Source organism: Peromyscus eremicus, chromosome 1 (genome assembly GCF_949786415.1).
Source record: "Peromyscus eremicus chromosome 1, PerEre_H2_v1, whole genome shotgun sequence".
NCBI lineage: Eukaryota > Metazoa > Chordata > Mammalia > Rodentia > Cricetidae > Peromyscus > Peromyscus eremicus.
The window spans coordinates 193,356,789-193,500,967 of NC_081416.1; the positions used below are offsets into that span (position 1 = coordinate 193,356,789).

At 39.0% G+C, this 144,179-nt stretch overlaps 2 protein-coding genes, 1 long non-coding RNA gene and 1 pseudogene across 3 annotated transcripts; 1 reads left to right on the forward strand and 3 right to left on the reverse strand.

Moving 5' to 3' along the window:
- Positions 1–25,318: 25,318 nt before the first annotated feature.
- On the reverse strand, positions 25,319–36,851 carry LOC131894734 (zinc finger protein 120-like). The gene is made up of 4 exons (XM_059245049.1): positions 36,741–36,851; positions 28,519–28,645; positions 28,258–28,318; positions 25,319–27,139 (listed from the first exon to the last, which is right to left on the reverse strand). Exons 1-4 carry the CDS (start codon positions 36,765–36,767, stop codon positions 26,182–26,184), a joined length of 1,173 nt encoding a protein of 390 aa, XP_059101032.1. The 5' UTR covers positions 36,768–36,851; the 3' UTR covers positions 25,319–26,181.
- On the reverse strand, positions 25,326–26,168 carry LOC131904127 (zinc finger protein 431-like; annotated as a pseudogene).
- A 2,090-nt stretch (positions 36,852–38,941) lies between the features above and the next one.
- Positions 38,942–47,989, forward strand: LOC131902706 (uncharacterized). The gene is made up of 3 exons (XR_009377103.1): positions 38,942–39,064; positions 42,627–42,710; positions 46,780–47,989. It is a non-coding gene; the product is annotated as an uncharacterized LOC131902706 (long non-coding RNA).
- Positions 47,990–74,980: 26,991 nt separating this feature from the next.
- LOC131894744 (zinc finger protein 431-like) lies at positions 74,981–102,986 on the reverse strand. The gene is made up of 4 exons (XM_059245057.1): positions 102,878–102,986; positions 79,709–79,835; positions 79,451–79,511; positions 74,981–78,326 (listed from the first exon to the last, which is right to left on the reverse strand). Exons 1-4 carry the CDS (start codon positions 102,878–102,880, stop codon positions 76,793–76,795), a joined length of 1,725 nt encoding a protein of 574 aa, XP_059101040.1. The 5' UTR covers positions 102,881–102,986; the 3' UTR covers positions 74,981–76,792.
- Between the last annotated feature and the right edge of the window lie 41,193 nt (positions 102,987–144,179).

Sequence of the window (144,179 nt, forward strand, 5' to 3'; positions counted from 1 at the left end):
ATTTGGAAAACTGAAATATGTACACCACACTATCGATACTTATTCAGGATTTCAGTGGGCAACTGCTTTGAGTTCTGAAAAAGCTGATTCTGTAATCACTCATTTGCTAGAAGTTATGGCCATCATGGGTATACCTGCACAAATCAAAACTGACAATGCTCCATCATATGTCTCTGTTAAAATGAAACAGTTTTTTGCTTATTACAATATAAAGCATATTACAGGCATACCACATAATCCTACAGGTCAAGCAGTTATAGAAAGATCAAACAGAACTCTAAAGGATATGCTAAATAAACAGAAAGGGGCAACAAAACCCCCCAGAAATAGACTGCATAATGCTCTATTAACTTTGAATTTTCTTAATGCCAATGAGAAAGGAACAACAGCTGCAGAGAGACATTAGATAATAGAAAAAACTACAGAATTAAATCAGCCTATATATTTTAAGGATGTGCTGACCTCAGAATGGAAACCAGGGTATGTGTTATATTGGGGACGAGGTTTTGCTTTTGTTTCTACAGGAGAAGACAAGTTGTGGGTACCATCAAAATTGATAAAGGTTCGATTTGAACAAGAGAAACCTCTTAATTAGAGGAGGTGATAGCTCATCAACCAACGTGAACATCCAATTTAAACTAACTTATACCAGTAACACATGTCTTTTCATTTAATCAGATAATAACTTGCCAAAAAGGAACATCCCCAAAATTAGTCTTGGGGAAAGGTTTTCGTTTTTGTCTTTTAGGAGAATGAAGGTTAAGGAATCTGAAGAACACTGGACAAATAAGACAACTGAAGAAAAGGGACAAATCATCTATCCCAGGAAGCAGAGTGAAATGGCGTATGGGTATATATTATCTAAAAAATTTTATGTCTTCCTAAATGTTTCTGCTTTTCTCTAAAGATTTAACACTATTGGTCTTCTAATAGTCCCAGTTCAATTGAAACTTAAAGCTGACTTTGGAGTTGGAGAATGGCTCTCTCCTTCTTTAAACTCAAGCATGTTGTTAAAAGGAAAATGCAAACTCCCTGTATCATGCCAGAATAAAAGAGCCATCTTCTGCTATGAGACAGGAGAAAAGCCAAATTAATTAAGGGACTATTCTATTACTAATCTCAACTCTTTGATTCTATTCTGATTCTTTAAACTTTTCTTAAAGTATAAATTTTATATCAAAACTTACAAGATTAATATATATAGATATATAGATATATAGATATATACATTTTAAACTTTGCTAAGATATGAATGGTCATATAGAGTACTGATTAATTCTAAAAAAAATGCTTCAATTAGCTGCATATATATGTCTTTGTGTTCGAGTCTCTTATCAGTTTTCTGCAGGAATTCACGGCCAGGCCTAACATCAACTGAAGTCTCCAGGAAGAAGTTGGGGCCCCACAACAACAACAATTCCACGTGGACAATAATAACATCACTAAGCTTACAAACATCATCTACAGATCAGCTTTGAACTACAAGGTGCTCAGAGCAATTTTGAGATGACTAGCTGAGATGATCCAGTCTCAAAGAATACTTGAATAAGGACTTGAGATAAACCCTGAACTTTGGCATTATACACAGAATGGATAATGAAGGATATAGTTACCTTTCCTAGAATTTGACAATTAACCTAAAATTTTTATTTCAGGATAAAGATAACTTCGCCCATACCCAGCAGGAAGCAATTTTAAGAATACGACGCCCACATTCCCAAAGAGGTGGTGTGGGGTGGGTGGTTTTTTGGTCTTTTTAATGGGTTTTGGGTCTGGGATAATTTTCATTGTTTAGGGGGGTTGGTTACAAGTTGTTGTCAAGGGTTAGGAAAAAGACTAAGCAGATTAGATTTAAGGTTCTTATTTAAAAAAAAAGAGAAAGAAAGAAGAAGAAAAAGACAATTACTAGTTTTAAATACTTTACATTGGATTGGATTGTTTTATATTGTATACAAATTATATATATTGAAATTGATATTGTTAGAAAATGCTATATGTATATTTCTAATTGTACTTATATCGTTTATTTAACAATGCAATTTTCTGATCCTTGAATGTTATTATTACCATTAGGATATAAAGAAATGATAGTTAGTAGTTAGACATTACAATAGAACTTGTAGTCATATTAGATATGTTTTCAAAATTGAGCAGATATATTTTAGATAAGTCATCTTCAAACCCTTCAGAGATCTACAGAATATGGCATTTAAAATGTTTTAATAACTTAGAAAATTTTTCTTTTTTGTTATGACTATGAGACATGTCGGCTCCTGGCAGTACCAATCTACTTCAGAGAAAATATGGGCATTGAAGAAACTGCGTATGGAGTTAGCTTTCATTGTGGCAAAAGTTAGCCACTGGACAACAAAGTATCCTCGAATCAACTGCTGACAAAATGGACAGACAGGACATGAAACAAAGGACTACTGATTCTTGCCTAAACAAGCGTGGTTATGGCTTTATCAAAAGGCATCTTCTGAGGCCAGGACAATATGGCACCATCCCTGACGTGGCCTTTGCAACTCGGAAAAGGTACAGTGCCCTTTTCTTTGAAGGCAGCTGAACAGGCAGTGGGCCGATGGCTTCTGATGTGCTATGGAACAGCAGCTGAAACAGTTATTCTTGAAGAGTAACTAAGCTCACGCCTCTCAATAGTAGACTGGCATTTGATAGAGAGATGTGGAGAAGAACGGGATGCTGAGATGAAGCCATATGTACACAGCCAAGAAGAATGGAGAGCTGAACTAAAAAACCATCAACATTTTCCAGAATTTAAAATCCTGAATCATGACATGACATTAGTGGAATTCAGGTGTTTCTGGTGCATGGACTGCTCTCACCCAATGTGAGGTTGAACTGTTGACCTTGTGTACATCCTACTTCACAAATGAGTCTGTCAGATATGCTAAGCCTATATAGGCTGAAGATGATGCCCCAGCATTGTGGAGAAACCTCAGGTGACTGTCCAGGCAGTTGGCTGTTTCTGTCAACTCACAAATTTTTTGGAAGTTGCTTGCATGCACTTTGTTTTTATTTTTGTTAGCTAATATTATTTCCTTCTTGGGTCTCTGAGGGAGTTGAAGATTAGTTAGTTATAGTTGAAGGTTAGTTAGTTGAAGATTAATTAGGATAGAAAGTGAATTAGATACATTTTGGACTTAACAAAATAGGATAATGAAATTATCATCTCTGAATTTGTCAAATACAAATGGACTAGACATTGTTTAGACATTTATTATTTGTATATATTGTATATAGTTATTGTACTTTTGTATGTAATTTTTCTTTTGTTAGTTATAACCTTTTTCTTTTTTTTCCTTTTTATTAAAATAGAAAAGGGGAAATGTGGTGGTATTTTACTTGTACTGAAATGTGATTTTAATTGTATGTTAATAAATAAAGTTGCCTGGGGGTCAGAGTTATAGAGCCATAGCAAGTGCGTGGCGGTGGTGGCGCATGCCTTTAAGGACCTGGAGGGTGGTACATACAGGCAATGACAAGGCAGTCACGTGTTTAGTTTACAACCAATGAGAAGGCAGAACATCTAGACTATTTAAAGACATACGCACAGGAAGTAGGCCTCTTTTTCGGAGAGCTCTCTTGGCTGAAGCAGGATAGCTGAAGCAGGAAGGGTAAGGCTCTTAGTTCTGACCTCTTGGCTTTCTTCTCTGAATTGGCTCTGTGTTTCTTATTTAATAAGATGGTTGGTTACATCTACAGGCTAAGTTTTTTGTATAATTTTTTTATTCTTAGTTTGTATGATGTAACTGCCTGTTCTGAAAAGTTCTGACTGTAGAGAACTCATCTGTTCTGGTAGCCATAAAAGAAATAGGTGCAAAGTGTGATGCTTGGACTACTTTGTCTACTATGAGGAGAGGATGCATAAAAAATTTTGCATTTAATAGTGGTTTAGAAGAACAATTTTGAATCTTTATTAAAACCATAATAGGTTGCACCTGTTGGAAACACTTGAATTTGTAGCCAAAAGTTTTCCTGTGTCCCACAGTCACTTGGTCCCAAATAAACACACAAAGGCTTATATCAACTAAAAACTGTTTGGTATGTGGCTCAGGCTTCTTGCTAACTAGCACTTTCATCTTTAATTAACCCATTTCTATTAATCTATGTATCACCACATGTCTCATGGCTTTACCTATGTTCTACATCTTGTTTCCCTGGTGGCTCACAGCATCTGCCCCAACCCCACCTTTCTTCTCTGTATATCTCTTTTGGATTTTCTGCCTGGCTTTATCCTGTCTTGCCATAAGCCAAAATACCTTCTTTATTAACCAATGGTAGCAACACATATTCACAGAAAGACCATCCCACAACATTTTCCCTTTTCTGTAATCAAAAAGGAAGGTTTTAACTTTAACATAGTAAAATTACATATAACAAAACAGTTATCAAGCTGGGCGGTGGTGGCGCATGCCTTTAATCCCAGCACTCAGGAGGCAGAGGCAGGCGGATCTTTGTGAGTTTGAGGCCAGCCTGGTCTACGGAGCGAGATCCAGGAAAGGCATAAAGCTACACAGAGAAACAGAGAAACTCTGTCTCAAAAAACCAAAAAAAAAAAAAAAACCACAAAAAAACAAAAAAACAAACAGTTATCAAGCAAGAATTACAGTTACAATAGCTAGTCTCTTTGTATTTGCCAAAAATAAATAAAGTATTCTATCATCTGTCTTATTTTTGTGAGTCTAAAGTTTTATATCTAATATACCTTTTATCATAACTAAGAAAAACTATAATTATAATTATCTAGTCTTCAACTGAGGAAGATGTGCTGGCTAACAACAGTTCTCACAAATGCATTCTTCAGCAAAATTAAGCTCAGACCCTCCTTTCTTATACAGCCTTAGTGATATTTATACTAACATTATAGACTCCTAACTCTGTGTAGCTTTGGTGCTTTTCACAGAACTCGCTCTGTAGCCCAGGCTCGCCTCGAACTCACAGAGATCTGCCTGTCTCTGCCTCCCGAGTGCTGGGATTAAAGGTGTGTGCCACCACTGCCCGGCCCAAATAGCTTTCAATAGCTCTGAATGATAGAACAGCTATAGAAAAGAGAACAAAAAATTCAGGAGAGGCTACAAAGCAAATTTTGGCAAACTTCTACAAATGAACAAAGACAAAATTAAAAATATGAATAAATGACATTGTCATTGAAGGTCTTGTAGACACAGGTACAGCTGTAACTTTTGTGGGATTTTGATACCTCCAGCCACTGACTTTTGGGGGTTACGAGTCCTAAGGAATGGTCTTCTCTGTGTACATGACAATTTAAGAACAAAGAGAGAAAGAGGTTACATGCTCTCTCATGCTCTCTCTTGGGGAGCTGGAGCCAGCAGTGAAGAGTGCCTTGCAATTGGTCCTCTATCCTGTAGATGTAATTCTAAATGCTCTTATTAAATAAGAAACACAGAGCAAAGTTAACAGCCTAGAAGATCAGAGCACTAGTGAAGCCTTTAGCTTACTAGTCACTGCCATCCTTCCCCTGAGAGAGATCTTCTGTGTGACCCATCTTTTTATTGCTGTTCTGTTCTATCTTCTCATTGGCTTTAAACCCAACCACATGATTTCCTTATCACTGCCTATCTACACAGACCTCCAGGTCTCTATGGTTCATACTGAGATTAAAGGTTCTGGTCACTGCTTGGCTGTGTCCTTGAACACACAGAGATTCTGCCTGCCATGTGATCAGATTAAGGGTGTGTGCTACCACCGCCGAAATTCTGCTAAATGGCTTGCTTTTAAGTCTGGCCCCCAGGCAACTTTATTTATTAACATACAAATAAAATCACATTTCAGCACAAATAAAATATTACCATAATATCCTCTGGATAAAACAGCAGATAACAGAAGTTGCATCAGCAGTAGATCAGCAGCATGCCTGCCCTGCACTGTATTAGTGAGTCTAATTTTGCACCGCATCCCTTAATAAATTAATATATATTTACACCTGTGTGGGCCTTCATAACACGTGGTGCCACAACGTGTGGGTGGGCTGTTCCCATAGCCCCACTGGCCCTTTGAGAGCCCATCCATGCCCTACTCCGCTCTGCTCACAAGATTTCTTGAGTTTAACACTGTGCCTTTTGTAGAACTGGCTGGCAGCATCCATATTCCCACTTCCCTCCACTGCAAGCCTCCATGGCTGCTGGTACACTCCCCAAGCCCTGTGCTGCCCTGCATTTCCAGGTCAGATCTCTAAGAGTGCCTGTCTGCCCTGTGCTCTGGCAAGCCCTATGCACTCTAGCCCCTCTTTTTTATTTAAAATTTGTTTCTATACATTTTAAATGAAAAGATCCATCACTTTCCCCATTTTTTTTATCCTCCCTCCATTCCTTTCATATTGGTGGAATTATTAAGGCAACTCCACATAGTTAAAAGGTAGGTTTATTTTGTGGGGTAACTTACAAGTAATGGCATAGGTTACAGGGCAAGAAGAGGTGAAGTGCCATCCAGCAGTGTTCTCTGGAGAACTCTGCTTGATCTAACTCTAGCGTCCAGGATCCAGGAACCAAGAGAGCAGGCACATCTGCATCTCAGGTCTTAAGGGCTCCTGTCTCAGCCCCTCCTCATAGGCATGACAGTTACCAAAAGCCTCAATGGGGATAGTACTTCCAGGTCAAAGTTAGAACAACTACCCACTATATCGCCCCCTTTTGTCTAAATAAGAAAGTGGTGAGTATCCCCACCTGTCACTCGAGAGACCAGGGTTTGATTTCCCAAAGGGGAGCCAAGCAGCTGCAGGAGCCAGACAGAACCAAAAAAAACTTCAACTACACTTTCCATATACTTCCATTCAATCTCTTCTTTGTTAAATATGTATGAATAAGTACACTGAATATATGATTACACCCTGCTGAATCTACTTTTGTTAGTTTGATGTATATGGTTTGAGGGCTGACCACATTGTACTGGATAAACTATTAAGGAACTCATCCCTGCCTGGGGCTAATTCTCTTAACTGAAGGAGAATTCCACTTTTTTTTGGGGGGGGGCGGGTTTCGAGATAGGGTTTCTCTGTGTAGTTTTGGTGCCTGTCCTGGATCTCGCTCTGCAGACCAGGATGGCCTCAAACTCACAGAGATCTGCCTGGCTCTGCCTCCTGAATGCTGGGATTAAAGGCATGCACCACCACCGCCCAGCCGAGAATTCCACTTTTTAATCAGCATCATGTGTCTGATACTCACTAGGCTGCCTTGGACAGGAAACATAATCAAGAACAGAAAACTTGGATTGAAAAATACCTTAGCGTTTAAGAGTACTGAAGTGCTGTGTGATGTTATGTATGCTGTGAAAATGTGTTGCTTTGATTGATTGATAAATAAAATGCTGATTGGTCAGTAGCCAGGCAGAAAGTATAGTATAGGTGGGACAAGCAGAGAGGAGAAGTCTAGGAAATGTAAGGCTGAGTCAGGAGACGCAACAAGTTACCTCAAGGAGAAACAAGATGTAAGGATACTGGTAATCCATGTGCCACATGGCAAGGTAGATTTATAGAAATGGGTTAATTAAAGATAGAGGAACTAGATAACAAGAAGCCTGCCATGACTATACAGTTTATAAGTAATATAAGCATCTGAGTGGTTATTTTATAAATGGGCTGCAGGACTGCGGGGGCTTTGCAGGACCTGGAGAGAAACTCTCCAGCTACAAATGACACCCAATGGCTTGAATTTCCACCTGAAACCTTAAAATACTTAACAACCAATTCTAAAAGGAGCCGGAAACATGTCTCATTTGAGTGGTGAGATGCCGCAACATGTGGGCTTCAGCTACTTTATGGCAGGTTTGTGGCATGTGTGCTTGATCTATTCCCGTCAAATTACACAGAGGTTTCTATAAACCGTGCAACATGGTGCATGGTGAATTTAGCCTTTGCTAGAAAAAAAAAAAGAGGTTTCTGGGCTACACGCTGCTTTGATAGAAGCATAGACCCACTGCTTCTGAGAGTTGATGGCTCCCAGAACTGGTGGTAAATGTACCACTGCCATGTTGAAAAGCTGAGGTGGGGGAAACCAGCAGCCACAGCAGCTGTTTTGGTCTTAAAAATGCTACAGTTTAAAGCAATAGGTTCACAATATGGCAGATTCAGATGAAATAGTTTACAATGTGTGTAAAAATATATGTAGGCTTGGAACAGAGACAAAAAGGAATATATGCAGTTATATAAAGTAATAGATAGTTTTAAAAAATAAAGTCTTTTAAAAAAGTAAAAGTAACATAAAAAATAAGCCATGTAAAGATGGATATCACACATAGATTCTGGATTGTGCTGTCTTTGGAATTTTTAACTGCAGAGAGACATTTGATTGTAAAGTCAGTTGAATTAAACCAATATGTATATTTTAAAGGTACCTTGACTTCAAAATTTGGATGTAAGGATATGTTGCTTTGGAAATGAGGCTCTGCTTTAGTTTCCACAGAAATCAAGAGGCTATGGATTTGTTCCAGATTAAGATACATCAGGTTTGACCAGCCAAGACCCCCTGACAGGTCTCTGATGACACCATGGCCCACATGATACAATATCCAGAATGGTTTCAAGGCAACTGGCTCAGACAATACAGCCTCACAGACTACTCCATAATCCTAAAATTTTCCTTTTGTCCCCATAAGAATACAGTGCCCTCATCCAACAGGAAGTAGTATGAAAAGATATGCCCAAATTCCCAAATATATAAAGCTAGCTTTGGAGATGAAATTTGCTCACTTCTCTAAACCCAAGCATATTGCTAAAAAAAAAAAAAAAAAAAAGGTTGAGAGATTTTTCTGTCCCATATCAGAAAAGCCCTCTGGTGTAGGACAGAGAAAAACTAATATTTTTATTTAAAGCAGGTTGATTATAAATTCAATCTCTTTCTAAAGAAAAAAAGGGGGATATGATATAGATATGATAGGATGAAAGGGTAGATTATTGAACCTACTTTTAAAGAGCGACAACTTGTTTAAAAAATGTTTTACATTGTTATAGATTTTAGTTTATTGATACAAATTTAAAGTTAATTTTGTTTTACTGTATGTAAATTTCTACTCTTGTTTGAGGTATGTTTGTGTAACTCATTTAGATTGTAATGGATAATTAAAAATACAGATTAATAATTAGTCTTCTATGATGGTCAAACTTATAGTCAAGTTAAGTTTTCTAGGTATACATAGATATAATTCAATGAGGTAGGTAATCTTCAAACACTTCAAAGACCTACAGAATATGGCATTTAAAATGTTTTAAAAATTTAGACTTTCTGGACAGTGAGACATGTCTGCTCCTGGCAGCACCAATTTACTTCAGAGAGGAGGATGAGCATTGAAGATACTTCGTATGGAGTTTATCTTCTTCTTGGAAAAATAGCCATTTGGGTAAGAAACTGTTCTTGACTGGACTGCTTGAAAAAAATGTATCGACTGGACATGCAAGACCCATAGGAAGGTGGCCACTGAACTTTGCTTGGCAAAATGGCCCTTCAGGTTCCTGCTATGCAGAGGAGACTGCCAGACATTCTACAGGATACAGAGAGAAGTGACTGAGAGAATCTAGGCCTGTGGGCTGAAGACAGAAGCCCCAACTTTACAGAAGAACTTTGGATGACTGTCCAGGCTGCCAGTTTTCTCTGTCTACTCTCGCAAGACTCCCAAAAGTTGCTTGTGTCCTTCTGCCATTTCTCAGGTAATATTATATCCTTCTGAGATCTTTGATGTGGTTGAAGACTAGATAGCTATAATTTTCCTTAGTTATGATAAAAGATAAGTTAGATATGAAACCTTAGATTCACAAATATAGGATAGATTAGACATCTTTAATTTTGCCAAATATAGACTAGATATTATAAATAGACTAGATATTATAACTGTAATTCTTGCTTGATAATTGTTTTGTTATATGTAATTTTACTATGTTAAAGTTAAAAACCTTTGTTTTTGAAAAAAAAGAAAAGGGAAGTGCTGTGGGTTGTTCTATATGCTGTGAAAATGTGTTGCTTTGATTGATAAATAAAATGCTGATTGGCCAGTAGCCAGGCAGGAAGTATAGTATAGGTGGGACAAGCAGAGAGTAGAAGTCTAGGAAGTGTTAGGCTGAGTCAGGAGACGCGGCCAGTCACCTCAAGGAGAAAGAAGATGTAAGGATACTGGTAAGCCACGTGCCACATGGCAAGGTACAGATTTATAGAAATGGGTTAATTAAAGATAGAGGAACTAGATAACAAGAAGCCTGCCATGGCCATGCAGTTTATAAGTAATATAAGCATCTGAGTGATTATTTTATAAATGGGCTGCGGGACTGCGGGGGCTTGGCAGGACCTGGAGAGAAACTCTCCAGCTACACTGAAGATTCTTTCAGAGAACCCAGATTCCATTTCCACTATATATAGGAGCTCACTGCTATCTGAAATTGCAGTTCCAAGGGTTCTGAAACCATCTCCTGGCCTCCCTGGTGACTAAGCATGAATGGGTTACAAAGACATGCATGTAAGAAAAACACCATGAACATAAAATAATGACTGGAATTAGATTTTAAAAAAACAAATAAAATAAAAAAGCAACAACAACAAAAAACATAAAAGACAACTTGCACCATAAAACTTAATTTTCAAAGTGTATGTGGTAGTGTATTCTTACAATATCAACACTCCAGACACAAAGGCAGGAAGATCATTGTGAGTTTTAAAGCATGTGCTTTAAAGCATGCTTGTGCTCATTGGAAAAAAAGAACAAAACTAAATAACATACAAAAATGGAGCATTGGAAAATTGGGACAACACAATACCTCTTAAAGTCATCTCATGTGTCTGCCACTTGTACTCATACAATAAATATTGTTAAGCATGGTAGCAAATGCCATTAAACCCAGCTATAGGAAGGAAAAGGCAGGTAGATATCCCTGTATTTGACAGTATGTTCTTTGACATAGTCACTTCCAAAGTAATGCCCATCTCAAAAAGACCTAATTTTGATTTGTTCTCCTGGTTTAAGACAGGGCCTTATTTATAATCCCACATGACCTTGATTCAAAATATACTACACTACATAATACATATTATGTCTTTAATAAATACTAATGTATACTTAATTCTTAAATGTGTCTCTCCCTCATAAGACCACACTTTCCCAACATCCTTTATTTCTACTAACATTTATACGAAATCCACAATAAACATGTATTTTTTTATCTAGGCGTGGTGGCAATGGTACACACCATTACTCCAAGATTTGAGAGGCAGTTGTAGCTCTGTAAGCTCCAGGCCTAGCCTATTTAATTCATAGTGAATTCTAGGCCAGACAGGTTTAGAAAATGAGACTGTGTCCCAAAATACACACAATCCAAAAGTCTCAACTTAATAAAGTTCTAGGGTGAGAAGATGGGTTAGCAGATAACGTACTCACCTTGGAAGTAAGAACCTGAGTTATTATCCCTTTACATCTGCATTAGAAAGCCAGTTGCAATGGTGTGTGCTTATAATTCAATGCTTTTAAGACAAGATTGGAGACAGAGAGGAGAAAGCCTGCAAGGATATGGGTATATGATATAAATCTAGAGAATGTCTCAAACATGATGAAGGGAAAGGCCCAACAACCAAGGTAGTTCTCTGACTTTTACACCCATACTACAACACCCATGCATACCTTCCCATACATTAATGAGCACAAACATACAGTCATAAGTAAATTATTAATAAAATACAAGTGGAAGAAGTGGCACACTCTTTTTATTCTAATATTTGGGAAGCAGAGGTAGGAAGATTTCTAGGAAGATTTCTATGAGTTTGAGGCCAGCCTCATCTACATTTTGAGTTCCTGGAAAGCCAAAGATACAAAGACAGACCCTATCTCAAAATAAATAAAATTCCAACTGTAATTTGTATTGACTCATGCTGATTATGCCTGCCTGTGAAAAAGCATATTTGAGAAAACCCTCCTAGAGATAGAAAGGAATCCCTTTTGATACTAAAAAATTGAGTTTTCTCTCAACAGAGAGAAAGGAAGTGTTGAGGAAGTGGCAGAACACTGGTGGTGGATCTAGCCTCAAGCAGAGTACACATGACTCAATGGAGAGTATACCTGTGCAAGCCATAGAACGGAGAGGGGACATGAGAGTTGGGGAGAATCCTTTGCTCTTTTTCCATGGTAAATCTTAGACTATACTGAGGAAGAGTTTCTTCATGATGACTGCATTATTCCTTTCCAGCTCCCCCTGTGGTACAGGTCACAGTAAAATATTATAAGAACTCAGCTGGTTATAGCAAAGCCACTACCTGAAGGGATCAAGGAATTCCTTCAGAAGAAGTCAAATTCCAAGGAGCTTTTGGTGTTATTTGGCTTGTTACATATCAGCTGTCTTCTGTTATGAAAGTCATGTGTGCCTTCATAGTTTTCCCAAATGATTTTTCCCTAAGAAGTGCTAACAGTGTGGACTGATCACTCTCTGGACATATACATTCAAGGTATTTGGAGAATAGCCTCAGGAAAGGCTTCCTTCCCCCCAGCCCATCCGTTTCTCCCCTTTCAGCACTGGAATCAGATATCTCCCTTAGCCACTTTCAAGGACTAACAGAAATAACAAGTCCAGACCACCACATGCTAGTCTCCTGATTTAAGGTAAATTCCACAAGGAGACACTGCCTAGGCCAGGTGAACCTTAAATAATAGCTTTACACAATTTAGCTCGGACCCTCCTTTCTTATAGCCTTACTAACTTTATAGACCCCTAACTTCTTACCTAACCATTTTTCAGGATGTACACTGAGCATATAGATCCCCTTTTTGATATACTAACCAGTCATTAACACTTAGTTGACCTCTTTTACCACTCCCATTTTGGATTGTAAAAGAATGCCTGGTGGTCACTGCCTGAGGGAAATTCTTACCTATCTTTATGACCCCATAGAATTCAAGCCTGATGACCTTCTTCTTTCAGGAGATTGCTATTGCTTTGGGAGGAATATGGAGAACTTAGAGATGGAGAATGGAGAGAGAGGAGGATTTTGATTAAAGAGAATGTGTGGATGAGATAGATGGAAGATGAGGAAGAGTCAGATGGGGAAGTACTACCTGGGTAAGAACAAGATGAAAAGGACATAGATGAGGCAGAATCAAGACAAGAGAATTAAGATAGAACTTAGAGGAAGCAGTAGATAAATATAGAGAGAAATCAGGCAAGAAAGGAGCTAGGTACAAGAACAGAACTGATGCTGTGTAAATAGGATGATGTTATCTCAGAGGCTGAGATTCTACTTCCCCAAAATAGTCCTCGCCATTCATAATTTTTTCTCCTAAGGCCCTGGGACGTATAATATTAAGGCTTGTCTCTGATATATTATACAAGACCCATGAACAAATCTGACTTCTGAGATTGGAGGTGAGTCAGAGAGTAAATTTTTTGAGGAAATGACACCATGGGTCCTGAGACAGGTTCTGACACAGCAGGGCTTTTTAGAGCTCAGCAGCCAGAGAAGCAGGGCAAAGGTTTTTTTCTGGTCTTTGTTTTTGGTCATCCCAGTGAACTGTCACCTTTTTCTGAGTTGGCTCTAATGCAGACAAGGCATGGGCCTCTGTGGATGCACAAGAAACTGTTTGAGACTCAGTGTCATCTAAGTTTGTCAGTTAGCATATTTGATTTCTTTGTCTATCCTCATATCCTGAGGATGGAGAATAGGCCAGTTTTGCCTTACTCACCTGTGGGTCCTGAGCACAGTGTGTGACTGGTTTGTAATGTTTTCAATTGGTAGGTTACCCAGACCTCTCATATGGATAATGGTGGATGTAGCTAGCAGTTGACAGATAACCATGTTTCTAGAAGTCAGCTGAAGTGGCTAATGATTGCAGAGTGATAATTGCCACCTTCTCTTTGCCCTTTCATGCTTAAGCCCCTCTTAGTTTTGAATGTATCCTGACAGCTTTTCTCAAGTGCCTCAATTGACTTATTTTTGGTTGTAAAATTGACTTATTTTATAGGGCTTGTACATAGCTTGGTAGTAGAGTAATTGCCTTGCATTTATAAGGTCTTTGGTTTTTATGGTGATATTTTATTTGTACTGAAATGTGATTTTATTTGTATGTTAATAAATAAAGTTGTCTGGGGGTCAGAACTAATAGCAAGCCATAGCAGAAGTCTGGCAGTGGTAGCACCCGCTCTTAATCCCGATCTCTGTGTGTTCAAGGATACCATCAGCATGGAGACACACGCCTTTAATCTCAATACCAACGATAGAAGATCTGGAGGTCTGTATAGATGGGCAGTGATGAGGAGGTTATGTGGTTGGGTTTACAACCAATGAGAAGGCAGAACAAAAAGTCTATAAGAAGACAGACACACAGGAAGTAGTTCTCTGGCTGAGGAGGACAGCAGCAGCAGTGAAGGGTAAGGTTTTTAGCTCTTAGTTATTGCTCTGACCTCTTGGCCTTTTTAACTCTGAAATCAGCTCTGTGTTTCTTACTTTAAAAGACGGTTACATCTACAGGTTTTATCTTAAGGCCAAAAAATAAAAGAGAGGAATAAATGAAGAATCCAAATACATCTGGGGTGTAGCACACAAGCAACAAACTTTTCAGCCCTCTTGCCATCTGGTCTCCAGACATTCCTGAACTTTCTCCATAGACTCTATTGCCATGAGTTGAGTGTTAATTTCCAGTGAGATGAATGGTCATGCTTTTAGTGAAGAGGCTGCTATTTCTGAATAAAGCACTGCTGTGAGATGTCTTTCTCTACACTATGAATATCTGTTGCTCTGATTGGTTGATAAATAAAGCTGCATTGGCCTATGGCAAGGCAGCTTAGAGCCAGGTGAAAATCCAAGCAGATAGAGAGAGAAAGAAGCAGAGAGACACCAGCTTGCTGTCCAAGGAACAACATGCCAGCAGACCAGTAAGCCATGGAACACATGGTAAAATATAGATTAATAGAAATGGGTTAATTTAAGATGTAAGAGCTAGCAAGAAGCTTGAGCCATAGGCCATGGCTATGCAATTTGTAATTGATATAAGCCTCTCTGTGTGTCATTTCCAGAATTTTGGAAGTTGCTTACAATGCATTTCCTGTTTACTTAGGTGATATTATATCCTTATGAGGTCTTTGATGTAGTTGAAGACTAGATAGTTATAATTTTTCTTGGTTATGATAAAAGATAAATTAGATATAAAAACTTCAACTCACAAATATAGAATAGCATATTTTTTTTAATTTTGCCAAGTACAAATTGACTAGATATTGTAACTGTAATTCTTGCTTGATAACTGTTCTATTTTATCTAATTTTACTATGTTAAAGTTGAAACCTTCCATTTTGATTAGACAGAAAAGGGGAAGTGCTGTGGGATGTCTTACTATACACTGGGAATATGTGTTGCTCTGATTGGTTGATAAATAAAGCTGTATTGGCCTATGGAAAGGCAGCTTAGAGGTAGGATAAAATCCGCAGATAGACAGGAAGAGAATGGAGAGGCAGAGAGAAGCCATTCTGCCACCCAGGGAGCAGCATGTAACGGCACAAAGATAAAGCCTTGGAATGTGTGCCAACATGTAGATTAATAGAAATGGAATGAGTTTAGTTGTAAGAGCTAGCTAGCAAGAAGCTTGAGCCATAGGCCATGGTCATAAGTTTGTAAATAATATTAAGCCTCTCAGTGATTATTTCATAAGCAGCTGGGGGCCGCAGGTGGGAGAGATTTGTCCTGACCACAGGGCCGGGCAAGTCCAGAGAAAACTTAAACTGCAAAGCACAGATATTAAAAATAAATATATAATATATTAAAATTTTGTGGGTCTGGAGAAATAGCTCAGAAGTTAAGAGTGATCACTGGTCTTCCAAGGAGACACAGGTTCTGCTAAATAACCCAGGTATGGTTAGCTCACAACCTCTTATACTCCAGTTCCAGGGGATCCAACTTCATCTTCTGGTTTTCAAGTGTACCCCTACACAGATGACATACACTCACACAGGGAACAATGGGGGGGGGAGGAGACAAGAATAAAAATAATTTTGTGGTAGTTTCAAGTCGAACTGTTTCCTTCATGTGTTTTTTTTTTTTTTCCCCCTTGGGTTTCTTTAGTTTCTTTAAGAGTTTTCTTGATTTCCTCCAATTTTTTCTTTGTCTTTTTTTCTATTCTTTTAAATAAATTTTTAATTTCTTTTAGGGCATCAATCATCTTCATAATGTTGTTTTTAGGGCCTCTTCTGGCTCATCTTCTTTGGGCTGTTCAGGTCTTGCTGTTTATGAATCACTAGGTTCCGGTGTACCTTATTGATTTTTATGTTGTTTAATATGTTCTTACACTGCTGTCTACCCATTTCTTCCTTTAATCTGTACAGGTGCCACCCCAGGTAACTCTTCCAATGGGTGCAGGAGGGGCATATGGCTCCAGTGGCCTCTGGTGCTACCCAGGATGGTTGCTGAGGGGGGTTGGTGGGAAGGGGGATGCTACCCAGGTCCTGGGGCTGCACTGGCTGGGGGATGGATCATGGAATGTGCCACCAGGGTCTAGGTGCTAGATAACTGGGCCTTGTAGTCCAGCAATTGAGGTCTTACCTCTTCCCCAATCAGTGAATGGAAGTGGGTCACATGGCTCTAATGAAATGTGGTTCCATAGGGGTAGGGGGAAGAGGCTGCTGCCCTTTCTCTGGGGCTATACTGGCTAGGGCTTAGGGCTAGAGAACTGTGCTCACCAGTCCAGAGATTGGGCTTTACCTGTTCCTAATTGATGCAGGGGGGCATATGACTCCAGTGATCATTGGTGCTGCTAGGGATGGGTGGTTTGGCAAGAGGGGGCTTCTTTTTTTTATTTTAAAGATTTTATTTATTTATTGTGTATACAATGTTCTGCTTGCATGTATGTCTGCAGGCCAGACAAGGGCACCAGCTCTCATTTTGGATGGTTGTAAGCCACATTGTGGTTGCTGGGAGTTGAACTCAGGACCTCTGGAAGAGTAGTCAGTGCTCTTAACCTCTGAGCCATCTCTCCAGCCCCAAGAGGGGGCTTCTTAATACAAAGTATTTGGTCAGATTATATGTAAGTCAACAGACTTATAATCAGTTTCCTGAGAGTATTTATTCTATAGAAGAGAATAAATTCAGCACTGTCAACAATCTGTTCAAGCATTTTGATCTCCATTTTTATATTGTTTGCAACACCAATCTCATGGAAAAATTTGAATTTATAACTGTATGAAGCCCTATGTGTAGGATAAAATGACTAGCCATAGAAATACATTCTGAAAATAGAGCCAGTAAAAGACATACACTTTGACCCTGAAACCAGAGCCAAAGAAATACACCCTGACCCTGAAACCAGAGTGAAAGATACATACTTTATCCCTGAATCCAGAGCCAATGAAGGAAATACCCTGACCCTGAAAAAAGACCCAAAAGGTTAAAAGGGACCAGTGAAAGAAAAACACTTTGTACCTAAAACCAGAGCCAAAGAAACACACTCTATCCTTGACCAAGTGAGCACAAACCAATTTCTGAGCTTGAATCCAACCAATCCCTGACCACAAAATCCAGCTAATCTCTGAATTTATTCAATTTCAGGGATTGAAATCTGACAGATTTCCACCCTAAAAATCTTCTCCCTGGGGAAAAAAAATCTGCCTCTAAAAAGCCCTATATAAGGCCTTTGCCTGTTCAGTTGTCAGCGGCCTTTTCCATCCTGGCAAAGACATCTACTCTCCTGGATTCCTTCCCACTAAATAAATCTCTTGAGTTCACTTTGGGTGAAGAACTTTTGCCAGAGTGAATCACAGTGGAATGAAGCAGAAAGGCAATGGGCACCTCTGCTGGAAAACTCCCATAAAGGAGAGAAGCAGAAGTAACAACTTCTCATTGGAGACTGCTATTACCCTTACTTGACTGAAGCAGAAAAGTGACAATTTAGCTGGAGCTGAGAAGAATTGGACATCTTTGCTGAGAAACTCCGTTAGGGGTGTGGATCACAGCAGCAATGGACATTTCTGCTGGGATACTCTTAGCAGAGTAGAGCAGAGCCCAGCTGTGATGGCTGTCTTTTAGAGAGGAGCAAGATTGTTACATTTTGCAGGGAGAACATTCCCCAGTGGAACACAGCTTTATGTATAGCCTGACTTCTGACAGTCAGGGTTCCTTTTTCTTCAGAGCCCAAGGTATCTAGGATGCCTTACCTCTACTGCTTCAGGTAGTGCTGGACTTCCCAACAGTCAGGAAACCTTTCTCCTCACAGTTGTAAGTATTCTGTATACTTTTTATTCACAGCAGTAGGTATGGCTGACTTCTGAAGTCAGGGCAACTTTCTCTTTAGAGTTTTAGGTATCCAGGATACCCTTTCTCCATAGCTGCGGGTATAGACTGATTTCCCAACAGTCAGAATACCTTTCTTCTTACAGCTCTAGGTATGCAGGATATCTTCCCTCTACATCTTCAGGTATAACCCAGCACCCACAGGACAGGTCACCACTGTCTGTAACCACAGTCACAGGGAACCAGATGCCATCTTTTGATCACCACTGGTATCTGCCATATACTTGGTATACTCACTGGCAAAGCTTATGCACTTAAATTTCATTCTTTTTTTAATTCCTTTTTAAGATAACTGGCACATGAATAAAAGCTTTCTTACATTATGTAACCATATACATATCTGTCTTTTCACCACTTGCATATCTAGTGCACTAAGAGGCCAGAACAATGCACCAGATCTCCTGGACATGGAAATACAGATAGTTCTAACCAATCTGAAATAGGTGATAGGAATCAAACTTGAGTACCCAAGAGGAGCAGTACTACTGAGCCAACTGTCCAGGTCTCAAATATGTCATTAGAATGCTGAAGATGAAGATGTCCACTGCTCCTGTCTCCTATCACTTAAAGGTGGGGAAAGTCCCCTCTAAATGGTTGTCAAAGGATTCAATGTATTTCTATGCCTCTGTAAAAGGACTCTTTAAATTGCTTCTTATTTTCATTGTTAACAAAGTTCTCTCACACAAAAACACACTGACATCACAAAATTACAATAAAATCTTTTTAAGCAAACAATTTTTTCACTTGCAAAAATTTCACTCTTGTAAGCACTCATTTTTGTAACAAAGGTGTTAAGGCATCGGATGGCTTACATACAGAGCTTTTCTTCACTGTGAATTGGTTTGTGTAATAGAAAGCAAGCACACAGCCTTGAAGTCTGAGAACTCAATTATTCTAACTTGGTGGTATCATTTGGGAACATTTTGGAAATGCTGCCCTGCTGGAGGAAATATGACACTGGGGGAAGGCTTTGAGAATTTACATACACATACAATTTCCAGTTCTTACTCTCTGCTTCATGCTGAAGGTTAAGGATGTGAGTTCTGAGCTTCCAGATATAGCTGTCATGTACGACACTTGTTGCCAAGCCATTTTGTGATGATCCTGTATCTCTCTGGAACTCAGGGCCAAATTAAACTCTTCTATAAGATGACTCTTATAAAAGGGCTATGAAGGAAAAACTACCCTGACTGTCTGAAATCAGGCTACACCTAGACATTATATCACAACAACAGAAAAGAAACTTATACAAATCCATAAAGTTTTACACCTGAATTAGTTATTTCATTTAATGGAACAGAAGTATAAAATCTAAAAGTGTTACATTATCATTTAAAATTCATATTGTAAGTTTTATAACTCTGGGGGGAAAGGTACCCTGACTGTCAGAAGTCAGGCTATACCTAGAGCTGTAAAAACAAGGTACCCTGGATATCTACAGCTGTGAGGAGAAAGTCAAGTAATATCTGAAGCAGTGGAGAGAAGGTAACCTGGATACATAGGGCTCTGAAGAAAAAGGAATCCTGACTGTCAAAAGTCAGACTATACCTAAAAGCTGTGTTCCAGAGGTTAATGCTCTCCCTGTAGAATATAGCAATCTTGCTCCTTGCCTAAGGAGAGCCATTACCACTGGGCTCTGCTCTACTCTGCTAAGAGTTTCCCACCAAAGCTATCCATTGCTTCTCCACCTCACTCCACTTTGGAGTTGCCCAACAGAGATGTCCATTTCTTCTCAGTTCTAACCACAATTGTTACTTCTCTATTTCAGTCAAATAAGGGGAAAACTGCTGCAGAAATGTAGCAGTCTCCATTGAAAAGTTGTTACTTCTTCAATTCTTTAAGGGAGTTTTCCAGCAGAAGTGTCCATTGCTTCTCTGCTCCAATCCACTAATGAGTTTCTGATCCACTTTGGTGAAAGGCCTTCATGATGGAGGAATCCAGAATGGCTGCCTCTACCAGGATGGAATAGGGCAGCTGCCTACTGGACAGGCAAAGGGCTTATATAGGACTTCTTAGGGGCACAGGGTGAGAATTGGTCAGATTTCCATCCCTGAGATTGAACAAATTTAGAGATTCGCTGGATTTCAAGCTCAGTGATTGGTTGGATTCAAGCTCAGAGATTGGTTGGTTTGTGCTCACTTTATCAAGGATAGAGTGTGTTTCTTTGGCTCTGGGTTTCAGGCCCAAAGTGTGTTTCTTTCACAGGTATCTTTTACCCTTTTGTTTCCCTTTTCAGGATCAGGGTGTTTCCTTCACTAGCTCTGCATTCAGAGATAAAGTGCTTCTTTTGCTCTGGTTTCAAGGTCAGGGTGTATTTCTTTGGCTCTGGTTTCAGGGCCAAATTGTGTATATTTCACTGGCTCTATATTTCAGGGTATGTTTCTTTGGCTGGCCATTTTACCCTACACATAGGGCTTCACATAGTTATAAATTCACTTTTTCATGAGGTTGCTGGTGTACACAATATAAAAATGGTGATCAATCTGTTATTGTTGACACTGTCGATTTTTTTTTCTATAGAATACTCTCAGGAAACTGATTATAATTGGTTTGTCTAATGAACTTACCAAATACTTTATATTAAGAAGTTCTTTCTCACCAAACCAACCAACCCCAATGGCACCATGGACCTCCTAAGTCATATGTTCCCATGTACCGATTAGGAGCAGGTAAGGCTCAATCTCCAGACTGGTCAGCACAGTTCTCTAGCCCCTCCCCCTACTGGGGCAGCCCAAAAGAAAGAACAGCAGCCTCCTCCCTCACCAACCATCCCCATTGGCAGCCGTGTCCACAGGAGCCATAGGACCCCCTTCCATGTACAAATTGGGGAAGAGGTAAGACCCAAATTGTTGGACTGGACAGATTAGTTCTCTAGCCTTTAGGACCCATGGGTACATTCCTTGCCCCACCCAAGTCAGTGCATTCCCAGAGACCTGGTAGCAGCCCTTTTCCCCCACCCCATTACCAAGGATCCCCTGGGGCACCAGTGACCACCATAGCCATATGCCCCTCCTGCACTAATTGGGAAGAAGAGCAACCACAGGAGCCACAGGACCCCCCTCCCCCCTGCACCAATTGGAAGAAGAGCGACCTGGAGTTCCACCTGTATGGGTTAAAGGAAGAAATGGATAGACAGCAGTGTAAGAACACAATAAAAGGTAAAGAGCAATACGATACCACCAGAACCTAGTGATCCTTCAACAGCAAGACCTGAACCTCCCAAAGCAGATGATCCAGAAGTAAGAGACCTTAAAAACAAATTTATGTAGATGATAGAGGCCTTGAAAGAAGAAATAAAAGTTTTCTTAAAAGAATAGAGGAAAAGACAAAAATTTGGAGGAAAACAAGAAATCTCTTAAAGAAACTCAAGAAACTGAAGAAAAAACAATCAACGTGAAGGAAACAGTTCAAGACTTCAAATTGAAATAGAGGCAATAAAGTAAACAAAAACTGAAGGAATTGTGGAAAACAAAAATCTGAGTAAACAAACAGAAACTACAGATGCAAGCTTAATCAAGAGAATATAAGAAATGGCAGAGAGAATCTTAGGTAATGAGAATAAGATAGAACAGATTCATCCATCAAAGAAAATGTTAAATCCACCAAATTTTTAACAAAAACCATCCAGGAAATTTGGGACACCATAGAAAGACCAACCATAAGAATAATAGGAATAGAAGAAGGAGAAGAATTCTAGCTCAAAGGCACAGAAAACATTCAACAAACTCATAGAAGAAAACTTTCCCAACATAAAGAAAAATATGCCTTTGATGGGACAAGAAACATACAAAACACCAAATAGACTAGATCACAAAAAATGTCCACATGCCACATAATACTCAAAACACTAAACATACAGAATAAAGAAAGAATATTAAGAGCAGCAACGGAAAAAGATCAAGTAACATGTAATGGCAGATCTGTCAGAATTACACCTGACTTCTCAATGAAAACTGTCAAAGCCAAAAGTTTTTTTCACAGATGTTCTGCAGACACTATGAGAACATGGATGCTAGCACAGACTACTATACCCAGCAAAGCTTTCAATCACCAAAGATGGAGAACATAAGACATTCCATGACAAAGCAAGATTTAAACATTACATATCCACAAATGCAACCCTACCAACAGTACTAGAAGGAAAACTCCAACCCAAGGAAGTTAGCAGCAACCCCCAAAACACAGGCAATAGATAAACCCATGCTAGCAAATCCCAAAGAAGGGAAGCACACACATACACTACAACCAAAAAAATAACATGAATTAACAATCACTGATCACTAATATCCCTTTATATCAATGAATTAATTTTGCCTAGAAAAGACACAGGCTAATAGAATGGTTACAAAAACAGGATCCATCCTTCTGCTGCAAACAAGAAACATAACTTCAAAACAGACATTAACTCAGAGTAAAGATTTTCCAATCAAATGGTCCTAAGAAAGAAGCTGGTGTAGCTATTCTAATATCTAATAAAATAGATTTCAAACTGAAGTCAATCAAAAGAGATGGAGAAGGACATTTCATTTTCATCACAGGAAAAATCCATCAAGATGAAGTCTCAATTCTGAACATTTATGCCCCAAATACAAGGGCACCTACATTTGTAAAAGAAACATTACTAAAGCTTAAATCACATGTTAAAACCATACACGTTAATACTGGGATACTTCAACAACTCTCTCACCACTGGACAGGTCTGCGAGACAGAAATATAACAGAGATATAAGGGAACTAACAGATGTTGGCTCAAACAGATCAGACATCTGTAGAACGTTTCACTGAAACACAAAAAAATATACATTCTTCTCAGCATCCCATGGAACTTTCTCCAAAACTGACCACACAGTCAATAGCCAAACAGATCTCAACATAAACAAAAAAATTGGAATAAACCCCTGTATCTTATCGGACCACGATGGCTTAAAGTCAGAATTCAACAACACAAAATGCAGAAAACCTACAAACTCATGGAAGCTGAAAAATCCTCAAATGAATTATCACTAGGTCAAGGAAGAAATAAATAAAGAAATTACATATTTCCTAGAATTCATCAGAGGTAAATTCACAACATACCCAAACTTATGGGACACTATGAAAGCAGTGTTAAGAGGAAAGTATATACCACTAAGTGCCTACATAAAGAAGTTGGAGAAACCTCACACAAGTGACATAAAGGCACAGTTCAGTTGAAGAGAGGAAGGAAGGATTATAGGAGCAAGGGGGGTTATGTAGATGTAACCAACCTTCTTATTAAATAAGAAACACAGAACCAATGCAAAGAAGAAAGCCAAGAGGTCAGAGTGCTGTGGGATGGTCTGTATGTCAATTGTGTTGCTGATTGGTCAATAAATAAATCACTGATTGGCCAGTGGCCAGGCAGGAAGTATAGGCAGAACTAACAGAGAGGAGAATTGAGAGAACAGGAAGCTGGGTGAGGGAGACACTGCCAGCCGCCACCATGACAAGCCGCATGTGAAGATGCCGGTAAGCCATGAGCCATGTGGCAAGGTATAGATTTATGGAAATGGATTAATTTAAGCTGTAAGAACAGTTAGCAAGAAGCCTGCCACGGCCATACAGTTTGTAACCAATATAAGTCTCTGTGTTTACTTGGTTGGGTCTGAGTGGCTGTGGGACTGGCGGGTGACAAAGATTTGTCCTGACTGTGGGCAAGGCAGGAAAACTCTAACCAACATCAGAGCTAAGAGCTAAAATCTTACCCTTCCTCCTGTGGTGGTCCTACCTCTCCGAACCAGAGCTACTTTCTGTGTTAAAGTCCTTATATAGAATTTCTGTTCTGCCTTCTCATTGGTTGAAAACCCAACCACATGACCACCTCATCACGGCCTGTCTGTATAGACCTCCAAGTTTTCCATGATTGGTATTGAGATTAAAGGCATGTGTATCCAATAATGGCTGTATCCCTGAACACAGAGACTTACCTAGCTCTGCCTACCAAGTGCTGGGATTACAAGTGTACGCCACCACTGCCCTGCTTTCCTATGGCTTGCTAATAGCTCTGACCCCAGACAACTTTATTAATTAACATACAAATAATATTTTAATACAAATAAAATATCACCATAGGGTTCAGCATCATGATGGGAAAAACCACAGAGATAGTTGAACCCAACTAGCAGGAGCTCATGGACTCTGGATTGGCAGTTGGGGAGCCTGCATGGGACTGCCCTACACCATCTAAATATGGGTGCCAGTTATGTGGCTTGGTATGTTTCTGCGTCCACTGTCAATGTGACCAGGACTTATCCTGGGTACATGAACCGGCTTTTTAGAGCCCATTCTTTATGGTGGGATACCTTATTCAACTTTGATGCAGGATGGGAGGGCTAGGTCCAGCACCAACTTGGTAAGCCATCCTGTGTTGACTACCCAAGAGAGGCCTTACCCGCTATGAGAAAGGGATGGGTTAAGGGGAGGTGGGGCAGGGAGAAGAGGAGAGAGAGGGAGAACAGGGCTTGGTATATAAAAGGAAAGAAAAATATTTTAATTAAAAATATTATAAAAAGAAAGCCTCAGTAGCTTTTTCACATGGACAAATACTATTACAACATATAAAGGCTTAAACAGATAGATTGCACACAAAAAGTTTTACTAATGTATAAAGTGCTAAACTTTACCATACTGACTACAGGGTTTCTCTGCAATTTGATTTTTTTCTCATGATTTTGAAGATTCCTGATACATGCAAAGGCTTTACCAGACAGATTACATTCAAAGGCTTTCTCTCCAATATGTACTATTTTAAGCATTTGAAGAGTACTATGACATAGAAAGGATTTACCACACTGACTACATACAAAGGGTTTCTCTGCAGTAAAGGATCTTTCATGTTTTCAGTGACTACTGTCACATAAAAAAGCTTGACTGCACTGATTTCATTCATAGATTTCCTCTCCACTAAGTGTTCTTTTATGCCTCTGAAGACTACTGTGACATTTAAAGGCTTTACTGCATTGATTACAAACACAGGGCTTCTTTCCAGTATGTTCTTTTATGCATATGAAGAGTACTGAGACATGCAAAGGCTTACCAACAATCATTACATTCATTGGGTATCTCTCCAGTATGGGTCCTTTTATGCCTTTGAAGAGTACTTTGATCTGCAAAGGCTTTACCACATTGATGGCATTCATAGGGTTTCTCTCTAGTATGTGTTCTTTTATGCATTTGAAGAGTAAGGAGACATGCAAAGGCTTTAGCAAAATCATTACATTCATAGGGTTTCTCTACACAAAGGGTTCTTTTATGCCTTTGAAGAGTACTGTGTTATGCAAAGGCTTTACCCCACTGATTGCATTAATAGGGTTTCTCCCCAGTATGTGCCCTTTTATGGCATTGAAGAAGACTGTCATATGCAAAGGCTTTACCACATTGCTTACATTCATAGGCTTTCTCCCCAGTATGTGTTCTTTTATGACTTTGAGGATTACTGTGTTGTGCAAAGGCTGTACCACAATCATTATAGTCACAGGGTTTCTCTCCACTATGAATTATTTTATGCATATGAAGAGTACTGGAGCATTCAAAGGCTTTACCACACTGATTACATACATAAGGTTTCTTCCCAGTATGTGTTCTTTTATGGCATTGAAGAATACTGTGATATGTAAAGGATTAACAACACTGATTACATTCATAGCGTTTCTCGCCAGCATGTGTTCTTTTATGACATTGAAAAGCATGACATACAAAGGCTTTACCAAATGGATTACATACATAGGGTTTCTCTCCAATGTGGGTTCTTTCATGTATGTGAAGACTATTGTGATCTGCAAAGCCTTTACCACACTGATTACATTCATATGTTTTCTCTCCAGTATGGGCTCTTTCATGTATTTGGAGACTATAGTGATCTGTAAAGGCTTTACAACACTGAAAACATTCACAGAATTTCTCTACAGTGTGTTTTTCTATGCCTTTTAAGACGACTATAATCTGCAAAGGCTTTACCACATTGCTTACATTCATAAGGTTTCTCTCCAGTATGTGTTCTTTTATGCACTTGAAGAATACTATGTTGTGCAAAGACTTTACTACACTGAGTGCATTCATAGGGTTTCTCTCCAGTATGTGTTCTTTTATGCATTTCAAGACTTTTGGGCCATACAAAGGTTTTATCACATTGAGTACATTCATAGGGTTTCTCCCCAGTGTGTGTTCTTTTATGCATTTGAAGACTTTTGTGCCATGCAAAAGCTCTACCACATTGAGCACATTCATAGGGTTTCTCTCCAGTATGGGCTTTTTTATGTCTTTGAAGATGACAGTATTGTGCAAAGGCTTTACCACATTGATTACATCCATAGGGTTTCTCTCCAGTATGTGTTCCTTTATGGCTTTGAAGACGACTGTAATATGCAAAGGCTTTACCACACTGATTACATTCATATGATTTCTCTCCAGTGTGGGTCATTTTATGTATTCCAAGACAACTGTGATCAGCAAAGGTTTTACCACACTGATTACATTCATAAGGTTTCTCTCCAGTGTGTGTTCTTTTATGTCTTTGAAGATGACTGTATTGTGCAAAGGCTTTACCACACTGATTACATCCATAGGGTTTCTCTCCAGTGTGTGTTCTTTCATGCAGTTGAAGACTTCTGTGCCATCGAAAGGCTTTACCACATTGACTGCATTCATAGGGTTTCTCTCCAGTGTGTGTTCTTTTATGAATTTGAAGATGACCATAATATGCAAAAGCTTTAACACATTGATTGCATTTATGAGGCTTCTCTCTAGGATTTGGTCTTTCATGCAGTTGAATAGTACTGGGATATACAAAGGCATTTACTCCTTGAGCATGTACAGAAGGTCTCTCTACAGTTTGACTTCTTTCTTGCCTACAGGGATAAAGAAACATGTGAAATCTTTACAACAAACAATACACTGTTGAATCTTTATATCTGTATGAATTAATTTTACAATTTGATCTAATTGTGAAGAGGAATTAGATTATAAGGTTTTATCACTGTGCTTACACTCATGTTATGCCCCTCCATTAAGAGTTGTTTTGCATCTTTGATGATAAGATCCTTTATTACAAGATCCATATTTACAGAATCTTTTTTCTATATGAGAATTTTCACATGTGTGAAGAAAACTGGAAAAACTCAGAGCTTTACCATCCTTATTGCATTCACCAATTTTCCTGTACTGTGAGTCATACTACATTTGCTAGGTGAACTAGGACAAACAAGTATTCACAGGAATTTTGTGTGGTGTTTGATGATTTATTAACAAAAAAAACCTGAAAAACCAATTACTTGTATACTTGAATCAAGTAAAACAAGTGTACACAAACTGGGAACTGCTACATATCTTCTAATTGCTCTGAGAGAGATGTATGTTATGTCTTTCCATATTTCTATGCTCATATGGCTGGTATCCAGAGTGACATATGATATACCTATCAAAGGAAGAAATAAATAAAAGATTTTCACATTGAAATCAGCTTGACATTCTCTCCCCATAAACTTGTGAAACAGGGATTAAGTTTTCTCCACAATAACTGCCCCTTGACTCTTGACTCTTACTGCCACTCTCACTAAACAGCACAGTCACAACAAGTATATGAGTAATGCCAGCTTTACTATGGATTGTTTGCTTATAGAAGGTTTTGAAGATATACTTATCACATCTTCATTGTGTACACATTTGTAATATGAGTGTTATGAAATAAATGAACTGACAGTTTTACAGCATAGCTCTAATGTTGTTATGATTCAAATTGTGATATCAGTTAAGACATTGTTTCCTTGACTTCTTTCTTAAAAGAATGCCTTGCAAATGCAATTCACCTACCTAAAATTGAGGTTTGCAGTTTTGTAAGAATATAACAATTATTGACGCACTTTTAATGGTGCTTACTTACACTGTTGCTTTTATTTAAAATATAAAAACAGGATATATTACAACTTCTTTATGGGAACATTTGCATCAGGTTGCACATGAAAATTACCTTTCATGTCTTCTAGAACTTTGACAATTTTCTTTAATATTATGGTCTCCCCAAGTGTATCCTAAAATATAATACCAGAAAATGTATGTTATATAATTGAAAATTGTGCAAAATTTTAGTTACTATCCTCATTGAACCTTAGAATCATGCCAGATTTATTCAGCTCTTTCTTCTCCTTTTCAATCAAATTATAGAGGGGCATCAATAATCAAGGACTTGCTATCCCCTTATTTTAAAATATGAAGAAAAATTTAGTATTACCTATAGTAGTGAGGTTCCTGTAAGTCTCCAGCATCACATCTTTATAGAGATTCTTCTGGGAAGGATCCAGCAAAGTCCACTCTTCCCAAGTGAAGTCAATATGCACGTCATCATAGGTCACTGCATTCTAAAATATCCCATACAGTTGTACAACAGAAAGCATGATACTGATAACATTGTAAATGTATACTTCTTTGACAGTATAGTCATGTAATTCTGGTCCTCCCCACACTTATTTCATGACATAGCATTATAATGTAATCACCAAGTCACTTTAGAAGGAAACTGGATAGACGGTTCACCCCTGTCATTTTTACAAGAGAAAGGACTACTAACAAACACAGAAAGACAAGTAAACAGATCAACAGTACAGAGTACACATGAGAGAAATTATATGAGCAATTACTAACTACAAAAATGGAAAATAAGATGGACAAACTGGGTGTATTGGCTCATGACTTTAACCTTAGAACTCAGAAGGCAGAGGCAGGTATATCTGCCTCTGAGTTGAATGCCAGCCTAATCTATGCAGTCAGGTCCAGGACAGCCAGATGTACATATTAAGACCCTGTCTTTCATGCTAAAATCAGTCAAACGAACAAAAATGAAAGAACTCAGAGGTTTTCACTGAAATTCCTACAAAGAGTTATGTATTCCTTCAAGTTCAATTTTCATCTTCAGAAACCTGAAGTGTCTCAACTAAAACTGTAACATCAATCACATTTTACTAAAAAAGTATGGTGTGTTTACACAGTTACAAAAGGACAGATGAAAACATTAGCAATGTAAATGTTGATTATAAATAATCAACACAGAGCACGAGATAGCTCAGTATTAAAGAGCTTCTGATGTCCTTGCATAAAGATGGATTGCCAGTACTTACATGGGGGATCAAAACTATCCACTATTCCAGTTTCAGGGTTTCTGAAACCATCTTTGGATCACCGTGAGGACCAAGCACCCATGTGTTGCACATCACAACTATTACTTACATGGTGTATATCGATGCATACAGGTAAAATATCCATATTCATTTAAAATTTCAAAACAAACAACAGGCAGGAATAAGGTCATGCCCTTGCAATCCAATGACCCAGAAGGCTCAGGCAGTATTAAGGTATGAATACATGCCATCCTGAGAAACAGACTGAACCCTATGCCAAATTTTAAAATACAAACTATGGGTGAACCTCACTACAAAATCATATGCCTGACATCTACTCAAACCTACATTCCAGGCCCATCGCCCAATAACAAAAATACAAAAACAACTAGGAATTTGGGCCCACTGCTTAATCCCAGATCTTTGGAGTCAGAGTCAAAGGGATCTCTGAATTTGAGGCCAGCCTATGGTAATATTTTATTTGTGGTGAAATGTGATTTTATTTGTATGTTAATAAATAAAGTTGCCTGGAGATCAGAGGTCAAAGCAAGCCATAAGGAGAGTCAGGTGGTGGTAGCACACACCCTTAATCTGATCACATGGAAGGCAGAGTCTCTATGGTCAAGGACACAGCCAAGCATGGTGACATGAACCTTTAATCCCAGTACCAAACATAGAGACCTGGAGGTCTGTAAAGACAGGCAGTGATGAGGAAGTCATTTGGTTGGGTTCAGAGCCAATGAGAAGGCAAAGCCGAAAGGAAATAAAAAGATAAGTCAGACATCAGAAGCTCTCTCTTGGGGAAAGCTACTGCTGGTGGTAAGCTAAAGCTCGTCATGGCTCTTGCTCTGATCTCTTTGACTATTAACTCTGTATTTGGCTCTGTGTTTCTTATTTAATAACACTTTAGAATTTTGTCTACATTTGGTGCTCATGTGGCAAGAATTTATTAAAAAACCATTGGTGGCCTCACAGGTGAGGGGTTACAGGCCTCAGGCCTGGTCGGAGCTATGGGTCCAGCTGACACGGTCAGAGCTGCACTCAATGGTAGCTACAAGCGGTTATATGCAGCTGGATCTGTTTGTGCCCAGATCATCAACTCACATGGTCAGAGCTTAAGGAAGCCAGAGTTCAGGCCTGAAGCATCACAAGCTGGAATATATAACTGGATTTTAGATTTTCTCTTCTCCTGGTAGGTGCTCTCTCTCTCTCTCTCTCTCTCTCTCTCTCTCTCTCTCTCTCTGCACAACCACACTAGGTAGTGAATACAATCCAACAACAGCACCCAACAATTTATAGGAGGAATGCTGATTACAAAGCTACATTCACAGTGGAAACACTCAGAATAATCAATGGGATTATGAAAAATTGTACACAGAATGACTTAATATGACTTCTAAAAACAATGCTACAACAATCAAGAATGTGAACAATATTTGTGAAAGAATACTGCAGATAAGGAGAAAAAGCCAAGAACAAAGGAAAGAAAATATAGTCAACTATTAATCTAAAGACCAAAGGAAACTTAGCCAGAAAAAGTGTGATCTTGACCAATGTTACCTCGCTACCTATGATTCTATGTGTATAGAAGTTATACAAACACAGAGTTCATACCTTTCATGAAATTAACACAAAATGACCCTTAAATTGTTGTTTCTGACCCTCCAGCTACTGATATTTTTTCTGCATACTGGGTCCCCATGCTCTAGAGCTCTCTCTGCAAATGGAGGTGATCACCTGCTCTGTAGCCCTTATGCCTTCTTTTTGTTTCAGGTAAACAAAGCCCCACTGATGCCCAATCTCAAAATGACAGTAGAATAATTTAAAGTCGGTGTCCTGTCACATGGATTATGGTAAAAGATGTGGATTCTACCCTATCTACGTGCTCAACAAGATGAACACCTAGGAAACCTCTGCAGCTGGGAAACTCCATTTGTCCCTTGGAAGTAAATGACACTGAAACATACCATTGCAGCTGATGGTGGCAGAAAGTTAGAAGCATTCTAATCATGTATTGCTGAATGACAATCCACATCACCATCTTCCTACCAGTTTCTAAACTATTTGAAACATTTATAAGACAATCCTGAAAGTACAATGTAATAATCAGAAGTTTTAGAAACCAGATTTTTAGTTTTCCAATCTGTCTTCCCACTGCACACCAAAAATACGCCTGTGTGTGCACACTGGACAGTGATATTACAAGCATCATATCCATACAGCCAGGACTGCAGTTTCTCTCCCTATCCAGGAAATCTATACACAGGTAGGCTCAGAGGACAATGATGACTGCCCAGGTCACTACATGGGTGAGCAGAACCACAGTCTGTCTCATGGTCCATCCAAACCCCAGCAGAAATGTCAGCTCAGCAGACCTTCTCTGAACACCCTACACTCAACATGGTATAGCTTGTCTTCTTCTTTGCAATTCACTACAACAGATGCAGAGGAGAAGCCTAGAAAGAACCCACAAGCTACCTGCCACTAGTACCCCTCATTGCTAAGACTTCCCAGAGTCCGTCAAAGGCTAGGGCCACCCATCTGGGCCTCAGAATATTAGCAGGTACCCTGCTGGTTGATCAGAGATCAAATGACTCCGACAACACAGTCCTTCCAGCTCTACCCTTCAACTCAATAGATAGGACCCTAGTCTAGAAAGAATGTATTTTAGTAGATATTCTTCAACTCTGCTAGAGTGTATCCTGTTCCTCATCCAAAGCAAAGTATTCTTTGTGAGCACATTCCTGAACACACTCAATGTAGAGTGCAGCCAACCCATTGCCTCCTAGCTGGGAGGCCTGCAGACAAACACAGGTCACATTTACACAGTTCTGTTACTGTGTAGCTGTTGTTACAGAAAAACAGGCCATGAATTAGAAAAAGATGAGGGGTCATGGTGGGGCTTGGAGACAGGAAAGAGAATGTGGATATGATGTAGTTATAATCTTAAAAAATATTTTGAAAATTTTAAACAGGATTTATGGCCATGTGCTCCAGAGTCTAGCAATTTGTATTAGAGCACATCAAAGATGTCTCAAGCCTTTTATCTAAGGGACTACATCAAAAACCAGAAAAATAACAGTCCTGTTAAACAGGGCCACATTTGACCCAAATTTATCTTGACTGAACAACTGTAAATATAGCAATTTGTTTTCATGATAAAGTCAGTCTTTTATCCAGATTCTTGATTGCCCTTGTTTGTGGAGCCTAAGAAATGGCCAATCAGGACATTTATGGAGCATCTAAAATTGATTTCCTAATTCCACATTGCTAATCTCAAGTAATGTTGAAGTAGGAAAGCTCTCAACCACCATCTTGCCTCTCCCTTTCTGTACTGTGACTCTACTAGCTTCAAAGTTGGTCTGTGCACTCAATTCTTGCACAGGTCCCTCTTCATTTATAAGTCCTCACTAAAAGCCACAGAGATTGGAGGTCACTCATTAACTGGTTTAGTTTTCTTTCTCACTGATCAGTCAAGGCAAAGATGGAAGATGTTGTGGGACTGTCTACCCAGCACTGGGCAGCAGAGGCAGGATTAGGTGTTCAAAGCAATACTCATTTACATAGAATGAGGCAAGACTTGATTACCTAGCAGGAGGCAATGATGTTACAAGCTCATGGTTTCCCATGCCCAGATGGCAAATCCTTCACCTCCATAGGGAATCCATATTCAACAAAGCTCAGAGGCCAAGGGACACTACACAGGTCACCACAGGGACAAAGAGAACCTCAACCTGGCTCATGGTCCATCCCAGACCAAGCAGCTTTGACAGCTCAGCTAACCTGCTCTTCCTGGTCTGGGGAGGTGGCCTGCACACTCACCATGGTATGGCTTGTGGTTTTCCTTACAGCTCCCTACAGCAGAATAAGAAAAGAATCCTGGAAAGAACCTGTAAGCTACCTCCTATTGGGACTCCTGATTGCTAAGCCTTCTCAGAGTCCCTCATTAGCTAGGACCAGCCAGCTGGGCTTCAGGACACTAGCAGTTCCCCTACTGGGTGAACAGAGATCTAATGACTCAGAGAGCAAAAACTTTACCAGCTTGGTAAAAAACTTTTCCACACTATGGCTGGTTGCACAGGACCCTAATCTAAAAATTTTGTAATCTTCCAGAACCCTTTCTGTTCCTCTTTCAAGGCACAGGGTCCTATGTGTGCACATTCCATTACACACTCAATGTCCAATGTAACCCACCCTGTACTTCATAGCTGGGAGGTCCTTCAACCAAACAAACACAGGTCACATTTAAAAACTATCTGTAGTTAAACAAAAAGAGGCCATGGATTAAAACACAAGGGTCTATGGGAGGGGTTGGAGGCAGGAAATGATACAGTAGAAATAATATAATTATAATCCCAAATAATTCTTGTAAAAAGTTGAAACAGGCTTTATGGCCATGTGCTCCAGAGAGTACGGGTTGGTATTAGAGCACACCAAGTACTACTCATATCATTTCTCTCTGGGTATATTTCTTAAACCTGGAAAACACACTCATATTAGGCAGGGACACATCATTTTATCAAGTTCTTCTACTTGGGTTGAACTGTTATAACTACAGGCATTTGGTTTTATGAAAATTCAGTTCTGGGGGCTAGAGAGATGGCACAGAGGATAAGAGTACTGCCTGTTCTTTCAGAGGTCCTGGTCCTGAGTTCAATTCCCAGCAACTACATGGTGGCTTACAACTATCTGTAATGAGATCTGGTGCCCTCTTCTGGTGTGCAGATAAAACACTGTATACATAATAAATAAATAAATCTTAAAAAGAAAGAAAGAAAGAAAGAGAGAGAGAGAGAGAGAGAGAGAGAGAGAAAGAGAGAGAGAGAGAGAGAGAAAGAAAGAAAGAAAGAAAGAAAGAAAGAAAGAAAGAAAGAAAGAAAGAAAGAAAGAAAGAAAGAAAGAAAATTTAGTTTTTTATCCAGAGTCTAGATAGCCTGGTCTATGAACTCAAGAAATGGCTGGTCAAAATATTTATTGATCACCTAAAATGGATTACCTAACTACTCATTGCTAATGTCAACTACAGTCATAGCAGAAAAGCTTTCATGCTCTTTCTTGCCCATCCCTTTCTCTGTTGTGACTACACCTGCTTTACAGTTGGCCAGTGAACTCAATTCTTACACAGGCCCCACTTCATTTGTAAATTCACAATAAAATCTAGAGAAGTTGAAGGATGCTCATTCACTGCTCTATTTTTGACTTCCACAAACCAGTCAAGGTCCAGCTGGGAAGGAGTTTCAGGACTGTCTTTCCACCACTGGGCAGCAGAGGCAAGAGTAGGTGTTTAAAGCAATTCTCATTAATATAGTGTGAGGCAAGCCTGAACTACAAGAGACACTGATTTAAACCTGTTGGTCTCAACCTACCTAATGCTGTGACCCTTTAATACACTTCCTCATGATATGATAAACCCCCAAATATAAAATGATTTTTGCTCCAAGTTCATAATTATATTTTTTGGTACTGCTAGGAATTAAAGTATAGATATCTGTCTGTGCTTTCTGAAGGTCTTTGACCTATCTTCTGAGAGGGTCATTTGATTTTCCAAAGGGAGCCATGATCCCCAATGTTGGGGACCACTGCTCTAAACTGATATAAACAAATAGGTTAAAAAAATAAAGAGCATTAAGGAAAAAATGGAATGAAATTCTGAAAATGGGAAACATTGATAGAAAAAAATTACAATAATACATTTAAAGACAAAGAATTTTTAAAATGATGCAAAAAAATGGAATGAAATTCTGAAAATTCATAAATAGAAAAAATTACAGTAATGCATTTAAGGAAAAAATATTTTTAAATTATACCAATAACTGATGTTTTATAATGATAAAAATAATTGGAAGGGCAATTAGGTATACTGATGATGAAAGGGAGGAGGTAATACCCCAGTAGAGAGAATACCATTAATAAGAGACTTTATGACTTTGTTCCATGTAAAGTGTTAGCCACTGAGTGTTGCAAGCTAATGCATGGAATTACAGCCAATGGCTTGATTCTCAAACATCTGAGTGAACTATGTCAGCCAGGATTGCACATGTCTACATAGGAGAGTTTCCTAATTAGAAACTGAATACTTAGTAGTTCAAGCTATCTTCCCAAAACCAGTTCAACCTAAGTAGAAGAATTAATACATGCAGCAAAATTACAGAGAAAGTCACTCACTTGCCCCATCAGTCCTTCTTTGGAATGGAGACCCCTGCAGCTAGCTCACTGCTTTCAACTTCAATCTCTGACCAAGCTATTGTCTAGTCTGTTTCCCCCTGCAGTATATAGAGTACACTGTTCTTCTTCTTCTGGTCTAAAGGGCAAAGCCATGCCCCATACACTAATCCTTTCCCTGTTCTGAAATGGACAGTCCACTATGTGACTTAATCTGGCAACTTTAGAACTCTGTGGTGCTGTAGATGTAAAATACAAGATTTAGTGTGATTAGTCAGGATGACAACAATGGCAATGTCCTGTGGGGCTACAGACAGGGTTCAAGTCCACATCAATCAGCATGGAAGACCTCGACTCAAAGCAGTTTTTGAAAACTGCTTTCCAAAAAGCCTGGAGAGGCCCCTGTTCTAGAATTAATATACCTTTATGGCACACTAGTACTTAATGTTGGTTGTGACCATGCAATGTTCACTTTAGCAGCATTTAGAGGCTGTTTTTTTAATGAGTGGATGGGCCTTTCTGCTGGTTTGAAATCAGGGTTGTCTCCTTTGTTATGGGAATGTAACTGGTTAATCCTGGGGAACAAACAATTACACCTTATCATACTAATTTCTAACTGGAATGGTTAGCATACTACTTATCTTTGAGGTATTTGTGATGCAGCCATCTTTTACCTAAATTCTACTTTGAATTAATGTCTCCTAAGAACTAGTAAGAATTTGTACCATCAAGTGCCACTTTACACATGAGATGCTGTTTATAAGCTCCACAGAATTAACTCCAGATGGATCTGAAACTTAAATGTGAAGAGTTCACATTGCACTACTTTTGGAAGATAGGAGAGGGACCAGGGCTCTCTGAGTTTGGCAAATCTGTGTTTTATAGCAACAACGTAAGCACTAAGGCTGCCCCCATTTCACAGTGATGTCAACAAGGTTATTTCAAACCACAGTCCCACTCCCAATGCTCTGCACAGATGCAGACTTCAGATTGAACTTACACAGAGGCTGCCAGCCAGGTCAGGAATTGCAAAGGCCCGGCAGGACAGGCAAGAAACTCCGGAACTCTCTGTCCAGCCGCTGACTCCCACCCAGCCAGAGGAGGACCCACCACACTGGCTCCTATGAATGACTCAACTGGCCACTCCTCCCAGTTTGGGGATAGGCCCCTAGCTCACCATATCGTGGTTTTCCAGCTGGCCCATGCTCTCTGCTCAGCTCCCTGCAGCAGCACTCACATCACAACACACAAAACCACTGGCACCAGCTTCTCTTCAAAGCCAAGCCTGAAGCTGGTAACCGGAAGGACCCTGCACAAATTCTGACTGGCAGGTCACCTGGAGGGCCTGATTGGCTAGTGAGGCCCGAGTGACAAGAGCACCTCCCATAGGGTTACACTGTGCTTAAAGATACAGCACAATGATTCCTGATCCTGCCTTCCACCCCAGACCCAGAACTTCTCTGAACCAGCAGAGAGATGCATTTCAATGGCACCTGCCCCTGGCTCTAATAGCAGACCCTGCTCTCTTCCTGCCCTCCATAGGCCCTTCCCCTTCATCCTCCTGGACACAATGTGGACAGCTAGCTTGTACACCCCACAATACTATGTGGACTGGAGTGATTCCCTGTCACACAGGAGGATGGATACCCAGAATATTAACAACTAAAGAGAGATTTTAAGCACACAAAAGGAGATGTTTGTTAGGTGGCTTCACGCTGAGTTCAGGTGAATTGAATGTACTTTTTATCTGCTTCTCACAGGGACTTCAGACAATGAGGAAAGAAAAGCAGGAACTAGATCACAAACAAGATAATAGGTCTTTCTCCCCTCAGAAAGCTGGATGATGGCTCCATTGCTTAAGGAGTTTTATTCGTGAAGTTCAGAGCAAAGTGTTGGCAAATTAAATAATAATAAAGAGTAGTCTTCCTGGATGGTTGAATACTTAGGGAATAATGGAGCAAGGAAGAATGCATTTGTGAGAACTGTTGTTAGCCAGCACATCTTCCTCAGTGAGCAAGTAAAAAACAAAACAAAAAAACCCAAAACACAACTTTATTATTCAAGCTTCTCTACATGAACAGGACTGGTAGAATGAATCTCTCCATGTATGTACAAAGTTGATTTAACAGAATGTATTACAAGCTGTAGTCCAGGTAGTCCAACAATGTCTGCCTACCAATGGAAATTTGAAGAGTCAAGTAGTAGTTCAGTTCATGAGGAATGAACTCGGTAGGAAAAAAAAATCAAAGGAAGTTTAAGATCCACCTTCAATACGAATTGCAGCTCCTTTTGTAGCTTACATATATAAAGCATATTAAAGGAGGAAGCTCTCTCTCTCTCTCTCTCTCTCTCTCTCTCTCTCTCTCTCTCTCTCTCCATTCTTGCCCTAGCACTGTGACCAAGTTCATTCCTTTACCGTCATTACAGCCTACTTCCTTGGTATTTTGGTGTATACTGAAGAGCAACTGAAATATCTAGCCTCATGAACTGAACAACTACTGGACTCTTCAAATTTCCATTGGTAGGCAATCATTGTTGGACTACCTGGACTACAGCTTGTAAGACAGTCTATTAAATCAACTTTGTACATACATGGAGAGATTCATTCTACCAGTCCTGTTCATGTAGAGAAGCTTGAACAATACAATAATTTTTTTTCACTTGCCCACTGAGGAAGATGTGCTGGCTAACAACAGTTCTCACAAATGCATTCTTCCTTGCTCCATTATTCCCTAAGTATTCAACCATCCAGGAAGACTACTCTTTATTATTATTTAATTTGCCAACACTTTGCTCTGAACTTCACGAATAAAACTCCTTAAGCAATGGAGCCATCATCCAGCTTTCTGAGGGGAGAAAGACCTATTATCTTGTTTGTGATCTAGTTCCTGCTTTTCTTTCCTCATTGTCTGAAGTCCCTGTGAGAAGCAGATAAAAAGTACATTCAATTCACCTGAACTCAGCGTGAAGCCACCTAACAAACATCTCCTTTTGTGTGCTTAAAATCTCTCTTTAGTTGTTAATATTCTGGGTATCCATCCTCCTGTGTGACAGGGAATCACTCCAGTCCACATAGTATTGTGGGGTGTACAAGCTAGCTGTCCACATTGTGTCCAGGAGGATGAAGGGGAAGGGCCTATGGAGGGCAGGAAGAGAGCAGGGTCTGCTATTAGAGCCAGGGGCAGGTGCCATTGAAATGCATCTCTCTGCTGGTTCAGAGAAGTTCTGGGTCTGGGGTGGAAGGCAGGATCAGGAATCATTGTGCTGTATCTTTAAGCACAGTGTAACCCTATGGGAGGTGCTCTTGTCACTCGGGCCTCACTAGCCAATCAGGCCCTCCAGGTGACCTGCCAGTCAGAATTTGTGCAGGGTCCTTCCGGTTACCAGCTTCAGGCTTGGCTTTGAAGAGAAGCTGGTGCCAGTGGTTTTGTGTGTTGTGATGTGAGTGCTGCTGCAGGGAGCTGAGCAGAGAGCATGGGCCAGCTGGAAAACCACGATATGGTGAGCTAGGGGCCTATCCCCAAACTGGGAGGAGTGACCAGTTGAGTCATAGGAGCCAGTGTGGTGGGTCCTCCTCTGGCTGGGTGGGAGCCAGTGGCTGGACTGAGAGTTCCACAGGTTCTTGCCTGGTCCTGAACAGTCCAGTGTGGTTCTGCTGGTCCTGCGCAGTCTTTGCAATTCCTGGGCTGGCTGGTGGCAGATTCTGTGTAAGTTCACTGTGCAGTCTGCATTTGAACAGAGCATTGGGAGTGGGACTGTGGTTTGAAATAACCTTGTTGACATCACTGTGAAATGGGGGCAGCCTTAGTGCTTATGTTGTTGCTATAAAACACAGATTTGCCAAACTCAGAGAGCCCTGGTCCCTCTCCTATCTTCCAAAAGTAGTGCAATGTGAACTTTTCACATTTAAGTTTCAGATCCATCTGGAGTTAATTCTGTGGAGCTTATAAACAGTATCTCATGTGTAAAGTGGAACTTGATGGCACAAGGTCTTACCAGTTCTTAGGAGAGTATAATGCACAATAAAATTTAGGTAAAAGATGGCTGCATCACAAATACCTCAAAGATAAGTAGTATGCTAACCATTCCGGTTAGAAATTAGTATGATAAGGTATAATTGTTTGTTCCCCAGGATTAACCAGTTACATTCCCATAACAAAGGAGACAACACTGATTTCCAACTAGCACAAAGGCCCATCCACTCATTAAAAAAAAACAGCCTCTAAATGCTACTAAAGTGAACATTGCATGGTCACAACCAATATTAAATCCTGGTGTGCCATAAAGGTATATTAATTCTAGAACAGGGGCCTCTCCAAGCTTTTTGGAAAGCAGTTTTGAGTCAAGGTTTTCCATGTTGATTGAAGTGGAGTTGAACCCTGTATTGCCGTTGTTGTCATCCTGACTAACCACCCTAAATCTTGTATTTTACATCTACAGCACCACAGAGTTCTAAAGTTGCCAGATTAAGTCACATAGTGGACTGTCCATTTCAGAACAGGGAAAGGATTAGTGTATGGGGCATGGCTTTGCCCTTCAGACCAGAAGAAGAAGAACAGTGTACTCTGTACACTGCAGGGGGAAACAGACTAGACAATAGCTTGGTCAGAGATTGAAGTTGAAAGCAGTGAGCTAGCTGCAGGGGTCTCCATTCCAAAGAAGGACTGATGGGGCAAGTGAGTGACTTTCTCTGTAATTTTGCTGCATGTATTAATTCTTCTACTTAGGTTGAACTGGTTTTGGGAAGATAGCTTGAACTACTAAGTATTCAGTTTCTAATTAGGAAACTCTCCTATGTAGACATGTGCAATCCTGGCTGACATAGTTCACTCAGATGTTTGAGAATCAAGCCATTGGCTGTAATTCCATGCATTAGCTTGCAACACTCAGTGGCTAACACTTTACATGGAACAAAGTCATAAAGTCTCTTATTAATGGTATTCTCTCTACTGGGGTATTACCTCCTCCCTTTCATCATCAGTATACCTAATTGCCCTTCCAATTATTTTTATCATTATAAAACATCAACTATTGGTATAATTTAAAAATATATTTTCTTTAAATGCATTACTGTAATTTTTTCTATTTATGAATGTTTCCCATTTTCAGAATTTCATTCCATTTTTTCCTTAATGCTCTTTATTTTTTTTAATCTATTTGTTTATATCAGTTTAGAGCAGTGGTTCTCAACATTCAAGATCATGGCTCCCTTTGGGAGATCAAATGACCCTATCGCAGGACTGGCCTAAGACATCAGAAAGCACAGACAGTTAATTATATTGTAATTCCTAACAATATCAAAAATATAGTTATGAACTAGCAGTGAAAATAGTTTTATAGTTGGGGGGTCAGCACATCACGAGGAACTGTATTCAAGGGTCACATATCTGTGATTTTGCTGCTTAAGTACTGGATATAATTCATATATGGCTTTAGATCTTGAAAACCTTCTCATATATTATTGTCTCTTTTTTCCTAATTAGCATGAACTGTCAACATGACACAGCCTAGAATCATCTGAGGGAACATCAGTTTAGGGTGTGCCTAGATCAGAATATCTGATTACTGTCTCTGAGAGAGATTGTGTTGATTACGATTGATGTTTGAAACTCTTCCGCTGAGTTGTCAATATCTCTAACCAAGTGGGCCTGGACTGGACAAGAGAACTAGTTTAGCACAAGAAAGACAGTGGCAAAGCAAGAGAGAAAGCTAGGTAGCAATGTTTCCTCATGTTCTGTCTTCATTTATTAGTTTGAAATTTTATCCTGTGCTCCCACAAGGATGGACTGTGACCCAAGGTATTAATTAAAGAAATCTGTTCATTATCTTTTGTTAAGATAATTTAATCACAGCAACATAGAAGAAAGTTGGAACAAAAAACGGTACCTCAAATGTGATTTGCTGCAAAGGACTTAAAAGTCTCAGGCCTGCCCTTACAATCCTGAATGGAATTGTTTTGATGTTTTATTATCTATCCCAGGGAGGCCACTGATTCATGGCAGCTCTCCTGCCAGGTTGAGAGTGCTGAGGTTATAAGTCATATACTTCTATCAATTGTAAAAAGTTAGTGTTAGATCAGAAGAGCTAGGTTTACTGCTTCTTGTAGACTTGGACTTGAAAGTGGTTCAGCCAATGAAAGCTGTATAACAGAGTCTGCAGAGACTGAGGGGTTTTGGTCATATCCCTTGTGCCATTCACACAATTGAGGGGGAGCATGATATGGGGGATTTTAAAACAAAAACTCAACAAATGTGGAGTAATGGTAACTAAATTTGGCTACTTGTATGGAACTCAAGAAGAGTTTACTCTACCTTACTCAACACCATCTGAGTTACTCTGACTCATACCAGTTAGTAGATGGAGCCTAGAAATTGAATTTTAAATAAAAATGATTTAATGTTGGAATTTGTAATTCCCTTCCCAAGAGTAGTATAGATCCACAGTGGGCTGGGCCCTACCTCATAAATCATTAATCAAGAAAACACCCTAAAATAGAGGTTCCTCTTCCCAAGTAATGCTAGCTTATGTCATGTTGAAGAAAAGCCAAACAGGACAAGGACTAAGAGCAAGCCTAGGCTTTGTAGTGAAAATGAAAGCAAACAAAATATCAAAATAAACAAATAAACAAATAAATGCTCACAATTAGTTTATCTTTTAGAATTACTTTTTTTCAAGTAATTTGACCCTCTTTCTAAGACTCTGCAATATTTGATTATGAAAGCATCTAGTATCTAGTATGTCTGTATTTTGTTAAGTTTGGCTTTTAACCAAGCTTGATGAGTTTGTTCAGAGGTATAAAAAGAGAGGGATGCTTTGGATGTGGATTGTATCCGCTCCAGGTATCATACACTTTGATCTTTATTCCTAAATCATATCTCAGGATGACACCAGAGAAATGACACCCAAAGTTGTCCTCTTACCCACTCATGAACATTGCCCACCATACACAATTTGCATCTTCATATGAATATGCATGCAAAATACAAAGAAAAAGTAAAGATTAGGAATATCGAGAAGTAAAAACGTCTAGGAGTTCATTAACATGACTTTTTTTGTTCACTAGAGAGTGAGTTGAATACTGGAACTTAAATGGGCTGTTTAAAGTCTCAGGGAGGCCTCTAAATAAGATTCAGAAAAGCCATTTAAGGTAAGAGAGCTTGTAAGAAGGATTGAGTGTAAATTAATGGAGCAGATATTAGGAGTAATGTCTATAGGGCACCAGAAAATGAGCTATCATTAGGGGAATGAAAGAACAAATGCACACGACTTGTCTTGTTATTTAAATGCATTGCTCAATATTCTACAGTTTGTACACACACATTTTACACAGTTTATTTTTGGAGGCCTAAGACAGCTATGGGACATTGTTTCCTTCTTACATATGGGTCTTGTGGATCAAACTAATCTTTAGCCTTAGTTGAAACAGCCTTTATTGTCTGAGACAACCCCTAGTCCTCATATTTTTAATAACAGTTATTTGTCAGGGTTAATTTGCATGGTTGTCTAAGGCTATTGTAGCAGGAAGTCTTCCTTTGTCCTGTCCAGCCTGGCCCAAGGTCCTGCAGCCACTTATAAAGTAATCACTCAGAGGCTTATATTAATAACAAACTGTGTGGCTATGGCCTATGGCTCAAGCTTCTTGCTAACTAACTCTGCCCATTTCTATTAATCTGTATGTCACCTTGTATTTCATGGCTTTACCTGTGTTCCATTTCATGTTTTTCCCTGGACGGTAGTATGGTGTCTCCCCCACCTCTGCCTTTCTTCTTCCTTTCTCTGTCTTGGATTTCCCACTTGTCTATAACCTGACTCATCATGGACCAGAGCAGCTTCTTTATTAACCAATCATAGTAACACATATTTACAGCATACATAAAGACCATCCCACAGCACTTCCTTTTTCCTGTCTAACCAAAAAGGAAGGTTGTACCACAGTAAACTTTAACTTTAACAATGAAAAATTACATACAGCATACAGTTATCAAGCAAGAATCACAGTTACAATGTCTAGTCCATTCATATTTGGCAAAATTAAAGAAAATATTCTATCTATCCTATTTTTGTGAGTCTAAGTTTCATATCTAATTTATCTTTTATCATTAATTAAGGAAAATTACAACCATCTAATCTTCAACTCTATCAAATATCCCAGAAGGATATAATATTACCTAAGTAAACAGGAAATGCATTGTAAGTGTTGTGCCCAGATCGTGACCCCCAGAGAGACCACTAAAGATGAGCATACCGGAATGCAAAAGCAAGGTTTAATTCTGGATATCCAAAAGCAATACAAGCTTAGGCAGGGACTTTGTCCAATACATCCAACGCATTGGAGGCTGGAGAAAGTGCCTGCCTGTCTGCAAGCTCAGTTTTTTTTTTTTTTTTTTTTTTTTTTGGTTTTTCGAGACAGGGTTTCTCTGTGTAGCTTTGCACCTTTCCTGGAACTCACTTGTTAGCCCAGGCTGGCCTCGAACTCACAGAGATCCGCCTGGCTCTGCCTCCCGAGTGCTGGGATTAAAGGCATGCGCCACCACCGCCCGGCCTGCAAGCTCAGTTTTTAAAGGGAAAAATCACAAGGTTACATCATTTAGGGGTGCTAGTACAGGTACAATTCTGATTGGCTCGCTTCTAGGGGCTTTCTAGAAATCATAGCTTAATCTTACTTCTAAGGGGGTGGTTGCCTGCCACCATTGCTCATTGGCTTCCCTCAGGTGGGGACATTTTTATGGTCAGTTACCCTGGAAACCAGGGTTGGAACGTTCTATAGTCGGGCAGTCATTACCTCATGACTACCTTGTGACTCTGTACTTTTACAATTCCTGGTTTATGGAATCTGGACTGGCTTGTTTCAGTAACTATTGGCCTATTCCTAGAAGGATGAATCTTAGGCCTTAGTTTTTGGGTGAAAGCATTTTGGTCTTATTTCTAAGATGGCTCAATTTGGTCTCACAGTAAGCAACTTTCAACATTCTAGAAATAATAAAGAGAAACGGGGAAATGTAGTGATATATTGTGTACCCTAATAAACTTGCCTGGGTATCAGAGGACAGAGCCAGCCACTAGATTAGACACAGAGACCAGACAGTAGTGGCACACACCCTTAGTCCTATGACTCCAGAGGCAGAGATCCTTATGGTTCTCTCTGAGTCCAAAGCTACACTGGAAACAGAGCCAGGCCATGAAGGTACACACCTTTAATCCCAGTACTAGGAAGCACACATGCATTTAATCCCAGAAGGTGACATGGCTAGGTGGAGAATGGTATATAAGGCATGAGGAAACAAGAAATAGAGCAGTTCAGCTGAGACCCTTTCAGTGAGGACTATGCTCTATGTAATTAAGCTTCTGGTTCACACATACGTTTTACCATGAATAACAAATAAGACACCAAGATGCCTTGGAATTAGTAATGATATGGCTTTTCATTAGGCACTTGAAAAAACTGGGTAAAATAAAATTTAACCTGTACAAGTTATTAGAAGCAAAGTTATTAGAACAGGCATCTCAGAAAACAAGCCTTGTATTTAAGAAGTGCCTCACAAACCTTCCTGTTCAATTCAAGGACAAAGAGCAACTTTGTCATTATTCGCACATTGGGTTAATGGAAACAGAATACCTCATGTAATCTATCATGGGGCCTTAGGTGGGCCCCACCAAATATTTCATGGTCTAATAAATTATGGTGTAGAAACAAGCTTATGTGTTTATGTAGCAGGAATCTTAAAATTTCTTATTAATAAAATCAAACCTGAGCCAAGTATTGGGGTGAACTGGAAGATCAGAGAACCAGAAAAAGCCACAGCTAACCTCACCTGGCCAACTTCTCAGCTGATCTTGTTTCCTCAGACTGGAAGCGTCTGTGTCCTCATATCCGAATGGCTTTTAGCTGAACTGTGCTGCTCAAAACCTAAAAGCTTAACCAGCCAAATGCTTAACCAGCCAAATGCTTCTAGTTTCTGGTCCTCACCCCTTATATATCTTTCTGCCTTCTACCATCACTCCCTGAGATTAAAGACTCACTCCCTGGGATTAAAGGCATGTGTCACCATGCCTGGCTCTTTCCAATGTGGCCTTGAACTCACAGAGATCCCAGATGGATTTCTCCCTCTGGAGTGCTAGGATTAAAGGCATGAGTACCACCATTTTCTAGCCTCTGTGTCTAGTGGCTGCCTGTTCTCTGACCCCAGATAAATTTATTAGGGTATACAATATTTTGGGGAACACAATACCACCTCACATTTAGTCTTTCTCAACAGTATGGGTTCACTGTTTCCTCACAGAGGAGGACATAAAATACTTCCTTGTGAAGAGTAATACTTAGTACCTGTGGTAGTCTGAATGTAATTGACCACTCATAAGCTTATAGGGAGTAGCCCTATTATGAGGTGTAGCTGTGTTTTCAATAGGTATGTCCTTGTTGGAGGCTGTAGCTAGAGTTTTCCTGACTGGCCCACAGTCAGGACAACTCTAGCTACAAATGGCACCCAACAAGTTGGCAAGAGTTTCCACCTAAAACCTGAGAAAAGATTCTAAAATGGAGCTAAAAACAGCTTCCTAATTGTCTCTATCAAATGAGTGGCAGCTGCCGGTTTGAGCTACTGGTGGGTTCCTAGTGTGTGCGCTCGCTCGACCTGCAGTATAGTGGGAATGAGGCCTCTGCAAGTGGCACATTAAGCTGCATGGTGGATTTAGCCTTTGCTAGTACAAAACAAAAAAAGAGGTTTCTGGGCTACATGCTGCTTGGATAAAAGCATAGAGACCCACAATAGCTCCCAGAGCTGGTGGAAAACATACCACCTCCATGTTGGGAAGCTGAGGTGGGCGGAGCCAGCAGCCACAGCTGATGCAGTTTAAAGCAATAGATTCACAATAAGACAGATTCAGATGTAATAGTTTACAATGTGTGTTAAATATACGTAGGCTTGAAAGAGACAAAAAAGGTGATATATACAGTTATATAAACAAATACAGAGTTTTAAAAAATAAAGTCTTTAAAGAGACAGTAAAATTAATATAAAAAATAAGCCACGTAAAGATGAATATTACACAGAGAATCTGGATTGTGTTGTCTTTGGGATTTTTAACTGCAGAAAAACATTTGATTGTAAAAGATGTTGAGTTATGCCAATATGTATATTTTAAAGATACCTTGACTTCAAAATTTGGATGTAAGGATGTGTTGCTTTGGAAATGAGACTCTGCTTTTGTTCCCACAGAAAGCCAGAGGCTATGGATTTGTTCCAGATTAAGATACATCAGGTTTGACCAGACAAGACCCCTTGAAAGGTCTCCGATGATACCATGGCCCAAATGATCCAACATCCAGAATGGTTTGAAGGCATCTGGCTCAGACAACAAGCCTCAATGAATGTTCCATAATTCTAAAATTTTCTTTGTGTCCCCATAAGATATAGAGTCCCCCTCCAGCAGGAAGTAGTAAGAGAAGCTATGCCCAAATTCCCAAATTATATGTAATTTTACTTTGTTAAGGTTAAAACATTCCTTTCTGGAAAAAAGAAAGAAAGAAAAGGGGAAGTGCTGTGGGGTGGTCTGTATGTCAAGTGTGTTGCTGATTGGTCAATAAATAAATCACTGATTGGCCAGTGGCCAGGCAGGAAGTATAGGTGGGACAAGGAGGAGAATAAAGCTGGAAAGTGGAAGGCTGAGTCAGAGACACTGCCAACCGCCACGATGACAAACAGCATGTGAAGATACCGGTAAGCCACGAGCCATGTGGCAAGGTATAGATTTATAGAAATGGATTAATTTAAGCTGTAAGAACAGTTAGCAAGAAGCCTGCCACGGCCATACAGTTTGTAAGCAATATAAGTCTCTGTGTTTACTTGGTTGGGTCTGAGCGGCTGTGGGACTGGCAGGTGAGAGAGATTTGTCCTGACTGTGGGCCAGGCAGGAAAACTCTAGCTACAGGAGGCAGTGTGTCACTGTGGGGTTGGGCTTTGTGGTCTCATTATATGCTCAAACCATGTCCAGTATCCAAGCCCACTCCCTATTGCCTGCATGTAAAGATGTATAATGCCCTGCTCCTTCTCCAGCACCATGTCTGCCTGCACCCTACCATGTTGCACCATGATGATAATGAACAAAACCTCTGAAAATGTAAGCCACCTCAATTAAATGTTTTTTCTTTATTAATATTGCCATGGTCCAGGTGTCTCTTCACAACAATAGAAACCCTAACTAAGGCAGCATATGATTCATTACCCTTTAGAGAGGAAATATTATAAGAAACACTGCTAATTTTACTTTAGACAGAATCACATTATGTATAGGCTTGTGTATTGCTCATGTGGTATTAGTCAAAATTCTAGTAATCCACTATGGTCATTCTTTATTTCCTGTAACATACAATAACAGCTACTTCACTCCTTGTGCTAATAGCACAATAAATAATAGCATAATTGTGTATCAACAGCCTCCTTTTATTTTTTGACCCCAGTAAAATTAAAAATAAAGTGGTATTCCAAAAAAATTAATACAATGCTTGGAAATTTTCTAAATGTTTTTGAAAAACATTTTTAAAATTTCATTGGGTAACTGGTAGCTTGAATATTTGCTTTAAAGAGTAGTGTTACAGCTTCCACAGTTGGAGGCTTAGCATTAAAACAAACTGCCCAGACGGGCAATAGTGGACACACTTTTAATCCCAGCACTTGGGAGGCAGAGCCAGGTGGATCTCTGCAACTTCGAGGCCAGCCTGGTCTACAGAGCAAGATCAAGGACACACAACCAAAACTACACAGAGAAACCCTGCCTCGAAAAACCAAAATCAAACAAACAAACAAATATCTCAATTTACAAATAAAGCAGTTAAAATATTTGTAATTAGAAAAAGTTTAAGAAAAATAGATATTGATTTCATAGAATAATGAATTCCCATGGTGGAGGAAAACACCCTGGGAATGTAAACAATATAAAAATCTTCCCAATTCCAGTTCTTTTGATATTTATGTAAATATAAAGACAGTTGTTTGGAAGCTCCCTCTTATGTAGAAAACTGCCCAGCTTGGAATATTTAGCCCATGTTATATCATGAAATGTTTACTGGAATTATTGCAAAATATTCAACATATATTATTTATTATACTATAGACTGTGAGTTTTAGGCCAACTGGAAATTACCTTTGTGTCAAACAAAAAACAAAACTGTATTCAACTTTAGTTGTGAGTGAGTAAGTGTGTGTGTGTGTTTTATTGAGAAATGTATTACTGTCATATTCCCTACATAGACAAATCTGGCTTGAATTCAAAGAGATCTAACTGGCTATCCTACTTTGCTATATCCATTTCTGTGAATGATTTGACAGAGACCAGTGGCTGACACCTGAAATTAAGAACTATTATCCTGAACCTTAGGACCTCCGCTCAGGTTTAAGCTGGGAAACTTGAGTATTTCAAAAAGGATTTCAGGATGAGTCAATACAAATCAGAGTTGCAATTTTATTTTGAGACAGGGTCTCTCTATGTATCTCTGACTGTCCTTGAACTCAGAATGTGGACAAGGTTGGCCCCAAATTCCCAAAACTCTGCCTGCCTCTGCCAACCAAGAATTGGAATAAAAGGTGTGTGCCATATCATTCAATTGTAATAATTGGATAATGATAATAATAATAAATAAATTTATTATTTATTTACTTATGACTGTTTGTATGTATGTGCTCACTTCTGTGTGGGAAGGTGTGTGTGTGTCATGGCTTGGGTGTAGAAGTCAGAGAACAATTTTGGGAGCTGGTCCTTTCCCTTCAGCGTGTTTGAGACAGGGTGTCTAGTTTGTTATCACATGTAAATAGGCTTGCAGGATTTCTTCTGTCTACCTTTTATTTTGCTTTAAAAGCATTGGATTATAGGCATGCATGGTTGCAACTGTCTTTGTTTGTTTGTTTGGGTTTTCAGTTCTTTTTTGGATTTGTTTGTTTGTTTGTTTGTTTGTTTGTTTTGAGACAAGGTTTCTCTGTGTGTAGCTTTGTGCCTTTCCTGGAACTCACTCTGTAGCCCAGGCTGGCCTCAAACTCACAGAGATCCACCTGCCTCAACCTCCCAAGGGCTGGGTTAAAGGCATGTACCACCACCGCCTGGCATCTATCTTTATAATGTAGAAGTAAAGGGATAGTTAGTTGCAAGGTGATTACTTTCTCTGTTATATCATTTTCACAGCCTTAAAGTTTATTAAGTAGAGCTTTTTGGACTGAGTCTGTTTTAAGTCACAGTCTCACTTTCTAATCCTTTCTGCCTTGGAACTTACTATGTGGTAGATAGGCTAGGCCTGGTTTTTGCAGAGATCCATCTGCCTCTGCCTCTTGTGACCATACCTAGATAAAAGGAGATGTTTAGCATAGATTTAGCACAGATATTAGTAGAAAGAAAGAACTGTGGGAAAGTGTGGTCTTGTGAAGGAGAGCCACACTTAAGAATTGATACAGGGCCTTGTTCCAGTTTTGGTTACTCTGTAAGTTCCATTTCAGTGAATATTTAGGCAGTCCCTCTTTCCCTATGTGTGTGTGTATCTCTCTTCTCAGTGTCTCTCTGTCTTTCTCTCCGTTTCTTTGGTAACAAGATTATCGGTGAGTTCCTGAGGAGGCTTGTGTGGGGTTCTGATTTAATAAGGTAAAAGCATGAGTCAGAAGAGTTCTGCACTGTGCCTTACTCTACATGAGGTTCATAATTCTGCCCTGGCAATCCTCAGAAAATTGTTGCTTACATTTGAGGAAGGAATAAGTCCATACTCAAAAGGTTTTATATACTTTGGCCTCAAACATGGTTCATTGATACTTGATATACCTCTAAAAAAGGAATGTTTTCTTTATCTACACAGCAAATTTTATTAGTTTTGTGTGATGGTTAATATTGATTTTCAACCTGATAAGATCTAGAATCAACCAAGTGAAACTTCTTCAGGGTTGCCTGTAAGTGCTGTGGGATGTATGGCAAATGTGTTGATGATTAATCAATAAAACACTGATTGGCCGTTGGCTAGGCAGGAAGTATAGGCGGGGCAAGAAGGAGAATAAAGCTGGGAAGTGGAAGGCTGAGTCAGAGAGACACTGCCAGCCGCCATGATGAGAAACAGCTTGTGAAGATGACAGTAAGCCACGAGCCATGTGGCAAGGTATAGATTAAAGGAAATGGATTAATTAAAGCTATAAGAACAGTTAGCAAGAAGCCTGCCACGGCCATACAGTTTGAAAGCAACATAAGTCTCTGTGTTTACTTGGTCGGGTCTGAGAGGCTGTGGGACTGGCAGGTGAAAGAGGTATATCCTGACTGTGGGCCAGGCAGGAAAACTCCAGCTACAAATGGCGTCCAACGTGGTGGCAAGAGTTTCCACCTAAAAACTGAAAAAAAGGATTCTAAAACGGAGCTAAAAACAGCTTCCTAATTGTCTCTCTCAAATGAGCGGCAGCTGCTGGTTTCAGCTACTGGTGGGTTCCTGGCGTGCATGCTCAACCTGCAGTATGGCGGGAATGAGGCCTCTGCAAGTGGCACATTAAGCTGCGGGGTGGATTTAGCCTTTGCAGGTACAAAACAAAAAAAGAGGTTTTTGGGCTACATGCTGCTTGGATAAAAGCATAGACCCACGATAGCTCCCAGAGCTGGCGGTAAACGTAGCCATGTTGGGAAGCTGAGGTGGGCGGAGCCAGCAGCCACAGCTGCTGCAATTTAAGGCAATAGACTCACAATAAGACAGATTCAGATGTAATAGTTTACAATGTGTGTAAAAGATACGTAGGCTTGAAAGAGACAAAAAAGGTGATATATATAGAGAGTTATAGAAACAAATACATAGTTTTAAAAAATAAAGTCTTTAAAGAGACAGTAAAGGTAGTATAAAAATAAGCCACGTAAAGATGAATATTACACAGAGAATCTGAATTGTGTTGTCTTTGGGATTTTTAACTGCAGAAAAACATTTGATTGTAAAAGCTGTTGAGTTATGCCAATATGTATATTTTAAAGGTACCTTGACTTCAAAATTTGGATATAAGGATATGTTGCTTTTGAAATGAGACTCTGCTTTTGTTCCCACAGAAAGCCAAAGGCTATGGAATTGTTCCAGATTAAGATACATCAGGTTTGACCAGCCAAGACCCCCTGAAGGTCTCCAATGACACCATGGCCCAGATGATCCAACATCCAGAATGGTTTGAAGGCATCTGGCTCAGACGATACAGCCTCATGGACTATTCCATAATTCTAAAATTTTCTTTGTTTCCCCATAAGATACAGCGCCCCCTTCCAGCAGGAAGTAGTAAGAGAAGCTACGTCCAAATTCCCAAATTATATGTAATTTTATTTTGTTAAGGTTAAAACCTTCCTTTTTGAAAAAAAAAAAAGGGGGAAGTGCTGTGGGATGTATGGCAAATGTGTTGCTGATTAATCAATAAAACACTGATTGGCCGTTGGCTAGGCAGGAAGTATAGGCGGGGCAAGGAGGAGAATAAAGCTGGGAAGTGGAAGGCTGAGTCAGAGAGACACTGCCAGCCGCCATGATGAGAAACAACTTGTGAAGATGCCGGTAAGCCACGAGCCATGTGGCAAGGTATAGATTAAAGGAAATGGATTAATTAAAGCTATAAGAACAGTTAGCAAGAAGCCTGCCATGGCCATACAGTTTGAAAGCAACATAAGTCTCTGTGTTTACTTGGTCGGGTCTAAGAGGCTGTGGGACTGGCAGGTGAAAGAGATATATCCTGACTGTAGGCCAGGCAGGAAAACTTAAGCTACATGTAAGGATTATGTTCTTATGTCACCAGCCTGCAATGGCGTCCCAGCCTAAAAACCGAGCATGCCCTTCCACAGCTCTCTCTCCCTGGGCTTATCTAGATGATGTTATTCTCTAGGGTGTGCATATGAAAGATTAGTTTGTATATTAAGTTCATTGAGATTTGAAGCCTCTTCTCCTTCCAGAAATGATATCACCAATTCATTACATGGTTTTGTTACTGTATGATGTAATAATGACTAACATTTATCACTCTGGATCCTGACTAAGGATACAGTGTGAACAACCACCATTACTTGACACTGTGGTTGCTTTTATAAACCTTCTTTTTACTCAATTTTAGAATTTTACCTTTTGTGTGTCCACATGTTCATACCATGATACTCTGTAATGTTGAATAAGAAGTCACCCAAGCCAGTCATGGTGTCCCAACCCTCTGATCACAGAACATCTGAGGCAGAGGATGGAGTTTTAAGGGTTTCAACATCATCCAAGGACTGAGTGTACAAAGGGTTATGGAAGCAGGTCTTCAGGAACAGGTGAGACTACAATGGGCCCAGGCAACTGTAATGTGGAACACTGAGGTAAGAGGCCAGGTAATATTTATTAAGGACTGAGATCTATAAAGTACATGCACAACACAGAGCAAGGTAGACACTGCTGCTGATCCAGCTGGTCTCTCTCTACCAGCAGCCTGATCTTACAATCCAAAGCAAAAGCTTCCAAGCTCCCTACCAGAGCCATGATAGCCACCTTCATTTGCAACTCAAAGAGGAGTGACTAGAGGAGCTGGTGGGGTCAGATAAGGCCTGGAAAAAGTCAGAAAGGGAATTTATGTGCTCATAATATATTTATATAAGTGGTGAAGTGAAACATTACGAGTCTATCATAAATGTGCTCAAACTCTACAATCTTACAGGTGGTTAGGTAAACGCCTCTGTAACTCACTCAAATAAAACTCCCTGTATTTTCCTGTGTTACCATATACTGGCACGGTAGGATGACTTTTGGTGGGAGCCAGGAAATCTGTCTCAAAGCTACTTTGCACCTGGTATGCAAAAATCCCTTCGTTCTGAGTCAATTGCTCAGGAATGCCATTTGGGCTGTGATAGAAAGGAGGGTCAGCCGGGCGGTGGTGGCGCACGCCTTTAATCCCAGCACTCGGGAGGCAGAGCCAGGCGGATCTCTGTGAGTTCGAGGCCAGCCTGGGATACCAAGTGAGTTCTAGGAAAGGCACAAAGCTACACAGAGAAATCCTGTCTCCAAAAACCAAAAAAAAAAAAAAAAAAAAAAAGAAAGGAGGGTCTGTGCCTCATTTGCACAAGAAACAAAACTATGCCTAGGATGCTAGGCAAAGAAGTTCTTGGAAGCACACATAGCATACAAGAAAATCATTGTAGGAACTGGCTAATATATATACAAAAGATAAAATATCACCAAGACCTCTTAAGCCATGGCTTGACCTTTGGAAAAGTCCTTGACCATTCCAAGTAATCGCATTTCTCATAATAGCCAAATTCCATTATACTTTCCTGTGGCTTGCGGCAATGAACCCTGTAGATGTAACCAACCATCTTATTAAATAAAAAACACAGAGCCAATACAGAGATGAAAGCCAAGAGGTCAGAGCAATAGCTAAGAGCTAAAAGCCTTACCCTTCACTGTCACGGTGGTCCTACCTCTCAGAAAGAGACCTACTTCCTGTGTCTGTCTTTTTTTTTATAGAGTTTCTGTTCTGCCTTCTCATTGGTTGTAAACCCAACCACATGACCTCCTAGTCACTTCCTGTCTGTACAGACCTCCAGGTCTTCTATGGTTGGTATTGAGATTAAAGGCATGTGTCTCCAATGCTGGCTGTATCCTTGAACACATAGAGATCTACCTAGCTCTGCCTACCAAGTGCTGGGATTAAAGGCATGCACCACCACTGCCCAGCTTTTGCTATGGCTTGCTAATAGCTCTGACCCCTGGGGAACTTTATTTATTATCACACAAATCACATTTCAATACAAATAAAATATCACTATAGAACCCAAAAGAAAGTAAGGATGACAGCATATGTGGAATGCAAAGTCTGTCTAGGCTGTCTTCCCTTTGAGCATTAGCCATGCATAGTATCAATAAAGTGATTCTTTGATTCTTTGTTAATTTTCTAAGTGTGTGGAATAATTTCTCCCTTGGATGGCATATTAAATCTAGAACAGCTGCATTTTCAGCCTTTTAGAAAAAATGTTTCTGAAATAAGCTCTCCTATGTTGACTCAGGTGTCCTTGACTCCAGCCTGTTGCTCTCCTGGGCAATGTCTTTGTAGATGTAACCAACCATCTTTTTAAATAAGAAACACAGAGCCAATGCAAAGAAGAAAGTCAAGAGGTCAGAGCTAAGAGCTAAAACCTTACCCTTCCTCCTGCGGTGGTCCTACCTCTCTGAACCAGAGCTACCCCTGTGTTCAAGTCTTTATATAGATTTCCTATTCTGCCTTCTCATTGGTTGTAAACCCAACCACATGACCTCCTCATCACGGCCTGTCTGTACAGGCCTCCAGGTTTTCTATGATTGATATTGAGATTAAAGGCATGTGTATCCAATAATGGCTGTATCCCTGAACACACAGAGACTTACCTAGCTCTGCCTACCAAGTGCTGGGATTACAAGTGTTGGCCACCACTGCTGTGCTTTCCTATGGATTTCTAATAGCTCTGACCTTGGGCAACTTTATTTATTAACATACAAATAACTTTTTATTACAAATATAATATCACATTTCCCCTTTTCTATTTTAATAAAAAGAAAAAAGGAAAAAGCTTATAACTAACATAAGAAAACTATATACAAAAGTACAATAACTATATACCATATATACAAGTAATAAATACCTAAACAATGTCTACTTCATTTGTATTTGACAAATTCAGAAACAATAATTCCATTATCTATCCTATTGTATCTAATTCACTTCTATCCTAATTAATCTTCAACTATAACTAACTAATCTTCAACTCCCTCAGAGACCCAAAAGGAAATAATATTAGCTAACAAAAATAAAAACAGGAAGTACATGCAAGCACCTTCCAAAAAATTGTGAGTTGACAGAAACAGCCAACTGCCTGGACAGTCATCTGAGGTTTCTCCACAGTGTTGGGGCATCATCTTCAGCCTATAGGCTTAGCATATCTGAAAGACTCATTTGTGAAGTAGGATGTACACAAGGTCAACAGTTCAACCTCACATTGGGCGAGAGCAGTCTATATACCAGAAACACCTGAATTCCACTAGTGTCATGTCATGATTCTGGATTTTAAATTCTGGAAATTGTGGATGTTTTTTGATTTCAGCTGTCCATTCTTCTAGGCTATGTGTGTATGTGTCTTCATCCCAGCATCCCGTTCTTCTCCACATCCCTGTATTAAATGCCATTCTACTATTGAGAGGCGTGAGCTTAAATACTCTTGAAGAATAACTGTTTCAGCTGCTGTTTCATTGCACATCAGAAGCCATCAGCCCACTGCCTGTTCAGCTGCCTTCAAAGAACATGGCACTCTACCTTTTCCGGATTGTGAAGGCCACTTCAGGGATGGTACCATATTGTCCTGGACTCAGGAGATGCCTTTTGATAAAGCCATAACCACACTTGTTTTGACAAGAATCAGTAGTCCTTTGTTTCATGTCCTGTCTGCCCTGTTTGTAAGTTGATTTGAGGACATATTGTTGTCCAGTGGCTAACTTTTGCCACAATGAAAGTTAACTCCAATTGCAGTTTTCTCAATGCCCATATTTTCTCTGAAGTAGATTGGTACAGCCAGGAGCCTCCATGTCTCATAGTCATGACAAAAAAATTTTTTTTCTAAGTTATTAAAACATTTTAAATGCCATATTCTGTAGATTTCTGAAGGGTTTGAAGATGACCTGTCTTTCTAAAATATATCTACTCAATCTTGAAAACATACCTAATATGACTACAGTTCTATTATAATGTCTAACTACTAACTTTCATTTCTTTATATCCTAATAGTTGGTAATAACTATTTCAAGGATCAGAAAATTGCATTACATTGTTAAATGAATAGTATAAGTAAAATTAGAAATATACATATAGCATTTTCTAACAATATCAATTTCAATATATATAATTTGTATAAAATATAAAACAACACAATCCAATGTAAAGTATTTACATTTTTCTTTTCTTTTTTTTGTTTTAACAAGAACCTTAAATCTAATCTCCTTTGCTTAGCCATTTTCCTAACCTTTGACAACAACTTGTAACCAACCCCCCTAAACAATGAAAATTATCCCAGACCCAAAACCCATTAAAAGACCAAAAAAACCACCCACCCCACACCACCTCTTTGGGAATGTGGGCATCATATTCTTGAAATTGCTTTCTGCTGTGTATGGGCGAAGGTATCTTTATCCTGAAAAGAAAAATTTTAGGTTAATTGTCAAATTCTAGAAAAGGTAGCTATATCTTTCCTTATCCAGTCTGTGTATAATGCCAAAGTTCAGGGTTTATCTCAAATCCTTATTCAAGTAGTCTTTGAGACTGGATCATCTCAAAAAATTACTGCAAGCTTTTTACCAAGCTTCATTTTCTATCCATAATTTTTCAATGTCCTCCTTAGTTAAAGGTATGACAATTTCTGTTGGGTCTATTTCTGCTAATTGACGAAGTCTCAATTTTCCTTTCCAAATCAAGTCAGAGATTTTTTCCACATAAGTTTTAAATTTTTTATTTGGTATTTGGTAAAAAATATCCATTCCAATGTAATATCTTCCCTTTCATTAATATTCCTGTTGGAGAATGCCTAGAAGGTAAAATAGCCAAAATGCAATCCAGATTTGGATCAATATGATCTATGTGCCCTTCTTGTACTTTATTTTCTACCAAAGCCAATTCTTTCTCAGCTTCAGGTGATAATTCTCTTGGACTATTTAAGTCCTTGTCACCTTCTAAGGTTTTGAACAAATTATTCAGTTCATCATTTTTTACCTCAACAATAGTTCTTAGATGAGAAATGTCTCCAAATAATCTTTGAAAGTCATTAAGAGTCTGTAGTCGATCTCTCCTAATTTGCACCTTTTGGGGTCTAATTTTTTGTAGCTCTATTTTATATCCTAAATAATTAGGAGAATCTCCTCTTTGTATCTTTTCAGGAGCAATTTTTAATGCCCAGCAAGGCAAAATTTTCTTTACTTCTTCAAACATTCTTTCTAAAGTATCTGCATTTGAGACTACTCATAAACTATCATCCATATAATGATAAATTATAGATTTAGGAAATTTTTTACATACCACTTCCAATGTCTGTTGTACAAAATATTGGCACAGAGTTGGGCTATTCAACATTCCCTGTGTGAAAACCCTCCATTGAAATCTTCTAACTGGTTGAGAATTATTATAAGTAGGCACTGTGAAAGCAAATCTTTCTCTGTCTTTTTCTTGTACGGGTATTGAAAAGAAACAGTCTTTTAAATCAATAACTATGAGAGGCCATCTTTTTGGTAACAGAGTAGGCAAAGGAATTTCAGATTGCAGAGAGCCCATTGGCTGATTACTTTGTTAATTGCTCTAAGGTCTGTTACCAGTCTCCATTTACCAGATTTCTTTTTAATAACAAATACAGGAGAATTCCAAGGGCTATTAATAGAAGTTTGCCAAAAATTTTTCTTTATGTTTTTTCCTGAATTTCCTGTTCTCTCTGTTTCTTCATCCTGACCAACATGATTTATTCCAATAGGCATTTGGTTATTTAGTTGCTTTGAGTAGGGGTTTCCTCTACAACTACAGGAAAGGTTTGAACTGGATTTACTGTGGCGGCCTGCCTGAGGCTCCTCTGGGAGTTTCCCGAAGCTCAAGGCAAAGGATTACCCTGTCTGTCCCTTGTTGATCTACATTCATTGGTCCAGTGTTTTCCCTTACCACACCTTCTGCATACTCCCGAAGGAAGGGGTATTCTGTTGCCAGTGTTCCTTGAAGAAACATTATTTCTAGGAATGATCTGTTTACAGTCCCTTTTCAAATGTCCTTGCTTTCCACATCCAAACATCTAACATTTCTCAAACCTTTTGAAATTGCTTCTTGTACCCACATATCATCAGGGTCATAAGCCTCAACATTAACCGTGTCTCTAATCCAATCTCCCAAAGGTGAGGATCTTGTTTTAATGGCCTGATTATTCTTTTGCATGCTGCATTTGCATTCTCAAAGGCCAAAGATTCAATTATTATCTGACTAGCTTCTGAATTCAGGACCATTCTCTTTACTGCTGAAGCCAGTCTTTGTAAGAAATCTGTGAAAGATTCTTTTGGGCCCTGTATAACCTTTGTAAATGACTCAGTTTTTTTCCTGGTTCCTCAACTCTGTCCCATGCATGCAAGGCTGCCGTTTGACATAGAACTAGGGTTTGGACATCATATAAACATTGTGTTTGTACTAAAGCATATTGGCCTTCTCCAATAAGCTGATCCTGGCAGACTTGTATTCCGTTATCCATCCATTGTTTTTCTATATTTTTAGCCTCATTATTGAACCACATTTACCACTGGAGGTTTTGTCTGGGTTCAAGAACAGCCTGTGCCAAATCCCACCAGTCCTTTGGTAGAATCCTATTACAAGTTGACCAGGTGTTTAACATTTGCTTTACGTATGGGAAATGCATGCCATTGCCTCCTTAAGTCTTCGTAAAGCTAACATTTTAATTGGAATCCAAGTTTTTTGTTCAATCTCTTCACCAGGTAGCTGCTGTATGGCTACCAGATAAATTAAGGGTGATTGTGTGAAAACTGGCTTTCTTTCTGTAACCTTATGATCCAATTTTGAAACAACTTCACTGTTAATTTCTTCTGTCTGAATTTGAATTTCTCTATAATTTATTTTTACAGGTTTATCAAGTTTTTCTAAGACTGTTATCCTGGCACTTAAATTGACTATCTTTTTAAATAGTAAAATGAGGATAAGAAAAGTAATAAACTGAATAATTCAATCAATATTAATGTTCTCATATGGTTGTTCCATTGTCACAGTGCCTAAAATTTCAAACAAAGCCCAATTTTCTTCCAATGTACACATAAAGACCATTTTTTTAATGTAGAAAAGAATTCTCTCATAAATAGATGTGTTAATTGACTTACCAAGTCTGCAAAGAACAGTAAAAATTTGAGGGAATTTCAAAACAGCCACCTGGTGTTTGAGATGTGAATCCAGAGAGGGAGAGAGAGAGCAAGAGAGAGAGAGCAAGAAACTGTAGCCGCTTGAGCCGAGTCAAGCCTTAGGTTTACAGGCAGGGGCCCTGTTCGGCAGGGCAGGCCTGAGTTGTTTGTAGCAGTTGCATGTAGCTCCAGCTGCGGGTCAGTCAAACCTGGGCCCGAGCTAGGGAGCCGGACCGCCCAGGCCGGAAACTGGACCTGCCGCCAAGCCAAGCCAAGCGTTTTAATGGATTCTTGTCACGTTAGGCACCAAATGTAGATGTAACCACCTGCCTTTTTAAATAAGAAACACAGAACCAATGCAAAAAAAAAAAGCCAAGAGGTCAGAGCTAAGAGATAAAACCTTACCCTTCCTCCTGCAGTGGTCCTATCTCTCTGAACCAGAGCTACCTTCTGTGTTAAAGTCTTTATATAGAGATTTTATATAGGATTTTTCCATAACCTGGCAACAAGCCAAAGTAATAGAACAGAAGTGTCCTACTTGTTCCTTCTACAATCAAATGCCATTACCAACAGGATGTAACCCAAAGGGTACTCAGAGGAATGAAATCTGGCAGATGGACGTGTTTCACTTTGCAGAATTTGGAAAATTGAAATATGTACACCATACCATTGATACTTATTCAGGATTTCAATGGGCAACTGCTTTGAGTTGTGAAAAAGCTGATTCTATAATCACTCATTTGCTAGAAGTTATGGCCATCATGGGTATACCTGCACAAATAAAAACTGACAATACTCCATCATATGTCTCTGTTAAAATGAAAAAGGTGTTTGCTTATTACAATATAAAGCATATTACAGGCATACCACATAATCCTACAGGTCAAGCAGTTATAGAAAGATCAAACAGAACTCTAAAGGATATGCTAAATAAACAGAAAGGGGTAACAAAACCCCCCAGAAATAGACTGCATAATGCTCTATTAACTTTGAATTTTCTCAATGCCAATGAGAAAGGAACAACAGCTGCAGAGAGACATTGGATAATAGAAAAAACTACAGAATTAAATCAACCTATATACTTTAAGGATGTGCTGACCTCAGAATGAAAACCAGGATATGTGTTTCATTGGGGACGAGGTTTTGCTTTTATTTCTACAGGAGAAGATAAGCTGTGGGTACCATCAAAATTGATAAAGGTTCGATTTGAACAAGAGAAACCTCTTAATTAGAGGAGGTGATAGTTGATCAACTATCATGAACATCCAATTAAAACTAACATACCAGTGACACATGCCTTTTCATTTAATCAGATAATAACTTGCCAAAAAGGAACATTCCCAAAAAACCTTGGGGAAAGGTTTTTGTTTTTGTCTTTTAGGAGAATGAAGGTTAAGAAATTTGAAGAACACTGGACAAATGAGACAACTGAAGAAAAGGGACAAATCGTCTATCCCAAGAAACAGAGTGAAATGGCATATGAGTATGTTATCTAAAAAAATTTATGTCTTCCTAAATGTTTGTTTATGCTTTTCTTTAAAGATTTAACACTATTGGTCTTCTAATAGTCCCAGTTCAATTAAAATTTAAAGCTGAGTTTGAAGTTGGAGAATGGCTCTCTTCCTCTTTAAACTCAAGCATGTTGTTAAAAGGAAAATGCAAACTCCCTATATCATGTCAGAAGAAAAGAGCCATCTTCTGCTATGGGACAGGAGAAAAGCCAAATTAATTAAGGAACTATTCTATTACTAATTTCAACTCTTTGATTCTATTCTGATTCTTTAAACTTTACTTAAAGTATGAATTTTATATCAAAATTTACAAGATTAATATATAGAGATATTTATATACATTTTAAACTTTGTTAAGATATAAATGGTATACAGAGTACTAACTAATTCTAAAAAAGAAAAAAGGCTTGAATTAGCTGCATGTATATGTCTTTGTGTTTGAGTCTCTTATCAGTTTTCTGCAGGAATTCATGGCCAGGCCTAACATCAAGTGAAGTCTCCAGGAAGAAGATGGGGCCCCACAACAACAACAATTCCACATGGACAATAATAACATCACTACGCTGACAAACATCATCTACAGATCAGCTTTGAACTACAAGGTTCTCAGAGCAATTTTGAGAGAGCTAGCTGAGATGATCCAGTCTCAAAGACTACTTGAATGAAGATTTGAGATAAACCCTGAACTTTGGCATTATACACAGACTGGATAACGAAGGATATAGTTACCTTTCCTAGAATTTGACAATTAACCTAAAATTTTTCTTTTCAGGATAAAGATACCTTCGCCCATACACAGCAGGAAGCAATTTCAAGAATATGATGCCCACATTTCCAAAGAGGTGGTGTGGGGCAGGTGGTTTTTTTTTTGGTCTTTTAATGGGTTTTGAATCTGGGATAATTTTCATTGATTAGGGGGGTTGGTTACAAGTTGTCAAAGGTTAGGAAAATGGCTAAGCAAAGGAGATTAGATTTAAGATTCTTGTTTTAAAAAAAAGACAAGAAAAGAAAAATGTAAATACTTTACATTGGATTGGATTTTTGTATATTGTATACTAATTATATATATTGAAATTGATATTGTTAGAAAATGCTATATGTATATTTCTAATTGTACTTATACCGTTCATTTAGCATCTGATCCTTGAATGTTGTTATTACCAACTATTAGGATATAAAGAAATGAAAGTTAGTAGTTAGACATTATAATAGAACTTTTAGTTATATTAGGTATGTTTTCAAGATTGAGTAGATATATTTTAGATAGACAGGTTATCTTCAAACCCTTCAGAGATCTACAGAATATGGCATTTAAAATTTTTTAATAACTTAGCAAATTTTTTTTTTGTCATGACTATGAGACATGACGGCTTCTGGTTGTACCACTCTACGTCAGAGAAAATATGGGCATTGAAAAAAACTACAATTGGAGTTAACTTTCATTGTGGCAAAAGCTAGCCACTGGACAACAAAGTATCCTCGAATCAACTGCTGACACACAGGACAGACAGGACACGAAACAAAGGACTACTGATTCTTGTCAAAACAAGTGTGGTTATGGCTTTATCAAAAGACGTCTTCTGAGGCCAGGACAATATGGCACCATCCCTGAAGTGGCCTTCACAATCCAGAAAAGGTAGAGTGCCCTGTTCTTTGAAGGCAGCTGAACAGGCAGTGGGCTGATGGCTTCTGATGTGCAATGGAACAGCAGCTGAAACAGTTATTCTTTGTAGCTACAGTTTTCCTGCCTGGCCCACAGTCAGGACAAATCTCTCTCACCTGCTAGTCCCACAGCCACTCAGACCCGACCAAGTAAACACAGAGACTTATATTGTTTACAAACTGTATGGCCGTGGCAGGCTTCTTGCTAACTGTTCTTACAGCTTAAATTAATCCATTTCTATAAATCTATACCTTGCCACGTGGCTTGTGGCTTACCAGCATCTTCACATGCTGTTTCTCATCGTAGAGGCTGGTAGTGTCTCTCTGACTCAGCCTTCCACTTCCTAGCATTATTCTCCTCCTTGTCCCGCCTATACTTCCTGCCTGGCCACTGGCCAATCAGTGATTTATTTATTGACCAATCAGCAACACACTTGGCATACAGACCATCCCACAGCACTTTCCCTTTTCTTTCTTTCTTTTTTTTCAAAAAGGAATGTTTTAACCTTAACAAAGTAAAATTACATATAATTTGGGAATTTGGGCGTAGCTTCTCTTACTACTTCCTGCTGGAGGGGGACGCTATATCTTGTGGGGACACAAAGAAAATTTTAGAATTATGGAATAGTCCATGAGGCTGTATTGTCTGAGCCAGATGCCTTCTAACCATTCTGGATGTTGGATCTTCTGGGCCATGGTGTCATTGGAGACCTTTCAGGGGGTCTTGGCTGGTCAAACCTGATGTATCTTAATCTGGAACAAATCCATAGCCTTTGGCTTTCTGTGGGAACAAAAGCAGTCTCCTTTCCAAAGTAACACATCCTTACATCCAAATTTTGAAGTCAAGGTATCTTTAAAATATACATATTGGCATAACTCAACATCTTTTACAATCAAATGTTTTTCTGCAGTTAAAAATCCCAAAGACAACACAATCCAGATTCTCTATGTAATATTCATCTTTACGTGGCTTATTTTTTATATTAATTTTACTGTCTCTTTAAAGACTTTATTTTTTAAAACTCTGTATTTGTTTATATAACTGTATATATCACCTTTTTTGTCTCTTTCAAGCCTACGTATATTTAACACACATTGTAAACTATTACATCTGAATCTGTCTTATTGTGAATCTATTGCTTTAAACTGCATCAGCTGTGGCTGCTGCCTCTGTCCACCTCAGCTTCCCCACATGGCAGTGGTATGTTTACAGCCATCTCTGGGAGCTATCGTGGGTCTATGCTTTTATCCAAGCAGCGTATAGCCCCAAAACCTCTTTTTTTGTTTTGTACTAGCAAAGGCTAAATCCACCACGCAGCTTAATGTGCTACTTGCAGAGGCCTCATTCTCGCCATACTGCAGGTCAAGAGTACACGCTAGGAACCCACAAGTAGCTCAAACTGGTAGGCTGCTGCTTATTTGAGAGAGACAATTAGGAAGCTGTTTTTAGCTCCGTTTTAGAATCTTTTCTCAGGTTTTAGGTGGAAACTCTTGCCAACACATTGGGTACCATTTGTAGCTAGAGTTTTCCTGCCTGGCCCACAGTCGGGACAAATCTCTCTCACCTGCCAGTCCCACAGCCACTCAGACCAGACCAAGTAAACACAGAGACTTATTTTGTTTACAAACTGTATGGCCATGGCGGGCTTCTTGTTAACTGTTCTTACAGCTTAAATTAATCCATTTCTATAAATCTATACCTTGCCACATGGCTTGTGGCTTACCAGCATCTTCACATGCTGTTTCTCGTCATAGTGGCTGGCAGTGTCTCTCTGACTCAGCCTTCCACTTTCCAGCTTTATTCTCCTCCTTGTCCCACCTATATTTCCTGCCTGGCCACTGGCCAATCAGTGATTTATTTATTGACTAATCAGCAACACACTTGACATACAGACCATCCCACAGCAATTCTTGAAGAGTAACTAAGGTCATGCCTCTCAATAGTAGAATGGTATTTAATAGAGTGATGTAGAGAAGAACGGGATGCTGAGATGAAGCCACATACACACATAGCCTAGAAGAATGGACAGCTGAGTTCAAAAAACATCCACAATTTCCAGAATTTAAAATCCAGAATCATGACATGACACTAGTGGAATTCAGGTGTTTCTGGTATATAGACTGCTCTCACCCAATGTGAGGTTGAACTGTTGACCTTGTGTACATCCTACTTCACAAATGAGTCTTTCAGATATGCTAAGCCTATAGGCTGAAGATGATGCCCCAACACTGTGGAGAAACCTCAGGTGACTGTCCAGGCAGTTGGCTGTTTCTGTCAACTCACAATTTTTTGGAAGGTGCTTGCATGTACTTCCTGTTTTTATTTTTGTTAGCTAATATTATTTCCTTTTGGGTCTCTGAGGGAGTTGAAGATTAGTTAGTTATAGTTGAAGATTAATTAGGATAGAAAGTGAATTAGATACAATAGGATAGATCATGGAATTATTTTCTCTGAATTTGTCAAATACAAATGGACTAGGCATTGTTTAGGTATTTATTACTTGTATATATTGTATATAGTTATTGTACTTTTGCATATAGTTTTTATGTTAGTTATACGCTTTTTCCTTTTTTCTTTTTATTAAAATAGAAAAGGGGAAATATGGTGATATTTTATTTGTATTAAAATATTATTTGTATGTTAATAAATAAAGTTGCCCAGGGTCAGAGCTATTAGCAAGCCATAGGAAAGCAGAGCAGTGGTGGCGTATGCTTGTAATCCCAGCCCTTGGTAAGCAGAGCTATGTAAGTCTCTGTGTGTTCAGGGATACAGCCATTATTGGATACCCATGCCTTTAATCTCAATACCAATCATAGAAAACCTGGAGGTCTATACAGACAGGCCGTGATGAGGCAGTCATGTGGTTGAGTTTACAACCAATGAGAAGGCAGAACAGAAATTCTATATAAGGACTTTAACAAAGGAAGTAGCTCTGATTCGGAGAGGTAGGACCACTGAAGGAGGAAGGGTAAGGTTTTAGCTCTTAGCTCTGACCTCTTGGCTTTCTTCTTTGTGTCGGTTCTGTGTTTCTTATTTAATAAGAAGGTTGGTTACATCTACACCACCATATATATATATATATATATATATATATATATATATATATATATATACACACACACACACACACACACAGATATTGATAGACAGATAGATAGATAGATAGATAGATAGATAGATAGATAGATAGGGAGAGAGAGAGAGAGAGAGAGAGAGAGAGAGAGAGAGAGAGAGATTCACTCCAAGTTCTGTGACTCTAGAGAACCCTGACAAATAAACTGGGATTCCCAGTCAATTAAATTTCTATACTTTTAAGTTGTAATTTTCAATTTATACTCTAACTACACATCTCAAAGAGTTTTAGCAAATACTTCAGTACCAGTTTATATACTTTTGCAGAAAATACCTTTCCTATTTTATAAAGCTAAAGAATATAGAAAACAGTGTAGCATAGAGTTGGGGGTTATTTTTGATGAAAAATGTGTAAAATAATATGAGCCATTAGGTACATGGCAAGATTAGATTATTTGTTTTTATTAAGTGGATAGGTACTTGTTACTTAGTTGAAAGCTACTTATTTATTAATTTAATCTAGTAGGCATTCATTCCTTAATCTATTATAATTGAAATATTAAGTAAATTGATGCTGAAAAAGGAAACACCAACAGTGCTCCAATCTCAAAGGAGAGACAAGTAAAATCTGTTTCCAGTTTTAAAGCCATCTTTTAGAATTGTAGTCAACAGACTGAATGATGGAGGTGGAGAGATGACTCAGTCTTTAAGAGCACTGATTGCTCTTCCAGAAGATGTAGATTCAATTCTCAGCACCCTCATGGTGTCTCACAACTGTGTAGCTCCAGTTCAAGGGGACCTTACACCTCACACAGACATCTAGTGGCCTTGATCTTATCTATTCCTACATAATGGTTGGATTCTTTGAAATTTGAGATACTTTCCCTTAGTTGCTGACTTATCCTTGGGTGGATCCCTAGGTGGTATCAGTTTATGGATCCAGGTGTTGCCTACCAGTAGCCTGTCATGTTTTCTATTTTTAATTATGTTTCCTGTCCAAGGCAGCCTAGTCAGAGTCAGATACCTGATGTTGACTAGAAAGTAAATTTCTTCTCCATTTGAGAAAATAAGGCAGGGATGAGCTCCTTAATTATTAGTCCAATACAACACAGTCAGCCAATTATCCATATATATACAACCAACAAGAATAGATGCAACAGGTTGTATTCATGTATTTCAGCATACTTATTCACCCACACTTAACAAGGAAGAATTTAGAAGGGATTTTTGAGGGGAGTGAATGAAGAAATAAAAGGAAAAAGGAATGAAATATCTTTTAATTAAAGATTTATTAAAATAAATTTCAAATAAATAGAGGAGAAAAACAAAAAACAAAAAAAGTTTAAGTGGAAAATGTTGAAAGACCACTTAACTCAATGTTGTATTTACATATCTACATCCATATAAAATAATGATTATAAGTGTTTATTTAAAAAGGTGAAGTTCAAATGTGAATTTAACAAGAAGTTGTAGATTTTCAACACTGCACAAACTCCTTTGTTTGTTTGTTTGTTTGTTTGTTTGTTTTTGGTTTTTTGAGACAGGGTTTCTCTGTGTAGCTTTGCGCCTTTCCTGGGACTCACTTGGTAGCCCAGGCTGGCCTCGAACTCACAGAGATCCGCCTGGCTCTGCCTCCCGAGTGCTGGGATTAAAGGCGTGCACCACCCCTGCCCGGCAAACTCCTTTGTTACAAACAAATATGCTTCTAAAAAAATTTTGTTGGAACTTTGACAGCTTTGTATTAAATATATAAATCATAAAAAAAGAGGGGCTAGAGAGATGGCTCAGCAATTAAGAGCACTGGCTGTTGTCAACAGAGGACCCAGGTTCCATTTCTAGAATCCACATGGTAGTTAACAATTTGCTGTAACTATACCCCCAGGGACCTCCAGCCTTTCCGGCACCTGTAAGTACTGGGCACTGACACATGCATGGAAAACACCCATATAATTATATTTTTTCAAAGTTAGAAAAAGAACTGAGTGGAAGTATCTACAATGATGTCACAGCCCTGAGACAGACAGCAGCCTGGGCTAGTTTAAATGACATCCCTATGGTCTTGCATGGAAGGAGCTGTGGCCCTCTGTTGAGCCAGCCTGTTCAGAGGAAAAAGCAGCTTCATTCTTAGGTTAATATAGTTCATTGTAACCATTCATCTAAGAGCAGAGTATACAGTGCTGTTAAGTGACTTTTCCTTGAAGTTTTCTGAATCTATGTTCTCTATCTTTTCTATCTGTGAGAATGACATTGGTCCAGTTACCTTTTATATTGAACATCAATATTACCAGGTTACACAGGCTCCAAAGCAATGTTTTTTCACTGTGTCATTGATTTTCAGCTAAGACCTTGTGGTATAAGATGAACATTCCAGAGTTTTTAATTTATATATGTTTGTGCATAACATTGCAGTAAGAATACCCCTAAATGTCTCTGCTTTACATTGTGATCATGTTCAGATGTGGATTTGTTTTTCGCCTGTTTAGGAATAGAAAGAATTCTACATGAACATGTCCAGACTTCCTAAGTAAAATCCACATACTTCCTTTGTTTAGGAAAAGTATGCTTTCCTTGCCTCCTGCAGGTAAGAAATTTTTCTCACTTCTTTCTTGGCTGTTATTATGACTATTCTTGGTAGTCAATCTGACTACTTATAGAATTAAATAAAACCCAAAGAGTTGATGTACCTGTGAGGGATTTTTTTAAATGTTTTGAAACTAAAGATCCATCTGTAATCTTGATTATTTGAGGTTAAGTCCACCTTCAGCTCTGTCATGGCTGTGTACACCTTTAATCCAAGCACTCAGGAGGCAGAAACTGTTGGATTTTCCTGACTTTGAAGCTGGCCTGCTCTACAGAATGAGTTCCAGGGCTATACAGATAAACCCTGTCTCAAACACACACACACACACACACACACAAATCAAAGGAAGTTTAAGATCCACCATTAATTTGGTTTGCACTTCCTGTTGTAGCTTAAATATACAAAGTGTATTGAAACAGGAGACTCTATCTCTTTGCCTCCTTGACATAGCACTGGCTACCAAGTTCATTTCTGTACCAGCATTAGTGCCTACTTCTTTGGTATTTTGGTGTATACTGAACACCAGCTGAAATATCTAGCCTCATGAAGTGAACAACTACTGGACTCTTCAAATTTCCATTGGTAAGCATACATTGTTGGACTACCTGGACCACAGCTTGTAAGACATTCTGTTAAATCAACATTCTACATACATGGAGTGATTCATTCTACCAGTGTTGTTTTTGTAGAGCAACTTGAATAATACAATTGTGGGTTGTTGTTGTTTTTTTTTCACCTGCATGGGTGGCTGGAAAACCATGATATGGTGAACTAGGGGCCTATCTCCAGATTGGGAGGAGGAGCCAATTGAGCCATGGGAGCCAGTTTTTGGGTCCTCTCCTGGCTGGATGGCAGCCAGTGGTTGGATGCAGAGTTTGGCATGTTTTCGACTGGTCCTACTGTTCCTGCATGCTCCAGTGTGGTTCTGTGTGGTCCTGCATGGTCTTTGCAATTCCTGGGTCAGCTGGCAGCCTCAATGTAGCCTCACTCTGTGTACTGCTTGGGTGGAGAGCACTGGGAGTGGGACTGTGGTTTGAAAAGACCTTGTTGACATCACTGTGAAATGCCAGTGCCCTTAGTGCTTATGTTGTTGCTGTTGAATACAGATCTTCTGACTCAGAGAGTCCTGGTCCCTCTCAAATCTTCCAGAAGTACTGAACGTTGAACTTTTCACATTTAGGTTTAGCATCCATCTGGAGTTAATTCTGTGGAGCATGTAAACAGTATCTCCTGAGTAAAGTGGCACTCCACTGCTAAACTTTGCTACATCAGGTTGAGAGCTAAAGTTAATTAAGACAGAGACAATAATATATGAGAAAATTTTAAAAACACAAAACCACTACATTAACCATATCAATCACTTAAGCAGCAAAAACTCAAAAAGGAAGGTAGTGGCAACTGGAAAACACACATATCTCAAAAAATGAGGAGCAGTTGGCCTCTAAGATAAAAAAGAGGAATCTAAAACATTCTCTCCACAGAAAGTTCCTAAACTAACAAAATCTGAAGGAACTCATAACATAATATAGTAAATTTTCTGAAAGGAGCAGTGAAGATTCATCGTTTTTTTAGAGGAACAAAAATAAATTTAGATGACAATTCACAAAATCAAAAACATACTTGGCACCACTGACCAAACATGAAAAAAGTCATACCTACACATACACATTAAAGCTCCTTAAACTAGAATGATATGATCCTAATTAAAATTACACCTCTAGAAATCGCTGGCTAGCAATAAATCCTGTGCACTCCAGGTTTGTCCTTTGCCAATAATAAAAAAATTTTTGGGCAAGGAGAGAGGTCTCACAAAAATTGCAGATATTTCCTTGAAGCTTTCTGATGTTTTTAACTTTGTAGAAAATAGTTTTGATTACTAAAAGGAACTCATTCACTTATAATAAGGTAAATGATATTCATTAGGATCACTCAGGCACCATTTTGTTTCATATGGTTGATAATTTCTTGTAAGGCTACATGAGAGTGAGTGTTGTTGGCTGTTTTTGCTCTTTTGTGGGCCTACCACCCAGGTCCCAAATAAATCACACATGGAGTATTATTGTTAATTACAAATGTCTGATATTAGCTTGTCTTGTTTTTTGCCAGCTTTTCTTAACTTAGCCCATTTCTCTTCTGTAAATTTCACTTTCACTCTCACTCCAAGACTGGCTGTGTGCCTGGGTGGCTGGTCCTTGCATCTTCCTCTCCTTGTTCTTTCTTATTTTCCTGAAACATTTCTTGTTCTGGGTGGCTGGCCTGTTGCATCATCTTCTCCTTGTTCTCTTGTTCTTTCTTATTTTCCTGCCATATTTCTTGTTCTAAGTATAGTCTCTACATGCTAGCCCAGCCCATTAATTCCTATCAAGCTATTGGCCACTCAGCTCTTTGTTAAACAAATCAAGTGTTTTAGGCAAGTGTCACAGCTTCAGAGTTAAACAAATGGAATATAAAAGAATATCAGACATTTTTGCATCATTAAACAAATGTCCCACAGCATAAACAAAAGCAACACAATTTAAAATAATATTCTACAAGTGAGAAAATAAAAACATTTCCAAACCAAATGCAAGATAACAGATTTTTAAAGGAACAGTGTATGATTTGTTTTATACACTTAAAGCAAATTGTTTTGCTCAATTTGCTTTATGAGTCAGAAGAACTTTTGAAAACCAGTTTATCCCCACATTTTGTATGTGTTTGTGTATGAAAGAGAATGCCTTCCATGTGTATACAGGTGACATACAAGAAAAGAAGATGTCAGATCCTCTGGATCTGGAGTAGCAAGTGGTTATGGGGCTCCCAGCTTAGATATTGGGATGTTAACTCTGGTCATCCCCAAGAAGAATACATGCTGTGACAACTGCCCAGCCACAGAGTACTTTTACCTAATAAAAGTCTTTCATGGATTAACAACAAAACCTAAGTAAGCAAAGATCTAAATAAATGATCCATGAAAACATGATGCATCAATAGTAAGAGGTTATGTAAGGTAAATTAGCAGCATGAATTGAATACAATCCAAAGAAAATTCTCAACAATTTATCATAGGATTCCTGATTCCAATGCTACACGCAAAGTGGAAACACTTAGAATGCTCAATAAGATTATGAAAATATAATACACATAGTGATACCATGTGACTTCTATATTTACTACAAGCTACAATTTTCAAGAATATGTACAACATTTGTGAAAGAATAAAGGAGATAGAAAGAGCCAAGAACAAAAGCAGAAAAATATAGTAAACTTTTATTCAAAAGACCAAAGGAAACTCAGTCAGGGAAACTGTGCTCTTGACCAATGTTACCCAACGACCTATAATTCTATGTGTATAGAAATTAACAGAGCCTTCACAAATCCCACATAATTAACTCAAAGTGACCATTAAAGTGTTAGGTTTCTGACAATCCAGCCATTGATAATTCTTTCAAACAGAGAGGCCCCAAATGATAGATCTGTCTTGGCAAATGGAGGTACTCTCATGCTATGGCTTTGCAAAGTCTCATCTTCCCCTGTAGGTATCAGGTAATCCCAGTGCCACTAATGCGAAATCACAAATCAGTGTAGAAGAGTAATTTACTGTCTATCTCCTGCCATTACAGCTGGGCTCTGCTCTACTCTGATGAGAGTGTTTCCCAGAAGAGATGTCCACTGCTGCTCTGCTCCACTCCCTAATGCAGTTTCCCAGCAGAAATGTCCATTTCTTCTCATCTCTAGCCCAAATTGTGACTTCTCTGCTTCAGTTAAGTAAGGGGGAAGCTGCTTCAGAAACATAGTGGTCTCCAGGGAAAAGTTGTTACTTCTACTCCACTCCATTAAGAAAGTTTTACAACAGGTGTCCATTGCTTCTTTGCTCCAATCCACTAGTGAGTTTCTGTTCTACTCTCGCAAAAGGTCTTCACCAAAAACTTACTCATGAGATTTATTTATAAAGGAGAAATCCAGGAGAATGGCTGCCTCTACCTGGATGGAAAAGAGCAGTTGCCAACTGAACAGCCCTTCTATACCAATTCTTAGGGGCAGAGTTTTGCCAGGGAGAACATTTTCAGGGTGGGAATTGGTCAGACATCAATCCCTGAGATTGAACACATTCAGAGATCAGCTGGATTTTGTGCTCAGGGATTGGTTGGATTCAAGCTCATGAATTGGTTCGTTTGTGCTCACTTGGTCAAGGGTAGAGTGTGTTTCTTTGGCTCTGGTTTCATGGCCAAAGTGTGTTTCTTTCACTGCTCTCTTTTAACCATTTGGGTCTTTTTTCAGGATCAGGGTGTTTTTCCACTGGCTTGGATTCAGGAATGAAGTGTGTTTCTTTTGCTCTGGTTTCATGGTCACTGTGTATTTCTTTGGCTCCAGTTTCAGGGACAGAGTGTGTGTCTTTCACTGGCTCTGGTTTCAGGCACAGGGTGCATTTCTTCTGCTGGCCCTTTAACATTACACATATGGCTTCATATAGTTATAAATTCACTTTTCTCCATGAGCTTGCTGGTGCAAATAAAATAAAACTGGTCATCATAATGCTTAATCAGATTGTTAGGATTGTCCATTTTTTTTTTCTACAGAATAAATACTCTTGTGAAACTGATTATAAGTGTGTTGGCTAACAATCTTTCCAAATACTTTATAATAAGAAGCCCTTTCTCACCAAGGTAACAATCTCCAGTGGCACAATTGACCATCAATGTCATATGCCTCTCCCCCCATGCACCAATTGGGAATAGGTAAGGTCCAACCTCCAGAAGAGTCAGGACAGTTCTCTAGCCCCTCTCCTCAGCCAGTGCAAATCAAGAGATAGGCCAGCAGCCTCCTCCCTACCACCACCTTCCAAAACATCCCCTAAAGCAACAGAGACCACTGGAGCCATATGCTCCCCCCCCCCCCCCGTGCACACCAATTCAGGAGAACACCGGAGTCTTGTGCCCCTCCTACACCAAATGGGAAGAAGAGAAACCATAGGAGCCATAGACCCCCTCCTGCACCAACTGGAAGAAGAGTGACCTAGAGCTGTACCTTTACGGATTAAAGAAAGAAATAGATAGACGGTAGTGTAAGAACAAATTAGAAAACAAAGAACAATGTAGCACCATCACATCCTTGTGATCCCACAAGAGCAAGACCTGAACATCCCAAAGCAGATGATCTGAAAGAAAGAAGCCTTAAAAAACAACTTTATGAAGATAGAGGCCCAAAAACAAATGGAAAAAATCCCCAAAAGAAATGAAGGAAAAGACAAACAAAAAAATGGATGAAATAAAAAATCTCTTAAAGTCAGGAAAGCCAAGAAAAAAAATCACACAGGTGAAAGAAACAGTTCAAGATTTGAAAATTGAAAGAGATGCTATAAAGAAAACAAAAACTGAGGGAATTAAGGAAAAGGAAAATCTGAGTAAACAAACAGAAACTACAGAGGCAAGCTAACCAACAGAATACAGGAAATGGAAGAGAGATTCTTAGGTACTAAGGATATGATAGCAGAAATAGATTCATCAGTTAAAGAAAATGTTAAATCCACCAAATTTTTAACAAAAAACATCAAGGAAATCTGAGAAACCATGAAAAGAACAAATGTACAAATAATAAGGATAGAAGGAAAACAAGTCTAGTTCAAAGTCACAGAAAATATATTCAACAAAATTATAGAAGAAAACTTTCCCTACTTAAAGAAAGATATGCCTATGAAGGGAGAAGAATCATACAGAACACCAAATAGACCGGATCACAAAAATTTCTCTTGACACATAATACTTAAAGCACTACACATACAGAATAAAGAAAGAATATTGAGAGTAGCAAAAGAAAAAGGTTAAGTAACATAAGGCAGACCTCTCAGTATTACACCTAATTTTGCAATGGAAACTCCAAAAGCCAGAAGACCCAGTACAAACATTCTAAAGATACTAAGAGACCATGGATACCAGCACACACTATTATACCAAGCAAAGCTTTCAATCACCAGAGATGGAGAAAACAATATATTACATGAAAAAAAACTAGATTTAAACATTAGATATTCACAAATCCAGCCCTACAAAAGTACTAGAAGGAAACCTCCAACTCAAGGAAGTTAGCTGAAACCACCAAAACACAGGCAATACATAATCTCACACCAGTAAATCCTAAAGAAGGAAAACACACACATAATACCACCAAAAAAATAACAGGAATTAAAAATCTCTGGTCATTAATATATCTTAATTATCAATGGTCTCAATTTTACTATAAAAATACATTGACTAACAGAATGGATACAAAAACAGAATCCATCCTTCTGCTGCATACAAAAAACACCAAAAACCACAAAGACAGATAATACCTCAAAGTAAAGGGTTGGGAAGAGATTTTCTGATCAAATGTAACTAAGAAAGGAGCTGGTGTAGCTATCCTAATATACAACAAAATAGACTTCAAGCTAAAATCAATCAAAAGAGATGGAGCACATTTCATATCACAGGATGTCTCAATTCTGAACGTTTATGCCCCAAATACAAGGGCACCTACATTTGTTAAAAAACAAAACAAAACAAATTACTAAAGCTTAAATGACAATAAAACCCACACACTAACAGTGGGAGACTTCAATACCTGTCTCTCACCACTGAACAAGCCTGTCTGACAGAATCATAACAGAGAAATAAGGGAACTAGCAGATGTTATGACTCAGATAGACCTAACAAGAATCTACAGAATATTTCATTCAAACAAACAAACAAACAAACAAAAAATACACATTCTTCTCAGCACCCCATGGAACTTTATAAAAAATTGACCACATAGTTGGTAACAAAACAAATATCAACAGATACAAAAAATTGGTATAATCCCCCTCTATCTTATTGGACCAACATATCTTAAAGTTAGAATTCAACAACAGAAAATGCAGAAAGCCCACAAACACTTATAATCATTTCATCATGAAATTTGTAGGCAAATAAATAGAACTAGAAATAATCATCTTGAGTGAGGTAACCTAAATCCAGAAAGACAAACATGGTATGTACTCACTAATAAGTAAATATTAGAAGCAAAGCAAAGGGTAAATAGGCTACAAATCCACAAAACCAGTGAAGTTAGGTACAGAAGAGGACCCGAGAGGGATACACATGGATTACTACAGGAAGGGCAAAGTGTTAATATCTCCAGGGTAAACAAAAGGGGGAAGTTGAGAAGAGGAGATAGTTGGGAAAATGAGGGCTTGGGATGGCTGAGTTGGGGGACACATGGGGGAGGGAGAGCAATGAAAGAAATATGTTGATAGAGTGTATCATTAAGGCGACGGGAAGAAATTTGTAGCTAGGGAAAACTCCAGGAAATAGCAAGATTGTCCCCAGCTAAGACTCATAGCAATGGTGGAGAGGGTACTTGAACTAGTCTTCCCCTGCACTCAGATTGGTGTTTACCCTAATTGTCATCATAGCACATACGTCCTATGACTGATGGAAGCAGATGCAGAGACCCACAACCAAGCACTTGGCCAAGATTCTGGAGTTTAGTTGAAGAGAGGGAGGAAGGCTTATAGGAGCAAGGGGGAGGGGTGTCAGCATCATGACATAAAAACCAAATTGATAGCTGACCCAACCTAGTGGGAGCACATGGACTCTGGGACTGACAACTGGGGAGCCTACATGGGACTGCACTACACACTCTGAATATGGGTGACAGTTATGTGGCTTGATATGTTTCTCAGTACACAGGCAATGGGACCAGAAATTATCTTGGGCACATGAACTGGCTTTTTAGAGGCCATTGCCTATGGTGGGATGCCTTATTCAGCTTTGATGCAGAGGAGAAGGGCTAGGTCCAGCACCAAATTGTGCTGACTACTAAAGATAGGGCTTACCCTGTATGAGGAGTAGATAGGATGGAGGAGGTGGTGGAAGTGGTAGAAAGGAAAGGAGGAAGAGCAGGGCATGGTATATAAAAGGGAAGAAAAACATTTTAATTAAAAATTATTTTTAAAAGGCCTCAATAGCTTTTCAGGTCATCAAAGATTATTGCAATATCCCAAGGCTTTAAGAGATAGATTGCACACAAAAAGTTTTACTCTTGTGTAAAGTGCAAAACTTTACCACAATGATTACATTTAGAGGGTTTCTCTGCAAGTTGATATTTTTCTCATGATTTTGAAGAAAACTCACACATGCAAAGATTTTACCACACTGATTACATTCAATGGGTTGCTCTCCAGTATGTGTTCTTTTAGACATTTCAAGAGTACTATGACATAGAAAGGATTAATCACACTAATTACATAAACAGGGTTTCTCTGTAGTATAGTTTCTTTCATACTTTCAGTAACAATTGTGACAATCCAAAGCTTATCTGCACTGATTACATTTATAGGTTTCCTCTTCAATAAGTGTTCTTTTATGCCTCTGAAGACTACTGTGACATTCAAAGGCTTTACCAAATTGATTACATATACAAGGCTTCTATCTAGTATGTGTGACTTTATGCATTTGCAGAGTACTGAGGCGTGCAAAGGTTTTTACCACAATCATTAACATTAATAGGGTTTCTCTTAAGTATGGGTCCTTTTATGATTTTGAAGAGAACTTTGATCTTTAAAGCCTTTACCACATTGATGGCATTTATAGGGTTTCTCTCCAGTATGGGTTCTTATATGAATATGAAGAATACTGAGACGTGTAAAGGCTTTACCACAAGTGATACATTCATATGGTTTCTCTCCAGTATGGATTCTTTTATGCATTTGAAGAGTACTGGGATGTGCAAAGGCTCTACCACACTGATTACATTCATAGGGTTTCTCCCCTGTATGTGTTCTTATATGACATTGAAGAGCACTGTTATATACAAAGGCTTTACCACATTGCTTACATTCATAGGGTTTCTCCCCAGTATGTGTTCTTTTATGATTTCGAAGATTACTGTGCTGTGCAAAGGCTTTACCACAATCATTACATTCAAAAGGTTTCTTTCCAGTATGTGTTTTTTCATGCCTTTGACGATGACTGTATTTTGCAAAGGCTTTACCACATTGATTACATTCATAAGGTTTCTCTCCAGTATGTGTTCTTTTATGACTTTGAAGAGCAGCGTGACATACAAAGGCTTTACTACATTGACTACATACAAAGGGTTTCTCTCCAGTATGGGTTCTTTCATGTATTTGGAGACGATTACGACTTGTAAAGGCTTTATCACATTGATTACATACAAAGGGTTTCTCTCCAGTATGGGTTCTTTCATGTACTCGGAGACTATTTTGATCTGCCAAGGCTTTACCACACTGATTACATTCATAGGGTTTCTCTCCAGTGTGTGTTCTTTCATGCCTTTGAAGATGACTGTATCGTGCAAAGGCTTTACCACACTGCTTACATTCATGAGGTTTGTACCCAGTATGTATTCTTTTATGACTATGAAGATTATTGTACTGTGCAAATACTTTACCACAATCATTACATTCAAAGGGTTTGTTTCCAGTATGTGTTCTTTTATGCCTTTGAAGAGTACTTTGATCTGCAAAGGCTTTACTACATTGAGTACATTCATAAGGTTTCTCTCCAGTATGGATTCTTTTATGCACTTGAAGACTACTAGGATGTGCAAAGGTTTTACCACACTGATTACATTCATAGGGTTTCTCCCCAGGATGTGTTTTTATATGACATTGCAGAGCACTGTGACATAAAAAGGCTTGACTACATTGCTTACATTCACAGGGTTTCTCCCCAGTATGTGTTCTTTTATGACTTTGAAGATTACTGTGCTGTCCAATAGGTATACCAAAATAATCACATTCAAAAGGTTTCTTTCCAGTATGTGTTCTTTCATGCCTTTGATGATGACTGTATTTTGCAAAGGCTTTATCAAACTGATTGCATTCACAGGGTTTCTCTCTGGTGTATACTTTTCCACAGTTTTGAAGATGACCATGATATGCAAAGGCTTTAACAGGTTGATTGCATTCATGAGGATTCTCACTAGTATTTGTTCTTTTAAGCAGTTCAATATTACCAGGAAATGCAAAGGCCTTAACATATTGATTATGTACAGAAGATCTCTCTCCGTTTTGACTTCGTTCTTGCCTACAAGGATAATGAAACATATAAAAGTTTTAACACATTCAATTGACTGTTGAATCTTTATATCTGTATTAAATAATTTTACAATATGATGTAATTGTAAAGAACTAGATCATAAGGTTTTATCACTGTATTTACACTCATATTGTTTCCCTTCATTAAGAGTAGTTTTGCCTCTTTGATGGTAAGATCCTTTATTACAACTTTCCATTAGCAGAACCTATATGAGAATTTTCACATGTGTGAAGAAAACTGGAAAAACTCAGAGATTTACCACCCTTAATGCATTCATCAACTTTCCTGTACTGTGAGTCATACTACATTTCCTAAGTGAACTAGGACAAACAGAAATATTTACATAATCCTCATTCTCACAGGATTTTAGTGCAGTGTTTGATGATGTATTAACAATGAACCTGGAAAAATAATTACTTGTATACTTGAATCAAATTGAACAAGAGTACTCAAACTGGGAACTGATTCATATCTTCTAATTGTTCTGAGAGAGATGTATGTTATGTCTTTCCATATCCCTATGCTCATATGGCTTGTATCCAGAATGGCATATGATATACCTAGAAACGGCAGAAAGAAATAAAAGATTTTCACAGTGAATTCAGTTTTACTTTCTGTCCTCATAGACATGTGGTACAGGGATTAAGATTTCTACACAACTGAATTGACTCTTGACTCTAACTGCCCATCTCACTAAACAGCAGAGTCACAACAAATATATACGTAATGCCAGATTTATTATGGACCGTTTGCTTGTTAGAAGGTTTTGGAGATATACTTATCACATCTTCAATGTGTATACATTTTGTAATATGAGTGGTATGAAAGAAATGGACAAACACTTCTACAGCATAAATCTAATGTTGCTATGATTCAAATTGTGTTATCAGTTAAGGTATTGTTTCCTTGACTTCTTTCTTAAAAGCATGCCTTGCAAATGAAATTCACCTACCTAAAATTGAGATATGTAGTTGTGTGAGAATTTAATAATTATCAATGGACTTTAAGTGGTGCTTTTTTTTTTTTTACACTGTTGCTTTTACTTAAAACCTTCAGGACATATTACAACTACTTTAGGGGCACATTTGTATCAGGATGCACATGAAAATTACCTTTCGTGTCTTCTAGAACTTTGACAATGTTCTTCAATATTATGGTCTTCCCAACTGTATCCTAAAATATTTCCAGAAAAATGTATGTTATATTATTGAACATTGTGCAAAATTTGACTTACTATGCTCAGTGAACCTTAGAGCCATGCCTGATTTAATCGCATCATTCTTCTTTTTCAATCAAATTATAGAAAAGCATCAATAATCAAGGACTTGCTGTCCCCTTATTTTAAAATATGAAAGAAAATTTAGTCTTACCTATAGTAGTGAGGTGCCTGTAGGTCTCAAGCATCACATCTTTGTAGAGATTCTTCTGGGAAGGATCCAGCAAAGTCCACTCTTCCCAAGTAAAGTCAATACGCACATCATCATAGGTCACTGCATTCTAAAATAACCCATACAGGTGTACAACTGAAAACATGATACTGACAACATTGTAAATGTATACTTCTTTGATGGTATAGTCATATAATTCTGGTCCTCCCCACACTTATTCATGACACAGACATTATAATGTAATCACCAAGTCACTTTAGAAGGAAACTGAATAGGAGGTTTAGACCTGTCATTTCTGTACCCTTTGCAAGAGAAGTATCTATTAACAAACATAGAGAGACAAGTAAACCAATCAACAGTACAGAGTACACATAAGAGAAATTGTATGAGAAATTACTAACCATAAAAATGAAAAATAAGATGGACAAACTGTGTGTATTGGCTCATGCCTTTAACTCCAACATTCAGAAGACAGAGGCAGGTATATCTGCCTCTGAGTTGAATGCCAGCCTAGTCTATGGAATCAGGCCCAAGACAGCCAGAAGTACATATAAACACCCTGTCTCCCATGCAAAAATCAGTAAAACAATAAAAAATGAAAGAACCCAGAGGTTTTTACTGAAGTTCCTACAAAGAGTCATGTATTCCTTCCAGTTTGGTTTTCATCTTCAGAAACCTGCAGCATCTCAATTAAAACTGTAACATCAATCATATTATACTGAAAGGCACTGTGTGTTTAAACTGTTATAAAAGGATAGATGAAAACATTAGCAATATAAATGTTGATTATAAATAATCAACACAGGGCAGGAGATAGCCCAGTAGTAAAGAGCTCTTGATGTCCCTGCATATAGGTGGGCACAATTGCCACTACTTATATGGGAGAATCAAAACTATCCAGTATTCCAAGTTCAGGGATTCTGAGATCATTTTTTGATCACTATGAGGACCAAGCACCCATGTGGTGCATATCCAGGCATACAAATAAAATATTCATATTCACTTAAAAAATTCAAAGCGTACACAACATACATGAAGAAGTTCATGCACCTGCAATCCAATGAGTCAGAAGGCTCAGGCAGTATTAATGTCATGATACATGCCATCTTGGAAAACAGAATGAACCTTCTGCCAAATTTTAAATTTCAAAATATGGATGAACCTCACTACAGCATCATGTGACTGACATCTACACAAACCTATGTTCTGGGTCCAATACTCAATAACAAAAAAACAAACAAAAAAACAAACAAAAAACCCAGGAATATTGGCCCACTGTTAATCATAGGACTTGAGAGCCAAAGTCATGGAGATCTCTGAATTTTAGGCCAGCCTGGTGTACAGAGGTGTACTTTCAGAACAGCCAGGGCTATACAGACAAAACTTGTCTTCAAAAATAAACAAAAGAAATAAAACAGCAGGCTAAAAAATTGCTGTGGCCCTGAATACCAAATGTTTCTACTGTATCTTATGTGATTTAAAGTTAGCATCAATACAGCAATGAAGGCATGACAAAACAAGGAAGCTGGCTGACTAGTTTCAACCACAACACAGTATACACAAAGAACAGGAAATGGGTGGGGCTATAGAGACTCATATCACACCCACAATGAGGAATTTCGTTCAGAAGGTCTCCTCCTACTAAAGTTGTTTTTTTTTTTTTTTTTTGGTTTTTCAAGACAGGGTTTCTCCTACTAAAGGTTTTACACTCAATGGAAAGAAAGTCACCAAGGAAAGACCACATTTTCAAATACATCATCCTATCTGGGAGGTGTATCATTCAATCAACTACATTCTATCTCAGGTCACTATAGACTCATGGTCATCCATGAAGAAAATCCATTTAGTCACTTCCTTGATTGTGATACTCTGCAACAGTGCTAACACTGTTCAAATGTCCAAAGTCTGTTCTGAAACTCAAAGTAATCTCTTGACAGGGACATCTTGTAAAATCAGAAATGAAGTTAGATCTTTCCAACATACAATGGCACAGATATCATTCACATTCCAAAAGAGATAAATGGAGACATAGTAAGGGAAGATTGGACCAAGGCAGGACTGAAACACAGCAGGACAAACATCAAGTCCTGTATCTCTGTCTCAGATGCATGAGGCTTCAGTTTCAAAGGGCTTACATGGCCCTATCCCTGAAATTTCTCATACATCTGTTTCTTTGGTTACTGCTACTTTCTATACACAGCTAGGTCTCCATGGAAGACATCTTATAGATTAGGTATCTCAATATCCTGTGATCCCAAAATGCAACCCAGGCTGTTGTGTAATATTTTAAGATGTGTTATACTTCTTTGTGCTATGGAACTTTGGTTTTAATGATGCAAAGATGTGTTGTGTTCTTTTATGTTGCATTTGTTTAACTCTGTGAAGCTGTGATACTTCTAAAGCCTGTTTAAAATATTTGGTTGGTCTAATGAAGAGCTGAACAACCAATAGCTTGGCAGGAAAGGATAGGTGAGGGTAGCAGGCAGAGAGAATAAATGGGAGGATAAATCTGGTAGGAAAAAGGAAGGAGGAGCAAGAAAAGCACAGGACCCCAGGGGCCATCCACCCAGCTACACAGCAAGCCACAGAGTAAGAAGTAAAGAAAGGTATATAGAATAGAGGAAGATAAAAGCCCAGGGGCAAATGTCAGTGTGAAAATTTAAGTTAAGAAAAGATGGCTAGAAACAAGTCAAGGTAAGGCTGGGCAATTATAAGAAAAAATAAGCCTCTGTGTGTGATTTGAGAGCTCAGTGGCTGACCCCCAAAAGAGTAAAGAATAAAAAACAAAAAAACTGACAACACCAGGCTTCAAACCTCACAGCTTTATAGAGTGAACTCTTACAGTGTGCTCATTGGTTTTCTGACTCTGCCATAGATGCCCACAAGAATGCTGACAACAATGTTAGACAGTAACCACAGACCTTAAATTTTGACCTTTTCTTATTTCTAGGACCAGCACATGATGGGTGATCTTGCGAAGTATGACTTCTTAATTGGGATGGACACTAACATGCTTGGACCACAGGTGCAGCAGGTCTTGTATGAAGTTGCTTACTGTGACTAGGAATCACTTTGCTTACTCCTTCCATAATTTGAATGTTTAGCAGAATAGAGTCCTTAGGGTACCTTCCTAGGCTTCAATTCTATAGCAAGGGCCTTCTCTTTAATGGTGATAAACTCCTTGAAAATTCCAGCCTGTTTCAATACTTGACTGCTCTCTGAAACTACCTTTTTATGTTCATTTATTTCTGCCAACAGATTCAATATTCCATTTTAGGAATTAGCCCATTAATTTTTATTTCTGCCTTACTATATTCCCAGAGCATAGGCAAAGTAAGAGAAACTTTGGAGCCAAAATATTATAGAAATGGCCTCTAGCTTAATTTTTGTATAGAGTCTACTTATTTCCAACTGAAATCCTATGATCTCAAACTACACTTACTGACATTCCTCTTAACATTCCTATTTCCTGGTCCTAAAAGAACAGACAATTAAGTTCTATGTACAACTTTCTATGGCTTTTGCCACCTAATGTCTTGATATCTTCCACATTCTTCCAAAAGACAACACTCCCAGGTTCTACCTAGCAACAAAGTAACTTTTTTGTTCCATTTTTTTTATAACTTACTTTTATCCTTCTGTGATTAAATCTTCTAACACATACACAAAAATATTTCAGGCAATGAATGCATTTATTTGGCTGATTATGTCAGATCATACTCCATCATTTTGGAAGATTAGGATAGAAAATCAAGCTAACAATTGAAGGCAAAACCCATGTGCCAAAATTGTTCCTGGCTCTCTCTCTTGCCTAATCAGTGTCTCATGCTCAGCTAGCTCTACTTTTTAGCCCAAGCACACTTTCTTAGGGATATTGTCACCATTGGTGGAGGAGTCTTCCCATCACCCTAAGTCAAAGAGCCTTCTGACATCAATCATCAATCACAACAATCTCTAACAGACATGACAGTATTGGGCTATTATGGATAAAGCCACTATGAACATAGCTGAGGAAGTGTCTTTGTTGGAGGATGGAGACATATCTTTTGGGTATATGCTCAAGAGTGATATAGCTGGGTGTTGAGGGAGATTGACTCCCTATTTTCTAATCATTGCATAATGACTTCCACAGTGGCTATACAAGTTTGCACTTGCAACAGCAATGAATCTCCTTCCTCCATGTCCTGGCCAGCACTAGCTGTCACTTGTCTTTTTGATCTTAACCATTTTGACAAATATAAGAAGAAACCTCAAAGTAGTTTTGATATGCATTTCCCCAATGGCTAAGGATATTGAACATTTTTTCAAGTGCCTCTCAGCCACTTTAGATTCCTCTACTGAGAATTCTGTTTAGAGCTATAGCCCAATATAATTGGATTATTTGGTTTGTTGTTGTCTAGTTCCTTGAGTTCTTTATTATCCTGAGTGAGGCAACCCAGAAGCACATAGACAAACATGGTATGTATACTCACTTATAAGTGGATATTTGTAGTTAAATAAAGTACAATCACAGTAACCACAGATAATAATCACAGTACAATCCATAGATGCAGAGAGGTTAAGTAACAAAAACATCTCTAGGGGAGATGCATGACTTTCCTCTAGGAAGGAAATAGAGGAAATAGATTATGTGTGCCCTGGAGGCAGGTTGGGATGGGAACAGGAAGAACCAGGTGAGTAAGGAATGGACAGAGTGGGAGAAGACAATGAGAGATGACTGCAATAGGGGACTTCTTAGCAGGAGACATGGAAATAGTGCAGCAAAAACTTCCTGGAAGCTAGTAAGATGACCCTAGTGAGGATTCCTAGTAATTAAGAATATGGAAGCTGAACCAGCCATCTTCTGTAAACACATTAGGCTCCCAGTGGTGGGACTGGGATACCAAGCCAGCCACAAAACATTAGACCCACACTTTTCCTGCCTGCTATGTATGCTAGGGCAATGGTGGCTGAGAGATTCTGTAGTGGCCAACCAATGGCTGATCTAACTTGAAGCCCATGCTCTGAGAGGAAGCTCATGTGTGACATTGCATGGATGGCCAGGAATCAAAACTTGGATGACTCAGAGAACTAAGGTAGTACCAAATACATCCAATCAAGAAAAAAAAATCAATGGAATGATTCATAACTATATTCTGCTATAATCATAGACTGGTGCCTATCCCAATTGTCACTGAAGAGGTTTCCTGCAGTGGCTGATGGGAGCACATGCAGAGATCCCTACTCGAACATTACCTTGAACTCTGAGAATCCTGTCCAAGGAGGGCATGAGTACTGTTGGATCCAGAGTATTTGAGGAAACCAGGAGAATCTGACCCACAGAATCAACAAAACAGGGTTCAAAGGGGCTCAGAGAAACTGAAGTGTCAATTGTGGAGCATGCATGCCTCTATCCCAGGTCCTCTGCATAAGTGCTATGGTTCTTTAGCTTGGAATGTTTATGGGAGTCCTAACTGTAGGAGTCATGGTGTTCTGGCTTGTTAGTAAGCAATTGGGACTGTTTTCCTTTTATTGGGTTACTTTGTCCAGCCTTGATAGGAGGGTTTGTGCATAATATTATTGCATCTTGTTCTGATGTGTTTGTTTAATATCCCTGTGAGGCCTGCTCTTTTCTGAAGGGCAACAGAGTAGCAGTGGATCTGAGGAAATGGGGATTTGTGGAAGAGGGCACTGGAGGAATTGGAGCAAGGTGAGGTTGGAGTGAGGATATATTGTATGATAGAAAAATAAATGCAAAGGAAAAAAATGAAGATTCATTAAGTCTAAGTTCAATGATCCTCACAATCTGTAACAGCCCAAACTGTGCTAATGTCCAAAGTCTCTTCTGACCCTTGCCTGTCACATCTTGTAAAATCAAGAAACAAATGAAGGACTTCCAACACACAATGGCACAAGATATATTTTCATTTAGAAAAAGAGGAATATTCTGTATTCCAGCTCCCAAATAAGGCAGACATCCCCTGCTGATGTCCATGTCACACCAGCCAGAAGAACAGGTAGGCAGGCCAGCAGCCCATAAAACTTTTACACTCCCTACATTCCCACAGACAAAATCCCATTACAAGCCTCCAGCTTGTCCCTACCCCCAAATCACATGGATATCATATACTCAAGTACAATCCAATCATCTAGTGGAATAGGTAGGCAAACTGAGGCAAAGCCATGTCCCTACCCCCAAATCACATGGATATCTTATACACAAGTACAAGCCAATCATCTAGTAGAATAAGTAGGCAAACTGAGGCAAAGCCTCCCTGCTGGACAAGAGGCCATGCCAGCCATCAGAATTCCACATAGGCTGCTCACCTGTGGATCTTCTCCATTCTTTCAATAACTCTCAACACTACACCCAATCCCACCTCCCTCCAAATCTATGCTTTGGATCCTCCATCTTGAGTGGAGACTACTTGCTCAAACAAAAGACACACCATCTGACAGATGTCCATGTAGGCCAACTCTCCACAAACCCACACTCTCTCAGTCCCCCCTCTACACAACCAACAAACTCTCCCCCTTTTCCCTTTGGTCTATCCCAAACTTGAGCAGATACTCCCTGCAAGAAAAAGTGCCACACCTACTGCAAGATTTCCAGCCCCCTACTTGGGTTGAGAACCCCTGTTCATCCATAGGCCACACAGATCAGAAGAACAGAGAGCAAATAGAAACCAAAAAACAAAACACCCATCTAACAAAGACAAACTGAGAAACTGGCACATAAACACAGTCAACTCAAATCCAGATACCTGGATACCATCCTAAGAATACAATCAACAACAGCAAGAGCAATATATCACTACCAGATTCCAGCTATCCTACTACTGCAAGCCCTGAATATTCCAACACAGTTGAAGCACAATTAAGTTAAGACCAACTTCATAAAGATGATAGAAGTCCTTAAACAGGAAGGGAATGAGTTCCTTAAAGGAAGCAGGAAAAGGATGAATGAAATATTGGAGAAAATTAACAAATCCCTTAAAGAAAACAAAAACCAAAAAAACAAGCAAACAGTTGATGGAAATAAATGAATCTGTTCAAGACCTGAAAATGGAAATAGAATCAATGCAAAACAATGCAAACTGAAGGAATTCTAGAAATGAAAATCTAGGTATTTGAACAGGAACTACAGAGGCAAGATTCACCAAAAAAAAAAAAAAAAAAGACATGGAACAGAGAATTTCAGGTTTTGAAGGTATGATAGAAGAGATGGAATATCAATAAAAGAAAATGTTAAATCTAAAAATTTCCTGAAACATAACATCCAGGAAATTTGGAACACTATTAAAAGACCAAACTTAAGAATAATAGGAACAGAAATAGAAAAATCTCAGCTCAAAGGCCCAGAGAGCACCTTCAAAAGAAAATCATAGTAAAAAATTTTCCTAACTAAAAGAAGATAACAGGAGAACACAGCCCACAAAATCACTAAGCAGGACTCATAGGGGCTCATAGGGGCTCACAGAGATGGAAAGAGGAATCACGGAGCCTGCAGGGGTCTGCATCAGGTCTTCTGCATATATGTTATCATCATGTAGCTTGGTGTCTTTGTGCAACTCCTAGCAGTGGGAGTGATTGGGGTGGGGGTATCTGTGACTCTCTTGCTTGGTCTTGAAACACTTTCCTCCTACTAGGTTGCCTCATCCAGCCTTGATGTGATGGTTCGTGCCTAGTCTTATTGTAACTTGTTATGGAGGGTTCTGTTGATATCCCTGGGATATCTGCTCTATTCCAAAGGGAAATGGAGGAGGAGTGGATCTGGTGAAGAGGGGAGCAGTGGAGAGAATTGGGAGGAGTGGAAGGCGGGCAAAACCTGGATTGGCCATCTTCTTTAGCCACACAAGGATGGATCCCAGTGGTAGGACTGGGACACCAACCCAGTCACACAATCATTGACCTGTGGCTGCATTCCTGCTGAGCCATACCTGGCCTGGCTCCAGAACATAGCACCTAGCCCTAATCTGTCCTTCAACCATTACCTGTTGTTTCTCTAGCTGCCCTATGTGATTCTTGTGGAGAGTCTCCTAAGGATACATACAAAGCCTATGCAGAACTTGGTTCAGGAAACCTGGAAAACCATAATACCTGAGAAATCAAGGAATTTGCACTTGGCATTGTATCTTTGGGAGCTCCTTTCAGATTATTTTGAGCATATGGAAATTCGCTGGCTAAACTGTAATAGAGAAAAATAAAAATGCCTTAGGTGAAAGGAAAGTACTTCAGTCCTTCCAGGCTGGATCTCCCCTGCAGCTATGAAAGGCTAGATTCATTCTTAAGATGCCTCTGGGTCTTCTTTCCATGGATCCGAGTGAACCCACACTCCAGTGCTGCAACAAACAGTGACACTGACCCACAGTGGTGTGTCTGCAAGGTATACTGGGGCAATTGCAGTTCAAAGCTTGTGTAATTGCCAATGAATGACTGGTGTAAATTGAGGACTAGCCACAAGAGGGAGCCCATGCCCAACACTGCCTGGATGAACAGGAACTGGATGTTGAACGGCTCAGCGAATTAGGGAAAACCAAATACAATCTACCAAAAAGAAAAAAAGTCAATGAAATGATTCCTAACTATATTCTAGAATAATCAGAGAATGGTGCCTAGCCCAACTGTCATCAGAGGGAATTCTTCCAGCAGCTGATTGAAGCAGATGCAAATATCCTCATAAAATAGTAGCTGGAGCTCTGGGAACCCTGCTGAAGATGGGAAGAGGAGGCACTGTAGGAGCCCTAAGGGTCAAGGACACAGGAGAACATAGCGCAGAGAATAAACTCTAAGCAAGAATCATAGTAGTTCTCAGAACATGAAGCAGCAATCATGGTGCCTTCATGGATCTATGGCAGGTCTTATGCATATATGTTATGGTTGTCTAGGTTGGTGTAGTGTAGGACTCCGAACAGTGTGTGTGGGTGGTGTCTCTGACGCTTTTCTTTGCTCTTGGGACACTCTTCTGAGAGGATGAAAGGGTTGTAACCATTTTAGAGAAGGGTCAGACTGGGGGCAGTAGGCCCTGGGAAACCCACCAGAGGATGTTCCGCCCCTAGACCCAGACAATTAACTGACACATAAAAAATGACTTACAGACATTTCTTGCCATAAACTAAAAGATATGATAGATTATATACCATAGCTGTTAGAGGGAACAAGTTTCCTACAGACAAGAAATAGAATGTCTAATTGTCAGAGAAAATGGGTCTGCCCAACACCATGCACACTTGAAGTATTTTGGCAGCTCAGAACTTCTTTTCACCCCTGGAACTAAATGACCCTGAAATCTGGTGAACCGTATATTAGAAATTTAAAAACATTCCAATCACATATTTCTGAAGGATGATTCTAACCATTTCCTTTCTACCAGTTTCTAAACTATTTGTCATATTTATAAGACAAACTTGAAAGTGGAAAGCAATGCTCAGAACTTCTAGAAACCAGAAGCATCAGTTTTCAAATCTGTCTTCCCATTGCACATCAAAATAAATGCCTATGTGTGCACAATGGACACACATATTTCAAGCATTATGCCCTTCCATAACCAGGGTGACAGAGTCCCCTCCTCTCCAGGGAATCCACATCCAAGAATGCTCAGAAGAGAAAGATTATTGCCTAGTTCACCAAATGTACCAAGAGAACCAACCACATTCTGACTCACAGTGCATCCTGGTTCCAGCAGCTCTGACAGCTCAATAGAAGTGCTCCTCCAGGTTTAGGGTCAGTGGCCTCCATATTCCCCATGACAAGGCTTGTGGTCTCCCTCACAGCTACTTACATCAGAACCAGAGGAGAATCCTGGAAAGAACCTGCAGCTTACCTCCCACTGCTACTACTAATTGCAAGGCCTTCCCAGAGCCCCACATTATCTAAACTCACCCAGCTGGGCCTCAGGACATTAGCAGCTCCCCTACTAGGTGATCAAAGGACTCAGATAGCACAGGCCTTCCCAGATCTGCCTTTCTACCCTATGGACAGACAGGGTCCTAATCTGGGGAATTTTTATTTTAGTAGAAACTGTTCCAGTCTCCCAGAGCACTTTCTGTTTCTCTTGCAAAGGAACAGGGTCTTTAAGTGAACATCCCACTACACACTCAATGTCCACTGCAGCCACCCATTGCCTCATAGCTGGGAAGTCCTGTAGCCAAACATAGGTCACATTCAAACAGTAACTATTGTTAAAGCAAAAAAAGCCCATCAATTAGAAAACAATGAGGGATCAAGAAAGGGCCTGTAGGCAAGAAAGAAATGGACATGATGTAGTTATAATGTCAAAGAATCCTTTTGAAAAGTTGAAACAGGCTTCATGGCCATGTGCTCCAGGGATTTGTTTGAGAGGATTTCTCATACCTTTCCTCTCAGGCTGGACATCTTAAACCAGGAAAATCCAGTCCTGTTAGTCAGGGCCACATTTTACCCAGACCTTCAATTTTGGTTGAACTAGTGTAAGGGCAGTGATTTGGTTTCACAATAAGGTCAGTCCAGCAGTTTATTGCCCTGGTCTGTAGATCCCAACACATGATCAGTCAGGACATTTATGGATCACCTAAAATTGATGACATGACTCGCCATTGCTAATCTCCACTGCTGTCACATCAGGAAAGCCCTCACCCTCCTGCCTGCCCCTCCCTATCTGCACTGTCACTGCACCTGCATCAGTGTTGTCAGGGAACTCAGTCCTTGCTCAGGTCCCTCTTCATCTGTAAGTCCCCAGTAAAGGCCAGAGATAGTGGCGAACACTCAGTCACTGGTCTAATTTTCCTTCTCATGGACTAGTCAAGGACCAACAATGAAGATTTCTTTCATCTTTCTTTCTGCCTCTCCATTTCTGCACTGTCACACTACACCAGATTCAAAGTTGTTTGATGACTTCAATTTTTGCAAAAGTCCCTCTTCTTTTGTATGAGCCCAATAAAAGCCAGAGTGATTGGAGGACATCCATTAGCTCATAAAGTCCTAGCCTGGAAGTCACATGACTGTCTTCTCAGCATTGGGCAGAAGAGGCAGGATTAGGTGTTCAAAGCAATTCTCAATTTCATACCAGGAGGCAAGCCGAAGCTACAGGAGACATTACTCTACACAGATATAAATAATCAACAACACTAGAAAAAAGAAGCAATGATATTATTAATGACTGAGAAATATTGGAGAACAGAAACAAACAGAAAATAGAGCAGCAATGCATTTAAAGAAAATGAATTTTTAAAAAGTGATACCAATAATTGACTTTAGAAAATGATAAATACAATTTATTCTTAAAATAAAAACTTACCAATATTGTCACTGGAAAAGACTAGGTCCTAACATAGTAGAGGAAATGCCATTAATAAGAGGTAGATTGACCTTTCCCATAGCCACATGTTGGCTGCTGAGATCAGTAAACAAATACAAAAGAAAAGTTACAATCGAATGGCCTATTTCCCACTCCTTTTTTGCTGACTTAACTGTGTCAAACAAGGTTGAACATATCTGCATTGGAGAGTTCCCTGTTGTGAATTCAATATTCTTTGGCTCAAATTAATAATCACAAACTGTACCTCACCGATCAGGTGTTCATTCACAGGATATGGATTAAAAAGGCTAGGAAATTATAAAATCACTCCTCCTCACACAATCAGGACCTTATTCATAATGGTGACTCCAGCAGTTGATCACCTGCCCTATTTCCCCCTGCAGTGTACAAAATAAACTATTCCTCTTCATCTGATCTGAAGGCAGAAGCCTAGCTTCACATGCAAATCCTTTTCCTGTGACTGCAATGGAGAGTCGACTACATGACTTAAATGGATAATTTTAAAACTCTGAGGTGGTACCGTTATTTAATTTAAGAATGTTGAAGGTGTAATATAGAGGACAGCAAGGTCATTGCCCAGGAGAGCAGCAGGCTGGAATCAAGGCCACCTGAGTCAACATAGGAGAGCTTATCTCAGAAACATTTTTTCTAAAAGGCTGAAAATGCAGCTGTACTAGATTTAATATGCCATCCAAGGGAGAAATTACTCCACACACTTAGAAGATTAACAAAGAATCAAAGAATCACTTTATTGATATTATGCATGGCTAATGCTCAAAGGGAAGACAGCCTAGACAGACTTTGCATTCCACATATGCTGTCATCCTTACTTTCTTTTGGGTTCTATAGTGATATTTTATTTGTAATAAAATGTGATTTATGTGATAATAAATAAAGTTCCCCGGGGGTCAGAGCTATTAGCAAGCCATAGCAAAAGCTGGGCAGTGGTGGTGCATGCCTTTAATCCCAGCACTTGGTAGGCAGAGCTAGGTAGATCTCTATGTGTTCAAGGATACAGCCAGCATTGGAGACACATGCCTTTAATCTCAATACCAACCATAGAAGACCTGGAGGTCTGTACAGACAGGAAGTGACTAGGAGGTCATGTGGTTGGGTTTACAACCAATGAGAAGGCAGAACAGAAACTCTATAAAAAAAAAAGACAGACACAGGAAGTAGGTCTCTTTCTGAGAGGTAGGACCACCGTGACAGTGAAGGGTAAGGCTTTTAGCTCTTAGCTATTGCTCTGACCTCTTGGCTTTCATCTCTGTATTGGCTCTGTGTTTTTTATTTAATAAGACGGTTGGTTACATCTACAGGGTTCATTGCCACAAGCCACAGGAAAGTGTAATGGAATTCGGCTATTATGAGAAATGCGATTACTTGGAATGGTCAAGGACTTTTCCAAAGGTCAAGCCATGGCTTAAGAGGTCTTGGTGATATTTTATCTTTTGTATATATATTAGCCAGTTCCTACAATGATTTTCTCGTGTGCTATGTGTGCTTCCAAGAACTTCTTTGCCTAGCATCCTAGGCAGTTTTGTTTTTTGTGCAAATGAGGCACAGACCCTCCTTTCTATCACAGCCCAAATGGCATTCCTGAGCAATTGACTCAGAACAAAGGGATTTTTGCATACCAGGTGCAAAGTAGCTTTGAGACAGATTTCCTGGCTCCCACCAAAGTCATCCTACCCTGCCAGTATATGGTAACACAGGAAAATACAGGGAGTTTTATTTGAGTGAGTTACAGAGGCGTTTACCTAACCACCTGTAAGATTGTAGAGTTTGAGCACATTTATGATAGACTCGTAATGTTTCACTTCACCACTTATATAAATATATTATGAGCACATAAATTCCCTTTCTGACTTTTTCCAGGCCTTATCTGACCCCACCACCTCCTCTAGTCACGCCCCTTTTGGGTTGCAAATGAAGCTGGCTATCATGGCTCTGGTAGGGAGCTTGGAAGCTTTTGCTTTGGATTGTAAGATCAGGCTGCTGGTAGAGAGAGACCAGTTGGATCAGCAGCAGTGTCTACCTTGCTCTGTGTCGTGCATGTACTTTATAGATCTCAGTCCTTAATAAATATTACCTGGCCTCTTGCCTCAGTGTCCCTCATTACAGTTGCCTGGGCCCATTGTAGTCTCACCTGTTCCTGAAGACCTGCTTCCATAACCCTTTGTACACTTAGTCCTTGGATGATGTTGAAACCCTTAAACTCCATCCTCTGCCTCAGATGTTCTGTGATCAGAGGGTTGGGACACCATGACTGGCTTGGGTGACTTCTTATTCAACATTACAGAGTATCATGGTATGAACATGTGGACACACAAAAGGTAAAATTTTAAAATTGAGTAAAAAGAAGGTTTATAAAAGCAACCACAGTGTCACGTAATGGTGGTTGATCATACTGTATCCTCAGTCAGGATCCAGAGTGATAAATGTTAGTCATTATTACATCATACAGTAACAAAACCATGGAATGAATTGGTGACATCATTTCTGGGATGGAGAAGAGGCTTCTCATTTAAATGAACTTAATAAACAAACTAATCTCTCCTATGCACAACCCAGAAAATAACATGATCTAGATAAGTCCGGGGAGAGAGAGCCGTGGAAGGGCACGCTCGCTTTTTAGGCTGGGACACCATCGCAGGCTGGTGACATAAGAACATAATCCTGACAGGTGACTCTGAAGGAGTGTCACTTGGCTGATTCTAGATCTTATCAGGTTGAAAAATCAATATTAACCATCACACAAAACTAATAAAATTTGCTGTGTAGAGAAAACATTCCTTTTTTAGTGGTATATCAAGTATCAATGAACCATGTTTGAGGCCAAAGTATATAAAACCTATTGAGTACAGACTTATTCCTTCACCAGATGTAAGCAACAATTTTCTGAGGATTGCCAGGGCAGAATTATGAACCTCATGTAGAGTAAGGCACAGTGCAGAACTCTTCTGACCCATGCTTTTACCTTATTAAATTAGCACACAAGCCTCCTCAGGAACTGATAGATCATCTTGTTACCAAAGAAAAAGAGAGAAAGACAGAGAGACACTAAGAAGAGAGATACACGCAAACATAGGGAGTGAGGGGCTGCCTAAATATTCACTGAAATGGAACTTACAGAGTAACCAAAACTGGAACAAGGCCCTGTATCAATTCTTAAGTGTGGCTCTCCTTCACAAGACCACACTTTCCCACAATTCTTTCTTTCTACTAATATCTGTGCTAAATCTATGACAAGCATCTCCTTTTACCTAGGTATGGTCACAAGAGGCAGAGGCAGATGGATCTCTGCAAGAATCAGGCGTAGCCTATCTACCACATAGTAAGTTCCAAGCCAGAACGGATTAGAAAGTGAGACTGTGACTCAAAACAGACTCAGTCCCAAAAGCTGCACTGAATAAACTTTAGGACTGTGAAAATGATATAACAGAGAAAGTAATCACCTTGCAACTAACTATCCCTTTACTTCTACATTATAAAGATAGATGCCAGGCGGGGGTGGTGCATGCCTTTAATCCCAGCACTTGGGAGGCAGAGGCAGGCAGATCTCTGTGAATTTGAGGTCAGCCTGGGGTACAGAGTGAGTTCCAGGAAAGGCATAAAGCTACACACAGAGAAACCTTGTCTCAAAAAAAAAAAAAAAAAAAAAAAACAAACCCAAAAAACTAACAAACAAACAAAACCCAAAAAACAAACAAACAAAAACAAAAACAGTTGCAACCATGCATGGCTATAGTCCAGTGTTTTTAAGGTAAAATAAAAGGTAGACAGAAGAAATCCTGCAAGCCTATTTACATGTGATAGCAAACTAGAGACCCTGGCTCAAACACGCTGAAGGGAAAGGATCAGCTCCCAAAATTGTTCTCTGACTTCTACACCCAAGCCATGACACACATGCACCTTCCCACACAGAAGTGAGCACATACATACAGTCATAAGTAAATAAATAATAAATTTATTTATTATTATTATCATTATCCAATTATTACAATTGAATGATATGGCACACACCTTTTATTCTAATTCTTGGTTGGCAGAGGCAGGCAGAGTTTTGGGAATTTGGGGCCAACCTTGTCCACATTCTGAGTTCAAGGACAGTCAGAGATACATAGAGAGACCCTGTCTCAAAATAAAATTGCAACTCTGATTTGTATTGACTCATCCTGAAATCCTTTTTGAAATACACTCAAGTTTCCCAGCTTAAACCTGAGCGGAGGTCTTGAGGTTCAGGATAAAATAGTTCTTAATTTCAGGTGTCAGCCACTGGTCTCTGTCAAATCATTCATGGAAATGGATATAGCAAAGCAGTATAGCCAATCAGATCTCCTTGAATTCAAGCCAGATTTGTCTACATAGGGAATATGACAGTAATACATTTCTCAATAAAACACAACACACACACACACACACACACACATATACACACACACTCACACACTCACAAATAAAGTTGAATACAGTTTTGTTTTTTGTTTGACACAAAGGTAATCTCCAGTTGGCCTAAAACTCACAGTCTATAGTATAATGAATAAAATGTTGAATATTTTGCAATAATTCCAGTAAACATTTCATGATATAACATGGGCTAAATATTCCAAGCTGGGCAGTTTTCTACATAAGAGGGAGCTTCCAAACAATTGTCTTTATATTTACATAAATATCAAAAGAACTGGAATTGGGAAAATTTTTATATTGTTTACATTCCCAGGGTGTTTTCCTCCACCATGGGAATTCATTATTCTATGAAATCAATATCTATTCTTCTTAAACTTTTTCTAATTTAGAAACATTTTAACTACTTTATTTATAAATTATGATATTTGTTTGTTTGTTTGTTTTCAGTTTTTCAAGGCAGGGTTTCTCTGAGTAGTTTTGGTGCCTATCCTTGATCTGTAGACCAGGCTGGCCTCAAACTCACAGAGATTCACCTGGCTCTGCCTCCCAAGTGCTGGGATTAAAGGCATGTCCACCACTGCCTGGCTGGGCAGTTTGTTTTAATGCTAAGACTCCAAATGTGGAAGCTGTACCAATACTCTTTAAAGCAAATATTCAATCTACCAGCTACCCAACGAAATTTTAAGAATGTTTTTCTAAAATAGTTAGAAAATTTCCAAGTATTGTATTGAATTTTTTGGAGTACCACTTTATTTTTAATTTTACTGGAATCAAAAAATAAAAAAAGGTTGTTGACACAGAATTATGCCATTATTTATTGTGCTATTAGCACAATGAGTGAAATAGCTGTTAATGTATGTTACAGGAATTAAAAAATGACCATAGTGGATTACTATAATTTCGAATAATATCACATGAGCAATTACACAAGCCTATAAATAATGTGATTCTATCAAAAGTAAAATTAGCAGTGTTTCTCATAATATTTCCTCTCTAAAGGATAATGAATCATGTGCTGCCTTAGATAGGGTTTCTATTGCTGTGAAGAGACACCTGGACTGTTGCTGATTGGTCAATAAATAAATCACTGATTGGTCCGTGGCCAGGCAGGAAGCATAGGCGGAACAAGGAGGAGAATAAAGCTGGGAAGTGGAAGGCTGAGTCAGAGACACTGCCAGCTGCCACGATGAGAAACAGCATGTGAAGATGCCGGTAAGCCATGAGCCACATGGTAAGGTATAGATTTATAGAAATGGATTAATTTAAGCTGTAAGAAAAGTTAGCAAGAAGCCTGCCACGGCCATACAGTTTGTAACCAATATAAGTCTCTGTGTTTACTTGGTTGGGTCTGAGTGGCTGTGGGACTGGCAGGTGAGATAGATTTGTCCTGACTGTGGGCCAGGCACACAGTGGCTTACCGGCATCTTCACATGCTGTTTGTCATCGTGGCGGCTGGCAGTGTCTCTCTCTCAGCCTTCCACTTCCCAGCTTTATTCTCCTCTTTGTCCCGCCTATACTTCCTGCCTGGCCACTGGCCAATCAGTGATTTATTTATTGACCAATCAGCAACACATTTGACATACAGACCATCCCACAGCACCGGACCATGGCAATATTAATAAAGAAAAAACATTTAATTGAGGTGGCTTACATTTTCAGGGGTTTTGCCCATTATCATCATGGTGCAACATGGTAGTGTGCAGGCAGACACGGTTCTGGAGAAGGAGCAGGGCATTATATATCTAGACATGCAGACAATAGGGAGTGGGCTTGGACACTGGACATGGTTTGAGCATATAATGAGACCACAAAGCCCAACCCCACAGTGACACACCAACTCCAACAAGGACATACCTATTGCAAACACAGCTATACCTCATAATAGTGCTACTCCCTATAAGATTATAAGGGGGTCAATCACATTCAGATTATCACAGGTACTAAGTATTACTCTTTATAAGGAAATATTATATGTCCTCCTGTGTAAGGAAACAGTAAACCCATACTACTGAGAAAGACTAAAAGTATAAGTTTGTTTCTACACCATAATTTATTAGACCATGAAATATTTGGTGGGGCCCACCTAAGTCCCCATGATAGATTACATAAGGTATTCAGCTTCCATTAACCCAATGTGTGAATAATGACAAAGTTGCTCTTTGTCCTTGAATTGAACAGGAAGGTTAGTGAGGCACTTCTTAAATACAAGGCTTATTTTCTGAGATGCCTGTTCTAATAACTTTGCTTCTAATAACTTGTACAGGTTAAATTTCATTTTACCCAGTTTTTTCAAGTGCCTAATGAAAAGCCATATCATTACTAATTCCAAGGCATCTTGGTGTCTTATTTATTATTTATGGTCAAACATATATGTGAATCAGAAGCTTAATTATATAGAGCATAGTCCTCACTGAAAGGGTCTTAGCTGAACTGCTCTAATTCTTGTTTCCTCATGCCTTATATACCTTTCTCCACCTAGCCATGTCTCTTCCTGTGATTAAATGCATGTGTGCTTCTTAGTACTGGGATTAAATGTGTGTGCCATCATGGCCTGGCACTGTTTCCAGTATAGCCTTGGACTGAGATCCATAAGAATCTCTGCCTCTGGAGTCATGGGACTAAGGGTATGTGCCACTACTGTCTGGTCTCTGTTTCTAATCTAGTGGCTGGCTCTGTCCTCTGATACCCAGGCAAGTTTATTAGGGTACACAATATATCACTACATTTTCCCTTTTTTTTTTTATCATTTCCAGAATGTTGAAAGTTGCTTACAATGAATTTCCTGTTTACTTAGGTAATATTATATCCTTCTGGGGTATTTGATAGAGTTGAAGATTAGATAGTTATAATTTTCCTTAATTAATGATAGAAGATAAATTAGATATGAAACAGACTCACAAAAATAGGATAGATGATAGAAAATTTCATTTAATTTTGCCAAATATGAATGGACTAGACATTGTAACTGTGATTCTTGCTTGATAACTGTATGCTATATGTAATTTTACATTGTTAAAGTTAAAGTTTACTGTAGTACAACCTTCCTTTTTCATAAGACAGGAAAGGGGAAGTGCTGTGGGATGGCCTTTATGTATGCTATGAATATGTGTTACTATGATTGGATAACAAAGAAGCTTCTCTGGCCTATGATAAGTCAGGTTATAGATAAGTGGGAAATCCAAGACAGAGACAGGAAGAAGAAAGGCAGAGGTGGGGGAGACACCATACTGCTGTCTAAGGAGCAGCATGAAATGGAATATAGGTAAAGCCATGAAATACGTGGTGACATATAGATTAATAGAAATGGGCAGAGTTAGTTAGCAAGAAGCTTGAGCCATAGGCCATAGCCACACAGTTTGTTATTAATATAAACCTCTGAGTAATTACTTTATAAATGGCTGCAGGACCTTGAGACAGGCTGGACAGGACAAAGGAAGACTTCCTGCTACAATAGCCTTAGACACACATGTAAATTAGCTCTGACAAATAAAGTTATAGAAAAATATGAGGACTAAGGAGTTGCCTCAGACAATAAAGGCTGTTTCAACCAAGGCTAAAGACTAGTTTGATCCACAAGACCAATATATAAGAAGAAAACAATGCCCCACAGCTGTCCAAGGCCTCCAAAAATGCTCCGTAAAAAATGTGTGTGTGCAAACTTTAGAGTATTGAGCACATGCGTTTACATTAACAAGACAAGTCATGTGCTTTTGCTCTTTCTTTCTCCTAATGATAGTACATTTTCTGGTGCCCTATAGACATTACTCCTAATATCTGCTCCATTAATTTACACTCAATCCTTCTTACAAACTCTCTTACCTTAAATGGCTTTTCTGAATCTTACTCAGAGGCCTCCCTAAGACTTTAATCAGCCCACTTAAGTTCCAATATTCAACTCACTCTCTAGTGAACAAAAAAAGAGTAATATTAATGAACTCCTAGATATTTTCACTTCTCGATATTCCTAATCTTTAATTTTTCTTTGTATTTTGCATGTATATTCATATGAAGATGCAAATTGTGTATGGTGGGCAATGTTCATGAGTGGGCAAGAGGACAACTTTGGGTGTCATTTCTCTGGTATCATCCTGAGATACGATTTAGGAATAAAGATCAAAGTGTATGATACCTGTAGTGGATACTACCCACATCCAAAGCATCCTTCTCTTTTTTATACCTCCGAACAAACTCATCAAGCTTGGTTAAAAGCCAAACTTAACAAAATACAGACATACTAGATACTAGATGCTTTCATAATCAAATATTGCAGAGTCTTAGAAAGAGAGTCAAATTACTTGAAAAGAGTAATTCTAAAAGATAAACTAATTGTGAGTATTTATTTGTTTGTTAATTTGTTTATTTCGATATTTTGTTTGCTTTCATTTTCACTACAAGCCTAGGCTTGCTCTTAACTCATAGTCCTTGTTCTGTTTGGCTTTTCCTCAATATGACATAAGCTAGCATTACTTGGGAAGAGGAACTTCAATTATAGGGTGTTTTCTTGATTAATGATTTATGAGGTAGGGCCCAGCCCACTGTGGAGCAGTACTATTCTTGGGAAAGGAATTACAAATTCCAACATCAAATCATTTTTATTTAAAATTCAAATTCTAGGCTCCATCTACTAACTGGTATGAGTCAGAGTAACTCAGATGGTGTTGAGTAAGGTAGAGTAAACTCTTCTTGAGTTCCATACAAGTAGCCAAATTTAGTTACCATTACTCCACATTTGTTGAGTTTTTGTTTTAAACCCCCCCATATCATGCTCCCCCTCAATTGTGTGAATGGCACAAGGGATATGACCAAAAGCCCTCAGTCTCCGCAGACTCTGTTATACAGCTTTCATTGGCTGAACCACTTTCAAGTCCAAGTCTACAAGAAGCAGTAAACCTAGCTCTTCTGATCTAACACTAACTTTTTACAATTGATAAAAGTATATGACTTATAACCTCAGCACTCTCAGCCTGGCAGGAGAGCTGCCATGAATCAGTGGCCTCCCTGAGCTAGATAATAAAACAACAAAACAATTCCATTCAGGATTGTAAGGGCAGGCCTGAGACTTTTAAGTCCTTTGTAGCAAGAAAAATCACATTTGAGGTACCGTTTTTTGTTCCAACTTTCTTCTGTGTTGCTGTGATTAAATCATCTTACCAAAAGGTAATGAACAGATTTCTTTGATTGATACCCTAGGTCACAGTCCAACCTTGTGGGAGCATAGGATAAAATCTCAGGCTAATAAATGAAGACAGAACATGAGGAAACATTGCTACCTAGCTTTCTCTCTTGCTTTGCCACTGTCTTTCTTGTGCTAAACTAGTTCTCTTGTCCAGTCCAGGCCCACTTGGTTAGAGATATTGACAACTCAGCGGAAGAGTTTCAAACATCAATCATAATCAACACAATCTCTCTCAGAGACAGTAATCAGATATTCTGATCTAGGCACAACCTAAATTGATGTTCCCTCAGATGATTCTAGGCTGTGTCATGTTGACAATTCATGCTAATTAGGAAAAAAGAGACAATAATATATGAGAAGGTTTTCAAGATCTAAAGCCAATATATGAATTATATTCAGTACTTAAGCAGCAAAACCACAGATATGTGACCCTTGAATACAGTTCCTCGTGATGTGCTGACCCCCCAACTATAAAACTATTTTCACTGCTAGTTCATAACTATATTTTTGATACTGTTAGAAATTACAGTATAATTAACTGTCTGTGCTTTTTGATGTCTTAGGCCAGTCCTGCGATAGGGTCATTTCATCTCCCAAAGGGAGCCATGATCTTGAGTGTTGAGAATCACTGCTCTAAACTGATATAAACAAATAGATAAAAAAATAAAGAGCATTAAGAAAAAAATGGAATGAAATTCTGAAAATGGGACACATTTATAAATAGAAAAAATTCAGTACTGTATTTAAAGAAAATAAATTTTTAAAATGATACCAATAATTGATGTTTTATAATGATAAAAATAATTGGAAGGGCAATTAGGTATACTGATGATGAAAGGGAGGAGGTAATACCCTGGTAGAGAGAATACCATTAATAAGAGACTCTATGAATTTGTTCCAGGTAAAGTGTTAGCCACTGAGTGTTGTAAGCTAACACATGCAATTACAGCCAAAGGCCTGAGTCTCAAACATCTGAGTGAACTGTGTCAGCCAGGATTGCACATGTCTACATAGGAGAGTTCCCTAATTGGAAACTGAATACTGGGTAGTTCAAGCTATCTTCCCAAAACTGTATGCCCACCAATTCAGTCTGTCTTCATTCACATGGAAGGAAATAGTACATGCAGCAAAATTACAGAAAAAATCACTCAGCTGCCCCATCTGTCTTCTTTGTAATGGAGAGCCCTGCAGCTAGCTCACTGCCTTCAACTTCAATCTGTGACCAAGCTATTGTCTAGTCTGCTTCTCCCTGCAGTGTACAGAGTACACTGTTCCTCTTCTTCTGGTCTGAAGGGAGACCCATACACAAATCCTTTCCCTGTTCTGAAATGGACAGTCCACTATGTGACTCAATCTGGCAACTTTAGAACTCTGTGGTGCTGTAGATGTAAAATACAAGATTTAGCGTGATTAGTCAGGATGACAACATCAGCAATGTCCTGTGGGGCTACAGACAGGGTTCAAGTCCACATCAATCAGCATGGAAGACCTCGACTCAAAAAGCCTGGAGAGGCCCCTGTTCTAGAATTAATATACCTTTATGGCACACTAGTACTTAATGTTGGTTGTGACCATGCAATGTTCACTTTAGCAGCATTTAGAGTCTGTTTTTTTAATGAGTGGATGGGCCTTTCTGCTGGTTGGAAATCAGGGTTGTCTCCTTTGTTATGGGAATGTAACTGGTTAATCCTGGGGAACAAACAATTACACCTTATCATACTAATTTCTAACCGGAATGGTTAGCATACAACTTATCTTTGTGGTATTTGCGATGCAACCATCCTTTACCTAAATTCTACTTTGGATTAATGCCTCCTAAGAACTAGTAAGAATTTGTACCATCAAGTGTCACTTTACACAGGGGATACTGTTTACAAGCTCCACAAAATTAACTCCAGATGGATCTGAACCTTAAATGTGAAGAGTTCACATTGCACTACTTTTGGAAGACAGGAGAGGGACTGGGGCTCTCTGAGTTTAGCAAATCTGTGTTTTATAGCAACAGCATAAGCACTAAGGCTGTCCCCATTTCACAGTGATGTCAACAACAAGGTTATTTCAAAGCACAGTCCCACTCCCAATGCTCTGCACAGATGCAGACTGCAGAGTGAACTTACACAGAGGCTGCCAGCCAGCTCAGGAATTGCAAAGACCCTGCAGGACAGGCAAGAACCTGCCGAACTCTCTGTCCAGCCGCTGACTCCCACCCAGCCAGAGGAGGACCCACCACACTGCTTCCTATGACTCAACTGGCTGCTCTTCCCTTTTTGGGAATAGGCCCCTCACTCACCATATCGTAGTTTTCCAGCTGGCCTATGCTCTCTGCTTAGCTCCCTGCAGCAGCACTCGCAGCAAAGGACACAAAACCACTGGTGCCAGCTTCTCTTCAAAGCCAAGCCTGAAGCTGGTGACCGGAAGGACCCTGCACAAATTCTGACTGGCAGGTCGCCTGGAGGGCCTGATTGGCTAGTGAGGCCTGAGTGACAAGAGCACCTCCCATAGGGTTACACTGTGCTTAAAGATACAGCACAATAATTCCTGGTCCTGCCTTCCACCCTAGACCCAGACCTTTTCTGAACCAGCAGAGAGATGCATTTCAATGGCACCTGCTCCTGGCTCTAATGCTCTCTTCCTGCCCTCCATAGGCCCTTCCCCTTCATTCTCCTGGACACAATGTGGCCAGCTAGCTTGTACACACCACAATACTATGTGGAGTGATTCCCTGTCACACAGGTGGATGGATACCCAGAATATTAACAACTAAAGAGAGATTTTAAGCACACAAAAGGAGATGTTTGTTAGGTGGTTTCACGCTGAGGTTAGGTGAATTGAATGTACTTTTAACCTACTAATCCCAGGGACTTCAGACAATGAGGAAAGAAAAGCAGGAACTAGATCACAAACAAGATAATAGGTCTTTCTCCCCTCAGAAAGCTGGATGATGGCTCCATTGCTTAAGGAGTTTTTATTAGTGAAGTTCAGAGCAAACTGTTGGCAAATTGAATAATAATAAGGAGTAGTCTTCATGGAAAATTGAAAACTTGGGGAATAATGGAGTTAGGAAGAATGCATTTATGAGTACCAATTCAGCCAGCACATCTTCCTCAGTGGGCAAGTGAAAAAAAAACACACTTGCATTATTCAAGCTTCTCTACTTGGACAGGACTGGTGGAATGAATCTCTCCACGTATGTACAAAGTTAATTTAATAGACTGTCTTACAAGCTGTAGTCCAGGTAGTCCAACAATGGTTGCCTACCAATGGAAATTTGAAGGGTCCAGTAGTTGATCAGTTCATGAGGCTAGATATTTCAGTTGCTCTTCAGTATACACCAAAATACCAAGGAAGTAGATTCTAATGATGGTAAAGGAACGAACTTGGTCACCAGTGCTAGGGCAAGAATGGAGAGAGAGAGAGAGAGAGAGAGAGAGAGAGAGAGAGAGAGAGAGAGAGAGAGAGAGAAACACTTCCTCCTTCAATATACTTTACATATGTAAGCTGGAAAAGGAGCTGCAATCTAAATTAAATGTAGATCTTAAACTTTCTTTGATTTTTTTTTCTACTGAGTTCATTCCTCATGAACTGAACTACTACTGGACTCCTCAAATTTCCATTGGTAGGCAGACATTGTTGGACTACTGTGAAGGCCTAGACTTAACTTTACAGGCTCAGGAATATGTGATGATAACACACAGAGCAGTATCCTCCTGCAGACATCCTGTCTGCTGTTTAAAGGAAAGATTAACAGGATCCAGATAATCCTGCAGACAACCTGTCTGCTGTTTATATAAAAAAGGAAAGCTTAACAGGAACCTGTCTGTGGTTTATGGCCCTTGGAGATACCTAGATAATCCTCCTGAGCAGTCCAGATAATCCTGTTCAGAGGGTTGTGGTTCCCCCCAAAAGTCTAGACAAATAGTTTCAAAAAATCACCTTGCCCCTTCTACCCTATCCCAAGCTGCCAATTCCGGGCTTGTGGTTTTTTACTATAAAAACCCTGTACACCTGGGCTCTAGACTGTCACTATATTTCCTTCCATCTGCCATGCAGCGGTGAAGGTAGAACCTGAATAAAAGAACCTTTATGTGCTTGCATCGGAAACCGGCTCCTTGATGGTGTCTGGGGGTTTCTTGAAAAAAGGACAACACTACCTGGACCACAGCTTGTAACACATTCTGTTAAATCAACTTTGTATATACATGGAGAGATTCATTCTACCAGCCTTGTTCATGTAGAGAAGCTTGAATAATAAAGTTGTGTTTTGTTTTGGGTTTTGTTTTTGTTTGTTTCTTTTCACTTTTGTTTTTGTTATACTTGCTCACTGAGGAAGATGTGCTGGCTGAATTGGTACTCATAAATGCATTCTTCCTAACTCCATTATTCCCCAAGTTTTCAATTTTCCATGAAGACTACTCCTTATTATTATTCAATTTGCCAACAGTTTGCTCTGAACTTCACTAATAAAAACTCCTTAAGCAATGGAGCCATCATCCAGCTTTCTGAGGGGAGAAAGACCTATTATCTTGTTTGTGATCTAGTTCCTGCTTTTCTTTCCTCATTGTCTGAAGTCCCTGGGATTAGTAGGTTAAAAGTACATTCAATTCACCTAACCTCAGCGTGAAACCACCTAACAAACATCTCCTTTTGTGTGCTTAAAATCTCTCTTTAGTTGTTAATATTCTGGGTATCCATCCACCTGTGTGACAGGGAATCACTCCACATAGTATTGTGGTGTGTACAAGCTAGCTGGCCACATTGTGTCCAGGAGAATGAAGGGGAAGGGCCTATGGAGGGCAGGAAGAGAGCATTAGAGCCAGGAGCAGGTGCCATTGAAATGCATCTCTCTGCTGGTTCAGAAAAGGTCTGGGTCTAGGGTGGAAGGCAGGACCAGGAATTATTGTGCTGTATCTTTAAGCACAGTGTAACCCTATGGGAGGTGCTCTTGTCACTCAGGCCTCACTAGCCAATCAGGCCCTCCAGGCGACCTGCCAGTCAGAATTTGTGCAGGGTCCTTCCGGTCACCAGCTTCAGGCTTGGCTTTGAAGAGAAGCTGGCACCAGTGGTTTTGTGTCCTTTGCTGCGAGTGCTGCTGCAGGGAGCTAAGCAGAGAGCATGGGCAAACTGGAAAACTACGATATGGTGAGCTAGGGGCCTATCCCCAATCTGGGAGAAGCAGCCAGTTTAGTCATGGGAGCCAGTGTGGTGTGTTCTCTCCTGACTGTGTGGAAGCCAGTGGCCAGATGCAGAGTTCGGCATGTTTTTGACTGCTCCTGCATGGTCCATTGTGGTCCTGCTGGTCCAGCATGATCCATCGTAGTTCTGTGTGGTCTTTGCCATTCCAGGGCCAGTTGGCAGCCTCTGTACTTCACACCACAGGTTGCAGCTGTACAAAGCATTGGGAATGGGACTGTGCTTTGAAATAACCTTGTTGGTGACATCACTGTGAGATGCCGCTGCCCTTAGTGCTTATGTTGCTGCTATGGAACCAAGATTTGCCAAATTCAGAGAGCCGTGGTCCCATAATTTCCATATCTTCCAGAAGTACTGCAGTTTGAACTTTTCACATTTAGTTTTAGGATCTATCTGCAATTAATTTTGTGTAGCTTGTAGTCAGCCTCTCCTGTGTGAAATAGCACTCTACTGCTAAACTGTGATGTAGAAAAGTAGAATTGATGGTATAGAAATGATGGTACAAGGTCTTACCAGTTGTTAGGAGACGTTAATTCACAAAATACAATATAGATAAGGGAGGGCTGCATCACAAGTAACCCAAGTTAAGTAATATACTAACCTTACTGGCTAGAAATTAGCATAAGGTGTAATTGTTTGTTCCCCAGGATTATCCAGTTACATTCCCATAACTAGGAGACAATCCTGATTTAAAACCAGCAGAAAGGCCCATCCATGATTAAAAAAACAGACTCTAAATGCTGCTCAAGGGATCATTACAGGGTCCCAACCAACATTAAGTCCTGGTGTGCCATAAAGGTATATTAATTCTAGAACAGCAGCCTCTCCAGGCTTTTTGAAAAGCAGTTTTGAGTAGAGGTCTTCCATGCTGATTGATGTGGACTTGAACCCTGTCTGTAGCCCCACAGGACATTGCTGATGTTGTCATCCTGACTAATCACGCTAAATCTTGTATTTTACATCTACAGCACCACAGAGTTCTAAAGTTGCCAGATTGAGTTACATAGTGGACTGTCCATTTCAGAACAGGGAAAGGATTTGTGTATGGGGCATGGCTTCTCCCTTCAGACCAGAAGAAGAGGAACAGTGTACTCTGTACACTGCAGGGAGAAGCAGACTAGACAATAGCTTGGTCAGAGATTGAAGTTGAAGGCAGTGAGCTAGCTGCAGGGCTCTCCATTACAAAGAAGATGGGGCAGGTGAGTGACTTTCTCTGTAATTTTGCTGCATGTACTATTTCTTTCCATGTGAATGAAGACAGACTGAATTGGTGGGCATACAGTTTTGGGAAGATAGCTTGAACTACCCAGTATTCAGTTTCCAATTAGGGAACTCTCCTATGTAGACATGTGCAATCCTGGCTGACACAGTTCACTCAGATGTTTGAGACTCAGGCCTTTGGCTGTAATTGCATGTGTTAGCTTACAACACTCAGTGGTAACACTTTACATGGAACAAAGTCATAGAGTCTCTTATTAATGGTATTCTCTCTACCAGGGTATTACCTCCTCCCTTTCATCATCAGTATACCTAATTGCCCTTCCAATTATTTTTATCATTATAAAACATCAATTATTGGTATAATTTAAAAATATATTTTCCTTAAATGCATTACTGTAATTTTTTTCTATTTATGAATGTTTTCCATTTTCAGAATTTCATTCCATTTTTTGCATCATTTTCAAAATTCTTTGTCTTTAAATGTATTATTGCAATTTTTTTCTATTTATCAATGTTTCCCAGTTTCAGAATTTCATTCCATTTTTTCATTAATGCTCTTTATTTTTTTAATCTATTTGTTTATATCAGTTTAGAGCAGTGGTCCTCAACATTGGGGATCTTGGCTCCCTTTGGGTGATCAAATGACCCTTCTCACAGGACTGGCCAAAGACTTTCAGAAAGTACAGACAGATATCTATACTTTAATTCCTAGCAGTAGAAAAAATATAGTTATGAACTAGGAGTGAAAATCATTTTATATTTGGGGTTTACCACATTATGAGGAAGTATATTAAAGGGTAACAGCATTAGGTAGGTTGAGAACCACAGGTTTAAATGAGTGTCTCTTGTAGCTCTGGCTTGCCTTACACTATGTAATTGAGAATTGCTTTGAACACCTACTCTTGCCTCTGCTGCCCAGTGGTGGAAAGACAGTCCTGAACTCCTTCCCAGCTGGGCCTTGACTGGTTGGTGGGAAGTCAATAATAGAGCAGTAAATGAGCATTTTTCAACTTCTCTAGATTTTATTGTGAATTTACAAATGAAATGGGGCCTGTGTAAGAATTGAGTTCACTGGCCAACTGTAAAGCAGGTGTAGTCACAACAGAGAAAGGGATGGGCAAGAAAGAGCATGAAAGCTTTTCTTCTATGACTGTAGTTGACATTAGCAATGAGTAGTTAGTTAATCCATTTTAGATGATCAATAAATATTTTGACCAGATATTTCTTGAGTTCATAGACCAGGCTATCTAGACTCTGGATAAAAAACTGAATTTTCAGCCGGGCGGTGGTGGCGCACGCCTTTAATCCCAGCACTCGGGAGGCAGAGCCAGGCGGATCTCTGTGAGTTCGAGGCCAGCCTGGGCTACCAAGTGAGTCCCAGGAAAGGCGCAAAGCTACACAGAGAAACCCTGTCTCGAAAAACCAAAAAAAAAAAAAAAAACAAAAAAAAAACAAAAAAAAAACTGAATTTTCTTTTTTCTTTCTTTCTTTCTTTCTTTCTTTCTTTCTTTCTTTCTTTCTTTCTTTCTTTCTTAAGATTTATTTATTTATTATGTATACAGTGTTCTGTCTGCACACCAGAAAAAAACAGCAGATCTCATTATAGATGGTTGTGAGCCACCATGTGGTTGCTGGGAATTGAACTCAGGACCTCTGAAAGAGCAGCCAGTATTCTTAACTCTGAGCCATCTCTCCAGCCCCCAGAACTAAATTTTCATAAAACTAAATTACTATAGTTATTCCAGTTCAACCTATGTAGTAGAACTGGATAAAATGATGTGTCCCTGCCTAATATGAATGTGTTTTCCAGGTTTAAGATGTATACTCAAAGAGAAATGATGTGAGTAGTACTTAGTTTGCTCTAATACATACCCCTAGTCTCTGGAGCACATGGCCATAAAGCCTGTTTCAACTTTTTACCAGAATTATTTGGAATTATAATTATATTATTTCCACTGTCTTATTTCCTGCTTCCAACCCCTCCCATAGACCCTTGTGTTTTAATCCATGGCCTCTTTTTGTTTAACAACAGATACTGGTTGAATGTGACCTGTGTTTGTTTTGTTGCAGGACCTCCCAGCTATGAAATACAGGGTGGGTTACATTGGACATTGAGTGTGTAATGGAATGTGCACACATAGGACCCTGTGCCTTGGAAGAGGAACAGAAAGGGTTCTGGGAGGTTAAAAGGTTTTCCTAAACTATAAATTTTTCAGATTAGGGTCCTGTGCAACCAGCCATAGTGTGGAAGGACCAACCTGGGAGAGTTTTTGCTGAGTCATTAGCTCTCTGTTCACCCAGTAGTGGAACTGCTAGTGTCCTGAAGCCCAGCTGGGTGGTCCTAGCTAATGAGGGACTCTGAGAAGGCTTAGCAATCAGGAGTCCCAAATAGGAGGTAGTTTACAGGTTCTTTCCAGAATTCTTTTCTTATTCTGCTGTAGGGAGCTGTAAGGAAGACCACAAGTTTGCGGGCCACTGTCCCTAGACCAGGAGAAGCCGGTTGGCTGAGCTGTCAGAGCTGCTTGGTCTGGGATGGACCATGAGCCAGATTGAGGTTCTCTTTGTCCCTGTGGTGACCTGTGTAGTGTCCCTTGGCCTCTGAGCTTTGTTGAATATGGATTCCCTGGGGAGAGGAAGGCTTTGCCATCTGGCCATGGGAGACCATGAGCTTGTAATATCATTGCCTCCTGCTATGTAATTGAGTCTTGCCTCATGCTATGTAATTGAGAATTGCTTTGAACACCTAATCCTGCCTCTGCTGCCCAGTGCTGGGTAGACAGTCCCACAACATCTTCCATCTTTGCCTTGACTGATCAGTGAGAAAGAAAACTAAACCAGTTAATGAGTGACCTCCAATCTCTGTGGCTTTTAGTGAGGACTTATAAATGAAGAAGGACCTGTGCAAGAATTGAGTGCACAGACCAACTTTGAAGCTAGTAGAGTCACAGTGCAGAAAAGGAGAGGCAAGATGGTGGTTGAGAGCTTTCCTACTTCAACATTACTTGAGATTAGCAATGTGGAATTAGGAAATCAATTTTAGATGCTCCGTAAATGTCCTGATTGGCCATTTCTTGGACTCCACAGACAAGGGCAATCAAGAATCTGGATAAAAGACTGACTTTATCATGAAACCAAATTGCTATAGTTATAGTAGTTCAATCAAGATAAATCTGGGTCAAATGTGGCTCTGCTTAACAGGACTGTTGTTTTTCTGGTTTTAGATGTAGTTCCTTAAATAGAAGGCTTGAGAAATCTTTTATGTGCTCTAATACAAATCGCTAGACTCTGTAGCACCTGGCCATAAAGCCTGTTTAAAATTTTCAAAATATTTTTTGAGATTATAACTACATCATATCCATGTTCTCTTTCCTTTTTCCCCACTATGATCCCTCATCTTTTTCTAATTCATGGCCTGTAACAATAGCCACACAGTAACAAGATTTACTGTGTGAATGTGACCTGTGTTTGGCTGCAGGACTTGCAGCTAAGAGGTAATGGGTTGGCTGAATGTCACATTCAGTGTGTAAAGGAATGTGCACACAAAGAACACTTGGCTTTGGATGAGGAACAGGATGCACTCTAGCAGAGTTGAAGAATGTCTATTAAAATACATTCTTTGTTTTCTAGGGTCCTATCTTTTGAGTTGAAGGGCAGATTTGGAAGGACTGTGTTGTCAGAGTCATTTGATCTCTGATCAACCAGCAGGGTACCTGCTGATATTCTAAGGGCCAGATGGGTGGCTGTAGCCTTTGATGACTCTGGGAAGGCTTAGCAATGAGGGGTACTAGTGGCAGGTAGCTGGTAGATTCTTTCTAGACTTCTCCTTTGTGTCTGTTGTAATGAGTTGCAAAGAAGAAGACAAGCTATACCATGGTGAGTGTAGGGTGTTCAGAGAAGGTCTGCTGAGCTGACATTTCTGCTGGGGTTTGGATGGACCATGAGACAGACTGTGGTTCTGTTCACCCATGTAGTGACCTGGGCAGTCATCCTTGTCCTCTGAGCCTACCTGTGTATGGATTTCCTGGATAGGGAGAGACTCTGCAGTCCTGGCTGTTTGGATATGATGCTTGTAATATCACTGTCCGTTGTGCACACATAGGGATGTTTTTGGTATGCAGTGGGAAGACAGATTGGAAAACTGAAAATCTGGTTTCTAGAACTTCTGATTATTACATTGCACTTTCAGGATTGTCCTATAAATGTTTCAAATAGTTTAGAAACTGGTAGGAAGATGGTGATGTGGATTGTCATTCTCCAATACATGATTATAATGCTTCTAACTTTCTGCCGCCATCAGCTGCAATGGTGTGTTTCAGTGTCATTTACTTCCAAGGGACAAAAGGAGTTTCCCTTCTGTAGAGGTTTCTTAGGTATGCATCTTGTTGAGCATGTAGATAGGGCAGAATCCACATCTTTTACCATAATCCATGTGACAGGGAGCCTATTTTAAAGTATTCTACTATGTCGTTTTGGGATTGGGCATCAGTGAGGCTTTGTTTACCTGAAACCAAAAGAAGGCATAAGGGCTACAGAGCCACAGCAGGGCATCACCTCCATTTGCAGAGAGAGCTCTAGAGCATGGGGCCCCCAGTATGTAGAAGAAATATCAGTAGCTGGAGGGTCAGAAACAACAGTTTAAGGGTCATTTTTGTGTTAATTTCATGAAAGGTATGAACTCTGTGTTTGTATAATTTCTATACACATAGAATCATAGGTAGCTGGGTAACATTGGTCAAGATCACACTTTTCCTGACTAAGTTTCCTTTCGTCTTTGGATTAATAGTTGACTATATTTTCCTTTCTTTGTTTTTGGCTTTTTCTCTCTATCTCCAGTATTCTTTCACAAATATTGTTCACATTTTTGATTGTTGTATCTTTATGGTAAGTATAGAAGTCATATTATATCATTCTGTGTATTGTTTTTCATAATCCCATTGATCATTCTGAGTGTTTCCACTGTGAATGTAGCTTTGTAATCAGCATTCCTCTTATAAATTGTTGGGCACTGTTGTTGGATTGTATTCACTTTATGCTGCAAATTTACCATACACAACATTTTAATTTTGATGTTGCCTGTTTCCAAGGATTATTTATTTGCTTCTTTATTTGTTTAGGTTTTGTTGTTCTTGTTGTTGTCAGTTTGTGATAGACTTTTGGTTTATTGGATAAAACATTTTAGCAGGTACCTCAGCACATAGTCTTTTTGGAGATGACCTGAGTTCAGATACCACACTCAAGTTGAGATGCTCATAACTGTTTACTATTCCATATTCTGTATACATGTGGAAAACATGGTCTCTCATGTACAAACATATGCAAAAAATAGCAATAAACTTGTTTTCAAAAGTGCTTGTGACTTATAAAGCAATTGGAGCAAATCAAGTTGTTTTAGGTGTATACAGATTTATTATCAATCTGTTGTCTTGCATTTTGTTTTAAAGTTTTTATTTCCTCACTCTGATGCGGACTTACAGTCAATCATCAATCATAGGAAACAAAATGTTATCTAAGAGATCCTAGCTGACATCCTTTTCTTTATCAGGAGAGAATGAGATGCTTTTAGTGGTCATAATTATTTTCTACAATGTTAAAAACCTCAGAAGGCTTCAAGCGAATCTCTCCAATTTTGGTGGAACACCCTCCTCACACAACCCATTTTCTATTATTGGCAAAGGAGAGAACTGTGTACAGGATGAGTTTTGGCCAGTGATTTCTTGTAGTTCGATTTTGATTAGAATCTAGTCATTTTCATTTAAGGGTCTATGGTATATTTTTATAAGTATGTCCTTTTGTCTCATTGTTTTCAGTGGTGCCATCTATGTTGTTAGTTTTATTTTCATCTGTTTATATTGTTTCTCTGGAAAATGATTGACCTTCAATAATTTTGTATTCAGAAAATTTCTTGTTATGATTTCCTTGACTTTTGTTGGTTTGGCAAGTATCTGTGGAGAGACAGTTTTAGTTTTCTCTTCTTGATCTTAGAGGCTTGCCTCATCCCATTTCCTGGCATATCTGTTTTCCAGTTTTTGCTATTTTCATGTTTGAGTTTTTGCTGCTTAAGTAACTGGATATAATTCATATATTGGCTTTAGACCTTGATATCCTTCTCATATATTATTGTCTCTTTTTCCTAATTAGTATGAGCTGTCAACATGACATAGCCTAGAGTCATCTGAGGGGATATCAATTTAGGATGTGCCTTGATAGGAATATCTGATTGCTGTGTCTGGGAGAAATCTTGTTGATTATGATTGATGTTTGAAATCTCTTTCACTGAGTTGGCAATATCTTTAACCAAGTGGGCCTGGGCTAAATAAGAGAGCTAGTTTAGCACAAGACAGTGACAAAGCAAGAGAGAAGGCTAAGAAGCAATGTTTCCTCACGTTCTGCCTTTGTTTATTAGCTTGAGTTTTTATCCTAAGCTCCCATAAGGATAGACTGTGACCTAGGGGGGATCAATTAAAGAAATGTGTTCATTACCTGAGTTGCTTTTGGTAAGGTAATTTAATCACAGCTTTCGGGGACTATGGGGGTTCAGCCCCTCAGTAGTCCCCTCCCAGGGTCTAGGAAGAATCTACAAACCAGCTGATAATTAATCTTTGATGAGAAGATGTAGATGTAACCAACCATCTTATTAAATAAGAAACACAGAACCAATGCAAAGAAGAAAGCCAAGAGGTCAGAGCTAAGATCTAAAACCTTACTCTTCCTCCTGTGGTGGTCCTACCTCTCTGAAAGAGAGCTACTTCCTGTGTTAAAGTCTTTATATAGACTTTCTGTTCTGCCTTCTCATTGATTGTAAACCCAACCACATGATTGCCTCATCACGGCCTGTCTGCATAGGCCTCCAGGTCTTCTATGGTTGGTATTGAGATTAAAGGTGTATGTATCCAATGCTGGCTGTATCCCTGAACACACAGAAACTTACCTAGCTGTGCCTACCAAGTGCTGGGATTACAAGCATATGCCACCACCACCCGGCTTTCCTATGGCTTGCTAATAGCTCTGACCCCCAGACAACTTTATTTATTAACATACAAATAACATTTTAATACAAATAAAATATCACCATAAGAAGAAATGACTCTATGTACACAAAACTCCTTAGTCCATATACTTTATTATTCTGTGTCGGTTACAAGCTCATGGGTTACCGGTATCTTCACATGCTGTTTCTCATTGTGGCGGCTGGCAGTGTCTCTGACTCAGCCTTCTACTTCCCAGCTTTATTCTCCTCCTTGTCCTGCCTACACTTCCTGCCTGGCCACTGGCCAATCAGTGATTTACTTATTGACCAATCAGAGCAACACATTTGCCATACAGACCATCCCACAGCGCTGGACAGTTTCACCAAAGAAGCAACTCTCTACTTGGCATCATGTGGAATCTTCACACTTAAGGGGTTATTTGCTAATGCATGTATTCTGTATTTTTTAAAGTCTAAGGACTTCCCTGTCACCTGCCTGTGCCAAACAATGGTATTATAATTTCTGTGACTCTTAAATTGCCAACTGTGTCCTGTGGCAAAGGCATCTAGCTAATGTTTAGCACTGGAGAAGTTTCAAACTGTTGTTTTACAAACTGCATAGACTAGTGAATATAGTGAATTTGGGTAATTGTATATGCTATTGCTTTAGATAAAATTATTTTAAGCACTAAAATCTCCCCACTCATGAATCTGCAGGGAACCATGACCATGCCTAACGCCAACTTTGAAATCTTCAAAAAGATGAAAGGAGCCCACAAATTCCTAGAATTTGACAATTAACCCAAAATTTTTCTTTTCAGAATAAAGATGCCTTTGCCCATATCCAGCAGGAAGCAATTTTAAGAATATGACGCCATATTCCCAAAGAGATGGTGTGGGACGGGTGGTTTTTTGGTCTTTTAATGGGTTTTGGGTCTGGGATAATTTTCATTGTTTAGGTGAGTTGGTTACTAGTTGTTGTTAAGGATTAAGAAAAGGGCTAGCTGGGCAGTGGTGGCACACGCCTTTAATCCCAGCACTCGGGAGGCAGAGGCAGGCAGATCTCTGTGAGTTCGAGGCCAGCCTGGGCTCACAAGTGAGTTCCAGTAAAGGCGCAAAGCTACACCAAGGAACCCTGTCTCGAAAAACCGAAAAAAAAAAAAAAAAAGAAAGAAAAGAAAAGGGCTAAGCAAGGGAGACTAGATTTAAGGTTCTTGTTTTTTTAAAAAAAAAGATATATGGAAATGATAGAATAGAGGGTAGATTATTGAATCTACTCGGAAAAATAAAGAGAGAATATAGATGTAAAATAGATAAAAAGATAGATTATTGAATCTACTTTTAAAAGACAATTACTAGTTTTAAATACTTTACATTGGATTGGATTTTTGTATATTGTATACAAATTATATATATTGAGATTAATATTGTTAGAAAATGCCATATATATATATTTCTAATCTTGTTTAAGATATTGTATAAGATATTGTTCTTATACAATTCATTTAACAATGTAATGCAATTTGCTGATCCTTGAATGTTATTATTATTAACTATTAGGATATAAAGAAATGAAAGTTAGTAGTTAGACATTACACTCGAACTGGTAGTCATATTAAGTATGTTTTCAAGATCAAGCACATATATTTTAGATAGACAGATCATCTTCAAACCCTTCAGAGATCTACAGAATATAGCATTTGAAATGTTTTAATAACTTAGAAATTTTTTCTTTTTTTTTTTGTGACTATGAGACATGTCGGCTCCTGGCAGTACCAATGTACTTCAGAGAAAATATGGGCATTGAAGAAACTGCATATGGAGTTAACTTTCATTATGGCAAAAGTTAGCCACTGGACAACAAAGTAACCTCAAATTGACTGCTGACAAACAGGACAAAATGGACAGACAGGACACAAAACAAAGGACTACCGATTCTTGCCAAGACAAGTGTGGTTGTGGCTTTAGCAACAGGCATCCTCTGAGGACAGGACAATATGGCACCATCCCTGCAGTGGCCTTTGCAATCTGGAAAAGGCACAGAGCCCTTTTCTTTGAAGGCAGCTGAACAGGCAATGGACCGATGGCTTCTGATGTGCAGTAGAACAGTACCTGAAACAGTTATTCTTGAAAGATTAACTAAGCTGACGGAGTCTAACATTTCAATGGTAGACTGGCATTTAGTAAAAGAATTGAAGCCACCCACAAGCTGAGAAGAATGGGATGTGGAGAAGAATGGGATGCTGAGATGAAGCCATACACAAGCCAAGAAGTATGGACAGCTAAATTCAAAAAACATCAACAAATTCTAGAATTTAAAATCCTGAATCATGACAGGACATTAGTGGAATTTAGGTGTTTCTGGTACATGGACTGCTCTCACCAAATGTGAGGTTGAAGTGTAGGCCTTGTGTACATCCTACTTCACAAATGAGTCTGTCAAATACACTAAGCCTATAGGCTGAAGATGATGCCCCAGTGTTGTGGAGAAACCTTGGGTGACTGTCCAGGCAGCTGTCAACTCACATTTTTTGGAAGCCGCTTGCATGCACTTCCTGTTTTTATTTTTTTAGGTAATATTATTTTCTTCTTGGGTATCTGAGGGAATTGAAGATTAGATAGTTATAGCTGAAGATTAGATACTTATAGTTATAGTTGTCCTTGTTAAGAATGTCAGAAAAGAAACTCACTAAAGAGGTATAAGTGTATGAATTTGAAAGACATTATAAGATAGTTCTGTTAATAATATAAGTTAGGGTAGAAAGTGAATCGGGTACATTTTGGACTTACCAAAATAAGATAGATAATGGAATTATGTTCTCTCAATTTGTCAAATGCAAATGGACTAGACATTGTTTAGGTATTTATTGCTTGTATATATTGTATGTAGTTATTGTACTTTTTGTATATAGTTTTTCTTAGTTATAACTTTTCTTTTTTCTTTTTTCTTTTTATTAGAATAGAAAGGGGAAATGTTGTGATATTTTATTTGTGCTGAAATGTGATTTTATTTGTATGTTAATAAATAAAGTTGCCTGGGGATCAGAGCTAATAGCAAGCCACTTAGCAGAAGTCTGGCAGTGGTAGCACACACCCTTAATGCTGATCAAATGAAAGGCAGAATCTCTGTGTGTTCAAGGACACAGCCAGCATGGAGACACACACCTTTAATCTCAATACCAACCATAGAGACCTAGAGGTCTGTTTAGACAGGTCGTGACAAGGAGGTCATGTGCTTGGGTTTACAAGCAACGAGAAGACAGAATAGAAAGTCAATAAAAATACAGACACATAGGAAGTAGGTCTATTTTCTCAGGGGAAGGACAGCAGCAGCTGGTAAGCTAAAGGCTATTCGCTAGTGCTCTGACCCTAGGGCTTTTAACTCTGCATTTGGCTCTGTGTTTCTTATTTAATAGGACCGTTCAGAATTACATCTACACATGAAGGTGACCTAAGATGGCTCAATAGTGAACCTGAGTTCCTTATTCTATATTTGAAAAAATAATTATACACAACACTATTTTTGCACTGACTTTAGGTATCAGCAATTATTTTATTAAGCTTATTTATATGTATTTGTAAGATCTTGAGGTGACTCATCATGTCAAAGCACACTTTGTTGTTCAAATGCAGTAAGCTTGTTCCTGGGAACCCATGGTAGAAAGAACCAAGTCCTCTATTGAAAATTCCCCATTGGACACTACGTGTAAAGCACAAATCTTAAAAGGTCTTATTAATACAAACAAACCTGGAGCCAGGTATTGGGGTGAATGCTGGAAGATCAGAGAAGCAAAACAAGCCGCAGCTACCTTACCTTGCCACTTCCTCAGACTGGAAGCCTCTGAGTCCTCATCCAAAATGGATCTCAGCTGAACTGCTGCTCAAAAGCCTAAAAGCTTAACCAGGCTCTAGTTCCTGGTTCTCACACCTTACATATCTTTATGTTTCTTGCCATCACTTCCAGGCTCTTGTTACCATGCCTGGCTATTTCCAGTGTGGCTTTAAACTCACAGATGGATCTTTGCCTTTGGAATGCTAGGATTAAAGGCATGTGTGCCAGCATTTTCTGGCCTCTATATCTAGTGGCTGTTCTGTTCTCTGACGCCAGATAAGTTCATTGGGGTATACAATATATTGGGGAACACAATATCACCACACATATGACTTCTAGCATCTATGTGTACTCATGTATCAAACAGACACCCACATCACACACCTCTCTCTGTTTTATACACACAAATGTACACACAACATACACATCACACACACACACACACACACACACACACTACTCAAACACACACACAAACCCAAGCATACACACTAACAAATACACACATACATATAAAAACATAAAGACACAAACATACTCAACAAAAAAAAAATAGACACATCACCTAAACCACATACCACACACACAAATACACACACACATATGCACACAAGGAAACTTTCAAGAACAGTATTAGTATTTAAAGAACACTTAGAATATGTGTTGAATAAATTTACACAAGACTGCATATTTTTTCTTCAAATTTTATTCTTTATTGTATGACATAACAGCATATTTTGAAAAGTTCTGACTTCATGGAACAAGTCTTTTCTGGCAGCCATAAAATATATTTTTGTGAAGTATGATACTTGGAATATTTTGGCTCCTGTGAGGAGAAGATGCATAAAATATTTTGCATTTAATATTAATGGTTTAGAAGAATCATTTTTGAATCATTATCAGTACCAAAAAGGGCTGTGACTGTTGGAGACACTGACATTTTAAAAAGCCTTTAGGCTTGAATAATAAAGGACTTTAATATTTTGATGTAACAAAAATAGATTTTAGTTTGATTTTTTTTTTTTGCCACATTCTTTTTATGTAGCACTGACTGTCCTGTAACTTACATGTACACAAGGCTGACCATAAACTCACAGACAAATCCTCCTCCTGCCTCTGACTACCAAGTGCTAGGGATGAAAACTTACACCAGCATGCCTACCTTTGTTTTAGATTCTTTGAAACAGTCTCAATATGTATTCTTGGTGGGCCTGGCACTACTGACGAGAGCATGCTGGCTTCACGCTCAGAGATCTGCTCGCCTCTGACTCCAAAGCCCAGGGATGAAAGAATATGTGACCACACCTGCTTGAGATCTTTTTCATATGACCACTTGCCACGCCCACGACGGTGTTGCCGCGAGACAAATGCCTTGGATGAGGTGGTTATGTGGGAAAGGGGGGCTCGCGGCCCTCGAGTCTATGCCCCCGGCGACCCCTTATCAATTTGCCCAAATCATGGTGCCAGGCTACACAGAACCACGCAAAATCTGCTTGCAGAGGCTGGCTGACACTCTGCCTTTTTTCTCTTTGCAGCTGTGACTATTGCTGTTTCCTTGTGTATTGATTTCAAGAAGTTAACTCTCAGTGTTCCTAATGTGCCCCATAAAGAGAATAATGATTCCTCAAAAGTGACCTCAATACCCTCACCTATAATTCAAGCTTTTAGGCAAACAGTTAAAGAGGGTCCTAGAAGTTTGAGGGAATTTATGAATGATTTAGAGCAAAAAGAACTTATGAATCAAAGGGACAAAGATTCTAACAAAGAGAGAATAAAAGTAAAAGTCCAGGAACTCATAAACAATCCACACGCACAGCCAACAGCAGCTACAAGGAAACGGTTACAGAAATTAGCCATTGCTACAAGAATTATCCAGGGACAAATAGAGTTTCTCATCAAGGGCCGGTGGTGGCAACCCCCTAACTTTAATCCTAGATATAATAATTATTTGGAGCCATTGCCCTTTACGGGAGCTTATGATAAACATGGGAACTAATGGGTGAATCATAATAGTATGAAAACAGAATGGCATAAGTTACAGTTCATGGAAAGAATAGCTAGGTCCCAACCCCCCTGGTGCCTTCTCACATGCAGGCAAAGGCTAAATGTTTTCACACAAATGAAACCATGGTTAGAACGATGGTGGGAAGGGTTTAATTTTGATACAAAACAAAGATGTAATAATTATGTAGAAGGGAAACTTCAGGTAGGGCCGTAATGTTCTCTATCTGGATGAGGAACCACAAAAGAGAAAAATAACACCTGTACGCATGAGATCTGTTAGTCATTCTGAGAAAATTGTGTGACCACATTGTTAATTCTATGTCTATAGCCCCACTGGCCAATTGCCATGTTTCCTCAAATGAATGTATAAAAACACTGCTTGATCTGAGTAAAATTGCAGCAGTTTCACAGCATACTCTGGTGTCTGTGTCTGTCTGTCATTCGCCGAATCTCACTTATCCTGAGTACCTTCACCCCGTTCTCCCTCGGTCTGGTGTTCCTACTGAGACCCAGTCCACGGCAACCACTAAATGTCAATGTTGGTTGTACTTTGAGAAAGTGGAATAACACATGTGGGCCAAAAATTTTGGGCCAGACCTACTTATCTCATGATCTGGTCTTTAGTTGGCCAAGGTGGCTTTAATTCCATATTCATCCAAGAATGATCTTGTCTTGATGCTCTTAGCCCCACACGTGTCATTGTCCACCTTGTGATTTAAACATGTAAACTGAAAATGTTGCTCCTTTTTTTACACTGTATAGGTTTCAGTTCAGAGTTGAAGAATAATCTTGTTTTTCATTTAGATCTGTGTGATTTCTGTTTGCTTCTTGTTCTTTTTGGCCCATGTATACACAAATCAGTTCTAATCATCATTATCACTCAGCTTTCCTTTTTTTTTTTTTGCTGTTTTTTTGTTGTTTGTTTGTTTTGAAGACAGGGTTTCTCTGTGTAGTTTTGGTGCCTGTGCTGGATCTCACTTATTAGCCCTTGCTGGCTTCGAACTCACAAGAGATCTGCCTGGCTCTGCCTCCCAACTGCTTGGATTAAAGGTGTGCGCCACTACCGCCTAGCCACAGCTTTCCTTTTAAAAGCTTATTTTCTCTTATAATTATGATTTTTTTTACATATCTTAAAGTCCCCATTATTTTAAGTAATTTTCATCTTGGAGTGAAACCCAGGCAGGGCTCATACGAGGCAGTTGCTCTACCACTCAAGTGCTCCCTTCCTAAGAAATACTTATTTAATATTTAAAAATTGCTTTTCCTTGGTGTGATTTCAGTAAACAGATCAAGCCCTTTGCTTAATAAATCTTTTATATTTTTATTTAATCTGTGGGTTTTCTTACAGTAAGATAATTGTGCTGTTAGATGACTTAGTTTTTTTAAACAAATATTTTTATTTTATTTTATTATTTTTTTCTTTCATTTTTCTTTATTAAGAAAATTTCTACTCACTCCACATACTATCCACAGATCCCCCTCCTCCCTCCTCTCACCCCCTAGCCCTCTTTCCCAAGCCACCCCACATCCCCACATCCCCTAAATCGAGATCTCCCCTGGGGAGTCAGCAGAGCCCAGCACACTGAGCCTAGGCAGGTCCAAGCCCATTCCCACTGCACCAAGGCTGTGCAAGGTGTCACACCACATACACTGGGTTCCAGAAGCCTGCCCATAGACCAGGGACAGTTCCTGATCCCCCTGCCTGGGTGTCTCCCAAAGAGTTGGAGCCAAACAACTGTCTTCCATATCCAGTGGGCCTAGTCCAGTCCCATGGGGGGCTTCACAGCCACCAGTCCACTAGTGTGGCCGGTCATCTCTGCACGTCCTCCCATCATGATCTCCACAAGATGACTTAGTTTTTAAGGCATCTTATTTCATATATCCTATCTTGGAACAAAGACTCAAGCTTTTCTTTTGGATAGTATTGAGAGTAGGTGTAAGGAAGTGTTTTACTTTTTGTCACAAAGCCTAAAAGAGGTTTTAGCTAAACTGCATTTGCTCTGTTTTTAAATTTTCAATTAGTGACTTGATCAATATATCTGAGATAGTTTTACTGGGCAGCTTTCCTGGAGTTCATCTGTGTAGATCAGGCTGGTCTCACACTTGGGTTAATCCTACTATCTTCCAAGAGTTGGGATTACAGGCATGTGCCCAGGAAAATATTTTTCTAGTTATTTTAGATTCTAATATATGTCTCAATTAATGATTGTGTATTGCAGCAAATGTGAAATCTGCTAACAAATGTAGCTCCTTCTTACAGGTAGACAATCATTGGTCTGGATGTACCCTGTTCTTTAGTTGGAAGTTAGGATTTTCTAGTTCAGTTTATTTTAATTCATGATACATTTTCAGGCCTATGGAAGTATGGGGATATTATGTGTGCTTCAATGAAGCTATTATTACTTTTCTATAGCAGTAATAATGTACCAGGAAGGTCCAAACAATTATAAATTAAGGAATAAGCTTTCCTGAAGTCCCGGAATATGTTCTATAACACGAGTCTTAAAAAGTCTTATTAATAAAAGGTATCCAGAGCCAGAAATTAGCATGAAAGTTGAAAGATCAGAGAAACAAAACAAGCCAGCCACATTCTTACCTCTACAAAATCCTCAGCTTCAAGAGCACAAGTCCTGTTTCCTCACACATCTTAAATACCTTTCTGTGTCCTGCAATATTTCTTCCAGGGATTAAAGGTGTGTGTCCATCCCAAGCAAAGAAATGAGATCTCAAATGCTGGGATTAAAGGTGTGTGCCACCATGCCTGGCTCTGTTCTCAGTGGGGCCTTGAACTCACAAAGATCCAGAGGGATCTCTGCCTCCCAGTGATAGGATTAAATACGTATGACACCACTGCTTAATTTAGTGGCTGGCTTTGTCCTCTGATCCACAGGAAAGCTTTATTGGGATACACAATATATTACCACAATATTCTTCTAGGCCACTGAGAGCAAGCTGTCCTCTTTGTAGGGAATTCTCAGGGAATTTGTGGGGAATGTGTCTTGCTTTATATCAGCACTAGACCTGCTTAGCCAGTTGGGCTTTTACAATCACTTTGGTGTTTGCTGTGAATGTAAGAACCCTGGGTTAAAAATGAGGTGAGCAGGAGATTATGCATAGTCAATATCCAAGAGTGCCCTTGTCCCTAATTCAGCTGAGTAAAACTACATATGCAATCCAGGTGCCTGTTTTTATACTATTGCCTCTTTACATTTTTAACCCAATCCATTATGTAGCCACTTTTGCACCACTTTTTTCTTAGGAAATTTCTTACTAAAAGATAGTAGCTTTTATTTAAGTTTGCCTCTGGTTGTACTTTGCCTACACATATGTGTGTGTATTGCTATCATTTCTGGTACCTATAGAGGCCAGAAGTAGGTGTCAGATTCCCTGCGACTGGAATTAAAGATGGTTGTGAGCTTCTATTTGGATGCTGGAAATCCAACCCAGGTCCCCTAGAAAAGTAGCCATTGCTCTCAATTGCTGAGCCTTTGCTTTTTCCCTCATCTTCAGAAATCTGTTTGATTTTTGTCTCTGTTTGACATTATTGCTGTTTTTGTTTAGTTTAGTTTTTTGAGACAGACTCTCAGGTGGCCCAGACTGACCTTGACCTCATTTGCATTCGTGAACTTCTTATCCTTCTTCTATGTTTTAGAAAGTGCTGGGATTACAAGTGTGTGCCACAACCATGACTGTTAAACATGTTTTTGGTAATGTGATTGCAGGGCAAATACTCCACTAACTAGCTACATCCCAAGCTCCTATTATAGTGCCTTAATAGCAATTAGAGATTTTCATGTGTGGTTTATATACTATGCTATAGGGTTCTGTAGTCAGAGATTTTTACTGTACATTGTCCATCCCTAAAAATGCTGACACATTGTGCTCTATAATTTTCATTCTTGAGAAACAATATTTTGATTTAAACCAGTGGTTTATCATGTTGGGATTTTATTCCTGAAGTGACTGAAGTTAACTGAGAGTCCCTTTGAATCAGAATAAAAATGAGAATGTCAGTATTACATTTTCAAACTTTGGCTTTAGCACACTTATACAGAAAAATTGACTTTTGAAAGTAAATCCATGGAAAGCATTAAAGCTCTCCTCATTTAGCAAGGGCTTGGTGTTTAAAAGTCTTGGAGACTGATTTGACTGATTTATGTTGTAAAGACACTTGGCAGATGAGTCATTGTTTCTTTAGTAACATCTGATTTTCACTTGAAACATGATAAACCAAGTTGTCTTCTATTTCACAATATTTTCATTGAGTTCACTGATTTTAGTAGTTAGACCTGCCCTTAGTGATAAAGGAATGAGGTTATATTTGAGTGAATGTTAGAGGCTCTGAAATGGTTTCTTTTGAAGGAATATAAATATTTTAAGAACTTGTATCAGCATTCTTACTGTCATGATTTGTTGTTTTCCACTCCTGTTTTGAATCTTAATTTTGTAATAATGCTTACTTCTGAACAATCACCACACTGTCACCTTTCCAGTACTTTCTTTTGCAGATTTAAAAAACAAAACAACAACAACAAAAAACCCCACTTGTTTTCTGGGTTTAAGAAGCATTCATTTAGTTTATAGGTGCTAGGGTGATATATTATGTTGCAGTTGCTTTTCTTCTACCTAGGCTCATAACTGACCAAAAATCATGTTGAGAAATTCAGGGTTATTGTCTGTTTTGGTTTGTTAGCCATACATTAGCCATTCTTTATTATTTTAGGATTTCATACATGAATATATTGTAACTTGATCAAATCTGTCCCTATTCCCTTCCCTTCTGTGCCCTTACCTCTTTTTGTTTTCTCTTCTCCACTTCACAGGATGCTTTTAGACTCACTGAGTTCACTTAGTTCTTGGAAAAGAAAGGGTTTATTTGGATTACAGGTCCAGTTCACAGTCCATCATGTAGGCAAGTTAGTCAGGAACTCAGGGCACAAGCCTGATAGGAACTGAAATAGAGACCCTGGAGGAATACTGCTTATTAGCTTGTTCTTCCCAATTTCTACAGCTTTTTTCTTTATTTTTCCCCTTTTTAATTGAAAATAGATTTTCATACAATATATTTTGATTATTGTCCTCCTGTCCCCAATTCCTCCCAGATCTTCCCCTCCCATCCGAATCAACACCCTATTCTCTCTCTCTCTCTCTCTCTCTCTCTCTCTCTCTCACATTAGAAAAGAAACAGACATCTAAACATTCCATTTGTTTTAAAACACACTCCTGTATGACTTCCCAGGAAGAATATTTAAAGTTTAAGTGGGCTGGGCCCTCCTTCATAAATCATTAATCAAGAAAACACCCTATAATTGAAGTTCTTCTTCCCAAATAATCCTAGTTTATGCCATGTTGAGGAAAAGCCAAACAGGACAAGGACCATGAGTTAAGAAATAGCCTAGGATTTGTAGTGAAGATAAAATCAAATAAAATATCAAAATATATAAATAAATAAACACTAACAATTAGGTTATCTTTTAGCATTATTCTTTTCAAATAATTTGACCCTCTTCCAAGACTTTGCAATATTTGGTTATGAAATCATCTAGTATTTCTCTCTTTTCTTAAGTTTGGCTTTTTACCAAGCTTGATAACTTTGTTTAGAGGTGTAAAAGAGAGAAAGATGCTTTCATTGTGAGGAGGGTCTGCTCCAGGTATCATACACTTTGATTGTTATTTCTAAATCATATCTCAGGATGACACCTGAGAAATGACACCCAAAGTTGTCCTCTTGCCCACTCATCAACATTGCACACCATATACAATTTGTATCTTCATATGAATATACATGCAAAATAAGGAGAATATTTAAAGTTTAAGAATAGCAAGAATTGAAAGTGTCTCAGAGTTTATTGATATGACTGGTTTTTTGTTTACTAGAGAGCAAGTTGAGTTTTGGAATTTAAGGGGGCTGATTAAAGTCTTAGGGAGGGAATAAGATTCAGAAATGCCATTTAAGGTAAGAGAGTTTGTAGGAAGGATTGAGTGTACATTAATGGAGCAGAGGTTAGCTAGGTGTAATGGCTATAGAGTACCAAAAGTTGTCCTATCGTTAGGGAAATGAAAGAACAAAAGCACACTACTTGCCCTGTTAATATAAACACATGTGTTCAATATTCTACTGTTTGCACACAGATTCCACAGTGCTTTTGTGGAGGCCAGAGGACAGTTATAGGGCATTTATTTCTTTCTAACATACAGGTCTTGTGGATCAAACTAATCTTTAGTCTTGGTTGAGACAGCCTTTATGGTCTGAGGCAACTCCTTAGTCCTCAAATTTTTTATAACTTTTATTTATTTGTCAGAGCTAATTTGCATGCGTATCTAAGGATATGACTCAGATGGTCTTACCTGTCCATCCTTGATGCATTAAGCACACATGTTTGCCTGCCATCCTGGGACGTAATGCAGTCCATTATAACTTTCATTCAGATCTACATTATACAACTATGTAGACTGCTCTGGTTTTTATTATTTGTGTACTCATGTATAGGTGTCTTGGTGATCATGTGTACATACAAATATCCTTAATGTTATCAGAATCAAGCTATTTTAAAATTATTACTTACAACATAATTTTACTGTAATTGTCCCCTCTAATCACAGTGTTCTACAGGTCACTGTGTACATACTTAAACATTTTTTCAAGAGAATCAGTTCAATCTCTGTGTGTTAATTAAAAGCAGGAATATTTGTTTCTGGTGTGCAGTAACGTTAAGTGTACCACATTTGCTTCTCACTTTGGTCAAAAAATCTAAGATCTCTTCCTTGAATAATGTGCATTTTAATATTTCATCATTACATAGTTAGAGCAACTACAGTAATATACTTACATTAATAGCAATGCTTTTTCTTTTTAACTTTTAAGGCACTTGAGCTACTATTTTCAGAGGTACATTCTTTTGCTGTTCTGTATTTTTATGATAAAATGTAAGCAACATATAAAAACTACTAATAATGCAGTGATACTTATATCAAAGTATATACCTTTTCACTTATATTTATATATTTGTAGCCCAGTATATACTAGACCATCATTGTGGAAACACCCTCCCAGGTACATGCATACATATACACAGACAGTAAGAATAAAAGACAATTCTGGATTTAGTCTGCCTTTGAGGTTTTATAGGGGACTTGAAAGGGTGGCAGCATATTTTGATAGGTATTAAAATGGCTACCCAAGCACACTTCATATGTCCATTGGCTTGGAATATCTTTTCCCTACCCTTTACAGAGTGGTGATGTTTCTCTTTGATGTTGAGGTGTGTTTCTTGTATGCAGCAGAAGGATGGAACCTCTTTTCATATTCAGTTACTCTGTATCTTCTTATTGGGTAATTGAGACCATTTTTATTGAGAGATATCAATGACCAATGATTGTTGAGAGATAGAGAGAGAGAGATATGAGAGAGTGAAAGGTACATGCATACATATATACAGACAGACAGACAGACACACAGACAGAGAATGTTAGTTTCCCAGTTTCCTTTCTTTTGGCTTTGCTGTTGTGAGATTATTTATTTCTGTGTTTCCATTGGTGTAGTTGCCCTCCATGGGTTAGAGTTTTCCTTCTATGAAGCACTCTTTGTAGGGCTGGATTTGTAGACAGACACTGTTTAAATATGATTTAACATGGGATATCATCAGTGGTAATTGAAAGTTTTGCTGGGCATAGTAGTCTGTGTTGACCTCTCTGGTCTTTTAAGAATCTGTAGCACGTGTGTCCAGGCCCTTCTGGCTTTTAGAATCTCCATTGAGAAATGAAGTGTAATTCTAATAGGTCTGTATTTATTACTTGGTGTTCTTTTCTTGCAGCTTTTCTTTTTTTTTCTTTTTTTTTTTTTTTTTTTTTGGTCTTTCGAGACAGGGTTTCTCTGTGTAGCTTTGCGCCTTTCCTGGATCTCACTCTGTAGACCAGGCTGGCCTCGAACTCACAAAGATCCGCCTGCCTCTGCCTTCTGAGTATTGGGATTAAAGGCGTGTGCCACCACTACCCGGCTTCTCTTGCAGCTTTTAATATACTTCCTTTGTCCTGAATTTTTGGTGTTTAGATTATTATGTGGTGAGGGGACTTTTTTGTTTTTGTTTTGGGTCCAATCTATTTGGTATGATGTATGCTTCTTTTACTTTGATAGGCCTCTCCTCATTTAGGTTAGGGACATTTTCTTCTATTATTTTGTTGATCATATTCTCTTGCCTTTGACCTGAGTTTCTCTTTTTCCTCGATTCTTTATTATTCTTGAATTTGTTCTTTTGTAATATAAGAGATTTCCTGGATATTTTTTTTTTTTTTTTGGTTTTTCGAGACAGGGTTTCTCTGTGTAGCTTTGCGCCTTTCCTGGGACTCACTTGGTAGCCCAGGCTGGCCTCGAACTCACAGAGATCCGCCTGGCTCTGCCTCCCGAGTGCTGGGATTAAAGGCGTGCGCCACCACCGCCCGGCTTCCTGGATATTTTATTTCAGTAATTTTTAATTAAATATTTTCTTTGACTGATATATCCATTTCTTCTATCTTATTTTCAATGCCTGATATTCTTTTTTCCATCTCTTCTATTTTGTTGGTGAAGCTTGCCTCTGTAATTCCTGTTTGCATTCCTGAACTTTTCATTTTCAGAATTTCCTCACTTTGTATTTTTTTTAAGGTTTTTTTTGTTGTGTTTTTTTTTTTTTCGATTTATTTATTTATTATACATACAGGCCAGAAGAGTGCACCAAATGTCATTATGGATGTTTGTGAGCCACCATATGGTTGCTGGGAATTTAACTCAGGACCTCTAGAAGAATAGCCAGTGCTCTTAACCACAGATCTATCTCTCCAGCCCCCTTTTGTGTTTTCTTTATTGTTACTATTTCCATTTTCAGGTTTTGAACAGATTTATTAATTTCTTTCAACTATTTGTTTCCTTTCTCTTGTCTCTATTGAAAGGATTTTACCATGCTCTATGACACAAGCATATGGTGTCATCATAATAAGTTCTTATCAAATTCTTGAGGATAACCAAGAGCAATAGCAATGCAGTGTAATGTTTGAGGAAATTTTGGGACCCAATTGGCAAGAACTCCAAAGAAGTAGCTTATACATGGCACAGGATTTTTATTTATTTCTCTCTGCTGTCCAGTAAGAGCATTGTTGTTCTGTCTCAGAGTACCTCCATTTTAATTCTGTATCTCTCTCTCTCCTCTCTCTATTCCCCTTTCTATGTGTGTGTTTGTGTTTCTCTGTTTGTGAGTGTTATGTTTGTGATAGTATAGTAAATTTCCATGCCTTTTTCAAAAGGTCTTTGTTTTATTTATCTCTTTCCCTTCTCCCTTCCTTGCTCTACCCCCACCCTGACCCCTCATGTCAATTTAACCCTCCTTGGTCTCTTTTTCCCTTTGTATCTGTGCCTCTCTCCATAGCCATTCCCATGGCATTTGATTAATTTCATGAACTCTATGGCTATTACAATTGAAACATATATCTGAAGATTTAACACCAACCTCCACAGTGACAGAAAACATGCAATGTTTATCTTCTTTGGTCTTGGTTGCCTAACTGAAAATAACTCTTTTTAACTCTTCATGTTTAGTTGTGAATTCCTTGGTTTCATTTTTCTCAGTATCTGAATAACATTAACTTGTATGACTATAACACTTTTCATTATTCATTCAGCAGTTGATGCAACTCTAGGGTGTTTTCATTTCCTGTACATTCATTGTAAATATAATCAAAGTGAACATGGATTAGCAGATATCCCTAGAATTGGATATGGACTTTCTTCTGTATATATATGGGAGTGGTTCTCCTGGGTCTTATGGTATCTAAAGTCACCTTTTTAGGAATCTCCATACTGATTTTTAAAATGTTCGCACCAGTTTGCATTCCGTCAATCCCTGAAATGGAGTTCTGTTTTCTGTACATCAATGCCAGACCTTGTCATTTTTTTTTTAATTTTAGTCTTTCTGACTTCAGTGAGATAAAATCACAGAGAAATTGTAATTTGCATTTTCCTTGAGACTAATATGTTCAACACTTTTAAATGTTTGTCAGCCACTTGTATTTCATTTTCTGAGAAATCTCCATTTAGCTCTATGGCCCATGATTATTATTTAATACAAAAACACATAACTTCTTTCCCCTTCATCTCTCCAATCACTTCAGGTCCCTGTTGTGTTATATTACTTTAATGGTGTAAGAATGTGTTACATTTGTTTATGCTGCATTTGGTATTTCTTCTATTTATATGATTTCAGGGCTGACCACTTTGTATTGGATAACCAATTAGGAGGCTCATCCCTAGGGAAATACAATTCTCCCTCTCTCAATAGTCATTTGTTTCCTGTAGTACTCTGTCTAGCGAGAGAGTGTCATTTGATCCACCTCCCAAACCTTCTATGTTAGTGTTACTGGCAATGTTTTCTTTTCACCTGAGATCTTCTTGCAGGTCTCAGGGTCTGTCTACCTTGCCAGTTGTGGCTTTAGCTTCCTATCTCCTGTATGGCTCCTGTTCTGTTCTCCTCTTCCAGACATGGAAGTCAACAAAGGCTGATGACAAATCCCAGAGAGGTGCAGGTCATAGTGCTGTTGCTGTATCTGTTAGGACTGGCAGATTGCTGGCAACAGCCCTGGAACAGCTTGTTATGGTCATATAGGTGAGAACCTGCTATACAGAAAGTGAGGCAAATGTCCACTTTCCTACCCTTTTTTAGGACTTTCCTTCCACCAAGTTGCTTTCTGAGTTTTTAACCTTTAAGCCAGTCTTCAAATCCTTCCTTGAGCCCACATGCCTTCCAAAGAATTCCTGGTGATCAGCTGCTTTACAGAGCTCCTCATGGTAATGCGTTCTGACAAATGCTCCTGGGAAAGGATGGATGATCCTCATAGGTGAGCTCCATGGTAAAACTGGAAATGTTTTAAGGTAAACAAACACATAAGTGTTGTTTTGAGGCATTTACTATTTTGTATTTAAAAAAAATAGTTATATTGTTTATTATTAGAATTGTGGATCTTATTGATATTATGAATTGTTGCTGTTTCCATAGATCATGATTTTGGTCTGTTGTTAAGAGTTGTGGTAATTGCAGGCAGAATAACACAGAACTGGCAAACAATTGACAACAAATCTGGAAAGGAAGTGGAGGAAAGAGTAATGTCAGAAGCAAGAAGGCAGATTTGTATAATTAGTGTAACAAAAGTTATATTTTATTATGCTGATGGTCACCATACAAAGTTCACACTCTCAATTCCTAATTAAGGTCCTAAGCCTCCTTCCTCAAGGCCGCTCATCTGCACTAAGTATGTTATCTGAAGGTTAGGTCTAGTCTCTAACAGACATCTGTTTTGAGTATCAGGATCCTGGGGGAGACTTTCCAGATGCTGAGCAGATCAAGGTGGTGTCTCTCCAGATGTACAGAGAAGAGCATTGCTTGTGGTTTCAGCATATATACTGTCCAGTGGGTGTCATGGGCTTCTAGGATTGTGTTTGCTTCTCTTGAGTGAGTGATGTCACTGGGTTCTGCTTATCAGGTACAGGCTTGGGTATAGTGTTGTTACTGACTAAGCTATTTTCATGTTAAATCGTTTTTTACTGAGCTTTATACAATTAAGCTTCTGATTCACATATATGGTTGACCATGAATATCAAATAAGACACCAAGCTGCCTTAGAATTAGTAATGATTTGGCTTTTCATTATGCACCTCAAGAAATGGGAAAAGTAAAAGTTTAACCTATAAAAGTTATTGGAAGCAAAGTTACTAAAACAGGCATCTCAGAAAGCATACCTGGTATTAAAGAAGGGCCTCACTAGCCTCCCTATCCAATTCAAGGACAAGGAGCAACCTTGTCATTATTCCCACATTGGGTTAATGGAAGCTGAATACCTCATGTAATTTATTATGGGGCCTTAGGTGGGCCCCGCCAAATATTTCATGGTCTAATAAATTATGGTGTAGAAACAAACTTATACTTTTAGTCTTTCTCAGCAGTATGGGTTCACTGTTTCCTCACATGGGAGGACATATCATACTTCCTTGTGAACAGTAATAATTCATATCTGTGGTAGTCTGGAACTAATTGACCTATCATAAGCTCATAGGGAGTGGCACTATTATGAGGTATAGCTGTGTTGCAGTAGGTATGACCTTGTTGGAGGAGATGTGTCACTGTGGGGGTGGGCTTTTTGGTCTCATTATAGGCTCAAACCATGTCCAGTGTCCAAGGCCATTTCCTATTGCCTGTGTGTCAAGACGTACAATGCCCAGCTCCTCCTCCAGCACCATGTCTGCCTGCACACTACCATGTTGCACCATGATGATAATGAACAAAACCTCTGAAAATATAAGCCACCTCAATTAAATGATTTTACTTTATCAGAATTGCCATGGTCTTGGTGTCTCTTCATAGGAATAAAAACCCTAACTAAAGCAGTACATGCTTCATTACCCTTTAGAGAGGAAATATTATAAGAAACACTGCTTATTTTACTTTTGATAGAATCACATTATGCATAGGCTTGTGTAGTTGCTCATGTGTTATAATAGAAATTCTAATAATCCACTGTAGTTATTCTTAAATTCATGTAACATGCAATAACATCTATTTAACTCATTGTGTTGATAATACAATAAATAATAGCACAATTGTGTGTCAACAACATTCTTTTATTTTTTTGATCCCAGTAAAATTAAAAATAAAGGGGTATTCTAAAAAATTCAATACAATACTTGGAAAATTTCGAACTATTTTAGAAAAATATTCTTAAAAATTCATTGGCTTACTGGTAGTTGGAATATTTACTTTAATGGATGTTATTTCAGCTTCCACAGATGGAGTCTTAGCATTAAATCAAACTGCAAAAAACTCAACTTGCAAATACAGTAGTTAGAATGTTTCTAAATAAAAAAAGTTAAGAAGTTTAAGAAATGATGGACAATGAATTCATGTACTGATTGTATGGAGGAAAATAACCTGGGAATGTAAACAATATGAATTTTTTTCCACTTCCAGTTCTCATGAAGTTTTTGTAAATATAAAGACAATTAGGGGCTGCAGTGATGGCTCAGAGGTTAAGAGCATTGGCTGCTGGTTGCTCTTTCAGAAGTCCTGAGTTTAATTCCCACCAACCAAATCGTGGCTCACAACCATGTATAATGAGATCTTCTCTTCAGTATAATTGCCCTCTTCTGGTGAGTAGGCATACATGCAGACAGAACACTATATATATAATTTTTTAAAAAAGGCAATTGTTTGGAATCTCCCTCTTATATAGAAAATTGTCCTGCTTTGAATATTCAGCCAATGGTATAGAATGAAATGTTTACTGGAATATTTAAAAATATTCAATATAATATATTCAATATATATATATTCATTATAATATATAGTGTGAGTTTTAGGCTAGCTGGAGATTTCTAATATCTCAAACAAGAAAACAAAATTATATTCAACTTTATTTGTGAGTGTGTTTGTTTTATTGAGAAATGTCTTGCTATCCCATTCCCTATGTAGACCAAACTGGCTTGAATTCAAGGAGATTTGCCTGGCTATCCTTCTTTGCTAATTTAATTTCTGTGAATGATTTGACAGGGACCAGTGGCTGACACCTGAAATAACTTTAAAAGAAATTGTGCTGAACCTCAGGACCCCTGCTGAGGTTCAAGCTGGAACACTTGAACGAATTTTGGAAAAGGATTTTAGGATGAGTCAATACAAATCAGAGTTGCAATTTTATTTTGAGACAGTATCTCTCTATGTATCTCTGGTTATCCTTGAACTCAGAATGTGAATGAGGTTGGCCCCAAACTTCCAGAACTCTGCCTGCCTCTGCCACTCAAGTATTGGAAGAAAAGGTGTGTGCCATATCATCCAATTGTAATTTTATTATTTATTTACTTATGACTGTTGGTATGTATGTGCTCACTTATGTGTGGGAAGGTGCATGTGTGTCATGGCTTGGGTGTAAAAGTCAGAGAACAATTTTGGGTGCTGGTCCTTTCCCTTCAGCGTGTTTGTGACAGGGCCTCTAGTTTGCTATCACATGTAAATAGGCTTGCAGGATTTCTTCTGCCTGCCTTTTTCTTGCCTTAAAGCACTGGATTATAGGCATGCACTGTTGCAACTGTCTTTATAATGTAAAAGTTAAGGAATAATTGCAAGGTGAGTAGTTTTTCTGTTATACCATTTTCACAACCCTGAAGTTTATTAAGTAGAGCTTTTTGCAGTGAGTCTGTTTTCAGTTACAGTCTCACTTTCTCATCCTGTCTGGTCTGGAACTCACTATGTGGTAGATAGTCTAGCCTGGAACTTGCAGAGGTCCATCTGCCTCTGCCTCTTGTGATGACACCAAGGTAAAAAGAGATGTTTATCGTAGTTTTAGCACAGATATTAGGAGAAAGAAAGAATAGTGGGAAAGTGTGGTCTTGTGAAGGAGAGCCTCACTTAAGAATTGATAAAGAGCATTGTTACAGTTTTGGTTACTCTCTAAGTTCCATTTCAGTGAGTTCATAGGGAGCCCCTGTCTTTATGTTTTTGTGTCTGTCTTTCTTCCTCTCCTTTTCTTTGGTAACAAGATTATCAGTCAGTTCCTGAGGAGGTTTGGGTGGGATTCTAATTTAATAAGGTAAAAGCATGGGTCAGAAGAGTTCTGCACTGTGCCTTACTCTACATGAGGTTCATAATTCTGCCCTGGCAATTCTCAGAAAATTGTTGCTTACATCTGGGGAAGGAATAAGTCCATACTCAAAAGGTTTTATATACTTTGGCCTCAAACATGGCTCATTGATACTTGATATACCACTAAAAAAAGGAATGTCTTCTCTATCTATACAGCAAATACTATTAGTTTTGTGTGATGGTTAATATTGATTTTCAACCTGATAAGATCTAGAATCATGTCAATGTAATGGTCTTATTAAATAAGGAACACAGAGTCAAATGCAGAGTTAAAAGCCCAAGAGCTCAGAGAAGTAGCTAAGAGCTAAGACTTAAAACCGCCTCCTTACTCTTTGCTGCCACTGCCGTCCTTCCCCTGAGAAAAAGCTACTTCCTGTGTATCTGTCATTTTATTGACTTTCTGTTCTGCCTTCTCATTGGTTGTAAACCCAACCACATGACCTCCTCATCACTGCCTGTCTATACAGACTTCCAGGTCTTCTATGGTTGATATTGAGATTAAAGGCATGTGTCTCCATGCTGGTGGTGTCCTTAAACATACAGAGATTTCCATGTCATGTGATCAGGATTAAGGGCATGTGCTACCACTGCCAGACTTCTGCTATGGCTTGCTAGTAGCTCTGACCCCCCAGGCAACTTTATTTATTGACATACAAATAAAATCACATTTCAACACAAATAAAATATCACCATGGAATCAGCCAAGTGACACTCCTCCAGGCACACCTTTGAGGGCTTATCTAGATCATGTTATTCTCTGGGTTTTGCTTATGAGAGATTAGCTTGCAATTAAGCTCATTGCAATGAGAAGACTCTTCTCCCTTCCAGAAGTGATATCACCATTTTATTCCATGGTCTTGTTACTTGATTATGGATCAACATTTATCACTCTCTGGTTCCTGACTATGGGTACAATGTGATGAAACACCATTACCTGCCACTGTGGTTGCTTTTTTGTTGTTGTTGTTGTTGTTGTTGTTTTCTTGAGACAGGGTTTCTCTGTGTTGTTTTGGTGCCTGTCCTGAATCTCACTCTGTAGAACAGGCTAGCCTTGAACTCACAGAGCACCACCTGGCTCTGCCTCCAGAGTGCTGGGTTTAAAGGTGTGCACCACCACTGCCGGACTGTGGTTGCTTTTTATGAACCTTTTTACTCACTTTTAAAATTTTACATTTTGTGTGTCCACATGTTCATACCATGACACTCAGTAAAGTTGTGTAAGAAGTCACCCAAACCTGTCATGGTGTCCCAACCCCTGCTCACAAAACATCCAAGGAAAAGGCTGGAGTTCTAAAAGTTCAACATCATCTTATTAATAAAATCACTCCAGAGCCTGGTATTGGGGTGAGCACTGAAAGATCAGAGAAACAGAACAAGCTACATCTAACCTCACCTTGCCAGCTTCTCAGTTGATCTTGTTTCCTCAAACTGGAAGCCTCTTCATCCTCACTGGAATAGATTTCAGCTGAACTGCTGCTAAAGGCCTAAAAGCTTTAAGAATCCTCTAGTTCCTTATCCTCATACCTTCTATACCTTTCTGCTTTCTGCCATCACTTCCTGGGATTAAAGGTGTGTGTCACCATGCCTGGCTGTTGGGATCTCTGCCTCTGGAATGCTAGGAATAAAGGCGTGTGCTACCGCTGCCTAAACCTATGTTTAATATGGTGGCTGTTCTGTTCTCTGACCCCCAGATAAGTTTATTGGGGTGCACAATATATCAACCACAATTTGCTATGCTCTTGTTCTTTTGTTTTTGAAAAGAGTGGGCTGTTACTCATTGTTTTCCCCACAGAATATATATTCAAGAAACTATAGACTCCTTCAATGTTGGAATCTTTAAAGACTATGGGATTTAAGAAGTTGAAAGTGTTTTATGTTATGATTAACAAAAGATTTTGGGGACCATGGACAGAAATGTCTTGTTTGATAGGGATGTACAATAAAATTATGAGTCAAATGAATGTTTTTTCCCAAAGTTACTTTGGGTCAGGTTATTTTATCAGTTTAATAGAAATGAGACTATGTGAAACCTCAGTAAAACCTCCCACTCTATCCCCTACAGACAAAGACAATCTTAAACCAGGATTCCTAAGTGTAGATAACAACTTAGACCCCTTTTTCCCAGGTGGCGGTGTAGCTAAAGGGACTTTAAAAAACACAGAGTCAGGATATTTGACCGAAAGACTAAAAAAGGGAGGCAGGTTGTGGAAAATAAATTATATGGTCTATGCCTTTAAGAACTAGCCTCACAAAGAAAGGGGAGCGCTCCTTCCTACCTCCCTGCTGCTTGCAGGGAGATTGGAAGAGATTGAGAGATTTGGAAAGAGCCTCCCTGCCAAGGCTTGTAAACTTAGAATACACCTTGCTTTTGCATTCTGTACCTAAAGTCTCTGGTGGCTTCTTTGGGGATGCAATCTGGGCATAACATAGGCCAGCTTGGGCTATAGAGATCCTCTCTCAAAACCAAATGGGATGGGAATATGGTGACACATGCCTTTAATCTCAGCATTGGAGATAAAAGACCCAGACACAGATTCCGCAGAAACCCAAAAGAGCTGAGGAAAGAGATATCTTAAAAATGAGTCAGTTTCCCTTTCCTGGAGAGGGTAAAGAGATGTTTTCAAAAGAACAAAGTCAGGATGTCTGGTGGTAACCAATTAACCACGAGATGCCCCTCTCCAGAGATAACATGACCAGAACCCGGAGATGAGTTGTAAAACTCCTGACAGGGCAAACAGATAAGATAAAATAAGACAAAGTCCAGGCCCGGGAAAAACTGGACCAATCAAGGTTGGACCTGTACTAACCCCTTCCCCTCTAAGAAATTTTATGGGTTTTGCCTATAAAAACTAACTTCCCCAAGAAAGAGTAACTCCTCCCTGCCTCACTGCACTGAGGCCAGTGAATGCTTGAGATGAGTTCCCTGTCACGCAACTTGTAATAAAGATAAACTTTGCTTTTGCATTCTGGTATGCTCGTCCTTGGTGGTCTCTGGGGGTCACGATCTGGGCACAACAACTACTCCACTGCTCTGTTTGCTGCTCAAAATGAAAAGAACCTGGATATCAATTCATGGACATCTGTAAGACCTCCTGATAGGGATTCACAATATGCTCCCATGGTTGGGCATGATTGTTCATGCCTGGCAGACCTTGACACTTCTGCCTAGCCATTTCTGGGTCAAAACGTCTTGTGTGACCAGGACCCCGTGGCTTTGTGTGGTTGCGTAAAGCATGCAGTGCAACCATGTGATCTATGCGCATGCATGGAATAGCCACATGGGCCTGTGTGCGCAGGCACGGCCTACCCTTTATAAGCCGGGCGCCATGTTTCCAACTTCATTTTTATTCATGTGCCTTTTCACAGGCCTGCCACATCTGTCTCTCTTTCCTATCTTAATAAAACTCTTGTTTGTGGTGGTATTTTACTTGTACTGAAATGTAATTTTAATTGTATGTTAATAAATAAAGTTGCCCGGGGGTCAGAGCTATTAGAGCCATAGCAAGAGCGTGGCAGTGGTGGCGCATGCCTTTAATCCCAGCACTTGGTAGACAGAGCTAGATAGATCTCTGAGTGTTCAAGGATACAGCCAACATTGGAGACACACGCCTTTAATCTCAGTGCCATAGAGGACCTGGAGGGCTGTACATACAGGCAGTGACGAAGCAGTCATGTGTTTGGGTTTACAACCAATAGGAAGGCAGAACAGACAGTCTATTTAAAGACAAACAGACGGGAAGTAGCCCCCTTTCGGAGAGCTCTCTTGGCTGAAGCAGGAAGGGTAAGGTTCTTAGCTCTGACCTCTTGGCTTTCTTCTCTGAATTGGCTCTGTGTTTCTTATTTAATAAGATGGTTGGTTACATCTACATTTGGCACCCAACGTGACAAGAATCCATTAAAAACTGCTTAACTTGGCTTGGCGGCAGGTCTGGTTTCCCCCTTGGGCGGCCGGCTCCCTAGCCAGATCGGCTTGGCCTCAGGCCAGACTGACCGTAGCCCCAAGCCATTAGCTTAAAGCCGGTGCTACAAACAACTCAGGCCTGCCCTGCCGAACAGGGCCCCTGCCTGTAAAGCCAACGCACATGGTTAGAGTTTAAGGAAGCCAGAACCAAGCCTTGACTAGGCTCAAGCGGGAACATGTGGCTGGATTCAAGCTCTTAGGCAGAACTTATGGCTACGCTTGCTCTCTCTCTCTCTCTCTCTCTCTCTCTCTCTCTCTCTGGATTCACACCTCTTACACTAGGTGGTGGTTTTGAAATTCCCTCGGATTTGTACTGTTCTACACGGACTTGGTAAGTCACTTAACATATCAGATATTTTAAAGGAAACTATTTAAAAGAGAAATTTTTTCCACATTAAAAAAAATGGATTTTCTGTGAACATTGGAAGAAAATCGGGCTTTGTTTGCAATTTTAGGCAGTCTGACAATGGAACAGCTGTATGAGAAGATTAATGTTGATCCAATTATGCAGTTTATTACTATGCTTATCCTCATTTTACTATTTAAAAAGATAGTCAATTTAAGTGCCAGGGTGACAGCTTTAGAAAAACTTGTTAAACCTGTAAAAATTCAGACAGAAGAAATTAACATTGAAGTTGCTTGAAGATTGGATCATAAGGTTACAGAAAGAAAGCCTGTTTTCACACAGTCACCCTTAATTTATCCAGTAACCGTACAGCAGTTGCCTGATCAAATGACTACACAAAATATTTGGGCTCCAATTGAAATGTTAGATTTACGAAGGTTTAAGGAGGCAATAGTATCTTATGGCATGCATTCCCCATATGTAAAGCAAATGTTAAACTCTTGGTCAACATATAATAGGATTGTACCACAGGACTGGCAGGAGCTGGCACAAGCTGTTCTTGAACCAAGTCAAAGGCTTCAGTGGCTAACTTGGATCAAGGATGAAGCTAAAAACATAGAAAAACAATGGAGGGATAAAAGAATACAAGTCTGCCAGGATCAGTTTATTGGAGAAGGTCAATATGCTTCAGCAGAAACACAATGCTTATATGATGTCCAAACCCTAATTTTATGTTGAACGGCAGCCTTGAATGCATGGGACAGAGTTGAGGAACCAGGAAAAAAACTGAGTCATTTACAAAAGTTATACAAGGCCCCAAAGAATTTTTCACAGATTTTTTTTACAAAGACTGGCTTCAGCAGTAAAGAGAATGGTCCTGGATTCAGAAGCTAGTAAGATAATAATTGAATCTTTGGCCTTTGAGAATGCGAATGCAGCATGCAAAAGAATAATCAGGCCATTAAAGGCAAGATCTGCACCTTTGGAAGATTGGATTAGAGACACACTTAATGTTGAAGCTCATGAGCATGATGATATGTGGGTAGGAGAAGCAATTTCAAAAGGTTTGAGGAATGTTAGATGTTTTGGATGTGGAAAGATAGGACATTTGAAAAGGGACTGTAAACAGGTCATTCCTAGAAACAATGTTTCTTCATGGAACACTGGCAACAGAATGCCCCTTCCTTCTGGAGTATGCAGAAGGTGTGGTTAGGGAAAACACTGGACCAATGAATGTAGATCAACAAGGGACAGACAGGGTAATCCTTTGCCTTGGTCTTTGGGAAACTCCCAGAAGGGCCTCATGCAGGCCCCAATAGCAAATCCAGTTCAAACCTTTCCTGCAGTCATAGAAGAAACCCCTACTCAGAGCAATTAAATAACCAAATGCCTATTGGAATAAATCATGCTGGTCAGGATGATAAAACAGAGAGAATAGAAAATTCAGGAGAAAACATAAAGAAAAATTTTTGGCAAACTTCTATTAATGAACAAAGACCAAAATTATCGATAAAAATAAATGGTGTTTTGTTGTCTGGTCTGGTAGACACAGGTGCGGACGTTACCATAATTGCACCAGAATTTTGGCATCCAACTTGGACTCTTCAGGAGGTAAACATTCAACCATTAGGAACTGGGACATTATCTCAGGTGAAACAGAGTGCAAGATGGCTCAAATGTATAGGTCCAGAAGGACAGAGAGGAAAATTAAAACCACATGTGGCTAACATAGCTATGAACCTGTGGGGTGGAGACTTGTTGCAACAATGGAATACTCAGATTAACATCTCTCCAATCTCAGAAACAAATCATAAATTAGCACATGTTTCTGAGAGAAGTATTAGAAGGCATTACTCTGAGTGGTCACCAGCCATCCATATTATACAAGAACAGGGCACAACAACTGATGAGCTTCCAAAGACACCAACAGCTCTACCTTTAAAATGGTTAACAGACAAGCCTGTATGGGTCCAGCAATGGCCTTTAACAACAGAGAAACTCCAGGCTTTAGAAGAGCTGGTAGAGGAACAGTTAAATGCTCAGCATATTGAAGAATCAACCAGCCCCTGGAATTCTCCTGTATTTGTTATTAAAAAGAAATCTGGTAAATGGAGAATGGTAACAGACCTTAGAGCAATTAACAAAGTAATTCAGCCAATGGGCTCTCTACAATCTGGAATTCCTTTGCCTACTCTGTTACCAAAAGGATGGCCTCTCATAGTTATTGATTTAAAAGACTGTTTCTTTTCAATACCCTTACAAGAAAAAGACAGAAAGATTTGCTTTCACAGTGCCTACTTATAATAATTCTCAACCGGTTAAAAGATTTCAATGGAGGGTCCTCCCACAGGGAATGTTGAATAGCCCAACTCTGTGCCAATATTTTGTACAACAGCCATTGGAAGTGATACGTAAAAAATTTCCTAAATCTATAATTTATCATTATATGGATGATATTTTACTAGCTGACTCAAATACAGATACTTTAGAAAGAATGTTTGAAGAAGTAAAGAAAATTTTGCCTTGCTGGGGATTACAAATTGCTCCTGAAAAGATACAAAGAGGAGATTCTATTAATTATTTAGGATATTAAAAAAAAAGCTACAAAAAATTAGACCCCAAAAGGTCCAAATTAGGAGAGACAGACTACAGACTCTTAATGACTTTCAAAGATTATTTGGAGATATTTCTCATCTACAAACTATTGTTGGGGTAAAAAATGATGAACTGCATAATTTGTTCAAAAACCTTAGAAGGTGACAAAGACTTAAATAGTCCAAGAGAATTATCACCTGAAGCTGAGAAAGAATTGGCCTAGGTAGAAAAGAAAGTACATGAAGGGCACGTGGATCGTATTGATCCAAAGCTGGATTGCATTTTGGTTATTTTACCTTCTAGGCATTCTCCTACAGGAATATTAATGCAGAGGGAAGATATTATATTGGAATGGATATTTTTACCAAATAAACCAAATTAAAAATTAAAAACTTATATGGAAAAAATCTCTGACTTGATTTGGAAAGGAAAATTGAGACTTCGTCAATTAGCAGGAGTAGACCCAGCAGAAATTGTCGTACCTTTAATTAAGGAGGACATTGAAAAATTATGGACAGAAAGTGAACCTTGGCAAAGAGCTTGCAGTAATATTTTGGGAGAAATTAACAGCAAATACCCCAAAAGCAATAGAATTGATCTTATAAAGAGAGCTGATTGGATCTTGCCTTGAATTGTATGGGAAAAACCCATATCTAAAGTTTGTACATTTTATACAGATGCCAACTAACAAGGAAAGGCAGGTTACAAATCAGAAATTTTAAGTAAAGTGGTTCAAAGTCCTTATAATTCAGTTCAAAAATCAGAATTGTATGCTATTCTGTTGGTATTAATGGATTTTTCAGAACCTCTCAACATAGTAACTGACTCTCAGTATGCTGAAAGAGTAGTATTACATATTGAGGCTGCAGAATTTATCCCTGATGCTTCAGAATTTACTTCACTATTTATTCAATTACAAGATACAATCAGGAAAAGGAGTCATCCTTTATATATAACTCACATTTGATCCCACACTGGTCTGCCAGGCCCTTTAGCACAAGGCAATGATGAGATTGATAAATTATTGATAGCAAATGTACTGGAGGCCTCAGAATTTCATAAAAAACATCAAGTCAATAGTAAAGGTTTAAAAAAGGATTTTTCCATAACCTGGCAACAAGCCAAAGAAATAGTAAAGTAATGTCCTACTTGTTCCTTCTACAATCAAACGCCATTACCAGCAGGATGTAATCCAAAAGGTACTCAAAGGAATAAAATCTGGCAGATGGACGTGTTTCACTTTGCAGAATTCGGAAAATTGAAATATGTACACCATACTATCGATACTTATTCAGGATTTCAATGGGCAACTGCTTTGAGTTCTGAAAAAGCTGATTCTATAATCACTCATTTGCTAGAAGTTATGGCCATCATGGGTATACCTGCACAAATTAAAACTGACAATGCTCCATCATATGTCTCTGTTAAAATGAAACAGTTTTTTGCTTATTACAATATAAAGCATATTACAGGCATACCACATAATCCTACAGGTCAAGCAGTTATAGAAAGATCAAACAGAACTCTAAAGGATATGCTAAATAAACAGAAAGGGGTAACAAACCCCCCCAGAAATAGACTGAATAATGCTCTATTAACTTTGAATTTTCTTAATGCCAATGAGAAAGGAACAACAGCTGCAGAGAGACATTGGATAATAGAAAAAAACTACAGAATTAAATCAACCTATATACTTTAAGGATGTGCTGACCTCAGAATGGAAACCAGGGTATGTGTTACGTTGGGGATGAGGTTTTGCTTTTGTTTCTACTGGAGAAGATAAGCTGTGGGTACCATCAAAATTGATAAAGGTTCGATTTGAACAAGAGAAACGTCTTAATTAGAGGAGGTGATAGTTCATCAACCAGCATGAACATCCAATTTAAACTAACTTATACCAGTAACACATGCCTTTTCATTTAATCAGATAATAACTTGCCAAAAAGGAACATCCCCAAAATTAGTCTTGGGGAAAGGTTTTTGTTTTTGTCTTTGTCTTTTAGGAGAATGAAGGTTAAATAATCTGAAGAACACTGGACAAATAAGACAACTGAAGAAAGGGGACAAATCATCTATCTCAGGAAACAGAGTGAAACGGCATATGGGTACATATTATCTAAAAAATTTTATGTCTTCCTAAATGTTTGTTTCTGCTTTTCTCTAAAGATTTAACACTATTGGTCTTCTAATAGTCCCAGTTCAGTTAAAATTTAAAGCTGACTTTGGAGTTGGAGAATGGCTCTCTCCTTCTTTAAACTCAAGCATGTTGTTAAAAGGAAAATGCAAACTCCCTGTATCATGCCAGAATAAAAGAGCCATCTTCTGCTATGGGACAGGAGAAATGCCAAATTAATTAAGGGACTATTCTATTTCTAATCTCAACTCTTTGATTCTATTCTGATTCTTTAAACTTTTCTTAAAGTATAAATTTTATATCAAAATTTACAAGATTAATATATAGATATGTAGATATATATACATTTTAAAATTTGTTAAGATATGACTGGTCATATATGGTACTAACTAATTCTAGAAAAAAGGCTTCAATTAGCTGCATATATATGTCTTTGTTTTCAAGTGTCTTATCAGTTTTCTGCAGGAATTCATGGCCAGGCCTAACATCAACTGGTCTCCAGAAAGAAGTTGGGGCCCCACAACAACAACAATTCCACGTGGACAACAATATCACTAAGCTGACAAACATCATCTACATATCAGCTTTGAACTACAAAATGCTCAGAGCAATTTTGAGATGACTCGCTGAGATGATCCAGTCTCAAAGAATACTTGAATAAGGACTTGAGATAAACCCTGAACTTTGTCAT

Coding starts and splice junctions, on each gene's coding strand:
- LOC131894734 (XM_059245049.1), bottom strand. CDS start 36,767: ATGGGCCAGCTGGAAAACCACGATATG. Junction 28,319..28,518: donor CAGGAACCTCACTACTATAG/GTAATACTAAAT, acceptor ATTATATTTTAG/GATACACTTGGGGAGACCAT. Junction 27,140..28,257: donor AGTTCTAGAAGACATGAAAG/GTAATTTTCATG, acceptor TTATCCCTGTAG/GCAAGAAAGAAGTCAAACTG.
- LOC131894744 (XM_059245057.1), bottom strand. Junction 79,512..79,708: donor CAGGCACCTCACTACTATAG/GTAAGACTAAAT, acceptor GAAATATTTTAG/GATACAGTTGGGAAGACCAT. Junction 78,327..79,450: donor AGTTCTAGAAGACACGAAAG/GTAATTTTCATG, acceptor TTATCCTTGTAG/GCAAGAACGAAGTCAAAACG.